Consider the following 123,871-nt stretch of genomic DNA (forward strand, 5'->3'; position numbering starts at 1 on the left):
ATATACCTCCATATAGTGCACACTGTACTCCACCAGGGAGCAGCACAGAATATACCTCCATATAGTGCACACTGTACTCCACCAGAGAGGAGCACAGAATATACCTCCATATAGTGCAAACTGTACTCCACCAGGGAGCAGTACAGAATATACCTCCATATATTGCACACTGTACTCCACCAGGGAGCAGTACAGAATATACCTCCATATAGTGCAAACTGTACTCCACCAGGGAGCAGTACAGACTATACCTCCATATAGTGCAAACTGTACTCCACCAGGGAGCAGTACAGAATATACATCCATATAGTGCAAACTGTACTCCACCAGGGAGCAGCACAAGCACAGAATATACCTCCATATAGTGCACACTGTACTCCACCAGGGAGCAGTACAGAATATACCTCCATATAGTGCAAACTGTACTCCACCAGGGAGCAGTACAGACTATACCTCCATATAGTGCAAACTGTACTCCACCAGGGAGCAGTACAGAATATACCTCCATATAGTGCACACTGTACTCCACCAGGGAGCAGCACAGAATATACCTCCATATAGTGCACACTGTACTCCACCAGAGAGGAGCATAGAACATACCTCCATATAGTGCAAACTGTACTCCACCAGGGAGCAGTACAGAATATACCTCCATATATTGCACACTGTACTCCACCAGGGAGCAGTACAGACTATACCTCCATATAGTGCACACTGTACTCCTCCAGGGAGCAGTACAGAATATACCTCCATATAGTGCACACTGTACTCCACCAGGGAGCAGTACAGAATATACCTCCATATAGTGCACACTGTACTCCACCAGGGAGCAGCACAGAATATACCTCCATATAGTGCACACTGTACTCCACCAGGGAGCAGTACAGAATATACCTCCATATAGTGTACACTGTACTCCACCAGGGAGCAGCACAGAATATACCTCCATATAGTGCACACTGTACTCCACCAGGGAGCAGTACAGAATATACCTCCATATAGTGCACACTGTACTCCACCAGGGAGCAGCACAGAATATACCTCCATATAGTGCACACTGTACTCCACCAGGGAGCAGTACAGAATATACCTCCATATAGTGCACACTGTACTCCACCAGGGAGCAGCACAGAATATACCTCCATATAGTGCACACTGTACTCCACCAGGGAGCAGTACAGAATATACCTCCATATAGTGCACACTGTACTCCACCAGGGAGCAGCACAGAATATACCTCCATATAGTGCACACTGTACTCCACCAGGAGCAGCACAGACTATACCTCCATATAGTGCACACTGTACTCCACCAGGGAGCAGTACAGACTATACCTCCATATAGTGCACACTGTACTCCACCAGGGAGCAGCACAAACTATACCTCCATATAGTGCACACTGTACTCCACCAGGGAGCAGTACAGAATATACCTCCATATAGTGCACACTGTACTCCACCAGGAGCAGTACAGAATATACCTCCATATAGTGCACACTGTATTCCACCAGGGAGCAGTACAGAATATACCTCCATATAGTGCACACTGTACTCCACCAGGGAGCAGTACAGAATATACCTCCATATAGTGCACACTGTATTCCACCAGGGAGCAGTACAGAATATACCTCCATATAGTGCACACTGTACTCCACCAGGAGCAGTACAGAATATACCTCCATATAGTGCAAACTGTACTCCACCAGGGAGCAGTACAGAATATACCTCCATATAGTGCACACTGTAATCCACCAGGGAGCAGTACAGACTATACCTCCATATAGTGCACACTGTACTCCACCAGGTAGCAGTACAGAATATACCTCCATATAGTGCACACTGTACTCCACCAGGGAGCAGTACAGAATATACCTTCATATAGTGCACACTGTACTCCACCAGAGGGCAGTACAGAATATACCTCCATATAGTGCACACTGTACTCCACCAGGGAGAAGCACAGAATATACCTCCATATAGTGCACACTGTACTCCACCAGGGAGCAGTACAGAATATACCTCCATATAGTGCACACTGTAATCCACCAGGGAGCAGCACAGACTATAACTCCATATAGTGCACACTGTACTCCACCAGGTAGCAGTACAGAATATACCTCCATATAGTGCACACTGTACTCCACCAGGGAGCAGCACAGAATATACCTCCATATAGTGCACACTGTACTCCACCAGGGAGCAGTACAGAATATACCTCCATATAGTGCACACTGTACTCCACCAGGAGCAGTACAGAATGTACCTCCATATAGTGCTCACTGTACTCCACCAGGAGCAGTACAGAATATACCTCCATATAGTGCACACTGTACTCCACCAGGGAGCAGTACAGACTATACCTCCATATAGTGCACACTGTACTCCACCAGGAAGCAGTACAGAATATACCTACATATAGTGCACACTGTACTCCACCAGGGAGCAGTACAGACTATACCTCCATATAGTGCACACTGTACTCCACCAGGGAGCAGTACAGAATATACCTCCATATAGTGCACACTGTACTCCACCAGGGAGCAGTACAGAATATACCTCCATATAGTGCACACTGTACTCCACCAGGGAGCAGTACAGAATATACCTCCATATAGTGCACACTGTACTCCACCAGGGAGCAGCACAGAATATACCTCCATATAGTGCAAACTGTACTCCACCAGGGAGCAGTACAGAATATACCTCCATATAGTGCACACTGTACTCCACCAGGGAGCAGTACAGAATATACCTCCATATAGTGCACACTGTACTCCACCAGGGAGCAGTACAGAATATACCTCCATATAGTGCACACTGTACTCCACCAGGGAGCAGCACAGAATATACCTCCATATAGTGCACACTGTACTCCACCAGGGAGCAGTACAGAATATACCTCCATATAGTGCACACTGTACTCCACCAGGGAGCAGTACAGAATATACCTCCATATAGTGCACACTGTACTCCACCAGGGAGCAGTACAGAATATACCTTCATATAGTGCACACTGTACTCAACCAGGGAGCAGCACAGAATACACCTCCATATAGTGCACACTGTACTCCACCAGGGAGCAGTACAGAATATACCTCCATATAGTGCACACTGTACTCCACCAGGGAGCAGTACAGAATATACCTCCATATAGTGCACACTGTACTCCACCAGGGAGCAGTACAGAATATACCTCCATATAGTGCACACTGTACTCCACCAGGGAGCAGTACAGAATATACCTCCATATAGTGCACACTGTACTCCACCAGGGAGCAGCACAGAATATACCTCCATATAGTGCACACTGTACTCCACCAGGGAGCAGTACAGAATATACCTCCATATAGTGCACACTGTACTCCACCAGGGAGCAGTACAGAATATACCTCCACATAGTGCACACTGTACTCCACCAGGGAGCAGTACAGAATATACCTTCATATAGTGCACACTGTACTCAACCAGGGAGCAGCACAGAATACACCTCCATATAGTGCACACTGTACTCCACCAGGGAGCAGTACAGAATATACCTCCATATAGTGCACACTGTACTCCACCAGGGAGCAGTACAGAATATGCCTCCATATAGTGAACACTGTACTCCACCAGGGAGCAGTACAGAATATACCTCCATATAGTGCACACTGTACTCCACCAGGGAGCAGTACAGAATACACCTCCATATAGTGCACACTGTACTCCACCAGGGAGCAGCACAGAATATACCTCCATATAGTGCACACTGTACTCAACCAGGGAGCAGCACAGAATACACCTCCATATAGTGCACACTGTACTCCACCAGGGAGCAGTACAGAATATGCCTCCATATAGTGAACACTGTACTCCACCAGGGAGCAGTACAGAATATACCTCCATATAGTGCACACTGTACTCCACCAGGGAGCAGTACAGAATACACCTCCATATAGTGCACACTGTACTCCACCAGGGAGCAGTACAGAATATACCTCCATATAGTGCACACTGTACTCCACCAGGGAGCAGTACAGACTATACCTCCATATAGTGCACACTGTACTCCACCAGGGAGCAGCACAGACTATACCTCCATATAGTGCACACTGTACTCCACCAGGGAGCAGTACAGAATATACCTCCATATAGTGCACACTGTACTCCACCAGGGAGCAGCACAGAATATACCTCCATATAGTGCACACTGTACTCCACCAGGGAGCAGTACAGAATATACCTCCATATAGTGCACACTGTACTCCACCAGGGAGCAGCACAGAATATACCTCCATATAGTGCACACTGCACTCCACCAGGGAGCAGCACAGAATATACCTCCATATAGTGCAAACTGTACTCCACCAGGGAGCAGTACAGAATATACCTCCATATAGTGCACACTGTACTCCACCAGGGAGCAGCACAGAATATACCTCCATATAGTGCACACTGTACTCCACCAGGGAGCAGTACATAATATACCTCCATATAGTGCACACTGTACTCCACCAGGGAGCAGCACAGAATATACCTCCATATAGTGCACACTGTACTCCACCAGGGAGCAGCACAGAATATACCTCCATATAGTGCAAACTGTACTCCACCAGGGAGCAGTACAGAATATACCTCCATATAGTGCACACTGTACTCCACCAGGGAGCAGTACAGAATATACCTCCATATAGTGCACACTGTACTCCACCAGGGAGCAGTACAGAATATACCTCCATATAGTGCACACTGCACTCCACCAGGGAGCAGCACAGAATATACCTCCATATAGTGCAAACTGTACTCCACCAGGGAGCAGTACAGAATATACCTCCATATAGTGCACACTGTACTCCACCAGGGAGCAGTACAGAATATACCTCCATATAGTGCACACTGCACTCCACCAGGGAGCAGCACAGAATATACCTCCATATAGTGCACACTGCACTCCACCAGGGAGCAGTACAGAATATACCTCCATATAGTGCACACTGTACTCCACCAGGGAGCAGCACAGAATATACCTCCATACAGTGCACACTGTACTCCACCAGGAGCAGTACAGAATATACCTCCATACAGTGCACACTGTACTCCACCAGGGAGCAGTACAGACTATACCTCCATATAGTGCACACTGTACTCCACCAGGGAGCAGTACAGAATATACCTCCATATAGTGCACACTGTACTCCACCAGGGAGCAGTACAGAATATACCTCCATACAGTGCACACTGCACTCCACCAGGAGCAGTACAGAATATACCTCCATATAGTGCACACTGTACTCCACCAGGGAGCAGTACAGACTATACCTCCATATAGTGCACACTGTACTCCACCAGGGAGCAGTACAGAATATACCTCCATATAGTGCACACTGTACTCCACCAGGGAGCAGTACAGAATATACCTCCATATAGTGCACACTGTACTCCACCAGGGAGCAGTACAGAATACACCTCCATATAGTGCACACTGTACTCCACCAGGGAGCAGTACAGAATATACCTACATATAGTGCACACTGTACTCCACCAGGGAGCAGTACAGAATATACCTCCATATAGTGCACACTGTACTCCACCAGGGAGCAGTACAGAATATACCTACATATAGTGCACACTGTACTCCACCAGGGAGCAGTACAGAATATACCTACATATAGTGCACACTGTACTCCACCAGGGAGCAGTACAGAATATACCTCCATATAGTGCACACTGCACTCCACCAGGGAGCAGTACAGAATATACCTCCATATAGTGCACACTGCACTCCATCAGGGAGCAGCACAGACTATACCTCCATATAGTGCACACTGTACTCCACCAGGGAGCAGTACAGAATATACCTCCATATAGTGCACACTGTACTCCACCAGGGAGCAGTACAGAATATACCTCCATATAGTGCACACTGTATTCCACCAGGGAGCAGTACAGAATATACCTCCATATAGTGCACACTGTACTCCACCAGGAGCAGTACAGAATATACCTCCATATAGTGCAAACTGTACTCCACCAGGGAGCAGTACAGAATATACCTCCATATAGTGCACACTGTAATCCACCAGGGAGCAGTACAGACTATACCTCCATATAGTGCACACTGTACTCCACCAGGGAGCAGCACAGACTATAACTCCATATAGTGCACACTGTACTCCACCAGGTAGCAGTACAGAATATACCTCCATATAGTGCACACTGTACTCCACCAGGGAGCAGTACAGAATATACCTTCATATAGTGCACACTGTACTCCACCAGAGGGCAGTACAGAATATACCTCCATATAGTGCACACTGTACTCCACCAGGGAGCAGCACAGAATATACCTCCATATAGTGCACACTGTACTCCACCAGGGAGCAGTACAGAATATACCTCCATATAGTGCACACTGTACTCCACCAGGGAGCAGTACAGAATATACCTCCATATAGTGCACACTGTACTCCACCAGGGAGCAGCACAGAATATACCTTCATATAGTGCACACTGTACTCCACCAGGGAGCAGCACAGAATATACCTCCATATAGTGCAAACTGTACTCCACCAGGGAGCAGTACAGTCTATACCTACATATAGTGCAAACTGTACTCCACCAGGGAGCAGTACAGAATATTCCTCCATATAGTGCACACTGTACTCCACCAGGGAGCAGTACAGAATATACCTCCATATAGTGCACACTGTACTCCACCAGGGAACAGCACAGAATATACCTTCATATAGTGCACACTGTACTCCACCAGGGAGCAGCACAGAATATACCTCCATATAGTGCAAACTGTACTCCACCAGGGAGCAGTACAGACTATACCTACATATAGTGCACACTGTACTCCACCAGGGAGCAGTACAGAATATACCTCCATATAGTGCAAACTGTACTCCACCAGGGAGCAGTACAGAATATACCTCCATATAGTGCAAACTGTACTCCACCAGGGAGCAGTACAGACTATACCTACATATAGTGCAAACTGTACTCCACCAGGGAGCAGTACAGAATATACCTACATATAGTGCAAACTGTACTCCACCAGGGAGCAGTACAGACTATACCTACATATAGTGCAAACTGTACTCCACCAGGGAGCAGCACAGAATATACCTTCATATAGTGCACACTGTACTCCACCAGGGAGCAGCACAGAATATACCTCCATATAGTGCAAACTGTACTCCACCAGGGAGCAGTACAGACTATACCTACATATAGTGCAAACTGTACTCCACCAGGGAGCAGTACAGAATATACCTACATATAGTGCACACTGTACTCCACCAGGGAGCAGTACAGAATATACCTCCATATAGTGCAAACTGTACTCCACCAGGGAGCAGTACAGACTATACCTACATATAGTGCAAACTGTACTCCACCAGGGAGCAGTACAGAATATACCTACATATAGTGCAAACTGTACTCCACCAGGGAGCAGTACAGAATATACCTTCATATAGTGCACACTGTACTCCACTAGGGAGCAGTACAGAATATACCTCCATATAGTGCACACTGTACTCCACCAGGGAGCAGCACAGAATATACCTCCATATAGTGCACACTGTACTCCACCAGGGACCAGTACAGAATATACCTCCATACTGTGCACACTGTACTCCACCAGGGAGCAGTACAGAATATACCTCCATATAGTGCACACTGTACTCCACCAGGGAGCAGTACAGAATATACCTTCATATAGTGCACACTGTACTCCACCAGGGAGCAGTACAGAATATACCTCCATATAGTGCACACTGTAGTCCACCAGGGAGCAGTACAGAATATACCTCCATATAGTGCACACTGAACTCCACCAGGGAGCAGTACAGAATATACCTACATATAGTGCAAACTGTACTCCACCAGGGAGCAGCACAGAATATACCTCCATATAGTGCAAACTGTACTCCACCAGGGAGCAGTACAGAATATACCTACATATAGTGCAAACTGTACTCCACCAGGGAGCAGTACAGACTATACCTACATATAGTGCAAACTGTACTCCACCAGGGAGCAGCACAGAATATACCTTCATATAGTGCACACTGTACTCCACCAGGGAGCAGCACAGAATATACCTCCATATAGTGCAAACTGTACTCCACCAGGGAGCAGTACAGACTATACCTACATATAGTGCAAACTGTACTCCACCAGGGAGCAGTACAGAATATACCTACATATAGTGCACACTGTACTCCACCAGGGAGCAGTACAGAATATACCTCCATATAGTGCAAACTGTACTCCACCAGGGAGCAGTACAGACTATACCTACATATAGTGCAAACTGTACTCCACCAGGGAGCAGTACAGAATATACCTACATATAGTGCAAACTGTACTCCACCAGGGAGCAGTACAGAATATACCTTCATATAGTGCACACTGTACTCCACTAGGGAGCAGTACAGAATATACCTCCATATAGTGCACACTGTACTCCACCAGGGAGCAGCACAGAATATACCTCCATATAGTGCACACTGTACTCCACCAGGGACCAGTACAGAATATACCTCCATACTGTGCACACTGTACTCCACCAGGGAGCAGTACAGAATATACCTCCATATAGTGCACACTGTACTCCACCAGGGAGCAGTACAGAATATACCTTCATATAGTGCACACTGTACTCCACCAGGGAGCAGTACAGAATATACCTCCATATAGTGCACACTGTACTCCACCAGGGAGCAGTACAGAATATACCTCCATATAGTGCACACTGAACTCCACCAGGGAGCAGTACAGAATATACCTACATATAGTGCACACTGTACTCCACCAGAGAGCAGCACAGAATATACCTCCATATAGTGCACACTGTACTCCACCAGGGAGCAGCACAGACTATACCTCCATATAGTGCACACTGTACTCCACCAGGGAGCAGCACAGACTATACCTCCATATAGTGCACACTGTACTCCACCAGGGAGCAGTACAGAATATACCTCCATATAGTCCACACTGTACTCCACCAGGGAGCAGTACAGAATATACCTTCATATAGTGCACACTGTACTCCACCAGGGAGCAGTACAGAATATACCTCCATATAGTGCACACTGTACTCCACCAGGGAGCAGTACAGAATATACCTCCATATAGTGCACACTGTACTCCACCAGAGAGCAGCACAGAATATACCTCCATATAGTGCACACTGTACTCCACCAGGGAGCAGTACAGAATATACCTCCATATAGTGCACACTGTACTCCACCAGGGAGCAGTACAGAATATACCTCCATATAGTGCACACTGTACTCCACCAGGGAGCAGTACAGAATATACCTCCATAAAGTGCACACTGTACTCCACCAGGGAGCAGTACAGAATATACCTCCATATAGTGCAAACTGTACTCCACCAGGGAGCAGCACAGAATATACCTCCATATAGTGCACACTGTACTCCACCAGGGAGCAGCACAGAATATACCTCCATATAGTGCACACTGTACTCCACCAGGGAGCAGTACAGACTATACCTACATATAGTGCAAACTGTACTCCACCAGGGAGCAGTACAGAATATACCTACATATAGTGCACACTGTACTCCACCAGGGAGCAGTACAAAATATACCTCCATATAGTGCACACTGTACTCCATCAGGGGCAGTACAGACTATACCTTCATATAGTGCACACTGTACTCCACCAGGGAGCAGTACAGAATATACCTCCATATAGTGCAAACTGTACTCCACCAGGGGGCAGTACAGAATATACCTTCATATAGTGCACACTGTACTCCACCAGGGAGCAGTATAGACTATACCTCCATATAGTGCACACTGTACTCCACCAGGGAGCAGTACAGAATATACCTTCATATAGTGCACACCGTACTCCACCAGGGAGCAGTACAGACTATACCTACATATAGTGCAAACTGTACTCCACCAGGGAGCAGTACAGAATATACCTACATATAGTGCACACTGTACTCCACCAGGGAGCAGTACAGAATATACCTCCATATAGTGCACACTGTACTCCACCAGGGAGCAGCACAGAATATACCTCCATATAGTGCACACTGTACTCCACCAGGGAGCAGCACAGAATATTCCTCATTATAGTGCACACTGTACTCCACCAGGGAGCAGTACAAAATATACCTCCATATAGTGCACACTGTACTCCACCAGGGAGCAGCACAGAATATTCCTCATTATAGTGCACACTGTACTCCACCAGGGAGCAGTACAAAATATACCTCCATATAGTGCACACTGTACTCCACCAGGGAGCAGCATAGTATATACCTCCATATAGTGCACACTGTACTCCACCAGGGAGCAGCACAGAATATACCTCCATACAGTGCACACTGTACTCCACCAGGAGCAGTACAGAATATACCTCCATACAGTGCACACTGTACTCCACCAGGGAGCAGTACAGACTATACCTCCATATAGTGCACACTGTACTCCACCAGGGAGCAGCACAGAATATACCTCCATACAGTGCACACTGTACTCCACCAGGAGCAGTACAGAATATACCTCCATACAGTGCACACTGTACTCCACCAGGGAGCAGTACAGACTATACCTCCATATAGTGTACACTGAACTCCACCAGGGAGCAGCACAGAATATACCTCCATATAGTGCACACTGTACTCCACCAGGAGCAGTACAGAATATACCTCCATACAGTGCACACTGTACTCCACCAGGGAGCAGTACAGACTATACCTCCATATAGTGCACACTGTACTCCACCAGGGAGCAGCACAGAATATACCTCCATATAGTGCACACTGTACTCCACCAGGGAGCAGCACAGAATATACCTCCATATAGTGCAAACTGTACTCCACCAGGGAGCAGTACAGAATATACCTCCATATAGTGCACACTGTACTCCACCAGGGAGCAGCACAGAATATACCTCCATATAGTGCAAACTGTACTCCACCAGGGAGCAGTACAGAATATACCTCCATATAGTGCACACTGAACTCCACCAGGGAGCAGTACAGACTATACCTCCATATAGTGCACACTGTACTCCACCAGGGAGCAGCACAGAATATACCTCCATATAGTGTACACTGAACTCCACCAGGGAGCAGCACAGAATATACCTCCATACAGTGCACACTGTACTCCACCAGGAGCAGTACAGAATATACCTCCATATAGTGCACAGTGTACTCCACCAGGGAGCAGCACAGAATATACCTCCATATAGTGTACACTGAACTCCACCAGGGAGCAGCACAGAATATACCTCCATACAGTGCACACTGTACTCCACCAGGAGCAGTACAGAATATACCTCCATATAGTGCACACTGTACTCCACCAGGGAGCAGCACAGAATATACCTCCATATAGTGCACACTGTACTCCACCAGGGAGCAGCACAGAATATACTTCCATATAGTGCACACTGTACTCCACCAGGGAGCAGTACAGACTATACCTCCATATAGTGCACACTGTACTCCACCAGGGAGCAGCACAGAATATACCTCCATATAGTGCACACTGTACTCCACCAGGGAGCAGCACAGAATATACCTCCATATAGTGCAAACTGTACTCCACCAGGGAGCAGTACAGAATATACCTCCATATAGTGCACACTGTACTCCACCAGGGAGCAGCACAGAATATACCTCCATATAGTGCAAACTGTACTCCACCAGGGAGCAGTACAGAATATACCTCCATATAGTGCACACTGAACTCCACCAGGGAGCAGTACAGACTATACCTCCATATAGTGCACACTGTACTCCACCAGGGAGCAGTACAGACTATACCTCCATATAGTGCACACTGTACTCCACCAGGGAGCAGCACAGAATATACCTCCATACAGTGCACACTGTACTCCACCAGGAGCAGTACAGAATATACCTCCATACAGTGCACACTGTACTCCACCAGGGAGCAGTACAGACTATACCTCCATATAGTGCACACTGTACTCCACCAGGGAGCAGCACAGAATATACCTCCATATAGTGTACACTGAACTCCACCAGGGAGCAGTACAGACTATACCTCCATATAGTGCACACTGTACTCCACCAGGGAGCAGTACAGAATATACCTCCATATAGTGCACACTGTACTCCACCAGGGAGCAGTACAGAATATACCTCCATATAGTGCACACTGTACTCCACCAGGGAGCAGTACAGAATATACCTCCATACAGTGCACACTGCACTCCACCAGGAGCAGTACAGAATATACCTCCATATAGTGCACACTGTACTCCACCAGGGAGCAGTACAGACTATACCTTCATATAGTGCACACTGTACTCCACCAGGGAGCAGTACAGAATATACCTCCATATAGTGCACACTGTACTCCACCAGGGAGCAGTACAGAATATACCTCCATATAGTGCACACTGTACTCCACCAGGGAGCAGTACAGAATATACCTACATATAGTGCACACTGTACTCCACCAGGGAGCAGCACAGAATATACCTCCATATAGTGCACACTGTACTCCACCAAGGAGCAGTACAGAATATACCTCCATATAGTGCACACTGTACTCCACCAGGGAGCAGTACAGAATATACCTCCATATAGTGCACACTGTACTCCACCAGGGAGCAGCACAGAATATACCTTCATATAGTGCACACTGTACTCCACCAGGGAGCAGCACAGAATATACCTTCATATAGTGCACACTGTACTCCACCAGGGAGCAGCACAGAATATACCTCCATATAGTGCACACTGTACTGCACCAGGGAGCAGCACAGAATATACCTCCATATAGTGCACACTGTACTCCACCAGGGAGCAGTACAGAATATACCTCCATATAGTGCACACTGTACTCCACCAGGGAGCAGTACAGAATATACCTACATATAGTGCACACTGTACTCCACCAGGGAGCAGCACAGAATATACCTCCATATAGTGCACACTGTACTCCACCAGGGAGCAGTACAGAATATACCTCCATATAGTGCACACTGTACTCCACCAGGGAGCAGTACAGAATATACCTCCATATAGTGCACACTGTACTCCACCAGGGAGCAGCACAGAATATACCTTCATATAGTGCACACTGTACTCCACCAGGGAGCAGCACAGAATATACCTTCATATAGTGCACACTGTACTCCACCAGGGAGCAGCACAGAATATACCTCCATATAGTGCACACTGTACTGCACCAGGGAGCAGCACAGAATATACCTTCATATAGTGCACACTGTACTGCACCAGGGAGCAGCACAGAATATACCTTCATATAGTGCATGATATAGAAGAGTTAATGGTTTGCTTTTATATCCCTTTAAAACTGGTTAGTGCTGGTTAGTAACTATGATTAATTGTCTCTGTATTGTATTAGTCTCATTTAGAACTTCAAGAATCTGGAAAATCTGATCGTCCAGGTAGTCGGTACCTTCCACTAATTTATCCCATAGGTGGGTTATAAAGGGGTATATTAGCATACTACTGAATATTTTATTTGTTATCCCCATTTCTACTAGATGCGGCCTACCATTTGGCTTATTGTCTGCAGCCCTTCTATACGAGGTGTGAATTGGAACTGCTGCCGTTTCTATTTTACTATGAGGAACTATGAAAGTGGCTGGTGTCAGTTTAGCAAGAGTGCTAACCCCTCTTATGTCTGGGCTCACCCACCTGTAGGCACGATGTCCGCAAACCAAGAATACTCCTTCAGGGAGAACACAAACGTGACCCGGGGTCTGTATACATTGGTATAAACTCAAAAGTCCTGACCTACTGTAGGCTTATGGGCGCACCAGTATTATTCATTTGTTTTCCACTTATACCAGATGTACATTTACCCCTTTCTTTCCTTATTATTTTACCGGTAGATGCTCTACAGCCTTCAACACCATCCTGGTACACCGTCTTATTAACCTGTGTTTGATCGCGAGTGTATATGCGGAAGCAATTATTGTCCTCACCACAGGTGTCTGCTCCAGTGTGTTGAAGACTGAACCACCGTCCATCATTGGGAATAGGGTCTGAGTGAGGGATCTCAGTCCTCCTCCTGGCGACCATATTTCCGACATCTGAATCATATTCCCGCCACATTTGTACCTTTAGGCCGCGTTATATTAAACTGAAACCAGGGATTAAATGGATGGGTGAAGCAGGTAGGAAGCCCCCTTATGGGTACTAGACCCATGAGAGAGTAGCTCCTTTGTGGACATCACCTGACCCTGTGGCAAAGGTTATACCATTTACAAAAGGGGGAAATTGATATAGAAGAGTTAATGGTTTGCTTTTATATCCCTTTAAATGCCTTTAAGACTTCAATTGCCTTTTGCCTTATTATTGCTAGAATTATTCTTATGTAGACTAGTAGTCTCTGTCTTCATGGAAACTATACTTGTTATCATATTTATTCTCAACAACGTGTTCTGGGTATATTGTAAACAAGGTACGACCCTGAGGTGATGGTGGGGGCCAAATGAGCTCCAGAGTCACATATTGTTGTAAATGGTATAAAAACATGTCTTATATTTCATTACGTCAGATAAAGTGATTTGACCACGACCCGTGTGTGTTGAGTCCTTTGTCTCCAAGCGCTTGTCATCAGAAGGGCGACAAAACCTCTCAATCCGGCCTCACTGGTGATCTGGAAAGATCTGACGCTTGGTCAGAACAAAAACAGCTACGACAGTTTTGCGCCCGACGGGGACCGTGGAAACCAGTCTATTCGGAATCCGTATGTGGGAGCTTCCTGGGAGGTTGAAGATGCAGAATCCAGGCTGCAGCAGGTGAGAACATTTATTCTTACATTGATTCTGCATCTGCAACCTTTCTAAGGATGTCCACATACCTCTGGGTAAGACTGTAACAGCACGGTTCAAAAGAACCCACATCACCAGTGAGGGGTGAGTATGTCTGTATGAGAGTTGAATAATAGAGTAATAAGATAATAATTGTCATCTGTATTATCTGTTAAACTGTTCTGGCAATATACTAATATACTAACTGGTTGTGTACTGGTGTACTGTGTAGCACAAAGTCTGGGATAGACTCTGTGCAGTGGTTGTTGTTTTGGATTGGCAGTAAATCATATGAGGCTGTATTTTGTATAGGGCTGTGGTTTTTTGGTTGCTCTGGTTTTCAATGTTTCTTGTTGTTTAAGAAGTTGGCTTTGGTGTTCTCGGAGTGTCAGTGGACACTGCTGTAGGTTAAAGTGTCAATCAAATCCAAAGTGCAAGATAGGCAGGCTGTGTGAATCCTTGTATATATGTCTATGAGAACCTCTGAATAAGATGAGAGATGAGTAATTGAGAAAAAAAGAAAAAAAAAAAAAAAAAAATCCGTGAATGAGCACGTATAAATGAATCATCACACATCATTTTTGTGTCAAGAGATTTGTGACCTTTCTAGTTGTGGTGGAATCCCGGACAGATGCGTTATAGATATTTCAAATCTACATCTGAGACTGAATGAATTGAGTAATGATATAGTTCGTGTTATATGTGGCATTACATTGTAAAGTTTCCTGAATGCATTTGGCCAGGAAAAAAAGGGCAAGGCATGGTTAATCTCATTATACAGTTATCTGCTCTTACAGTGAAATCCCGTGATTTTGAGTTTCTTTGTAGAAATTGATTTTGATAAGTCTAAAGAACTACAGAATTCTGTGAAGGACGACGCTGCATTCTGATGGGAGGGGGGGAGGATGGCGCTGCGCAGTTTCTTCTCCCTTCGCTCTTATCTCTGCTGAGTGTGAGCTGTGCTCAAAATTCTCTGTAATTCTATCCATAAGGTACACGCTGAAAGATTTGTGCATTTTAAAGCAACAGTACTTAATTGAAGTTGGAAGTTAAAAGTAAAATATGGTGCCTAATTTAGAAGGAAATTGCAAGTGATTGATGGTCATTTTAAGTGATTGTTTGGTCATTAATGTGTTTGAACCTGCTTCTAGTTGTGTGATTGATTTGTATAGCAAATTGTGTATCAACAGAGGAGGTAGCCGACTGTACGGCTGATAAAGTGGGTTAGAGGCCTATCACACCTGGGACTTCTTACTTTAGTCAGCAGGTTTTATTGTTGTGGGTGAGAGGCGAGGGTGAGGAGCCCTCTGGATATACCTTGGCAGGCTCACTCTGACTTGCTAAGTGTGGCCTGTAAGACAGAGGTCCAGGCACACTGGGAGGGCATTTCAGAAGAAAGGTGAGCTGTCTAAGGTTGAAATAGCCTTCCCACAACAATCCATGGAGCTGGGCTGGAAGGATGCAGGCCTGATCCTATTCTAGCCAGCTGATCTAGCGGGTGAGAGGCAGAGAGCCTTCCCGCTACATCCTGTAGGTCTACCGGGTGAGAGGCAAGGAGCCTTCCCGCTACACCTTGGCAGGCTCTCTCTGACTTGCTAAGTGTGGCCTGTAAGACAGAAGTCCAGGCACACTGGGAGGGCATTTCAGAAGAAAGGTGAGCTGTCGGCAGAAAAAGGTTGAAGCCATGGCAACTTTTTCTGTGTACCGTTGGTGCCCCCAATGAGATCCAAGAGAGCTATGCAAATTGAAAAAGACAGAGAAGAAAGGAAGCAGTAATACAGGTTGGACCAATTTTAAAAAAAAAAAAAAGGCAAAAATACCACAGTGTGAATGTTTGGATGTACAAAAAGGCACAGACAAGGGAAGAAAATAGCAAGTGAATAAATGATGCTTGAGAATGAATGTGCAGCAGTGTGGAAGGTGTATTATGAATGTTTTGATTGACAAAGAGTAACCAGAGACTCAGACAAAACAGATGGACTTGTAAACACTGTGATCAGACTCAGACAAACCCAGACTGAATAGCTACTTGTGTGACCTGTGCTACTGACCTAAGCGAGTTGCGCTAAATCCTGTCCAGACAAGATCATATGTAGTGACATAAGAAGCTGACATAATAGAGTGGGTAGTGGGGACATTGACCTTTGAGGAGTAAGCTGACAGTAGACATCAGACGACCAACCCCATCAGTGCGACTAGAATAAGAAAGATGCAGGTGTATTATTCCTGGAGCCCCTCTGACCAGCTAGCTTTGTTGAAACAGTTGCCTGACCCTGAAGACCAACCATTCCCATTTTACAGACACATAAAGGAAGTACAGCAGACATATAAGTGTACCTGGGCAGACCTAGAGAGGTTGGTGAGTTTAAAGGCAGGTGACGCACTAGGACATATAATTAAGACACACACAGATGTGACAAAGAATCAGGCTTGGGGCATGGATGATAAATCTGCACGGTCTGGGGAGACGTTCTGTGAGTCACTAACAATGGGCTACAGTGGAACAATCAGAGGAGTCTGTACTCCTGATTAACGTGACACCGCAAAGAGGAGAGAGTGTAGAGATGTACTTTGGACGGTTACAGCTGAAATGGGCAGACATGGGGTACATTTGCATAAACCCACTTGATGTTAGAATACTGGTGAATGCATTCATTGACGGTATGAACAAAGACTTGCGAGACGCAGTACAGCCAGCCAGACCTGAATGGAGACATGTAGATCCGAAAGACCTCCTTAAGGTAGCTAAAGAAATTGAGCAAACAAGGACAATAAGACGACCTGTCATGTATGCTGGAGCACAAGGAAAACAGTGGAGACGTAGTAAGGTACCAAGGGACCTAGAAACAGTGAGGTGCTGGAATTGTGGTACTTACAAAACTTATTGTTAGTGACAATACCCCTATGAATTTACTGGGAGCAGATGTGCTGAGTGCGATCCAGGCCACCATACAGTACTCTCCTGAGGGTATTACAGTCACAGTCCCCTCTCAGATAAACATTTGTGTAAGATTGCGGCAATGGTGTATATGACAAAAGCGGTGAAACTAACACCTGACACCAAAATGCCTGAGGATGAGGAAATGGGACAGGTGCCAGACACTGTTTGGGCAAGGGGAAAAACGGATGGTCAGTTGCCCATTCCCCCTGTCATGATTAAAATGAAAGAAGGAACCACTCCCCCTTGTTTAAAGCAATACCCCTTGAGCCTAGCAATATCAATAGCCAAATCAATTGCCCCGAGCAGAGATATTAGAGAGTATGTTAAGGCAGGGGGTTCTGGTGCAAAGAAACCCCCCCTTTGGACTGCAAAGATCTTCCCCCTGTGACACCACTTTGTATCCCATTAGGAAAAAAGGAAAAAAAAAAAAAAAAAGGAACTCAAGGGTTTGCTGACACTTACAGAAAGGTTCATGACTTAAGGGCTATTAATGATGATACAGTGAGTGTGACCTCAATCGTCCCTAACACACACACACAATATTGTCACAGATCCCAGTAATGTCAAAATGTTTCACAGTCATTGATTTAGCAGGTGCATTCTTCTCTGTACCCCTGCACACAGACTGTCAGTATCTTTCTCCTTTACTCATAGAGGTGAACAATATTGTTGGACAGTCCACCCACAAAAGGGGGAAAGAAACCCCCTGCCATCTATTCAGCAGCGATGGCAGGGATCCTTGAGTAGTGGCAATCACCTCATCCGCTGATTGTACTATTACAGTACGTGGATGACCCTAAGGGTTGCAAGGTCTCACGTGACAAATTACAGTATTACAAACAGAAGGTGACATTTGTTGGGACATTGTATTGCCGAAGGTACCAGACACCTGACAGGAAACAGGCAATTCAAGATCTCCCTCTACCCAGGTCACATCAGCATCTATGCATCTTCCTAGGTTTAGTGACCCGGGACCTCACACAAAATTGATTGTGTCTGTGCGGTAGGAGCAGCCGCACTACTAGGAAAGGCATGTGAGATGACACTGACGTTTCTTTTGACAATCTATTCCCCACATGACATCCATGCCATACTCCTACAAGTTCAACCAAAACATCTGTCTATGGCCAGACAGCTCCGACTTGAGTGTGCTCTACTAATTCCTGAGTATGTCACTCCTCAAAAGATGTAACGTTCTGAATCCAGCCACCCTCCTGCCTGTGGATTCAGAAAAGGGGGAATTGGTGACCGTATTAGCGAGTGAGGAAGGATACTTTGACATGACACATGAACATGTCTGCATAGAACTGATGAGTCAGGAGACAGTTGGGTTTGCACACGTTTATGAAAAAAACCTGTTCTTAATGCAGATTTTGAGTTTTTGTAGATGGCTCCAGATACCACCAGGATGGACGATTCTACACTGGATATGCAGTAGTATCCTCACATGAGGTAATCCAAGCTGAACCACTCTCTCCTCACATGTCGGCGCAGGAGGCAAAGTTGAAGGCACTCACTGAGGCGTGTAGAGCCGCTGCAGGTAAAGTCGCTAATATTTACACTGATTCGAATTATGCATGGGGAATAGCCCATGATTATGGCCCTATCTGGAGAAGCAGAGCGTTCCTTACATCAGCCGGTAAGCCCATTAAAAATGCAGAGCTGGTGAAACAATTGATGGAGGCATTGATGTTACCAGTCCAGGTTGGCATTGTCAAGGTAAAAGCACACGCAAAAGGTGACTCCATGGAGGTAGAAGGCAACAGAAGGGCGGACGAGGCTGCTAAAATAGCAGTCAGGCGGCCTAGGAAGCAGTGGACGGTGGCGGGGAGTCAGCATATTCCAGCCACGCTGAGTTTAGATGTCCTGAAATCTCTCCAGCAACAGGCTGCCCAAACAGAGAAGGAACACTGGGGGAGACTGGGAGCTGAGCTGAACTCAAATGGAGTATGGGAGAATAAGGATAAGTTGTGCCTACCGAAGTCCCTGTTTCCGATTATGGCGCAAGCAACACATGGCCCCACGCACGCCTCCAAAAGTCACGTGTGCCATGGTGGATGCCTTCTGGATCGCTCCTGGTTTCAGTTACGCAGCCGCGAAACTTGTACAATCATGCCTCATCTGTGCACAGCACAACCCAGGTAAAACAGTAAAAGTCCCTAAGAAAGCGACACCTAGGCCTCTCTACCCGTTTCAGAGACTGCCGATTGATTACATACAGCTACCAAAGGTAGGAGTGTAAGAATATGTCCTAGTATGTGTAGATCTCTTCTCTGCGGTAGAATCTGCAACTACTAAAACAACTGCAGACAAACTGATGACAGAACTGATCTGCAGGTATGGTGTCCCAGAAACCATAGAAAGTGATAGGGGTACACACTTCACGGGAGAAATAATGAGGGAAGTCATGCAGGCCCTGGGTGTACAGCAAGCATTTCATACACCATATAGGCCACAAAGTAGTGGGAAGGTAGAAAGACTAAATGGGACACTTAAACTGAAAATTCAAAAGGCCATGGCAGTGACAGGGTTACTGCACTCTACAGAGACACAGGATAAACTCTTAAATGCTGACTGGGACAACAAACTCATTCGGCATCATGCTCTTCTTATAAAGGACATGGAAGGACAGAAACCGAAGGACTGTTGGATCTGCACACACAGCCCTGTATCTGCGAGGACTATGCCATACTTAGCCTTACCTCTGGAGCCATGGGAGGTATTAACCCCACACTGCATACACCATGAGACTTGGACTCAATCTAGGTTTTGGGGAAAAGATGTGCCCCGTGATATATCTGCCTCATTGGCTATAGTCGAATGGGCCGCTAATCCCTGGTTTCAGTTTAATATAACGCGGCCTAAGGTACAAATGTGGTGGCGGGAATATGACTCAGATGTCGGAAATATGGTCGCCAGGAGGAGGACTGAAATCCCTCACTCAGACCCTATTCCCAATGATGTACGGTGGTTCAGTCTTCAATACACTGGAGCAGACACCTGTGGTGAGGACAATAATTGCTTCCGCATATACACTCGCGATCAAACACAGGTTAATGAGACGGTGTACCAGGATGGTGTTGAAGGCTGTAAAGCATCTACGGGTAAAATAATAAGGAAAGAAAGGGGTAAATGTACATCTGGTATAAGGGGAAAACCAATGAATAATACTCGGTGCGCCCATAAGCCTATGTCAGGACTTTTGAGTTTATACCAATGTATACAGACCCCTGGTCATGTTTGTGTTCTCCCTGAAGGAGTATTCTTGGTTTGCGGACATCGCACCTACAGGTGGGTGAGCCCGGACATAAGAGGGGTTAGCACTCTTGCCAAACTAACACCAGCCACTTTCATAGTTCCTCATAGTAAAATAGACACGGCAGCAGTCCCAATTCATACTTGGTATAGAAGGGCTGCAGACAATAAGCCCCGGCCAAATGGTAGGCTGCATCTAGTAGAAATGGGGATAACAAATAAAATATTCAGTAGTATGCTAATATACCCCTTCATAACACAAATGTGGGATAAATTAGTAGCAGCTACCGACTACCTGGACGATCAGATTTTCGAGATTCTTGAAGTTCTTAATGAAACTAATACAATACAGAGACAATTAATGACAGTTACTAACCAGCATTCTATAGTACTAGATTACCTGACAGCAAAAGGAGGAGGAATGGTCAAATAATTGGTCCCACCTGTTGTGACTATATTGACCCTGCTGGCAATCTCCAGATCGGGGCCAGTATAGACAGAATAGGTGAACTTAGAGACCAATGGTTAAAACAACACAGCGCAAAGAGAGACTCCTGGTGGGGTAACACATTCTCTTTCCTAAATCCAGCAAATTGGTTTAATGGCTTAGCAGGATGGATTTTTGGCATTATATAGACTTGTATGCAAATTTTGTTGGTTTGCTTATTGCTTTATGTAGCCGTAAAAGCGCTAATATATGTATTACTTAAGCTACTGAATAATGTATGCATAAAAAAAGAATCTAAGGCTGAACCTTCTGTAGTGTACCATAGACCCCAGGTGGCCATTGCTGATGGGGAAAGTGAGTGTCCACACTGAGGGTGGATGGGCGAAGCAGGTAGGAAGCCCCCTTATGGGTACTAGACCCATGAGACAGTAGCTCCTATGTGGACATCAGCTGACCCTGTGGCAAAGGTTATACCATTTACAAAAGGGGGAAATTGATATAGAAGAGTTAATGGTTTGCTTTTATATCCCTTTAAATGCCTTTAAGACTTCAATTGCCTTTTGCCTTATTATTGCTAGAATTATTCTTATGTAGACTAGTAGTCTCTGTCTTCAAGGAAACTATACTTGTTATCATATTTATTCTCAACAACATGTTCTGGCTATATTGTAAACAAGATACGACCCTGAGGTGATGGTGGGGGCCAAATGAGCTCCACATATTGAGTCACATATTGCTGTAAATGGTATAAAAACATGTCTTATATTTCATTACGTCAGATAAAGTGATTTGACCACGACCCGTGTGTGTTGAGTCCTTTGTCTCCAAGCGCTTGTCATCAGAAGGGCGACAAAACCTCTCAATACGGCCTCACTGGTGATCTGGAAAGATCTGACGCTTGGTCAGAACAAAAACAGCTACGACAGAGACATTGGTTGGAGGGAGCTAAGCATCAAGTCGTGGTCCTCACTGACCACAAGAATTTGATTTACCTAGAGTCGGCTAAGCGCTTGAACCCTAGACAGGCTAGGTGGGCCTTGCTTTTTACACGTTTTGATTTTGTGGTTTCTTTTCTTCCTGGAACTAAGAATGTCAGGGCAGACGCCCTCTCTAGGAGCTTCTTTGCTGATTCTCCTGTGGTGACCAAACCTGCTACCATCTTAGGCGAAGGGGTAGTTCTTTCTGCCATCTCGCCCGATTTGAGTCGTGCTCTGGAAGAGTTCCAGGAGGACAAACCTGAGCATTGTCCCAGTGGAAAGTTGTATGTTCCTGACCAGTGGAAGAAGAGAGTGATGTCTGAAGTTCATTGCTCTGCTTTGGCTGGTCATCCTGGTATTTTTGGTACTAGAGATTTGGTGAGTCGGTCTTTTTGGTGGCCCTCCTTGTCTCGTGATTAGAGTTGAGCGACTTTTGGTTTTTTAGGGTCGCGTTTCGTTTCGTGAAACCCGACTTTTCCAAAAGTCGGGTCGAGCAAGATCGTCCGATTATAGGGAAAAGTCGGGGTCGTCCCGAAACACGAAACCCAATGTAAGTCAATGGGGAATAAAAGTCGGCAGTGAGAGGAGGACAGGAAACACACCTACAGTGCCCATTTGAATGCCAAAAGCATCAATTCTTCTTTCTTAAGCTTGTCAACCTTAATTAACTTCATATTACAAGTTACGCACTGAAAAATGGGGGTTATTTGGCTACAAACTGTGGGGGGGGAGGGCTGGCTCCAGGTTTTCATGTGCCCTGGGCGAAAGAGCGCCCCTTTAACACATACCACAGCTCATCATGCTCCGATACGGCAGAGAAATAGCGGTATAGTACAATGAAAAATACCTCACTTTTTACATCTCATGACGAGGCCCATCTATTTCTCCATACAGAATCATTGGTCCCATATAATGTTTGAAACAGTATATGATGAGCTCCACATAATGCTACAGTATATGTTGGTCCCCATGGATGAAGCTCCACTGTCTTATGGGCCCAAATAATGCTCCAAACATAATGGGCCCCATTTCTAATGCTCTAGTGTATAATGGGCCCTGTAAATGCTGCTCCAGTGTCTGATGTCCACCTTTGGAATGTTCCAGTGTATGGTGGGCCCCATCTATCATTCTCCAGAGTATAGTGCTCCCCAAAAATTGCTGTCCCAACATTGAAAACAATCAAATAAGTCTCCTCGCTAGGGAATCCCTGTACTTGTCTGGACAGGTGCTGTAGCTTGCTTAACAGCTCGCCAGCCGTTCTCACGCCCAGTATGGATTGCACGTGATTGCACAAAGGTTAGAAAGGGTACCGTATCCCTGGATAACATGTATGGATAGCGTACACATTCAAAATATATGTCTATACAGCATGAGGCAGGCTCAGACGGTGTTAGGCCCAGTATGGATTGCACGTCATTGCACAAAGGTTAGAAAGGGTACCGTATCCCTGGATAACATGTATGGATAGCGTACACATTCAAAATATATGTCTATACAGCATGAGGCAGGCTCAGACGGTGTTAGGCCCAGTATGGTTTGCACGTCATTGCACAAAGGTTAGAAAGGGTACCGTATCCCCGGATAACATGTATGGATAGCGTACACATTCAAAATATATGTCTATACAGCATGAGGCAGGCTCAGACGGTGTTAGGCCCAGTATGGATTGCACGTCATTGCACAAAGGTTAGAAAGGGTACCGTATCCCCGGATAACATGTATGGATAGCGTACACATTCAAAATATATGTCTATACAGCATGAGGCAGGCTCAGACGGTGTTAGGCCCAGTATGGATTGCACGTCATTGCACAAAGGTTAGAAAGGGTACCGTATCCCCGGATAACATGTATGGATAGCGTACACATTCAAAATATATGTCTATACAGCATGAGGCAGGCTCAGACGGTGTTAGGCCCAGTATGGATTGCACATCATTGCACAAAGGTTAGAAAGGGTACCGTATCCCCGGATAACATGTATGGATAGCGTACACATTCAAAATATATGTCTATACAGCATGAGGCAGGCTCAGATGGTGTTAGGCCCAGTATGGATTGCACGTCATTGCACAAAGGTTAGAAAGGGTACCGTATCCCCGGATAACATGTATGGATAGCGTACACATTCAAAATATATGTCTATACAGCATGAGGCAGGCTCAGACGGTGTTAGGCCCAGTATGGATTGCACGTCATTGCACAAAGGTTAGAAAGGGTACCGTATCCCTGGATAACATGTATGGATAGCGTACACATTCAAAATATATGTCTATACAGCATGAGGCAGGCTCAGATGGTGTTAGGCCCAGTATGGATTGCACGTCATTGCACAAAGGTTAGAAAGGGTACCGTATCCCCGGATAACATGTATGGATAGCGTACACATTCAAAATATATGTCTCAGGAGGCAGGCTCAGACGGTGTCAGGCACAGTATGGATTTGACGGCCAAGATTACACAGAGGAGGAGCAGGGAGAGGTAAAGATTGCAAATGCTGGGGCCCTGCCCAAGCAAGGGGGGCCCACTCGTGGGCGTCGGTACTGGCACTGGGCCCCTCATAGTACAGCGGTGTGTCTGACGGCGGGTGTGCACCACCGCCGTCAGAGACACTTGATTGCACTATGAGGGACCCTGTGCCAGTGCCCGCGCCCAAGAGTCGGCCTACCCACCTGTCCAGGGCAACGGCACTCGCACGGTGTCGTGCGGTAGGTGGTGACCCCGGCCATGGGGGGGAGGCAGCACAGTTAGGGAGTTTTAGAAAGTGGCATATGTTGATGTTGGACATTCAGCTGATGCAAAAGGCGAAATAGGTGAAGTACCAGGAAGAGGTGGACCAAAGCAAGCCATTTTTCTGTCACCCTATGTGTCATCAGGGGAAGGTGGGACAAAATCCTTGGAAACCCATGCGTGGTTCATTTTAATGAAGGTTAGATCATCCACATTTTGGGTTGACAGACGGGTCCTTTTTTCTGTAAGGATTGATCCAGCTGCACTGAAGACTCTTTCCGATAGCACACTTGCAGCTGGGCAAGCGAGCTCCTGTAAGGCATATTGGGCCAATTCAGGCCAGGTGTCCAGTTTAGCGGCCCAATAGTCAAAGGGGAATGACCTGTGTGGGAGAACATCGATATGGGAGGAAAAGTAGTTTGTAACCATAGTTGACAACTGCTGTCTCCTGTCACTTTCCATCGATGCAGTATTACCAGTTGTGTGAGCGGTATTTGAAAAATCAGTCCACAGCATTGTCATGAAACCCCTGTCTCCAACGCCACTTCTGCTGTGTGCACCACGAACACCTCTGCCAAGCTGCCCCCGGCCCGTACGGCTCGTGTGAGAACCATCACCGCTGCTGTGTGCTGGGAATGCCTCAAGCAACCGATTTACCAGAGTTGCTTGTTTATTAGCCAATATTAGGTCAAGGTTCTCCTGTGGCATGATGTTTTGTAATTTGCCTTTATAGCGTGGATCCAGGATGCTGGCCAACCAGTAGTCGTCATCGTTCATCATTTTGGCAATGCGGGGGTCCCTTTTTAGGATCCGCAAGGCATAATCTGACATGTGGGCCAATGTTCCCGGTGTCAATGATGCACTGCGAGTGCTGGGTGGAGGAGCACTTTCTGGCAAATCCACATCCCTCCAGTCACGCACAAACCCTGTACCAGACCTTGCCACGCCAACATTTTCACTTGCCCCACGAGATGCATCCTCCTCCCCTAAGTAATCATCCCCATCATCCTCCTCCTCCTCCTCCTCTTCTTCCTCCACTTCGTCCAGGAGAGGTCCCTGAGCAGACAATGGCTGAATGTCATCAAGGATTCCCTCCTCCTCTTCCTCCTCATCAACATTGGCTGCAGACGCCTGCTCCTTAAGGTGCGTCAAAGTTTGCATGAGCAGACGCATAAGTGGGATGCTCATGCTTAGGATGGCGTCGTCTGCGCTTACCAGCCGTGTGCATTCCTCAAAACACTGAAGGACTTTACAAAGGTCTTTCAGCTTCGACCACTGCACGCCTGTCAACTCCATGTCTGCTCTCAAAGTGCCTGGCCGTGTATCCTCCCACAAATGCATTATGGCCTGCCTCTGCTCGCACAGCCGCTCCACCATGTGCAGGGTGGAGTTCCACCTTGTTGCAATGTCGATAATGAGGCGGTGGTTGGGAAGGTGGAGCAATCGCTGCAGCTTCTGCATACGAACGGAGTGTACAGGCGACCGGCGGATGTGCGCGCACAGTCTTCGCACCTTCTGGAGCAGGGCTGTTAACTCCGGATAATTTTTGAGGAAGCACTGCACCACCAGGTTCAATGTGTGAGCCAAGCAAGGTATGTGGCTGAGTTTTGAAAGGGCTATGGCTGCCACAAAATTACGGCCGTTATCACTAACTACCTTGCCTGCCTCAAGATGTACACTGCCCAGCCATGACTCAGTTTGTCGCTTCAAGTACTCGGCCAGCACCTCGGCGGTGTGTCTGTCGCCCAAACACATCATCTGCAACACAGCCTGCTGACGCTTTCCACTAGCTGCTCGATAGGGGGACACATCGTGTGCAACAGTGGCAGCTGCAGATGGAGTGCTCGTACGACTGCGCTCTGTGGACGAGCTTTCGCTTCTGGAGGAGGAGGAGGAGGAGGAGGAGGAGGAGGGTCGAACGCCTACAGCCAACTGTTTCCTATACCGTGGGCTAGGCAGCACTGTCCCACCACCGCTGTCCCCTGTGGACCCTGCATCCACCACATTAACCCAGTGCGCAGTGATGGACACGTAACGGCCCTGGCCATGCCGACTGGACAATGCATCAGTTGTGAGGTGCACCTTTCCGCTCACTGACTGCTTGAGTGCATGGACAATGCGGTCTTTCACATGATGGTGGAGGGCTGGGATGGCTTTGCGAGAGAAGAAGTGGCGACTGGGTAGGTCATAGCGTGGTACTGCATAGGCCATGAGTTCGCGGAAAGCTGTGCTTTCCACCAACCGAAAGGGCATCATCTCAAACGAGATTAGTTTGGCAATGTGGGCGTTCAAACCCAGTGTACGCGGATGAGAGACTGAGTACTTTCTTGACCTACTCATAGTGTCTGGGAGGGTGAGCTGGACTTGAGAGCTGCATATGGTGGAAGTAGCGGTGGACAGGGCGGACTGAGAGAGGGTTGATGATGGTGATGGAGTTGGTGTTCTTTCTGATGGCCTAGAATCAGTCTTTCGTTGATATAACAGTGGGATTCCCTGACTGCTGTGGCCTTGCAACGACACCTCAACATTTGCTGCTGTGCTAACCGGTGGGCTTACAGTGGGGGAAACAATGTAGCGTTGCTGACTACCTTCGTTGTGATCAGTTGCACATGTGGCACTTGAGGTTTGGTGTTGTGTCCACGCTTGCAAGTGCATGCTGGTTAAATGTCTAAGCATGCAACTGGTATTCAAATTTTTCAGATTTTTCCCTCGGCTAAAGGTCTTTGCGCACTTCTTACAGATAACCTTGGCCTGATCATGAGGATTTTGTTCAAAAAAGTGCCACACTGCACTCTTCCTACTTTGGCAGACATTTTGCGGCCTAGCACGCTGTGATCTTTTGACCCTCTGGACAAGCTGTCCAGCAACTCTTTTGATGTTTGGAACCTGTCTTTGGAGTGCTCCGGGCCTGCCAGATAACAGCTGTTGCGATGTCGATGTCTGCTGTGGATGCTCCTCATCTGAGCTATTGGAAGCAGCACCCTCTTCCCCCAATGGATGCCAATCTGGGTCAACAACTGGGTCATCCATCACCTCCTCTTCTATGTCATGTGCACCTTTCTCTGTGTCACCGTGTATGGTGGTATAGTGTGCGGGAAGGGGCAACTGAGTCTCATCAGGGTCAAAATCTGGCTCTGTACACTGCGAGGACAATGTAGTGCTCTGAGTGAATGTACCAGCAGAATCATCCATCAGCGGCTGTGCATCAGTGCACTCCATGTCAGATTCATCTTGGCCTGGGTAATTCACCATTTGACTTGATAATCCAGGCATGGTATGTGAAAACAGCTCCATGGAGTAATCAGTAGTATGGCCTGCGTCATCCTTCAATCTTGGTTGGGGTGAAGGACACAAGGAAAGGTGTGGTTCATGAACATGAGCCTCCAATGACGACTCAGTGCTTTTACTTTTTACAACTGAAGAAGAGGAGGCGATAGAGCTGGAGGCTGAGTCAGCAATGTAAGACAAAACTTTTTCCTGATGCTCTGCCTTTAAAAGCGGTTTGCCAACTCCTAGAAAACTAAGCGTTCGAGGCCTTATGTAGCCAAACGATGACGCAGGGTCAGCACCTCCTGCATTCGGTCCTATTTTGCTCTTGCCACTACCATCAGATCCACCACCAACACCATCATTACCAGCTGCCAACCCCCGCCCAATTCCACGGCCTCTTCCACCAGCCTTCCTCATTTTTGGTAGAAATGTAGACAAAATCCAACAAACTATATAGTAATGTAAAACAAGGTAAAAGGTGTCTATAGGACAGGGGAGATTTAGAATTTCTGCACACACTTGTGGACAGTGGACACTTTTGGATTGTGTGAGGCCCACTGATATCTGAGCGCTATGTGACACGCTCGATGGCACAGCTGCCTGTGACCAAAGTGACGAGAGGATAATGGAGATTTTGAATCTCTGTGTACACTTTTGGACACTGGACACTTGTGGATTGTGTGAGGCCCACTGATATCTGAGCGCTATGTGACACGCTCGATGGCACAGCTGCCTGTGACCAAAGTGACGAGAGGATAATGGAGATTTTGAATCTCTGCGTACACTTTTGGACACTGGACACTTGTGGATTGTGTGAGGCCCACTGATATCTGAGCGCTATGTGACACGCTCGATGGCACAGCTGCCTGTGACCAAAGTGACGAGAGGATAATGGAGATTTTGAATCTCTGCGTACACTTTTGGACACTGGACACTTGTAGATTGTGTGAGGCCCACTGATATCTGAGCGCTATGTGACACGCTCGATGGCACAGCTGCCTGTGACCAAAGTGACGAGAGGATAATGGAGATTTTGAATCTCTGCGTACACTTTTGGACACTGGACACTTGTGGATTGTGTGAGGCCCAGTGATATCTGAGCGCTATGTGACACGCTCGATGGCACAGCTGCCTGTGACCAAAGTGACGAGAGGATAATGGAGATTTTGAATCTCTGCGTACACTTTTGGACACTGGACACTTGTGGATTGTGTGAGGCCCACTGATATCTGAGCGCTATGTGACACGCTCGATGGCACAGCTGCCTGTGACCAAAGTGACGAGAGGATAATGGAGATTTTGAATCTCTGCGTACACTTTTGGACACTGGACACTTGTGGATTGTGTGAGGCCCACTGATATCTGAGCGCTATGTGACACGCTCGATGGCACAGCTGCCTGTGACCAAAGTGACGAGAGGATAATGGAGATTTTGAATCTCTGCGTACACTTTTGGACACTGGACACTTGTGGATTGTGTGAGGCCCACTGATATCTGAGCGCTATGTGACACGCTCGATGGCACAGCTGCCTGTGACCAAAGTGACGAGAGGATAATGGAGATTTTGAATCTCTGCGTACACTTTTGGACACTGGACACTTGTGGATTGTGTGAGGCCCACTGATATCTGAGTGCTATGTGACACGCTCGATGGCACAGCTGCCTGTGACCAAAGTGACGAGAGGATAATGGAGATTTTCAATCTCTGCGTACACTTTTGGACACTGGACACTTGTAGATTGTGTGAGGCCCACTGATATCTGAGCGCTATGTGACACGCTCGATGGCACAGCTGCCTGTGACCAAAGTGACGAGAGGATAATGGAGATTTTGAATCTCTGCATACACTTTTGGATACTGGACACTTGTAGATTGTGTGAGGCCCACTGATATCTGAGTGCTATGTGACACGCTCGATGGCACAGCTGCCTGTGACCAAAGTGACGAGAGGATAATGGAGATTTTGAATCTCTGCGTACACTTTTGGACACTGGACACTTGTGGATTGTGTGAGGCCCAGTGATATCTGAGCGCTATGTGACACGCTCGATGGCACAGCTGCCTGTGACCAAAGTGACGAGAGGATAATGGAGATTTTGAATCTCTGCGTACACTTTTGGACACTGGACACTTGTAGATTGTGTGAGGCCCACTGATATCTGAGCGCTATGTGACACGCTCGATGGCACAGCTGCCTGTGACCAAAGTGACGAGAGGATAATGGAGATTTTGAATCTCTGCGTACACTTTTGGACACTGGACACTTGTAGATTGTGTGAGGCCCACTGATATCTGAGCGCTATGTGACACGCTCGATGGCACAGCTGCCTGTGACCAAAGTGACGAGAGGATAATGGAGATTTTGAATCTCTGCGTACACTTTTGGACACTGGACACTTGTGGATTGTGTGAGGCCCACTGATATCTGAGCGCTATGTGACACGCTCGATGGCACAGCTGCCTGTGACCAAAGTGACGAGAGGATAATGGAGATTTTGAATCTCTGCGTACACTTTTGGACACTGGACACTTGTGGATTGTGTGAGGCCCACTGATATCTGAGCGCTATGTGACACGCTCGATGGCACAGCTGTGACAAAAGTGACTAGAGGATAAGGGAGATTGGATTGCTTTTAAAAAAGCAGTTTGCGGAGCAGTGGGTAAACAGCAATGCCAGCGTGTCAGGAAGCCTTAGAAGGCAGCCCAACAACCAACACCACTGATACACCACAATATAGCCTCCCCTTGCACTGCACACACAGTGACTTGTGTGTTGTGCAGGCCAAATCGCTAGCAGCAGAAGCAGTTCTTTTGTCTTCTTCCCTGCCTAACGCTCTCCCTACAGAATCAGCAGCAACCTCTCCCTATACTAAGATCGGCAGAAGTAAGATGGCGGTCGGCGTGCACGCCCTTTTATACCCCCTGTGACGCCCACCAAAGCAAGCCAATCACTTGCATGCCCTTCTGAAAGATGGTGGTGACCCGTGCCTAGGTCATCACGTTGCCCACAGTGTCCGTGGATCCTGATTGGCTGAAAAAGAGCGCAAAACAAACTTTTGAAACGCGAGTTTGGCGCGTAAGTCGCCGACCTCGTGGCCGACCTCATCCTAGGGTCGGGTTTCGTTTAATGAAACCCGACTTTGCCAAAAGTCGGCGACTTATGAATTTTTTCGACCCGTTTCGCTCAACTCTACTCGTGATGTCAGGAATTTTGTGCAGTCCTGTGGGACTTGCTCCCGGTCTAAATCGTGTTCTCACTCTAGTGGGTTGTTGATACCTTTGCCTGTCCCCAAGAGGCCATGGACCCATATTTCAATGGATTTCATCTCTGATATGCCTGTCTCTCAAAGGATGACTGTTATTTGGGTGATTTGTGATAGGTTCTCTAAGATGGTTCATCTTGTACCACTCCCTAAGTTGCCGTCTTCCTCTGAGTTGGTGCCCCTGTTTTTGCAACAGGTGGTTCGCTTGCACGGGATTCCTGAGAACATTGTATCTGACAGAGGAGTTCAGTTTGTGTCTAGATTTTGGAGAACTTTCTGTTCCAAGCTGGGAATTCAGTTGTCCTTCTCCTCTGCTTTTCACCCTCAGACCAATGGGCAGACAGAGAGAACAAACCAGACCTTGGAGTCGTATTTGAGATGTTTTATTTCCGCTGATCAGGATGATTGGGTTTCATTTTTGCCCTTGGCCGAATTTGCTTTAAATAATAGAGCTAGTTCTGCCACTTTGATGTCACCTTTTTTTTGTAACTTTGTGTTTCATCCTCGATTTTCCTCAGGGCAGGTGGAGCCCTCTGCCTGCCCAGGTGTTGACACTGTGGTGGAGAGAATGCACCAGATCTGGGACCAAGTGGTGGATAAGTTATCTCTCTCCCAGGAAAAGGCCCAGCGGTTTTCCAACCGACATAGGACCATCGGTCCCCAGTTTAAGGTTGGTGATATGGTGTGGTTATCATCAAAAAATATTGCTATGAAGGTGGCTTCTCCTAAGTTTAAGCCTAGATTTATTGGACCTTACAAGATTTTGGAGATTATTAATCCGGTCTCTTTTCGGTTGGCTCTTCCTGTCACATTTAAAATCCATAATGTGTTCCATAAGTCTTTGTTGAAGAGGTTTGTTGAACCTGTTGTTCCGGGGTTGGCACCTCCAGACCCTGTATTGGTGGAAGGTAACATGGAATATGAGGTAGAGAAAATACTGGATTCCCGTCTGGCTAGACGGAGACTCCAGTATTTGGTTAAGTGGAAGGGTTATGGTCAGGAGGATAATTCCTGGGTCTCTGCCTCTGATATTCATGCCAAAAGATTGGTGCGTGCCTTTCATCGGGCTCACCCTGATCGCCCTGGTGGCTTGGTTGAGGGTTCGGTGACCCTTCTTCAAGGGGGAGGTACTGTTGTGAGTTCATTTTCCCCTTCACCACTCAGGCCCGATGAACTCCCTCTGCTGGTTAAGAAAGGTAGTGAGCCTGATTATCAAACATCTGAGACTAATGATGATGACTGGCTGAGTGGAGTTACTGACTGGATATAAGGCCGCCGACGCCCTTCTGCCCTGCGGGTGATTTCTCTGTGGGATCCTTGGAGACCAGTCTGAATTCCTGCTCTGCTAAAGCTAAGTTTTCTGCTCTGCCTTTTGCATTTGTGCTTTGTCTTTGTTTTGCTGGATTTCTGCCATTCCCTGCTGGGGTGAGCTGAATTCCTTTAGCTCTGTCTTCAGAAAATACCTGAGTGCTGATTTAGTTTTTGAAGCCTAGCTGCTACAGGGCCTTTTTCCATATCAGCCTGTTGGCTTATGTTTTTCATAGGGTTTTTGCAGATTGCAGACAGCAACCGTCCTTTCCTGTCCTGTATAGCTAGCTTGGGCCCCATTGTTTGCTCAGCCTATCTTTCTATCTGTGTGAGTGTTTTTTCATCTTGCTTCACCGTCATTATATGTTGGGGGCTGCCTTTTACTTAGGGGTCTGCCTCCTACGGTGACTCGTTCATAACACGTCCGTGTGCTGTACATGTGCCGTCCGTGTGCCGTACATGTGCCATCCGTGTGCTGTGCATGTGCTGTCCGTGTGCTGTACATGTGCCGTCCGTGTGCTGTACATGTGCCGTCCGTGTGCTGTATGTGTGCAGTCCGTGTGCTGTACATGTGCCGTCCGTGTGCTGTACATGAGCCGTCCGTGTGCTGTACATGAGCCGTCCATGTGCTGTACATGTGCCATCCGTGTGCTGTACATGTGCCGTCCGTGTGCTGTACATGAGCCGTCCGTGTGCTGTACATGTGCCATCTGTGTGCTGTACATGAGCCGTCCGTGTGCTGTACATGTGCCATCCGTGTGCTGTACATGTGCCGTCCGTGTGCTGTACATGTGCCATCCGTGTGTAACATGGAAAGTCTATGAGAAGCTTTGTAATTCCATTTCCATTATCCACGCGGATGACCAAGATCAGAGTCTCATTATCCCGAGTAGAGAAGTTCCAGAGACAAAGACCCCGTCTGGTCCTAACACGCTGGGGGCCTGGAGTATCCAGCCACGGGGCCCGGATTCTCTCATTGGGGCCCCAGCGTTTCTTGTAGAATAAATCCCTTTCTCACACAGTCCTGTAGTAATGACTTTGTTCTCACGTTTTGTAGGAGGGTTCATCTGACTCCATCTTATGTTATCAGTATAAGTGCGAGAGACGAGAGACCGACGACTGCAGTTTTACCGTGTGTGTCCGGCGTCGGTTCTACAGCGTGAGAGATGTGGGGTCTGTGACTGAAGCTGGGGGTATATGGGTGTATACAGTGTATATTGAGGGGTCTGTGACTGAAGCTGGGGGTATACGGGTGTATACAGCGCACACTGAGGGGTCTGCGCCTGAAGCTGGGGGTATATGGGTGTATACAGTGTACACTGAGGGGTCTGTGACCGAAGCTGGGGGTATATGGGTGTATACAGTATACACTGAGGGGTCTGTGACCGAAGATGGGGGTATACGGGTGTATATAGAGTACACACACGGCTCCGCTCCGTACACCTCGTACACACACGGCTCTGCTCCGTACACCTCGTACACACACGGCTCCGCTCCGTACACCTCGTACACACACAGCTCCGCTCCGTACACCTCGTACACACGTGGCTCCGCTCCGTACACCTCGTACACACGCGGCTCCGCTCCGTACACCTCGTACACACGCGGCTCCGCTCCGTACACCTCGTACACACACGGATCCGCTCCGTACACCTCGTACACACACGGCTCCGCTCCGTACACCTCGTACACACACGGCTCCGCTCCGTACACCTCGTACACACACGGCTCTGCTCCGTACACCTCGTACACACGCGGCTCCGCTCCGTACACCTCGTACACACACGGATCCGCTCCGTACACCTCGTACACACACGGCTCCGCTCCGTACACCTCGTACACACACGGCTCCGCTCCGTACACCTTGTACACACACGGCTCCGCTCCGTACACCTCGTACACACACGGCTCTGCTCCGTACACCTTGTACACACGGCTCTGCTCCGTACACCTTGTACACACGGCTCTGTTACATCCACCCTGTAAACCCCTCCTGACCCCACACAGAAACTTCCCCTCATCCAGCACCATGACAACCAGCACAGCAGAGTCCTGCCCACACTGAGGCCCCAGATCATGTGACCCCTGACTCCGCCCCTCCTGTGACCTCATCACAGGTCCTGTGCACACAGAGCAGCTGTAGAAATCTCCGGGCTCGGGGGTCTCACCAGATTTCGCTCTTTTCTTGCAGGGGCCGCAGTGGATTTCATCCTGGATCCATAGAGCTGAATAGAGGAGCGATGTTCCTTCACTCTGATGGTAATTGATGGTGACGTTTGTCCAACGTCCACGTTACCGAGTAAATCCCCCCAGGACTGCAGCCGGTAAAGACCCCGATATCCACAGATGTCCCCTCTAATTGGGGGAAAGGGACAGAAAAGCCTCTTATCCAGAGGGGAAACCCTGAACATGGAGACATCGGCCTCAGATCTCTCGTGTCCTGTTCTTCCAGAAAAGCCTCAAACTTCTGTGTGTGACTCAGAGCTGAGATCTAACGGGAGAGAAGATTCCAGTGCGGGAAGACGGGAAACCTTCATATAGACGGCCGGTGGGGATGGAGGCAGTGACCGACTCTGGCCACATCTGTCTCTGAGAGATGTGGGGTCTGTGACTGAAGCTGGGGGTATATGGGTGTATACAGCTTACACTGAGGGGTCTGTGACTGAAGCTGGGGGTATATGGGTGTATACAGCATACACTGAGGGGTCTGTGACCGAAGCTGGGGGTATACGGGTGTATATAGAGTACACACGCGGCTCCGCTCCGTACACCTCGTACACATGCGGCTCCGCTCCGTACACCTCGTACACACGCGGCTCCGCTCCGTACACCTCGTACACACGCGGCTCCGCTCCGTACACCTCGTACACACGCGGCTCCGCTCCGTACACCTCGTACACACGCGGCTCCGCTCCGTACACCTCGTACACACGCGGCTCCGCTCCGTACACCTCGTACACACGCGGCTCCGCTCCGTACACCTCGTACACACGCGTCTCCGCTCCGCACACCTCGTACACACGCGTCTCCGCTCCGCACACCTCGTACACACCCGGCTCCGCTCCGCACACCTCGTACACACGCGGCTCCGCTCCGCACACCTCGGACACACGCGGCTCCGCTCCGTACACCTCGTACACACGCGGCTCCGCTCCATACACCTCGTACACACGCGGCTCCGCACACCTCGTACACACGCGGCTCCGCTCCGCACACCTCGTACACACGCGGCTCCGCTCCGCACACCTCGTACACACGCGGCTCCGCTCCGCACACCTCGTACACACGCGGCTCCGCTCCGTACACCTCGCACACACACGTGTACGACCGACTCTGGCCAAATCTGTCTCTAGAGCCGCAGTAGGAGATGAAGATGTCGTCCTCATCATGAAGGAGTTATTTCTCATGTCGTGTGTAATGAATATCTCCTGCAGTATTGCTAATGCCGATTCCAGTGTCGGTAATGAGACGAGAATTAGCGTTATGGAAGATGAGTCTATGAGGAACGTGTTCAGCTGCCGACTCCGAGGAGGAAACTGCTTGTTGTCTGTGGCCTAAATATATAGGTTTTATTAGTAGATGTCAGGGAAGAAAACTAAACCCTGTAAGATAATAAATCTCCTCCTATGTTTCCCTTATTATCTCCAGTAATTGTATTATTACACAGGATTCTTATGATGTTACATCGGATCATCTTCTTCTCATTCAGGTCTCTACAATATCGGATCCTCTCAGTGAAGATCTTCTACAGAAGAGAATTTTCCTGATTTACCCATCAAGGATGGATATGGACAGAGACAAGATGGCGGAGAGGATGTTACACCTCACCCTAGAGATCCTCTTCCGTCTCACTGGAGAGGTGAGAGATTCTGATGACGTCACATTCCATCATTCTTATCTATGGGAATAACAGATGGACAGAACTGGAGAGGTGAGGACTCTGGAAATGTCTGTAGTGAGATTTATTAATGTGTCTCTCCATAACCAGGATTACACAGTGGTGAAGAAGACCTCTAGTGATCGCTGTCAGGACCCTGTGTCTGAGGGATGGGGAAGACCCCTGAGCCCAATCACAGGGCCTCCACCTCACCCTCTGATCCATGAGGACATCAATGACCAGAAGATCCTAGAACTCACCTACAAGATGATTGAGCTGCTGACTGGAGAGGTGACACTGCTGGGAATGCTGGGACATTATACAGTAACACTATGAAGAAGGGATCGGGGGGGATGACGGTATCATTCTATGTGTCAGGTTCCTATAAGGTGTCAGGATGTCACTGTCTATTTCTCCATGGAGGAGTGGGAGTATTTAGAAGGACACAGAGATCTGTACAAGGACGTCATAATGGAGGTTCCCCAGCCCCTCACATCTCCAGGTAATAGACAGGACTAAATACACACGGCCTATAATTATCTGTATGTAGAGAATGAATTCAGTCCCTGTATGTGTTTCCTCCAGACCTATCTAGTAAGAGGACAACACCAGAGAGATGTCCCCGTCCTCTTTTTCCACAGGACTGTAACCAAGAAGATCCCAGTGCTCCTCAGGATCATCAGGTAGATGGAGAGAAGGTGTCAGGAGATCTCCCCTATGATGTGTAGACGGCTGTGAAGGTCTTGTGTTCCGTCTTGTTTTATCCACCAGTATTATATGTTTTATACTTGTGTGATGAGAATGGTGGAGATGCAGGATTAGAGCTGATCATAGATGGGACTTCTCCATCTGTCTGTGACTTTTACAATATTTGTTTCAGGGTGAAGATCTGACCCATATTAATACTACAGAGACATATGTGAGGGGTGATGAGTGGTGTAAAGAGGAGATTCCCACATATGACTACCCAGGTGAGTAGTAACCACTGAATGCAGAGAAGTCACAGATTCCTCTCAGTCACCGGCTGTGGCTGCTTTATCGGTGGTGTAGTCCGGCCGTGTTACTGGGACGCCCTCCCAGGGCTGTGGGGTACCGGGCCCGATAAGCTTCAATGGCAGATGTCACAGCAGCTGGGACCTGGCCCGTGGCCCTGGGTGACCATTGTAAAGGGAAATGTTCAGTGTGTTTATGATGAGTGATTCGTGACGCCACCTGTGGTGTTTGGCAATAGAGATGTAAACCGACGCTGCAGACAGATCCTCTGGGACAGATGGTGTGGTGCAGCAATGATGTTATAGCCCTCCACAGGCAGGGCTGTAGTCCCCGGGCAGTGTAGGTGAAGTGACACTTAGATGGTGTAGTGTCAGGCGCAAGAGATGTAGCAGTGCTGGGCAGGTTGGCGCAGGAATAAGGACACCAGGGCATGTAGTTCCAAAGCTTTACTCACAGTCTGTTGCAGGTACAGGTGCCCGCATCTGTGCCGTGTCCTCCGGGCCAGGAGCTCAGCCAACTTCCAGGCAAGATGAAGTACTCCTTTCCAACACTCCGCCAACATATGTGCCTTTCCTGAACGTCTCCTCTTATAGCACCTTTGAGTGAAGTACTCTCAGTACTGAATTACACTGGAGTTCCTCCTATCAGATGTTCCTATGAACTCTTCTTGTACGGCAGCTTCTGAGCTGGGAAAGCCATCCAGTCTGGCCTAAGCTGTTACTAGTGGTTCAGCTGCTCGATCCTTGTTAACATTCACGTCACTTGGCAAGTGAAAAGGTTTTAAATACTAGAGTAGGGACTGTCCCACAAGGGTTGCCGTGACGTGGCGGGATGGCTTGTACATTATTTTGATCAAAATTATGTTTACTAAATACCCTTATTATTATTACTACCTTTATGCATTATTGGCAGTATATTTTTTACTTTTTAGTTCAGGATATTTGTGTTTTTTGCTTTTCGTTTTCTCTGGTTAATGGTCATGTGTTAATATGCACTTACATTGTGCATACACATTAACTTACTTTCTCAGTTCAGATTTGTTTTTATTTTTATTTTTTTACGGCAGACAGCTGTAGCCTGCTTCGGGGACTCCTTGCTACTAAGTCCCGGCTCACTAATATGTTGCTGTTGTGCCCCCAAGTCTTGAGTGGGAATAAAGTGGTCACTACTTCTATTCCTCCGGTGTCTGCTGCAGGACCATTAGTATCCGTACAACCTCGGGGACCGGACCCCGGCCTTGCGCTTAGAACTTGAAAAGGGTTCTCCTCTAACCCTGGTCTTATTCTCCTCACGTTCCATGCTAATCCTTCTTCCCAATGGAGAATCAAGCTTCCTTTCTCTGTCTCTTTCCTGTGCCAGCAGACCCAGATCACTGTGGCCTGCTGCAGCACTTCCTTCTTCCATCCCTCTCCCAGGGATCTTCTGTGTCTCATACTCTGTCCTTCTACATCCTCACTCACTGACTGAATGAAAGACTGACTGAACGACTGACTCAACTCTTTCCGCTCTTTTATGTGAACTAACTCCACCCACCTCCCAGCACGTTTCATGTTCCAAGCAGGGAGCCATCAAGGGGTGCTATGCTACACTCCAAGCAGGGAGCCACCGAAGTTGCTTTGCTACACTACTTTGTGGCGTGGGGTTGTAGGTGTTGGAGTGTGGTCAGGTGTCTTCACCTTACCTGGATGGTGGGGTACCACACCTCAGGAGGAGGTGCAGTACCTCTGTGGCGACTGAACCCTCAGGGGTGCCACATTACCATGATCCCCATTTTGCCTCTAGACCACAACATTCTCCTCCACCCAAAACTGTTCAAATGACTTTGGGCATTGAAAGCCCTTTTCTATAGAACTTACAACCAATTACATTTTTTTTTGATCCTAAGGAATTCAGATTACTGCACAATCTCTCCTGAAATGGGGAGCAATATTATTTTCTCTAATCTTCTGCTCAGGATCCATAGTAGCTCCAATGGTCCACCATAAATGAGGGCAACTCTGGTTTACTGTTGTTTAATCTGTATTTGTAGCTTTCAGGTAATGAGATTCTCGTGCTCTGGGGCGGGGCTGTGGGTGGGGCTGTGGGTGGGGCTTTATGTGGTGCTCTGATTACATATTCATCTGTATTGGCTAATGACAGGTCGCTGACCCCTCACTGACCTGCCCCCCATTATTACATAATGCATATAATAGCATTGAAATTATTGGTGATAATGCCTATAATATTGTGGCTATTGGGAGGCTTAGAAAAAAAATTACATCCAGCAAAATGTCAGCGGCGATGGCGGCGCCTGCACAGTAGCATCTATATCAACTTTTTATTGTTAGGAAGTTATAAGGATTAAAAGTTAAACAGCGATTTCTCATTTTTGCAAAAAAATTTACAAAACCATTTTTTTTAGGAACCACCTCACATTTGAAGTGAGTTTAGGGGGTCAAAATTACAGAAAATACCCAAAAATGACACCATTCTAAAAACTGCACCTCTCAAGGTGCTCAAAACCACATTCAAGAAGTTTATTAACCCTTCAGATGCTTCACAGGAATGAATGGAATGTGGAATGAAAATATAAACATTTACTTTTCTTTCACAAAAATGTTCCCCCTCAAATCCCCCCTGAAGTGACCCCATTTTGGAAATGACACCCCTCTGGGAATTCATCTATGGATATAGTGACCATTTTCACTACATGGATGATTTCCAGAAACACGTAGTAGAAGTTTCAGAGCAAAAATTGCAAAATGTCATTGTAGTGCCCAATATATTGTGCCCAGCTTGTGTCTCTGGAGACCTCCCCCCACCTACCCCCGGAAATTGTTAAGTCAGCTCTACTCAAATGTGGTTGTCACTAAATAAACCAAATGCTTGAATGTCAAAACAGTTCAAAAACGTGGTTCTGTGTGGAAGATTGTAAAGCAGTCATGGAGGCTTAAGGCTGGCAGTGATGGGCATTGTGGGTAATAATAGCGGGGATCATGCCTCATTCCTCTCTAGGAGCATACACGACATCTTCTCTGGGGGTTCTTTCTTGTTTCAGTTACTGGGATGAGTGCAATAAAATGTCACTTGGTGAGTCTTCTGACATCTTCACATTCTAAAGGATTGGCGGGGACAAAATTTTCAAAAACAAGATTTTCTCCTTCGCCTCATTGGGGGACACAGGTACTGTGGGTGTGTGCTACTGCCGCCTGGAGGCTGACACTAAGAGTGAAAAAAAGAGGTTAGCTCCTCCTCCGCCGTAAACACCCTCACCCTGATTGCGGGCAGAAACCAGTTCATGTTTTGTGTCCGTTGGAGGCACATGCCTGTTTTTTCTCCAGACTTATTTTTTTTTCTTTTTCCCTTTTTCTATGAAGATGAGACCGGGGCGACGGACCCTATTGAAAGGGTCCGATCTCCCCAAACCAACAACGGGCGAGCACGTGCGAGTGTCGCCTCCACGTATCCTCTCCCGCAACGTGGGACACATCTGGTCCTTTTTTCCCAGACTTTTTTATTTTTTCCATGAAGATGAGATAGGGGCAATGGATCCTATTGAAAGGGTCCGATTTCCCCAAACCATCAACGGGCGAGCACGTGCGAGTGTCGCCTCCATGTATCCTGTCCCGCAACGTGGGACATGATGCCGGACTTAGCCCTGACCTCCCTAAGGTATTGAAACCCTAGGCTGTACAGAGGCACAAGCATAGTCCGTGCGGCTCCCACTGCTCCACCAATGCTAGACTGCGGTGCTGCAAGGCGGCGGACGGTCCCTCTCCTCATCCCTGGAGGGAAAGATGGAGCTAGGGTGCCTGCACTGTCCTATATGTGGCCCCCCTCCCCTCTACCTGAGCTGGGAAGCTGAAGCATCGTCACGGAGGGGGATGGCCGGGGAGGGCTCCTGCAGCAGCGTCCACAGGGATGGAGCCCTTAGCCTTTTCCTCAGGGGTCAGAGCGGCAGCATCCGAAGATAGCACCCCCATCGCGCACGGTGGCGGGTCCTGACGTCCAGCCATGTATCCTCGGCCTGGGACTCCGTGGGAGACGGGTCCGCCCACCCCCCGTCACGGGCAGGCGATGTAAATCTAGCCCGCGGTTTCGGTTGGCGTTAGGCCGCAGGCAGAAGTCCCTCCTTCGCGTCACTTCCGGCGGCCTGCCTCCTGTGGCCTGGGCGGGCGCCGAAGAAATTGAGGCCCCGGTTTCGGACCAGCGCTAGGCCGCAAAACTAGAAAGATTGTCCCAAGGATGCCTCTTCTTCTGACGGCCCTCCCGCAGCTGTGGCGCGCGCTTCTTTGAGCTGGAGCAATGCCCGGCACTTCCAGGACACGTGGGGGCACAGGACTGGGGTAAGTGCTGCCCCCCAACCCGAGAGGCCATGCTGCGGGAAAATGAGGAGTGCCCCCCCCAGCGGTCTGCAGTGCTGATGCCGGGCAGATACAGCATGTCTGAAAAAGCGAAGACGCACATGTTTCTATACGCTGCATGCATCTCTTGTCGGGCCGCATTTCCGCGGGCACAGAGCAAGCAATTATGCGAAGCCTGTGATTCCAAACGCGCCCAGGAGCCTTACCCTGCGACTGAGCCCAGTGCAAGTCCCCCGAGTGGGCCCTATCACTGTCGCAGTCCATGGCGTCGCTTACGAGAGCAATCGAGTCCCTTCGTGCCCCAGATGGGGCAGGGACAGTGGCTCGCCTGTGTTAGAGGGGTCCTTTACCTCACAAGAGCATCCGGCCTGCAGGGGCCGCCCTCACTCCAGGCAGACGCGGGGGAAACGAACCCACACGGCGTCTCCCGGTTCATCCGGTGCCTCGGCATCCGTGAGTTCTGCTTCTCGCTCTCCTTCACCAGTAGTCGATAGCGAGCAATGCTCAGACGAGCCCCTTGACCTAGATACTCCGGGGTGTTGAGAAACAGTGGACAGCCTCATTGAAGCCGTCAACCAGACTTTGGGGATTGAGGATGATTCCACCTTGGCTTCTGGCCATAAGGTGTCATTTAAGCGAGTTAAGCAGCCGCATAGAGTATTTTGCACTCACCCAGAATTCGAGGACATAGTGCAATGACACAGGGAACAGCCGGACAGACGCTTCTCGGGCCAGAAGGCGCTCGAAGCGAGGTATCCGTTTGCCCCGGACCTCTGTAAAAGATGGACGGAATCCACAACGGTGGACTCACCCATGTCACGCTTGGCCTCTAAAACCCTGTTATCCGTACCTAGTGGTTCTTCTATGAAGGATCCCACAGATCGTCTCATAGAGAGCTTGGCTCACTCAGTATTTGAGGCATCAGGGTCAGCACTCACTCTCTCCCTCGTTCGCGGCAACGTGGGTGGCCAAGGCCATGATTTCTTAGTCAGAATCATTAAACAAAGCCTTGCAGGATAGGGCCCTACCTGCAGAACTATCAGAGATCGCGAGTCAGATCGCTATGGCTGGGGACTACTTAATCAATGCATCTTTGGATGCGGCCAATTGCGCGGCACTTGCTGACGCAAGCACAATTTCCATTAGGAGAGCTCTATGATTAAGGACATGGCGGGCCGATTCAGCCTCCAAGAAGTCCTTGACTTCTCTACCTTATCAGTGCAGCCTTTTCGGAGAGAAGTTAGATCAGCTCATCTCTGATCCCACCTGAGGGAAGAGCGGTTTTCTCCCTCAACAATAGGTCAAACCGCCAGTTTGTCACCAGTTTCAGGCACGTTTTCGGGCTTCTCGCAACCCCGGGTGGACTACAGCGGCCAATTCCGCCGCTTCAGGTTGCCCCAACCAGGATAGAGATCGACAGGTCTCATATAGAGCCAACCCCTTGGGGAGAATGCGTACTCACCAGCCCAGGTCGAGGGGATCCAGGTCCCAAAGATCTTCTCTTTATTTTTTTTATATAGCGCTAACATATTCCGCAGCGCTTTACAGTTTGCACACATTATCATCACTGTCGCCGATGAAGCCCACAATTCTAGATTCCCTATCAGTATGTCTTTGGAATGTGGGAGGAAACCGGAGTATCTGGAGGAAACCCACACAAACATGAGGAGAACATACAAACTCCTTGCAGATGTTGTCCTTGGTGGGATTCGAACCCAGGAATCCAGCGCTGCAAGGCTGCAGTGCTATCCACTGAGCTACCTACTCTGGTTTCGCCATGTCTGGCTCACCATCGCACACGACACATGGGTAAGAGAGCTGGTGTCCTCAGGGTACAAGATAGAGTTTGTCAGGTACCCCCCCAAGATGGTTTTTTCTTTCCTATCTTCCCAAGGTGGATACCCAGGCAAGGGCTTTGCTAGGAGCCATCGAATCGCTCCACCGCAATGGAGTCATTATTCCCGTGCCAGAACACGAAAAGGCTCATGACTTCTATTCCAACCTATTCACGGTCCCAGAGAGGGACGGGACTGTCTGTTTTGGACCTGAAGCTTCTGATCAAATTCATCAGGGTCAGACATTTCCAAATGGAGGCTCTCCGTTCAGTCATATCGGCCATGGGGCAGGGAGAATACTTGGCCTCTATCGATATCCAAGATGCTTACCTACATATCCCCATTTTTCCTCCGCATCAAAGATTTCTACGCTTCGCCATCAACGGTCTACATTTTCAGTTCGCAGCACTTCCCTTCGGGCTAGCCACCGCCCCCAGAGTGTTCACAAAGGTCATGGCAGTCGTCATGACCATCCTGCACTCCCAGGGCATAGTCGTCTTGCCTTACTTAGATGACCTCTTGGTCAAGGGCCCTTCTATTTGGGCATGCAAGGAAAGTGTCAACATCACGCTAGTTACTCTTTCCCGCTTAGGGTGGTTGGTCAACGTGAAGAAATCATCTCTTGTTCCAGCTCAGAGGATTTCCTTTTAGGATGATCTTCGACACCTTTCGAGGGTTGGTAATTCTCAATCAGGACAAGGCCCTAGCTCTCCGGCAGGGAGTCCGGACATTTCATCAACCAGTCCCTCATACCATCTGTTTCGGGATGAGGATTCTAGGAAAAATGATGGAAGCAATATCGTTCACCCAGTTCCATCTTCGCCCCCTGCAGCACGCCCTCTTGTCATCCTGGGACAAGAACCCATTCTCGCTCGATCATCGGTGCCGGTTGTCCTCTCAGGTCAGACAGTCACTCGAGTGTTGGATAACCAGTTCCTCCCTGCTTCAGGGGAAACCCTTTCCCCCAGACTATTGGTTGGTGGTCACAACCGACGCCAGCCTCCCCGGCTGGGGAGCGTTTTTTCGCTACCACACCACCCAAGGACGGTGGTCGCCGCAGGAGGCACACCTCCCGATCAACTTGTTGCAGATACGAGCGATCTGGCTGGCTCTGCAACATTTTCGTCACCTTCTAGCAGGCCGCCAAGTCCGGATTCAATCGGACAACGCCACGGCGGTGGCTTACATAAATCATCAAGGGGGCACCCGCAGCAGAGCAACCATGCGCAAGGTAGGGTGTTATGAAAGAGTCACCGTAGGAGGAAGACACAAAAATAGAAGCTACGTCCAGGAAACCTGAGAAGTTGGCAACTATCAGATTGCAGACCCCTGAACCTATCAACACAACTAGCAGTAGCTGTGGGGGGTTCCTACGGTGCCCTAGACCCCTCGATCACAGCCGGAGAACTAAATAGCCTAAAGACAGAAAAGGAAATCTAAACTGCCCCAGAGCAGACCCCAAAGTAAAAGGCAGCCCCCAACATATAATGACGGTGAAGCAAGATGAAAAAACACTCACACAGACAGAAAGATAGGCTGAGCAAACGATGGGGCCCAAACTAACTAAACAGGACAGGAAAGGAAGGTTGCTGTCTGCAATCTGCCAAAACCCTATCAAAGACATAAGCCAACAGGCTGATATGGAAAAAGACCCTGAAGCAGCTAGGCTTCAAAAGCTATATCAGCACTCAGGTACTTTCTGAAGACAGAGCTAAAGGAATTCAGCTCACCCCAGCAGGGAATGGCAGAAATCCAGAAAAACAAAGCAAAACAAAGTCAAAGCACAAATGCAAACGGCAGAGCCGAAAACTCAGCTTTAGAAGAGCAGGAATTCAGACTGGTCTCCAAGGATCCCACAGAGAAATCACCCGCAGGGCAGAAGGGCGTCGGCGGCCTTATATCCAGTCAGTCACTCCACTCAGCCAGTCATCATCATTAGGCTCAGGTGCTTGACAATCAGGCTCACTACCTTTCTTTACCAGAAGAGGGAGTTCATCGGGCCTCAGTAGTGAAGGGGAAAATGAACTCACAACAGTAGGCCACGTTTTGCATTGGGCCGAGAGGAACCAGTCGGTGATTTCGGCAGTCCACATCCCGGGCGTGGAGAACTGGGCAGTAGACTTCCTCAGCCAGCAGTGTCTTGCGTCTGGGGAGTGATCACTACACCCTGAGATCTTCCAGCAGATTTTCCAATGGTGGGGGACACCGGATAGGGACCTGATGGCCTCAGGGGCGAATGCCAAGGTGCCCCTGTTTGTCGCTCGGTCCAGGGACCCGCAGGCAGTCGCTTTGGATGTGTTGGTTCTGCCGTGGAACCCGTTTTGCCTCTCATATCTATTTCCCCCGCTGCCACTACTTCCGAGAGTCATCAAAAAGATCAAAACAGAAGGGGTTCCAGTGATTCTCCTGGCCCCAAACTGGCCCCATCAAGCTTGGTACGCGGATCTAGTGCAGCTGCTCGCCGACATTCCTTGGCGACTGCCAGAGCGCCCAGATCTACTGTCCCAGGGCCCGATCTTCCACTCGAGCTCAGGGGCCCTGTGTTTGATGGCATGGCCGTTGAATCTTGGATTCTGACCCAGGTGGGGTTTGGGCGCGAGGTGGTTGCTACAATGGTTTGTGCCCGGAAGCCTACCTCGGCGCGAATTTGCCATCAAACCTGGAAGGTTTTCTTTTCTTGGTGTCGAGGCCGCAGTTATTCTCCACTGAGATTCTCTATTCCCAACATCTTGGCCTTTCTCCAGTCTGGCCTAGACTCAGGGTTGGTCCCGAGCTCCCTCAGGAGACAGATATCAGCTTTATCCGTCCTGTTCCAGCGCAGAATTGCTGTAAATTTGCAGGTAAAGACTTTCATCCAGGGGGTCTCCCACTTGGTACCTTCCTATAGTGCGCCTCTGGACGCCTGGGACCTTAACCTGGTCCTAAGCATTCTGGAGGAACCTCCATTTGAAACGCTACAGGATGTTTCTTTGTCATACCTCTCCTGGAAGGTGGTATTCCTTGTAGCGTTAACGTCTATCAGGCGAGTCTCAGAGCAGACGGCCCTATCCTGTCGAGCCCCGTTTCTCACTTTCCACAGGGATAAGGTGGTTCTCAGACCAGCTCCCCCCTTTCTACCGAAGGTCGTTTCCTCGTTTCACATTAATGAGGATATTGTCTTGCCTTCATTTTGTCCAGCACCGGCACACCGAGTGGAAAAGCCCCTTCACACGTTGGACCTGGTAAGAGTCCTCAGGAGGTACGTGTCACGGACGGCACCCTTTAGGCAGACAGACACGCAGTTCTTGCTCCCCGAGGGGCGCAGGAAGGAACTCGTGGCCTCAAAATCGGCCATAGCGAGGTGGATTCATTTGACTATTCAGGAGTCCTACCACATCAGGGGTGCGCCGGTTCCAGCAGGGATCAGAGCACACTCTACTCGGGCAGTGGGCGCCTCTTTGGCACTTCAGCACCAGGCTTCGATGGAAAAGATTTGCAAGGCAGCAACCTGGTCCAGCCTGCACACGTTTGCCAAACATTACAATACCCATACTCAGGCTTCAGTGGATGCGAGCCTAGGTAGAAGGATTCTCCAAGCAGCAGTGGCGCACCTTTTAGACAGGAGGTGCATGTAGCTTGGATCGGTGAGTCAACTTCCCACCCAGGAACTGCTTTAGGACGTCCCACAGTACCTGTGTCCCCCAATGAGGCGAGGGAGAAACAGGGATTTTTGTGATAAACTCACCGTAAAATCCTTTTCTCCGAGACGCTCATTGGGGGACACAGCACCCACCCTGATAGCCAGTTAGCTCTTGTTTATTTAATTAATATGCATTTTCGATGATATTAGGGTGGTTCTTTTCTAAACATATTGTTACCTGCATTAAGGCTGATTTTTGTTGTTGTCCTACTGCTTTTGCACTAAACTGGTTTCCGCCCGCAATCCAGGCGAGGGTGTATACGGCAGAGAAGGAGCTAACCTCTTTTTTTCACTTAGTGTCAGCCTCCAGGCGGCAGTAGCATACACCCACATTACCCGTGTCCCCCAATGAGCGTCTCGGAGAAAAGGATTTTACGGTGAGTTTATCACAAAAATCCCTGTTTCAGTGACCTTTTTTGTATAACACAAAAGAATTATATGTGGCCACCTGAAACAAATAAATGACTAACTTTATATACCAGATATATGATTTTCTTGATACCTGGTATGGCTGTAGAACCTGATCTGCAAGGTCCACACCCCCATATATTTGTGGTAGTCAATGACAGACACAGGTTTTGGAGTAGTGGATCCCTGTTGGTCTGCAGTGGCTCTTGTGGCATCTGTGTGGATCGAGCTCAGGATAAAAATATCTTTTTTATCCTTATACTTAAGGGCAAGCAGCTCTCTATTGCGTAAAACCCCTGACTGCCCCTTTCGGAAATTTTTTTGACCACTGATTGTGGAAACCCCTGACGGTTTTTGCGAATGGTCCCACAAGCCCCTATGTTATGTACAACCAGACTTTTAAATAGGGGTATGCTGGTGTAGTAGTTGTCAACATACAGATTGTAGCCTTTTTGTAAAAATGGAGTTATCAGTTCCCAAACGATTTTTCCAGATGTCCCCAGATAAGTAGGGCATCCTGGTGGGTTTAGTTGGCTGTCTTTCCCCTCATAAATATGAAAAGCTGATGTGTATCCGGTTGAACTCTCACACATTTTATAGAGCTTTATTCTGAACCTTGCCCTCTTTGAAATAATTGGTCCAAAATTTTCCACCACCTCCACATTTAGACCAGGAATGGCATTAAAATGAGCGATGAATGGTTTAGCCGAATCCGAAGCCTCCCATCTGGGAAATGCTACATCAAGAGGCAAAGCCCCTTGGACATTGGTGTGCGGCAATTCCCGAGCACTAGGGACAGCGCTAGTACTGGGCATTGTTCCCTGAGTTGGAGACATTTCTCCAGAAGCGCTATTTGTCCTTCTTGTTGTACTGGACCTTGTGTGTGAGGATGGACCGGAATCACTGCTCATTTCTGAGCTATCACTGTCGCTGCTACTAAAGCCCTCGAAATCCACATTGCCATCTGACACTGCACTTTCTTCACTGTCAGAACATGAAAGTGGATAAGCCTCCTCTGCACTATAACACTGACGGGCCATTTTTACTTTTTTTTATATTTTTTTCCGGAAATACAAAACTCTGATGTGACCAAATTATTTGGGAGACAATAGAGAAAAGTCTAATTCTTTTGCCTAACCCTAACTTTAGAATAAACCCTAACTTTAGAATAAACCCTTACTTTAGCCCCAACACTAACCCTAACTATGGCACTAACTGTAACCTGCCTTATCTGTTTTTCCACTGACAGATGATGGACCTGAGTGGGGACTTGTTTTTGTGAGATGAGAATTGGTATTATTTTCGCCTACATAACATTGATTGGTTCCTTTTTATTCGATATTTGGGAGGCAGAATGAACAAACAGGTGAACACCACACACTACTGGTTCATCCAACAAGGTTTTTTATTAGACTGTGAACTGTCATTGTCTTGGTAAATAATTAACCCCTTAAGCCCCAAGGGTGGTTTGCACGTTATTGCCCGGGCCAATTTTTACAATTCTGACCACTGTCCTTTTATGAGGTAATAACTCTGAAACTCTTCCATGGATCTCGGTGATTCTGACATTGTTTTCTCGTGACATATTGTACTTCATGTTAGTGGTAAAATCTCATTCAAATAACTTGCGTTTATTTGTGAAAAAAATGAAAATTTGGTGAAAATTTTGCAATTTTCCAACTTTGAATTTTTATGCCCTTAAATCACAGAGATACGCCACACAAAAAACTTAAGTAACATTTACCACATGTTTACTTTAAATCAGCACAATTTTGGAACCAAAATTTTTTTTTGTTAGGAAGTCACTTTCATTTGAAGTCACTTTAAGGGCTCTCTCTCTCTCATATATATATATATATATATATATATATATATATATATATATATATATATATATATATACAGTATTAGTATAGAAAATACCCAAAAGTGACACCATTCTAAAAACTGCACCCCTCAAGGTGCTCAAAACCGTATTCAAGAAATTTATTAACCCTTCAGGTGCTTCACAGGAATTTTTTGAATGTTTAAAAAAACTGAACATTTAACTTTTTTTCACAAAAAAAATACTTCAGGTCCAATTTTTTTATTTTACCAAGGGTACCAGGAGAAATTGGACTGCAAAAGATATTGTTCAATTTGTCCTGAGTAGGCTGATACCTGATATGTGGGGGGAAACCACTGTTTCGACGCATGGCAGAGCTCAGAAGGGAAGGAGCGTCATTTGACTTTTTCAATGCAAAATTGGCTAGAATTCAGATCGGACGCCTTGTCACGTTTGGAGAGCCCCTGATGTACCTAAACAGTGGAAACCCCACAAGTGACCCGATTTTGGAAACTAGACCCCCCAAGGAACTTATCTAGATATGTGGTGAGAACTTTGAACCCACAAGGGCTTCACAGAAGTTTATAACGTACAGCCGTACAATTAAAAAATCATACTTTTTCCATAAAAATGATCTTTTCACCCCCAATTTTTTTTCCCAAGGGTAACAGGACCCTAAAAGTTATTGTGCAATTTGTCCTGAGTACGCTGATACCTCACATGTGGGGGTAAACCACTATTTGGGCGCATGGCAGAGCTCGGAAGGGAAAGGCCGCCATTTGACTTTTTTGGCTGGAATTGGGATTGGACGCCATGCCGCGTTTGGAAAGCCACTGATGTGCCTAAACAGTGGAAACCCCCCACAAATGACACCATTTTGAAAACTAGACCCCCCACGGAACTTACCTTGATGTGTCGTGAGCACTTTGAACCCCCCAGTGCTTCACAGAAGTTTATAACGCCCGGGCGTGAAAATAAAAAAATCATATTTTTTCCACAAACATGATCTTTTAGTCCCCAATTTTTTTATTTTCCCAAAGGTAACAGGAGAAATTGGACCCCAAAAGTTGTTTTGCAATTTGTCCTGAGTAGGCTGCTACCCCATATGTGGGGGTAAAACACTGTTTGGGCGCATGGCAGAGCTTGGAAGGGAGGGAGCACTGTTTGACTTTTTCAACGCAGAATTGGCTGGAATTGAGATAAGACGTCATGTTGCGTTTGGAGAGCACCTGTAGTGCCCAAACAGTGGAAACCCCCAATTCTAACTCCAACCTTAACCCCAACACACCCCTAACCCAAACCCTAGCCCTAATGGGAAAATGGAAATAAATACATTTTTTTTATTTTATTATTCTTCCCTAACTAAGGGGGTGATAACGGGGGGTTTGATTTACTATTTATGGCGGTTTTTATGTTTGGAAGCTGTCACACGCTAAAAGACGCTTTTTATTGTAAAAATAGTTTTTGCATTACCAGATTTTGAGAGCTATAATTTTCCATATTTTGACCCACCGAGTCATGTGAGGTCTTATTTTTTGTGGGACGAGTTGACATTTTTATTGGAACCATTTACAGGCACGTGACATTTTTGATTGCTTTTTATTCCGATTTTTGGGACGCAGAATGAACAAAAACCAGCATTTCAAGAATTTCTTTTGGGGGTGCGTTTACACCATTCTGCATGCGGTAAAATTGAAAGGCGGCTTTATTCTTCGGGTCAGTACGGTTACAGCGATACCTCATTTATTTCTTTATTATATAAAAAATAATTATTTTTGCATCACTTTATTCTGTGAGCTATAACTTTTTCATTTTTTCGCTGATGACGCTGTGTTGTGGCTTGTTTTTTGCAGGACAAGATGACGTTTTCAGCGGTACCATGTTTATATATATCCATCTTTTTGATCGCGCGTTATTGCACTTTTTGTTTGGCAGTATGATAATAAAGCATAATTTTTTTATTTTTCTTCTTTAAGGGGTTTGCTAAAGGGGTTAACTAATGGGACAGTTTTATAGGGTGGGTCGTTACGGACACGGCGATACTAAATATGTGTACTTTTATTGTTTTGTTTTTTTTCATTTCCAAAAAATGAATTTATTAGGGAATATTTTTTTTTTTTTAAATTTAGCGATTTTTTTTTATAAATTATTTTTACTCTTATTTTTCTTTATTTAACTTTATTATACTGTCCCAGGGGGGAAATCATTGTCATGTGTGAGATCGCTGATCTGACACATCACAGATCGCTGTGACAGATCAGCGATCTCACATAGGCACTGCCCAAGGCTTCATCATGCCTGCGCTTTGCAGGCACTGACGAAGCCGCCTCCCTGCAGGCCCCTGAAGGTCCCCGCAGCCATATTGGATCCAGGGACCTGCAGGTAAGGAGGCCCCCAGCGCAGCACATCGCGCTGCGCTGGGGGTCTCAGGGAAGCACGGAGGGAGCCCCCTCCCTGTCGATGCTTCCCTAAACCCCCGGTACACTGCGATCGTGTTTGATCGCAGTGTGCCAGGGGCTAACGTGTCAGCTGTGATAATCAGCTGACACCCGGCCGTGATCAGCGGCGCTCACCCTGTGAGCGCCGCTGATCTCTATGACGTGCTATCCTGTCCTTGGGAATTAAGTCCCAGGGCACATGGACGGGGTAGTACGTCATATGGCAGAAAGGGGTTAAAGTTTTTTTACATAGCTTGCCATTTTTATGGACAGTTTAAGTAGAAATGTTCAAAAATATAAAACTCAAGGATATTTTATTAAAAAACTTTGTTTTATTATCTTAGCAGATGACTGTACCAGGAGAACAGAGGGACAGCTGACATCTTCAATTTTTAAATCTGATGATCTTGAGATCCTACAAGATACAACTGAAGTGAATGCCATTACTCCAGATATATCATCATCCATTCAAAGCAAAGATCTGTCATCTGATCCTATGAAACAGGTCCCATCTTCTGATTCATTACCGACTACTAAGGAAAATCAAAGTCACAAAAGAGGCATTAAAAAACAAACTGCTCCTAAAGCAAAGAAGTCATTTTCATGTTCAGAATGTGGGAAATGTTTTAACAAGAAATCACATTTTGTAACACACCAGAGAACTCACACAGGAGAGAAGCCTTTTTCATGTTCAGAATGTGGGAAATGTTTTAGCTGGAAAGCACGTCTTGATCGCCATTGGAGCAGTCACACAGGGGAGAAGCCTTTTTCATGTTCAGAATGTGGGAAATGTTTTATCCAGAAATCACATTTTGTTACTCACTATAGAAATCACACAGGGGAGAAGCCGTTTTCCTGTTCAGAATGTGGGAACTGTTTTAAATGGAAAATAAGTCTTGATCGCCATCAAAGAACCCACACAGGGGAGAAGCCTTTTTCCTGTTCAGAATGTGGGAAATGTTTTAACGAGAAATCAGATTTTGTTAAGCACCAGATAATCCATACAGGGGAGAAGCCTTTTTCCTGTTCAGAATGTGGGAAATGTTTTAACCAGAAATGGAATCTTGTTACTCACCAGAGAACCCACACAGGGGAGAAGCCTTTTTGCTGTTCAGAATGTGGGAAATGTTTTACCTGGAAAGCGCTTCTTGTTAGACATCAGAGCAGTCACACAGGGGAGAAGCCTTTTTCCTGTTCAGAATGTAGGAAATGTTTTAACCGGAAAGAGCTTCTTGTTAGACATCAGAGCAGTCACACAGTGGAGAAGCCTTTTTCATTTTCTTAATCTGGGAAATGATTTTACTTGGAAATCAACTGTTAATAAACATCAGAGATGTCACATAGGGGAGAAGCCTTTTTTGTGTTCATAGTGTTGGAATAGTTTTAACCAAAATTGAATCTTCTTAAATGGGTTGTCTCTTGTCATTCCTCATGTTTTCTGCCAAAAGGATAAAACTAAACTTTATTAATTCCAAATGTAAAACTATACCCATAATTCACCTCCTGAAGGTTAGTCAGTAGGTGACTAATAGAAAAAACATGTACCCCACAGTTCAGTATATAGGGTGAGTTGACGTATACACACTCACTCTCCAAGCCTCTCATTTCTACGGGTTTCATCGTCCTGACCAAAGGCGACTCATCAGGAGACTATTTAATATTGACCTATATTCAAGTGAGACTGGACAAAAGAAAAAAATAAAATCATGTATCATGTTATTCGAAACAGTCAGAAAACTAGCCCCATATTGGCAGATCCCAGACCTCAGACTATATACTGTGTAAGTTTATAACCCACTCCAGTGTCAGGAATAGATAGTATGTGAAAATACAGTATAATTCTTGTGTTTTTCTCCTATAGGGTCTGCCCTAGTTTGGTATTGTAACTGCTGTTAGTAGTGCAGACAAATTGTCCTAGACTAAACTCAGTTTTCAGACGGCCCAATGTTGTGAGTTCATTTTCCCCTTCACTACTGAGGCCCGATGAACTCCCTCTTCTGGTAAAGAAAGGTAGTGAGCCTGATTATCAAGCACCTGAGCCTAGTGATGATGACTGGCTGAGTGGAGTGACTGACTGGATATAAGGCCGCTGACGCCCTTCTGCCCTGCGGGTGATTTCTCTGTGGGATCCTTGGAGACCAGTCTGAATTCCTGCTCCTCTAAAGCTAAGTTTTCTGCTCTGCCTTTTGCATTTTGGCTTTGACTTTGTTTTGCTTTGTTTTTCTGTATTTCTGCCATTCCCTGCTGGGGTGAGCTGAATTCCTTTAGCTCTGTCTTCAGAAAGTACCTGAGTGCTGATATAGCTTTTGAAGCCTAGCTGCTTCAAGGTCTTTTTCCATATCAGCCTGTTGGTTTATGTCTTTGATAGGGTTTTGGCAGATTGCAGACAGCAACCTTCCTTTCCTGTCCTGTTTAGTTAGTTTGGGCCCCATCGTTTGCTCAGCCTATCTTTCTATCTGTGTGAGTGTTTTTTCATCTTGCTTCACCGTCATTATATGTTGGGGGCTACCTTTTACTTTGGGGTCTGCTCTGGGGCAGTTTAGATTTCCTTTTCTGTCTTTAGGCTATTTAGCTCTCCGGCTGTGATCGAGGGGTCTAGGGCACCGTAGGAACCCCCCACGGCTACTGCTAGTTGTGTTGATAGGTTCAGGGGTCTGCAATCTGATAGTTGCCAACTTCTCTGGTTTTCTGGACGTAGCTTCTATTTTTGTGTCTGCCTCCTACGGTGACTCTTTCATAACAGCCCAATATGTACCCAGCAAAGAGCAAACAGGTGAACGGCATACTAGGGTGCAAAATCACCACATTACCAGACGGAGCTATTTATCTGAAGTATTGCGGTATATAATTCAGTCAAAAAACGGAGGTGCTTGCATGAAAAAACATGAATATTTCAATGTGAAGCGAAAAAAGAAGAAATATGCAGCACTCACCGATGTAGCTGAAAAACTGTGCGTCTTTATTTCACATAAATTCCATCAATATGATGTGTGGACTTGCAGGACGTTAGAGGAATGCTAGGGGAGGGAGGTGCCGGACAACGGCCGTTTCGCGATTACTCGCTTCTACGGGTCCAGGTGAGGGGATTAACTAAAGGTCATTCCCTTTATAGGATCACAGACCTTACTAATTAACATACAAAACAAGTTGTGAAACAAACATTTACAAAAAAATATATAGTTATACAATATACAGAGTGCAAGATACTAGTAAGGAATAGATCTTTCCATATCGATTTACAAGATAATCTATATTTTTACAATATCATAGGAAGATTATAATCGAAATAACTTTACATACAATTTTTTATATAACATTTTTTATAAAAATACTGATAGATCGATCCGTCATTTAGTCCCAAAGGACCTTGTGCGTTCGCTTTCAGGATCCATTTTGCTTCTTGTTGCAATAAAGCTTTGTCATGGTTACCTCCTTGAGGTGGAAAATTGACCTTTTCAATCCCTGCAAAACTCAAAATTTCTGGGTTAGCTTTCTGCACATCTTGAATATGCTTGATTAATCGCAGTGATCCCTTTCCTGATGTAATAGATCTATAGTGTTCACCAAAACGTATCGTAAGTGGTCTTATAGTTTTTCCAATATAAAAATAACCACATGGACAAAAAATAATATAAACCACGAATTTAGTTTGGCAAGAAATGTAGTTTTGTACCTTATGTTCCATAGAGCCAAAATGTATAGAATTCCCTGTCAGATGAAGATGACAGTATCTGCAGTGACCACATTTATAATTTCCTTTTATTGATAAATCTCGTAGCCAATTTTTTTGAGGGGGACGAAGTCTATGATGTACTAATAAATCCCCTATATTATGTGCCCTTTTGTATGCAAATTGAGGAACTAATTTACCATCTGTGTGTAAGGTTTTTTCTGCATCAATGAGATGCCAGTGTTTTCTCACTGCTGCATGGATTGCTCTATCCATTGCACTATGTTTGAAACAAAAATTAAATTTTTTTGTAGGTTTGACTACACTATTTAATTTTTTAGTCCTTTCCTTTAATAAATCCATCTGAGAAAATTGTTTTACCCTTTCATATGCTTCATTTAATAAAGTCATAGGGTATCCCCTTTGCAAAAAACGTTGTTTCAGCTCAGAAATTTGTTCATTAAAAATGGTTTCATCATTATTCAGTTTTCTTACTCTTAGCATTTGACTATATGGAAGTCCCTTTTTAGTGTGTAATGGGCGAGCGCTCTTATAATGTAAGTAATTATTTGTTGCGGTTTCTTTTCTAAACACTTCTGTTTTTCAAGAGCCATTTTTTATTTTAAATTTGACATCAAGAAAATCTATTGTGTTTCCCCCAAATGAAAATGTGAAGCGCATGTTGTCACTGTTCACATTGTTCAGGTATTTTACAAAATCTGCAAATTCTTCCAGAGAACCCCCCCAGATAATAAAAATATCATCCACAAAGCGAAAATATGCTTGTAAATGTCTTAAGTGTGGATTTAGGGCTGTTTTTATATAAAACTGTTCAAACCGTGCTAGGAATAAATTTGCATAAACACAAGAGACTGGCATGCCCATTGCTGTGCCCACCCTTTGTATGACACAAGAGACTGGCATGTCCATTGCTGTGCCCACTCTTTGTATGACACAAGAGACTGGCGTGCTCATTGCTGTGCCCACTCTTTGTATGACACAAGAGACTGGCGTGTCCATTGCTGTGCCCACTCTTTGTATGACACAAGAGACTGGCGTGTCCATTGCTGTGCCCACTCTTTGTATGACACAAGAGACTGGCGTGCCCATTGCTGTGCCCACTCTTTGTATGACACAAGAGACTGGCGTGCCCATTGCTGTGCCCACTCTTTGTATGACACAAGAGACTGGCGTGCCCATTGCTGTGCCCACTCTTTGTATGACACAAGAGACTGGCATGCCCATTGCTGTGCCCACTCTTTGTATGACACAAGAGACTGGCGTGCCCATTGCTGTGCCCACCTTTGTATATACCACTTATCCAGAAATTTGAAGGCATTATGTGTCAAAACATAATTGACACACAATGCCAATCACAATGACAATCGAGTGACTCGATAATAAAGGAAATAAAATCCTGTGATTTGTTTGTGTAAAATCTCCTTTATTGCTGCTATGCCTTTATCATGGGGGATGCGGGTATATAGACTCTCAGCATCAATAGATGCAAGGGAGAAATGTGGTTGCCAATGGAAATCTTTCAATTTTTTCAATAAATCTCCTGAATCTTTTACAAAGGATGGCACAGCTTTTAGTAAAGGTTTTAGTAGCCAGTCTAAGTATTGTGAAAGTGGTTCAGTCAAAGAGTTTTCCCTGAAATTATAGGGCGACCCGGAGGCTCTTTTAAAGACTTGTGCACTTTTGGCACACTATACCAATAGGGAATTTCTGGGTATTCTGGAAAGAGTTTTTCTGCTCTCTTTTTTGATAATATCCCCAATTGAACATACTTTCTTAAAAGAGATCTTAATCTGTCCTTATATTTATGCAAAGGGTTGTCATTTAGCATACAGTAGGTATTACTATCATTCAAGTGATTTACGGCATCTTGTATATAGTATGTCTTATCCAAAAGACCCAAATTCCCTCCTTTATCAGATCTCCTGAACACAGTATCACTCCATCCCTTCATTTCTTGCAAAGCTTTCATCTCAGATGCTCTCAAATTTTTTTCTGACATGGGATAGAGTAAAGCTTCTACATCCTTGATGACCATATCATGGAAAAGATCGATACTGTTCCCAGGAGATATAGGAGGCATGAAATTTGATTTTATTCCTCCTTTAAAAGGTATTGGTATTTCTTTGTTGGAATTAACTGATTCCAGGGAGAAATCCGGTTCAGTTATACTCATTAACATTTCAACATCACTTAAAAATTGTCTGGGACAGATATCTGAATTTAGCATAAAGCCTAAAGGACCAATAGTTGGAGGTTTCTCACCTTCATGTATAGGAACAGAAACTGCAGCTGAAACACTGGAAAAAGATTTTTTAAGATGTAGCTTTCTTATACTTTTAAACAATTCAATCCTAAAATCGACATAATCAAATTTTTCTGGAATACAAAAATTTAAGCCTTTAGATAGAACTTCAGTATGTTCACTGGATAATTGGCGCTTTGAAAGGTTTATTATACGTAGATTGTCCATTGGAGGTGTTATTTCCTCCATGATACTTGCTTGCGTTTTTTCCTTGATTTTGTAATTATCCGGCCTCGTCTTGTTTTTTCCTAAAGGGGGCGAATTATTAGAGGTAGAAGGAAAAGTAAGCATGCTTGAGTCCTCTCGATCGTCTGCAACACTTGAGTCCAAAAAATGGAGGTGCTTGCATGAAAAAACATGAATATTTCAATGTAAAGTGAAAAAAGAAGAAATATGCAGCACTCACCAATGTAGCTGAGTTTTGCAGGGATTGAAAAGGTCAATTTTCCACCTCAAGGAGGTAACTATGACAAAGCTTTATTGCAACAAGTAGCAAAATGGATCCTGAAAGCGAAAGCACAAGGTCCTTTGGGACTAAATGACCGGATCGATCTATCAGTATTTTTATAAAAAATGTTATATAAAAAATTGTATGTAAAGTTATTTAGATTATAATCTTCCTATGATATTGTAAAAATATAGATTATCTTGTAAATCGATATGGAAAGATTTATTCCTTACTAGTATCTTGCACTCTGTATATTGTATAACTATATATTTTTTTGTAAATGTTTGTTTCACAACTTGTTATGTATGTTAATTAGTAAGGTCTGTGATCCTATAAAGGGAATGACCTTTAGCTAATCCCCTCACCTGGACCCGTAGAAGCGAGTAATGGTGAAACGGCCGATGTCCGGCACCTCCCTCCCCTAGCATTCCTCCACGTCCTGCATGTCCACACATTTGATGGAAATTATGTGAAATAAAGACTCACAGTTTTTCAGCTATATCGGTGAGTGCTGCATATTTCTTTTTTTGCTTCACATTGAAATATTCATGTTTTTTCATGCAAGCACCTCCATTTTTTGACTGAATCATATGCCGCAATACTTCAGATAAATAGCTCCGTCTGGTAATGTGGTGATTTGTGCCCCCTAGTATGCCGTTCATCTGTTTGCTCTTTGCTGGGATCAGACTACAGGGGAATGCAGATGCCCTGTCCAGAGTTCACTGTATGTCATGTGTCCACCCCTTAGGGTTGAACATAGGAGGGAGGTACTGTATGTGGTACAGTAAAGGGTGTTTTACTGGATGGGAGATACATTTCTCCCAGCAGGTTAATGTTTGGCTGGGTTTTTCCATAAAGGCAGGACCTGCGATGATGTCATGGTCACGTGATCATCAGCTTATGTGATGTTTACCTCACTTGTAGGAGGGGATATGGGCTATGTAATGGAGGTTGGTGTTTGGCACATGGTGAGTGTGTGTCTGGAAGTTACAGGACCTTGGCTGGACTTAGCCTGAACACGTACACAGGATCCCCGTGCTGCAGGACTATAGCAGCAAGACTCTCAACAACCCTGGGAATGGCACCTGGCAGATGCCGCGGACCTGTCAGCCGCTTAGTTAAGCCCGTCTCGTGCAAGTGGTGAGTATGGGACCAGTGGTTCTCCAAGCTGGAGTATATTTCTGTTTTTCCTTACTTTCTGTTAATCTGCTGTTTACAACGTGACATTAAACCACTGAAATTGGACTTTAAGCCTGTGTGTTGCCTCGTTATTGCAGCCCTGCCATTACCTACCAGAGTGAATCCCTACACCTCCTTAAAACTATTGCACAGAGTCTATTTGGTGGTCTTGTACAATGGTTTCTGGGTTTTGGGATAAGGTGAAGCATCTGATAGCATGATGTATGATGGACCGGTTGTTCTGGAACCTTCTACCCTTTTACTGGGAACCAGGCCTTCCCGGCTTCAAAAAAGCTTTCAGAAGCTAGTAAACTACTTATGTATGGCCACTAAAATCCACATTGCGGCAAAGTGGAAGTCGCCCTCACTGTCAATACAGTTATGGCCAAAAGTATTGACACCTCTGCAATTCTGTCAGATAATACTCAGTTTCTTCCTGAAAATGATTGCAAACACAAATTCTTTGGTATTATTATCTTCATTTAATTTGTCTTAAATGAAAAAACACAAAAAGATTTGTCCTAAAGCCAAATTGGATATAATTCCACACCAAACATAAAAAAGAGGGCGGACAAAAGTATTGGCACTGTTCGAAAAATCAAGTGATGCTTCTCTAATTTGTGTAATTAATAGCACCTGTAACTTACCTGTGGCACCTAACAGGTGTTGGCAATAACTAAATCACACTTGCAGCCTGTTGACATGGGTTAAAGTTGACTCCACCTCTGTCCTGTGTCCTTGTGTGTACCACATTGAGCATGGAGAAAAGAAAGAAGACCAAAGAACTGTCTGAGGACTTGAGAAACCAAATTGTGAGGAAGCATGAGCAATCTCAAGGCTACAAGTCCATCTCCAAAGACCTGAATGTTCCTGTGTCTACCGTGCGCAGTGTCATCAAGAAGTTTAAAGCCCATGGCACTGTGGCTAACCTCCCTAGATGTGGACGGAAAAGAAAAATTGACAAGAGATTTCAACGCAAGATTGTGCAGATGTTGGATAACTCGACTAACATCCAAACAAGTTCAAGCTGCCTTGCAGTCCGAGGGTACAACAGTGTCAACCCGTACTATCCGTCGGCGTCTGAATGAAAAGGGACAGTATGGTAGGAGACCCAGGAAGACCCCACTTCTTGCCCCGAGACATAAAAAAGCCAGGCTGGAGTTTGCCAAAACTTACCTGAAAAAGCCTAAAACGTTTTGGAAGAATGTTCTCTGGTCAGATGAGACAAAAGTAGAGCTTTTTGGGCAGAGGCATCAACATAGAGTTTACAGGAGAAAAAAAGAGGCATTCAAAGAAAAGAACACGGTCCCTACAGTCAAACAGGCGGAGGTTCCCTGATGTTTTGGGGTTGCTTTGCTGCCTCTGGCACTGGACTGCTTGACCGTGTGCATGGCATTATGAAGTCTGAAGACTACCAACAAATTTTGCAGCATAATGTAGGGCCCAGTGTGAGAAAGTTGGGTCTCCCTCAGAGGTCATGGGTCTTCCAGCAGGACAATGACCCAAAACACACTTCAAAAAGCACTAGAAAATGGTTTGAGAGGAAGCACTGGAGACTTTTAAGGTGGCCAGCAATGAGTCCAGACCTGAATCCCATAGAACACCTGTGGAGAGATGTAAAAATGGCAGTTTGGAGAAGGCACCCTTCTAATATCAGGGACCTGGAGCAGTTTGCCAAAGAAGAATGGTCTAAAATTCCAGTAGAGCATTGTAAGAAACTCATTCATGGTTGGTAGCAGTTATTTTGGCTAAAGGTTGTGCAACCAAGTATTAGGCTGAGGGTGCCAATACTTTTGTCTGGCCCATTTTTGGAGTTTTGTGTGAAATGATCAATGTTTTGCTTTTTGCTTCATTCTCTTTTGTGTTTTTTTTTCATTTAAGACAAATTAAATGAAGATAATAATACCAAAGAATTTGTGTTTGCAATCATTTTCAGGAAGAAACTGAGTATTATCTGACAGAATTGCAGGGGTGTCAATACTTTTGGCCACAACTGTATCTATGAAAGACATTATGTTATTCTCATTTGTGGCCCCAGCGTTTCTTATAGAATAAATCCCTTTCTCAGACAGTCCTGTAGTAATTACTTTGTTCTCACGGTTTGTAGGAGGGTTCGTTATCAGTATAAGTGCGAGAGATGAGAGACCGACGACTGCAGTTTTACCCTGTGTGTCTGGCGTCAGTTTTACAGTGTGAGAGATGCGGGGTCTGTGACCGAAGCTGGGGGTATACGGGTGTATACAGCATACACAGAGGGGTCTGTGACCGAAGCTGGGGGTATACGGGTGTATACAGCATACACAGAGGGGTCTATGACCGAAGCTGGGGGAATATAGGTGTATACATCGTACACTGAGGGGTCTGTGACTGAAGCTGGGGGTATACGGGTGTATACAGCGTACACAAGGGTCTGTGACTGAAGATGGGGGTGTAGAGTACACAGAGGGGTCCACACAAACGCGGTTTCGCTCCGTACACCTCGTACACACACAACTCCGCTACGTACACTCGTACACACGCGGCTCCGCTCCGTACACCTCATACACACGGCTCCGCTCCATACACACCTTGTATACATGTGGCTCCGCTCCTTACACCTCGTACACGCACGGCTCCGCTCCGTACACCTCGTACACGCGCGGCTCCGCTCCGTACACCTCGTACACGCGCGGCTCCACTCCGTACACCTCGTACACACGCGGCTCCGTACACCTCGTACACGCGCGGCTCCGCTCCGTACACCTCGTACACGCGCGGCTCCGCTCCGTACACACCTTGTACACATGTGGCTCCGCTCCGTACACCTCGTACACGCGCGGCTCCGCTCCGTACACCTCGTACACGTACGGCTCCGCTCCGTACACCTCGTACACGCGCGGCTCCGCTCCGTACACCTCGTACACACGCGGCTCAGCTCCGTACACCTCATACACACGCGGCTTCGCTCCGTACACCTTGTACACACGCGGCTCTGCTACATCCACCCTGTAAACCCCTCCTGACCCCACACACATAAACTTCCCCTCATCCAGCACCATGACAACCAGCACAGCAGAGTCCTGCACACACTGAGGCCCCTGATCATGTGACTCCTGACTCCGCCCCTCCTGTGACCTCTTCACAGGTCCTGTGCACACAGAGCAGCTGTAGAAATCTCCGGCCTCGGGGGTCTCACCAGACTTTGCTCTATTCTTGCAGGGGCCGCAGTGGATTTCATCCTGGATCCATAGAGCTGAATAGAGGAGCGATGTTCCTTCACTCTGATGGTAATTGATGGTGACGTTTGTCCAACGTCCATGTTACCGAGTAAATCCCCCCAGGACTGCAGCCGGTAAAGACCCCGATATCCACAGGTGTCCCCTCTAATGGGGGGAAAGGGATAGAAAAGCCTCTTATCCAGAGGGGAAACCCTGTACATGGAGACCTCGGCCTCAGATCTCTCCTGTCCTGTTCTTCCAGAAAAGCCTCAAACTTCTGTGTGTGACTCAGAGCTGAGATCTAACGTGAGAGAAGATTCCAGTGCGGGGAAGACGGGAAACCTTCATATAGACGGCCGGTGGGGATGGAGGCAGTGACCGACTCTGGCCAAATCTGTCTCTAGAGCCGCAGTAGAAGATGAAGATGTCGTCCTCATCATGAAGGAGTTATTTCTCATGTCGCGTGTAATGAATATCTCCTGCAGTATTGCTAATGCCGATTCCAGTGTCGGTAATGAGACGAGAATTAGCGTTATGGAAGATGAGTCTATGAGGAACGTGTTCAGCTGCCGACTCCGAGGAGGAAACTGCTTGTTGTCTGTGGCCTAAATATATAGGTTTTATTAGTAGATGTCAGGGAAGAAAACTAAACCCTGTAAGATAATAAATCTCCTCATATGTTTCCCTTATTATCTCCAGTAATTGTATTATTACACAGGATTCTTATGATGTTACATCGGATCATCTTCTTCTCATTCAGGTCTCTACAATATCGGATCCTCTCAGTGAAGATCTTCTACAGAAGAGAATTTTCCTGATTTACCCATCAAGGATGGATATGGACAGAGACAAGATGGCGGAGAGGATGTTACACCTCACCCTAGAGATCCTCTTCCGTCTCACTGGAGAGGTGAGAGATTCTGATGACGTCACATTACATCATCCTTATCTATGGGAATAACAGATGGACAGAACTGGAGAGGTGAGGACTCTGGGAATGTCTGTAGTGAGATTTATTACTGTGTCTCTCCATAACCAGGATTACACAGTGGTGAAGAAGACCTCTAGTGATCGCTGTCAGGACCCTGTGTGTGAGGGATGGGGAAGACCCCTGAGCCCAATCACGGTGCTTCCACCTCACGCCCTGATCCATGAGGACATCAATGACCAGAAGATCCTAGAACTCATCTACAAGATGATTGAGCTGCTGACTGGGGAGGTGACACTGCTGGGAATGCTGGGACATTATACAGTAACACTATGAAGGGATCGGGGGATGACGGTATCATTGTGTGTGTCAGGTTCCTATAAGGTGTCAGGATGTCGCCGTCTATTTCTCCATGGAGGAGTGGGAGTATTTAGAAGGACACAGAGATCTGTACAAGGATGTCATAATGGAGGTTCCCCAGCCCCTCACATCTCCAGGTAATAGACAGGACTAAATACACACGGCCTATAATTATCTGTATGTAGAGAATGAATTCAGTCCCTGTACTGTATGTGTTTCCTCCAGATCTATCCAGTAAGAGGACAGCACCAGAGAGATGTCCCCGTCCTCTTCTTCCACAGGACTGTAACCAAGAAGATCCCAGTGCTCCTCAGGATCATCAGGTAGATGGAGAGAAGGTGTCAGGAGATCTCCCCTATGATGTGTAGACGGCTGTGAAGGTCTTGTGCTCAGTCTTGTTTTATCCACCAGTATTATATGTTTTATACTTGTGTAATGAGAACGGTGGAGATGGCAGGATTAGAGCTGATCATAGATGGGATTTCTCCATCTGTCTGTGACTTTTACAATATTTGTTTCAGGGTGAAGATCTGACCCATATTAACACTACAGAGACATATGTGAGAGATGATGAGCGGTGTAAAGAGGAGATTCCCACATATGACTACCCAGGTGAGTAGTAACCACTGAATGTAGAGAAGTCACAGATTCCTCTCAGTCACCGGCTGTGGCTGCTTTATCGGTGGTGTAGTCCGGCCGTATTACCATGATCACTATTTTGCCTCTAGACCACAACATCTCCTCCACTAAAACTGTGCAAATGACTTTGGGCATTGAAAGCCCTTTTCTATAGAACTTACAACCTGGAGGATCCACCTACCCCCTGGTATTAGTGTGAGGGTGATCCCTTAAAGAGAGATCTATATGATTGCTTGTACCTGACCCAATATAGGCCGAGTGCGCTCTTAAAGAGTCACACTGAACACAGAGTTAGATGTCTACTCCTTTCTCAGCAAAGTCACCGGCTGTGGCTGCTTTATCGGTGGTGTAGTCCTGCCGCATCACAATCATGTGATCACCCTTTTGCCTCCCTACCACTATATTCTCCTCCACTAAAAACTGTTAAAGTGACTTTGGGCATTGAAAGCCCTTCTATAAAAATTACAGCCTTGAAGATGCACCTTCCTAAATTAGAAGACGCTGACCGTTACCTGCCCAGATCTGTAAACTATAAAGCCAAATGAAGCGTACGTAGAATGTGCTGACAAGATAGAAAATCACTTGAAGAAAAATCTTATGCTGGGCCTGTAAGAGAAAGCGGAGGGTAATGATGCTGTTGGCTTCCTAGATCCCTGAGATCTTATCGGATGAATCTTCTCTCCCTTCTGTGCTGCTGAATGTCTCATGGTCCCTACAAGACCAGGTCCAGTCTTTCTGGTCAAACTAACTTCAAGGAGGATTGTGATAATCTCCAGGACAAACATTCCACCAGTGCCATGATAGATCTCTAAGCTGTGCGTGGCTGATGGCTGTAATATACACTGTTCAAAAAATAAAGGGAACACTTAAACAACAGAATATAACTCCAAGTAAATCAAACTTCTGTGAAATCAAACTGTCCACTTAGGAAGCAACACTGACTGACAATCAATTTCACATGCTGTTGTGCAAATGGAATAGACAACAGATGGAAATTATTGGCAATTATCAAGACACCCTCAATAAAGGAGTGGTTCTGCAGGTGGGGACCACAGACCACATCTCAGTGCCAATGCTTTCTGGCATGTGGCACAGGTAGTGCAGCTCATCCAGGATGGCACATCATGGCTCCAGCCCTGGTTTCATAGATTTACTAAAAGTCATGAATTCCATTATGTTTTCCATCCTAAGGAATTCAGATTACTGCACAATCTCTCCTGAAATGGGGGCGCTAATACTTTCTCTACTCTTCCGGTCAGGACTCATAGTGGCTCCAATGTTCCACCATAAATGAGGGCAGCTCCAGTTTAGTGTTCTCCCCTCGTTTGTTGTTGTCGGGGGTGTATGATCTTTTTTTACCGGTATGATAGTGTAATTATGGTGGGATCGCCCTGCCTCAGTTATCTGAGTCTGTATCTCCGTGTTAGTCCTTAATGAAAGGTCTCCATTACCTCTTCCAAATGCCTAAGATCTAAATTCGTCACCCGTCAGCTCTGCTCTCTTATAAATAGTTCTATGTAAAAGTATATTTCTTGTTGAAACTTATGTGATAGAAAATATTGGCCTTTACGATAGTTTATATTGTCAAGAGCCACTGAGACCCATACTCTAATTACCCCAAAGAGGTTTTACCATTAGTTACTCATTTTTTTTACTTAACCCATTAACGTTCATGGACGTGCACAGTCCATCATGGCCGGGTGTAACTTCCCGCACCATGACGGACTGTGCACGTCATGCATTTGAACTGTCACTGAGTGTAAAACACGCAGTGACAGTTCAGTGCCGACAGCTGTCTGACAGCTGACAGGCATGGGATGAGGTGTGGGGACCCTTGCAGTTGGTCCCTGTACCCAGAGCGCTGTGATTGGTCAGTCAGTCTGACTGACCAAACACAGCAGCAATCAGGCAGGAGATGCCGAAATTTCAGCCTCTCCTGCCCAATCAGTGCAGGAGCTCAGCGCTGCGGTGGCTGAGCATCCTGCAATGACAGCCAGGAGCGGCGTCCGCACCACCCCTGGCTGTTAAGTCCCTGACTGCTGCGATTGAGCGCAATCGCAGCGTTCGGGGGGGAGGCAGAGGGTCGGGGGCTCCCTCTGCCTCAGATTGGTGTCCCTGCGATGTAATCGGGGGGCCCGATCTGTGCCATGATGCCCCTGGGGGTTGTCATGACATTCACCAGGTCATCCAGCTACAGAAAGCCGCTGAGACCATGCTCACAGCTCACAGCACGGTCTCAGCCGCTTTCAGCGTAGGCCTAATACACTGCAATGCTGGAGCAATGTATTATACCATCAATTGAAAGTGAGAGTCCCATAAAGGGACGAGGGAAAAATTATATTAAATAATAAAAAAATCTCCCAATAAATTCACATTTTTATGTGAATAAAGTAAAAAAAAACAAATGTTTGGTATCGCCGCGTCCGTAAAAATCCCGCCTATAAAAGTGTCACCCTAGTTAACCCATTCTTTGAACGCCGTAAAAAAAAACATAAAAAAGCAAATTATACTTTCTCCAAGTGGTATCATCATATCGCTTGGAAAAAGTGGAATAACAGATGATCAAAAAGACGGATATAAATAACCATGGTACCGCTGAAAATGTCAACTTGCCCCGCAAAAAACGAGCCGCAATACAGAGCCATCAGCGAAAAAATAAAAAAGTTATAGCTCTCAGAATAAAGTGATGCAAAAATAATTATTTTTTTCTATAAAAGTTTTTATTGTGAAAAAAAAAAACGCCAAAACAAAAAAAAGATATAAATCAGTTATCGCTGTAATCGTAGTGACCTGGAGAATAAAGCTGCCTTATCAATTTTACCACACGCGGAACGGAGAAAAAAATAATTCCTGAATTTGTTTTTTGTTCATTCTGCCTCCACAAAAATCGGAATAGAAAGCGATCAAAAACCGTTTTGTGTCTGATCATGGTACCAATAAAAACGTCAGCTCGTCCTGCAAAAATCAAGCCCGCACATGACTCTGTCGGCCAAAATATGGAAAAATCATAGCTCTCAAAATACGGCGATGCAAAAACTTCTTACAAAAAATTCTTCCAAAAAAAGCGTCTTTTAGTGTGACAGAAGCTAAACGTGAAAAAGGATATAAATCTGGTATCGCTGTAATCGCACCGAACCGAAGAATAAAGCCGCCATGTCACTAACACCGCACGAGGAGCGGCGTAAAAAATAACACCAATTCTTCACCTTTTATGGATTTGTTCATTCTGCCTCCCAAAGATCGCAGTTAGGCGATCATAGTGGTTCCCCCCACATATGGGGTATCAGCGTACTCAGGACAAATTGCACAATAACTTTTGGGGTCCAATTTCTCCTGTTACCCTTGGGAAAATAAAAAATTGGTGGCAAACAGATAATTTTTGTGAAAAAAAATGATTTTTTTTAATTTTCCTGTGTCCATATATACCCTTGTAGTTTAGTAGTGAAGCGCAGCCGTGCTGCTTACCAGGCTAGCGTAGGGAGCTAATGCTCCCTCTGAGGTGATTACGATGCATGCGCAGCTATTTTGTTTAACTGGCTACCATGGCAGTCTGTGTGATTTGTCTGTGTACTTTTGATTCCATCACGCTTGACGCATGCGCAGTAGGTGAAGAGCTCTGCTGCTCTGTGACTATAGCGCCGTTTTCTTTGTTTATTGGTTGCCACGGCAACCCACTCTTTAGGGATGACGTACATCCTGCTCTGCACCAGCCGGCACGTGTGCATGGGGTTAGGCGCAGTACTGAGTGGCTGTTCTATGCGCCAATATTTTTGGGTACACACCCACCATGACTTATGCACCGCTATCATTGGCCATACACTTTTCAGGGCCATGGCTGTTACATCGCTCCCCACGCTAGCCTGGTAAGTAGCGCAGCTGCGCTTCATTACTAATCTTCAAGGGTATATATGGACACAGGTGACTTGGAACAGGTACCCCTGTCGAAGCCACTGAGGGTGGCGACACGCGTCGGGTCTCTGCTCTGCCTAATCTTACTCCACATGGGTCCCTTTACCAGATGAACACCACTCTGTGCTATTATACACAGATGGTGTCTTTCAGCTTTTACCAGTAACCTTTTGTGCACCGATATATCGCATCATTGGTGCCTAGCCACATGGGCCCATATGCTTTGCAACGTTCAAGCACTATTTATCGGTAGGCTGCCCATGCTATCGTGCTTATACCTTTTTGTATTCTGTGCGGTGTGGTTACAGGTGGCTGCCAGCATTGTGGCCCAGGTGGGAACTCATCAACTACACCGCAAGAAACGACCTGGAAACCATCTGCAGAGACTTTGAAGACTTAGGCAAGAAAGTGAAAGAACTGGGAGCGCAGGTGGTCTTCTCTTCCATCCTCCCAGTGGATGGCCATGGAACAAGGAGGTGGAATAAGATTCTGCAGGTGAACAACTGGCTACGTCGATGGTGCCGTCAGCAACGATTTGGATTTCTGGATCACGGAGTGAGGTACCTTTACGATGGACTACTTGCTAGAGATGGGGTGCACCTTACGAAGACTGGAAAACATGTATTTGGAAGTCGTCTTGCTACACTTGTAAGGAGAGCTTTAAACTAGAACAACATGGGAAGGGAAGCAAAAGACTAGAAAAAGCCATACACCTGACAAATGCTATTGAGAACTCTGCTATTAGAAGTGGAAAGGAAGAACAGGAAGAACAAAGACAAAAGAATCTAATTAATAAAAATATTGGAGAAAGAGAAACCAATCACAAACTAAAATGTTTCTATACTAATGCACAAAGCATGGGCAACAAACAAGGAGAATTGGAACTACTAACGCAGGAAAAGAAATATGATGTCATTGGAATCACTGAAACTTGGTGGGACAATACACATGATTGGAATACAAGACTAGAAGGATACAACTTATTTGCAAGAAACAGACTTGATAAACGAGGAGGGGGTGTTGCATTGTATGTTAGAAATGCGTATATCTGCACAGAGATTGAAGCTTCAGAGACTAGGAGTTCTGTGGAAACTGTTTGGGTAAGAATACAAGGACAGAACAATGGAAAGGACACCATTGTAGGCATTTACTACAGGCCACCTGTGCAAGCTGAAGATATGGATGAACTCTTTATGCATCAAATGGCCAAGTTCTCCCAAAAATATGACATAGTTGTCATGGGAGATTTCAACTATCCAGACATTTGTTGGGAATCTCTCTCAGGCAAAACTAACAGGTCAAGGAAATTCTTATCCTCTCTTGCTGACAACTTTATCTTCCAAAAGGTAGGGGAGAAAACAAGGGGAACTGCTACCTTGGATCTAATCCTTCTAAACAGGGAGGAAATGGTTGAGGAGGTAAAAGTGGCTGGGACCCTAGGAGGTAGCGACCATGCTATTTTAGAATTTTGGATAACTAGAGGAGGAAGACCTGTGAAGACTCAGACGTCAAGGTTAGATTTCAGAAAGGCAGATTTTAAGGGATTCAGAAAGAGAATTGGAGGGATCCAATGGCTGGATATCCTTAAAGACAAAAATGTCCAGGAAGGATGGGAAATCTTGAAAAATGAAATTCTCAAAGCACAATTGTTAACAATTCCAAAAAGAGGGAAGAATAGGAAGCATTTAAGGAAGCCAGGATGGATGAACACAGAACTTAAGCACATGCTAAAAAGGAAGAAAAAAATGTTTATAAAATGGAAAGAGGGAGGCATATCTAAAGAAGAATATAATGCTGTCTGCAGAACCTGCAGGGCACAAATCAGATTAGCTAAAGCTGACAATGAATTGAGGCTTGCAAGAGATGTCAAAAGCAATAATAAAGGATTTTGGGGATATGTCAAAAGTAAAAGAAAAGTCAAAGATGCTATAGGATTTTTACAGGATGAAAATGATGAAATGGTAAGACAGGATGTTGAGAAGGCCGAACTTTTAAATTCCTATTTTGCATCTGTTTTCTCTCAGAAAGGAAATGTGACATCAACTGTTCTTCACTGTCCTATTAAGGGAATAGAAGAATCCAGGATATCTATAAACAGAAAGATAGTGAGGAAACACTTAGCTAACCTAAATGAATTCAAGTCTCCAGGTCCAGATGAATTACACCCCAGAGTACTGAAGGAGATAGCAGAAGAAATTTTTGAACCCCTCTCCATAATATTTGAAAATTCTTGGAGAACAGGAGAAGTCCCAGAAGACTGGAGAAGAGCAAATGTTGTTCCTATCTTCAAAAAGGGGAAGAAGGTGGACCCAGGCAACTATAGGCCGGTGAGTCTAACTTCTATACCAGGAAAGATCTTTGAACAAATTATTAAACAACATGTATGTCAGTACCTTGATAAGAATGAAGTGATTAAACAGAGTCAGCATGGGTTTGTAACTAATAAGTCATGTCAGACTAACTTAATTTCCTTCTATGACGGAATCACTGATTGGGTGGATCAAGGAAATGCTGTAGATATAGTATATCTTGACTTCAGCAAAGCATTTGACAAAGTATCTCATATAATCCTTATTGAAAAAATGACTAAGTATGGAATGGACAAGGCAACTGTTAGGTGGATTCATAACTGGCTTAGTGATCGGACCCAAAGAGTGGTCGTAAATGGCTGCACATCCAGTTGGAAGAATGTCTCAAGTGGGGTACCACAGGGCTCTGTCCTGGGCCCTTTATTGTTCAACATCTTTATCAACGATTTAGATGAAGGAATTGAGGGTAAACTGATTAAATTTGCTGATGACACAAAGCTAGGAGGGATAGCTAATACTAGAGAAGAGAGAGAGAGGATTCAAAAAGATATAAATAAACTGGAGAAGTGGGCAGCAACTAACAGAATGGTTTTTAACAGGGAAAAATGCAAAGTACTACATCTGGGCAATAAAAATGAAAAAAGCATATACAGAATGGGAGGAATAGGCCTAAGCAACAGCACATGTGAAAAAGACTTGGGTATACTAATAGATCACAAACTGAATATGAGTCAACAGTGTGATGCAGCAGCAAAAAAAGCAAATGCAATTCTAGGATGTATTAACAGAAGCATACAGTCTAGATCACGTGAAGTCATTATTTCCCTCTACTCCTCTTTGGTCAGACCTCAAAAAGACATCAACAAGCTGGAGCAAGTTCAGAAAAGAGCAACCAGAATGGTGACCGGTCTGCAAACCCTGTCTTATGAGGAAAGGTTGCAGGATTTGGGATTGTTTAGTTTGCAAAAGAGAAGACTGAGAGGAGACTTAATAGCTGTCTACAAATATCTCAAGGGCTGTCACATTGTAGAAGGATCATCTTTATTCTCATTTGCACAAGGAAAGACTAGAAGCAATGGGATGAAACTGAATGGGAGGAGACACAGATTAGATATTAGAAAAAACTTTTTGACAGAGTGATCAATGAGTGGAACAAGCTGCCACGAGAAGTGGTGAGTTCTCCTTCAATGGATGTCTTCAAACAGAGGCTGGACAGACATCTGACTGGGATGATTTAACGAATCCTGCTTTGAGCAGGGGGTTGGACCAGATGGCCCAGGAGGTCCCTTCCAACTCTACGATTCTATGATTCTATAACTATAATCTATGATGTTTCTATTTTGATTATAGGATGTATATATGAATAAGTCTTGTGTAGAGGTATTTTGTAGCTGGTATGCTGCTTATATGGCCATTAGGTCTGTATTCATATTCTATTGTTGTGGAGTTTGTTTTAGCTGGTTGGCCCTATTATGAGCCCCGTAATTATCGAGTTGTGTCACATGTGTGACCAGTTTTAATGTTTTTTGCATGTTTTTTTGTGTCCAAAAAACTTGAATATTTTGTACACTATTTGTCCTGTCTCTGGTGATCCCCTTGTATGGCCTGTTCCTTTCTTCTTTGTTTTTGAAGACCACACTTTAGGCGCATGGCAGAGCTCAGTAGGGAAGGAGCATCATTTGAGGTTTTGAATGTCAAATTGGCTGGAATCAAGATCGGACACCATGTCACGTTTGGAGAGCCCCTGATGTTCCTAAACAGTGGAAACCCCCCACAAGTGACATCATTTTGGAAACTAGACCCCTTAAGGAACTTATCTAAATGTGTGGGGAGCACTTTGAACCCCCAAGGGCTTCACAGAGGTATATAACAGAGCTCACAGGTGACTTGGAACAGGTACCCCTGTTGAAGCCACTGAGGGTGGCGACACGCGTCGGGTCTCTGCTCTGCCTAATCCTTCTCCACATGGGTCCCTTTACCAGATGAACACCACTCTGTGCTATTATACACAGATGGTGTCTTTCAGCTTTTACCATTAACCTTTTGTGCACCGCTATATCGCATCATTGGTGCCTAGCCACATGGGCCCATATGCTTTGCAACGTTCAAGCACTATTTATCGGTAGGCTGCCCATGCTATCGTGCTTATACCTTTTTGTATTCTGTGTGGTGTGGTTACAGGTGACTGCCAGCATTGTGGCCCAGGTGGGCACTCATCAACTATAATCTATGATGTTTCCATTTTGATTATACATCGTATATATGAATAAGTCTTGTGTAGAGGTATTTTCTAGATGGTATGCTGCTTATATGGCCATTAGGTCTGTATTCATATTCTATTGTTGTGGAGTTTGTTTTAGCTGGTTGGCCCTATTATGAGCCCCGTAATTATCGAGTTGTGTCACATGTGTGACCAGTTTTAATGTTTTTTGCAACTTTTTTTTTTGTCCAAAAAACTTGAATATTTTGTACACTATTTGTCCTGTCTCTGGTGATCCCCTTGTATGGCCTGTTCCTTTCTTCTTTGTTTTTGAAGACCACACTTTAGGCGCATGGCAGAGCTCAGTAGGGAAGGAGCATCATTTGAGGTTTTGAATGTCAAATTGGCTGGAATCAAGATCGGACACCATGTCACGTTTGGAGAGCCCCTGATGTTCCTAAACAGTGGAAACCCCCCACAAGTGACATCATTTTGGAAACTAGACCCCTTAAGGAACTTATCTAAATGTGTGGGGAGCACTTTGAACCCCCAAGGGCTTCACAGAGGTATATAACAGAGCTCACAGGTGACTTGGAACAGGTACCCCTGTTGAAGCCACTGAGGGTGGCGACACGCGTCGGGTCTCTGCTCTGCCTAATCCTTCTCCACATGGGTCCCTTTACCAGATGAACACCACTCTGTGCTATTATACACAGATGGTGTCTTTCAGCTTTTACCATTAACCTTTTGTGCACCGCTATATCGCATCATTGGTGCCTAGCCACATGGGCCCATATGCTTTGCAACGTTCAAGCACTATTTATCGGTAGGCTGCCCATGCTATCGTGCTTATACCTTTTTGTATTCTGTGTAGTGTGGTTACAGGTGACTGCCAGCATTGTGGCCCAGGTGGGCACTCATCAACTATAATCTATGATGTTTCCATTTTGATTATACATCGTATATATGAATAAGTCTTGTGTAGAGGTATTTTCTAGATGGTATGCTGCTTATATGGCCATTAGGTCTGTATTCATATTCTATTGTTGTGGAGTTTGTTTTAGCTGGTTGGCCCTGTTATGAGCCCCGTAATTATCGACAGTTTTAATGTTTTTTGCATTTTTTTTGTGTCCAATAAACCTCAATATTTTGTACACTATTTTTCCTGTCTCTGGTGATCCCCTTGTATGGCCTGTTCCTTTCTTCTTTGTTTTTCATGACTTAACCAGTACAGGCTTAGGTTGGCTCCCATTAGAATACTCTGTGGTGCCCCCGTAACAGTATTTGTGTAAAGATTGGGGTATTGGTGTACTCAGGAGAAATTGCACAACAAATTTTGTAGTTCATTTTCTCCTGAAACCCTTGACAAAATAAAAACATTGTCCAAAGAAAAATTTTGGTGAAAAAAAGTGAAATATTTATTTTTTTCCTTCCACATTGCTTCAATTCTTGTGAAGCACCTAAAGGGTTAATAAACTTCTTGAATGTGGTTTTGAGCACCTTGAGGGGTGCAGTTTTTAGAATGGTGTCACTTTTGGGTTTTTTTGCCTTATAGGCCCCTCAAAGTGACTTCAAATGTGAGATGGTCCCTAAAGAAATGGTTTTGTAAATTTTGTTGGAAGAATAAGAAATCGCTGGTTAAATTTTAACCCTTATAACTTCCTAACAAAAAAAATTTTGCTTCCAAAATTGTGCTGATGTAAAGTAAGCATGTGGGAAATGTTATTTATTAACTATTTTGTGTGACATCACTCTTTGATTTAAGGGTATAAAAATAACAAACTTGAAAATTGAAAAATTTTCACCATATTTCCGTTTTTTTCATAAATAAACACAAGTCATATTGAAGAAATGTTACCACTACCACGAAGTATAATATGTCACGAAAAAAACATTCTCAAAATCAGCGGGATCCGTTGAAGCGTTCCAGAGTTCTAAGCACATGAAGGGACAGTGGTCTGATTTCAAAATTAAGGCCTGGTCATTAACCTACAAAATGGCTTGGTCCTTAAGGGGTTAAACAGACTGTTCAGCTTGATTATTTCAGAAGAAGTGTTATTGTCTTGCCCATCATCCATGAACTTCTTTAACCCCTCTCCATCTGGACTTACACACAGACCCCTAGGCTTGGGCCACGTTGATACTTGCTTTCCTGTAGTATGAGATAAGAGGAATAGTCGGGTAGTCTGGCCACAACCGGGAGGGCAGAGAAAATACAAAATGAGAAGATGCAAGAGTCGTCAGTAAACAGGCCAGGATCACAACAGGAAACCAATACACAAGGCGGGTGCTGAGTACCCAGGACTGAACCAGAGGAGAACAAGCCTGTATCTCGCAGCTTCCAACAATATGCTCCGAACTTTAGGAGGGTGAAGTAGGGAGCAGATTACTCCAGCTGGACAGCGTACACACCCTAACTGCCAGAATGGATGGTACCACAAGTCGTAGGCGCCTTAATCTTAGTGGCTGGACAGAGCCTGCACCACCCAGAGCTTCAGGTTCTGATGTCTCCTCCACTACCAGCGCCACCTGCAGACTGAATAAGCAGATATCATAGGAGCAGCTCCCAGAGAAGATGGGACACAGAATTTGTAGAAGCCCTAATATGTCAAAATGTCAGAAGAACCGAGCATTAGAAATCCCCATAAAGTGACTCCTTTTTGGACAGTATAACCCTCAGTGAATTAATCTATACAAGTAGTCACAATTTTGACTCCACAGCCAATTTCCAGTAATTAGCGCACAGTGGATGTTGGAGAGTAAAAATTCAAAATATACCATTTATCACCCAACACAGTGCCCAGATTGTGCTCCAGGAGACACACATCGTAAATTAAGAGTGTTCTTCTTTCTATACTATTGCCAAATACATGGATGCTAAATGTGGTTTGGGCGCACTGCAAGACTCAGCAGCGAGGGGGAAATTTGACTTTGGGAGAGCGGATATTGCTGAATTGGTTTATGGAAGCCATGTTCCTTTTCAAGAACCTTTGAGCCACTAATAGTGTGGGAACCTCCTATTTTTCCATTGACTGATGATGGATCTGAGTGGGGACTTGTTTTTTGTGAGATGAGTAGAACTTTTTATTGATATTTTTGTCTAAATAACATTGGTGACTCTTTATTCGATATTTGGGAGGCAGAATGAACAAACAGTTGAACACCACACACTACTGGTTCATATTATGAGGCTTTCTATTAGACTGTGATACTGTCATTCTGGTGAATAATTCAAATTTTTTACATAAACTGTCATTAAAAATTGGCAAGTTAAGTAGAAATGTTCAAAAATATTAAGTTTGAGGATATTTAATTGAAAAATAATAATTGGTTTTATTCTTAGCAGATGACTGTACCAGAAGATCAGAGGGAACGCTGACATCTTCAATTTTTAAATCAGATGATCTTGACATCACACAGGATACAATTGAAGTGATTGCTATTACTCCAGATATATCATCATCCATTCACAGCAAAGATCTGTCATCTGATCCTTTGAAACAGGTCCCATCTTCTGATTCATTACTGACTACTAAGGAAAATCAAAATCACAAAATAAGCATTAAAAAACAAACTGCTCCTAAATCAAAGAAGCGGTTTTCACGTTCGGAATATGGAAATAGCTTTCCCCTTGAAAAGTCTTTTCTTAAACATCAAACAATTCACACAGCAGAGAGCAGATTTTCTTGTTCTAAGTGTGGGAAATGTTTTAACCAGAAATCAGATTTTGTTATACACCAGAGAACCCACACAGGGGAGAAGCCTTTTTCCTGTTCAGAATGTGGGAAATGTTTTAACCAGAAATCAGATTTGGTTAATCACCAGAGAACCCACACAGGGGAGAAGCCTTTTTCCTGTTCAGAATGTGGGAAATGTTTTAACTGGAAAAGGAATCTTGTTATACACCACAGAACCCACACAGGGGAGAAGCCTTTTTCTTGCTCCAAATGTGGGAAATGTTTTACCTTGAAAGCGCATCTTGATCACCACCAGAGAACCCACACAGGGGAGAAGCCTTTTTCCTGTTCAAAATGTGGGAAATGTTTTAACTGGAAACAGCGTCTTGATAGACACCAGAGAACCCACACAGGGGAGAAGCCTTTTTCATGTTCAGAATGTGGGAAATGTTTTAGACACAAAAGGAATCTTGTTATACACCAGAGAACCCACACAGGGGCACAGGGGAGACCCCTTTTTCATGTTCAGAATGTGGAAAATGTTTTAACTGGAAGCAGGATCTTGATAGACACCATAGAACCCATACAGGGGAGAAGCCTTTTTCATGTTCAGAATGTGGGAAATGTTTTACCCGGAAAGCGCATTTTGAGCACCACCATAGAACTCACACAGGGGAGAAGCCTTTTTCCTGTTCAGAATGTGGAAAATGTTTTAACTGGAAAAGTAATCTTGTTATGCACCACAGAACTCACACAGGGGAGAAGCCTTTTTCATGTTCAGAATGTAGGAAATGTTTTACCCGGAAAGCGCATCTTGATCGCCACCAGAGAACCCACACAGGAGAGAAGCCTTTTTCATGTTCTTAATGTGGAAAATATTTTAAATGGAAATGGTATTTTCTTAACTCCTTTCTGACATTTGACGTACTATCCCGTCAACGTGAGCCGGGCCCATATGACCGTGGATGGGATAGAACATTATCGCGATCACCTGCGCTCACGGGGGGGAGTGCAGCTGATCGTGACTGGGTGTCAGCTGATTATCACATCTGACACCCGGCACTATGTGCCAGGAGTGGTCATGGACCACCCCGGCACATTAACCCCTGGCACACTGCGATCAAACATGATCGCAGTGTACCGGGGGCATAGGGAAGAATCCCTGCGTGCTTCCCTGAGCCCTTTGGAACAACGAGATGTGCTCGTTCCTGCAGGCCCCCAGATCCAAAATGGCCGCGGGGGCCTTCGGGGTCCTGCAGGGAGGTGGCTTTCTAAGTGCCTGCTGAGAGCAGGCGCTGAGAAAGCCTCCTGCAGTGCCTGTCAGATCGCTGATCTGACAAAGTGCACTGCAAAGTGTCAGATCAGCGATCTGACACTATACAGTGATGTCCCACACTGGGAAAATATAATAATGTAAAAAAAAAAAAATTAAAAATAATTTTTTAAAAATTCCTAAAGAAAAGAAAAGAAAAAATATTCCCTAATTCTTTTTTTGGTAAATAAAAAAAACAATAAAAGTACACATATTTAGTATCGCCTTGTCCGTAACGACCCGCCCTATATAAAACTGTCCCACTAGTTAACCCCTTTAGTGAACCCCTTCCAAAAAAAAAAAAACAAGGCAAAAAAGATACTTAATCATCATACGGCCGATCAAAAAGTGCAATAACACGCGATCAAAAAGATGGATATAATTAAGCATGGTACCACTGAAAGCGTCATCTTGTCCCGCAAAAAACGAGCTGCCATACAGGGTCATCAGCGAAAAAATAAAAAAGTTGTAGCTCGCAGAATAAAGCGATGCAAATTTTTTTTTAAATAAAATGGTTTTTATTGTACAAAAGCGCCAAAACATAAAAAATAAAGGAGGTATCGCTGTAATCGTACTGACCCGAAGAATAAAACTACCACACAGAACGGTATAAACGCACCGCCCCCCCAAAAGAAATTCATGAAATGCTGGTTTTTGTTCACTCTGTGTCCCAAAAATCGGAATAAAGAGCAATAAAAAAATGTCACGTGCCCAAAAATGGTACCAATAAAAAAGTCAACTCATCCTGTTATGGAAATTTGGTTAGGATAAATCTATCCCTGTGTGTGCTGCGGCCATTCCCAATTAGGCTAATTTCACACTAGCGTTTATTCCACGCAGCGCACGGCGCCGCTAAGCCCCGCCCCCTGCCGGCTCCCTGCCCGCCCCATCCGGTCATCGCCGCCTACTAGCGCACATGGACGCTTGCGATCTGCGCACCCTATCTTTAGCTAGTAGGATTTTGGCGTGCGCTGCGCACTTTTGAAGGTGCGCCCGTGCGCGCTGAATGCAGCATGTTGCATTTCGGTGCGCACGGCGCACCTTCAAAAGTGCGCAGCGCACGACAAAATCCTAGCGCATGGCCAGCGCACGATCTGCGCACCATATGCTAAAGATAGGGTGCACAGATCTCAAGCGTCCATGTGCGATAGTAGTCGGCGATGACCGGATGGGGCGGGCAGGGGGCGGGGCTTAGCGGCGCCGTGCGCTGCGTCAAATAAACGCTAGTGTGAAACTAGCCTTAGACTAGAGAATTTTTGAGCGCTCAAGAATCAAGAATGAGACTGTAAACCAAAGTGACAGAATAACATTCCATCAATACTCATGGTTTATTGTACATACATGGTTTTATAATTGCATATAGAAGGGGGTGGTTAGTTGATTCCCATATTGTCAAGCTTCAATGTTATTGGCTGTTTGAGTATATGGAGGATTCTGGTCAAGGCATAACAAAATGGCTGATTTAGCAATTTATGAGTAGCTGTCGCCTTTTCCTGCTAATCAGCAAAAATCGAGACATCAGCTTGGGCCATCTGGTGTTGGTTCCTGTTTTTTAGAGTCTGGAATGTACCAAGGAGCTGTCTGGTTTGCACTTGTCTGGTTTATGGGGTTATTAGGTCATTCTAATCAATTGATTATAGTATATATCAGATATGAGTATATAGGAGTATACATGCAAGTGAGATCTACATGAAATACATATATATACATATTTTTTGAGGGACTGTGATGGAAATATATAAGACCTCACATTACTCTGTGGGTCGAAATATGGAAAAATTATAGCTCTCAAAATATGGTGATGCAAAAACTATTTTACAATAAAAAGTGTCTTTTAGCATGTGACAGCTGCCAAACATGAAAACCAGCTATAAATAGTAAATCAAATCCCCCTTTATCACCCACTTACTTAGGGGAAAAATAATAACATTAAAAAAGTATTTATTTCTATTTTTCCATTAGGGTTAGGGGTGTGTTGGGGTTAGGGTTCGAGTTAGAATTGGGGGGGTTTCCACTGTTTGGGCACATCAGGGGCTCTCTAAACACAACATGGCATCTGATCTCCATTCCAGCCAATTCTGTGCTGAAAAAGTCAAACGGTGCTCTTTCCGAGCTCTTCCATGCACTCAAACAGTGCTTTTACCCCACATATGGGGTATCAGCCTACTCAGGACAAATTGCACACCTTTTGGGTCCAATTTCTCCTGTTACCCTTGGGAAAATAAAAAATTGGGGGCAAAAATATCATTTTTGTGAAAAATATTTTTTAATTTTTTTTATAAACTTCTGTGAAGCACTTGGGGGTTCAAAGTGCTCACCACACATCTAGATAAGTTCCTTGGGGAGTTTAGTTTCCAAAATGGGGTCACTTGTGGGGAGTTTCCACTGTTTAGGTACATCAGGGGCTCTCCAAATGTGACATGGCGTCTGATCTCAATTCTAGACAATTTTGTGTTGAAAAAGTCAAACGGCGCTCCTTCCCTTCTGAGCTCTGCCATGCAGTGGTTTACCCTCACATATGGGGTATAGCGTACTGAGGACAAAATGCACAATACTGTACCTTTTGCAGTCCAATTTCTCCTGTTACCCTTGGTAAAATAAAAATTGGATCGTAAATATTTTTTTTCTCTAAAAAAGTTAAATGTTCATTTTTTTTTTAAACATTCAAAAAATTCCTGTGAAGCACCTGAAGAGTTAACAAACTTCTTGAATGTGGTTTTGAGTACTGTCAGGGGTGCAGTTTTTAGAATGATGTCACTTTTGGGTGTTTTCAGTCATACTGACCGCTCAAAGTGGCTTCAAATGTGATGTGGTCCCTAAAAAAATGATGTCATGAGAAATCGCTGGTCAACTTTTAACCCTTATAACTTCCTAGCAAAAAAAATTTTTGGTTCCAAAATTATGCTGATGTAAAGTAAACATGTGGGAAATGTTACTTATTAAGTTTTTTGTGTGCCGTATCTCTGTGATTTAAGGGCATAAAAATTCAAAGTTGGAAAATTGCCAAATTTTCACCAAATTAACTCTCCAGAGAAATCTGTATTCATATTATTATTTTTTTATGATGTGTATTACATTAGAATATCTGCCATTCAGTTATCATAATTAGTTTGCATGTGTACTGGCCCTACTTGTATCATTTAACCTAGACTGATGATACTACAAGTGTTCCTGAAGCCTGAAATTGCCATCTGTTATCTCTCTGGATTTCTCCGGATGGTAGGCCTGGGCATTCAATCAGGATCCCCAGATGTTATCAAATTTCCAACCAAATATTGTTTTGCTTATTTATTATCTGTCGGTGGTTGAGCGTCTAGCCAATGTTCTGCAATAAGTTTGCTAGCTTGATACAATGCTCGTGAAATAGAGATATCAATTGGGGATTCAAAACTTCCGTAATCAGCCTCACATCTGTTTCCTATTTTAATGTAGCAGTCGGGATGGTCTCCCATGTGAGAGTGTAAGGCCGGGGTCACACTAGAGAGGAATACGGCCGAGTGAGAGGCATTAAAAGCACGCATTAGACACGGACCAATGATTCTCTATGGGTTTGCTCCCAACAGCCGTATATTTCTCGTCCGTATTCTACGGTCCGTGCCAATCGCAGCATGCTGCGTTTGTCAGCGTACTACACCCGTAGTACACCAATGCAAGTCTATGGGTGCGCAAAAAATACGGATTACACACGGACCACACATGTGACTTGCGAGAAATACGCAGGTATTTTGGCTGGTGACAGGAAATGGGCCAATCCATCATCAAGAAGCCTAGACATGCAAATGAGCTCAAAAAGCGGTCCAGACATCCAGGAAGTACATCTCCACGGAGTACAGCAGCGTCATGGCGCCATATTTCCTAAATGTGGAGATGCTTATTGTATTAGTGCAGGAGCGGCCAGAACTCTGGGACCAACGTGATGCCCATTATGCCAACCGGGCAAGAAAGGAGGCGCATATGTCGCCAGATGTTCCATGATTTTGGTGATCAGCCACATGAGGAGCAGCAGAAACTGAGTAAGTACAACCCAAAAACTCATTAAAATTACCTCACATCAAAAAATGCATATAGCATCAGCCCCCCCTTCCTGTGCATGTACTTTTTGCCTCATGAGGCGGGTAGATTTGGATGTGACACGTGGTTTCACACTGCCATAATTTGGCCCAAACCACAAGCTCCTCATCCTCCTAGCCAACCAAGTTATTAAGTGTAGTTACTTGATACCTGAACTATTGTGACCCTGTGTATCTGGCCTGGATGCCCCATTTATATATGCCACCCTGGGTAGAAAACACACCCTAGAAGGCCACTTGCCTAGGCTACTGGTAGCAAATGTGACCTAGCAAATATGATAAATTGAGAATTTTTGCTGTCACATTGCAGTGGAAGATGTGATGAGACGCTGGCGCAGCATCCGCGATTAGTACTGGCGGGAAAGTCAGCAGCGGTCCAGGAGTGGTGATGCGGGCCACATAAAGCGCAAATATATTTATTATGACCGGCTCTCCTTCCTCGCCCCTATTCTGGATCTGAGACCGTAAGTAGATACCTCACACCACATTACGCAGATAATTTACAGGGCCAAAAATATTGATTTATTTTTGGCTCGTTCTATTTCATAACAGAACTCACTCCAACCTTACGGAGAGAGGAACTGGCTCAGATACAGAGCCCATCATTGATCCAGGGTCTGCAGGGGATGAGGTGGCTGGCCCATCTTCTCCCCCTACAAGAAGCATGGGTGAAGAATCCAGTCAGAAAAACCCAGTGGCTGCACCACAAACCCCACCATCAGGACCGTCTGCTGCTGCACCATCAGCCATACTGGAGGAGCAGGGCAACATGAGCAGCAGCCCAACTGGCCAGATCCGGAGCTCCCGACAGCCTGCTGGACCATCCCGGCGAGGAAGAAGAAGGCGGCATATCCCTGCCCAAGATACCCGTACAAATGTGGATACTGGGGTCCTCAACTATTTGGCTAGAGCCAATAATGATGATGGCAAGGAGGCATACTCGCGCAGCCTGGCCCTTTATCTTCGTGCCCTTTCCCTTGAGGTGAGGCTCAGTATTCGAGGATGTTTTCAGATCCTGCTTGATGCTTGCACACACCCCAATACCCCATATGAATTATTTGAATATCTGGAGAGGTGACAGCTTTCACCCAGAAATCTAATGCGCCTTAGACACCCCACACACATGCTTGCTCAAGCAGGATCTGAGGATCCTCAAATACGTGGGCCTACACCTCACCCCCTTCCTCCCCCAACCTTACCAACAGCAGCCACATATTATGTCTAGCTATAGCCAACCCCACCAATATGGCCACTTGTTCCCACCCAGTGTTGGAGGCTGGTCCCAACCTGGTTGGGGACGACATGGCTATATTGGTGGGTATGAGACACGGGCCTACCCGACCCAACAAGATGCCCCTGGTCAGTCTCACTCTGGCCAGTACCAAGCCCAATCCCAGGAGGCAGTACAATACCCACATCATGGGCAACAGTATGCCCCCACACAGGGCGATGTTGGGCAAAGTAGCCAGCAGCAACCACAGGCTGGTCTTCCGCCTTCTCCTTCCCCAAATTACCAAAATTTATAATTTAGCCATTTTGGTATGGCATTATGTTGTTTTTTTGTTTTTCTATGTATGAAAAAATGTTTGTGTAAAAATGTTTACATCTGCAAAAAGGCCAATTTGCCACATTGCCACAGTTCACATATGGCAATAATATGTTTTGCTTTAAAAAAGGAACAAAAAAAAGGGTCAAGTAAACATTTGTCTGCTACATTTTACGTCTCTGTCTCAATTCTAAAAAACAGTGTCAGCAAACTAACATACGCTTACCAATGCAATTAAACAGTCATAGAATCAGAAGGGGTAGAAATATATATATTTAGACATACATAAACCACAAAATTATAACATAGATACAGCATGCTCTTGCCAAGACGTTTCCCCCTCAGGTGACATAAAGTAATTTGTGAAAATATCACGAACTTTGAGGCCAGAGAGCGGTCTACGTTGAGGTTGATAGGTGGTCTCGCCCTACGCACATTGTCCAACCCACGCACAACACCAGCAGAGGAGGAACAATCATGTATCCTGGTGAAGTTATGAAGAACCACACAGGCTTTAACTACTTCATTAACATTTTGTTCACTCAGCTGAATGGCAGACTGGAGTACCCACCATTTTGCACAAAGAATGCCAAAGGAACACTCCACCAGTCGCCGAGCACGTGATAGGCGCAAGTTAAAAATTCTGCGCCTGTGGTCAAGGTTGCGCCGGGGATATGGCCTCATGACATTGCGCGTTAACTGAAACGCCTCATCTGCCACAAGGACATAAGGGACACATTCTTGAGTGGAGCCAGGTAGCTGGCGTGGTGGTGGTAGATCCAACTGGTTGGTGCATAGCCGCCGAGCCATAATGGAAGTATTGAAGACTTTAGAGTCTCCCGCCCTTCCATAGGTCACAATGTCAACAATTATAAACTCGTATTGAGGGTCGGCCAGAGCCAACAATACAACAGAAAAGTATTGTTTATAATTGAAGAATTGGGAGCCAGAGTTCGGCGGCTTACGCACCCGGATATGTTTGCCATCAAGGGCCCCAATACAATTAGGAAACTGGCATTCCTCCTCAAAGTCCCTTGATATCCTCAACCAGTCTTCCATCCTGGGCTCGGGCATGATGAGTTGATGTAGTCTTGACCATATTTCACTACATATCGACCTGACTATGCCTGAAATGGTAGATCTTCCAATCAGAAACTCATGGTGGAGGGCGGCATAAGACAGGCCAGTGGACAGGAAGCTGAAGAACAACAGAAAAGGAACATTTTAGAATGCACAAATTAACCAAAAAACAGGTACATACCTACAAAACTTGTTATGATTTCACATCTACTAACACACATATTTTGTCGCACAATGACTAAGTGAGATTCAGTACATATTACACATAACATTCTGGTCTGTAAGTTTCAACATATCTGGAATAAGATGAGGGCATTAAAATTAGTCCATGAAGCAATAAATACATACTTTGGGCAACACATCATCAACATAGAGAATGTGGTTGTGTAGTACATACCGTAATGTGAGTAGAAGTTGCTCCTCTGCAGATATAGCTTTGCGCATCCTTGTGTCCTGAAAGGTTATACCAGGGCGCACTGTCTCCAAGAGTCGATCAAATGTTGCAAGGTTCATGCGGCAGTATTGTTAGAATTTAGCCGGATGCTCCCGCAGAGAAGAATAGAGGCGGTGAAAATGACCTCTTGTGAGTCGTTGCCTCAAAAGTGGATGTACCCACATGCGTCTCCTCCTCCGCGGATCCACTATCACTGGGTATGGTTGACCAAAGCGGCGTGACAAAAGCCAGTTGAAGAGAACCTGCTCAGTTGTGTTGAAAGTCAGACTGTTTGCTATGTTGCACAAAGAACACCAACACACTTCGTGAAAGCAAGCTCACAAATGGACAGAATGGAGGCAGCCACCTGTTCCTGAGGCAAAAAATAGGGTGCAGGCTAATGATTTAAATAGTTAGCAGGCCTCAAAACCGTTAAATGTCCATTTTGCAAGCCTGCGAGAAAATCTCGCTATACGGATGCCATACGGATTGCATACGGATGCTGACATGCGCAAAATACGCGACCACACCTTGCTTACGGATAACATACGGAGCACTATTTAGGGGTCATTCATCCGTATTACGCCTGTAAACTACGGACCGTATTTTGTGTCGGTTAGTGTGACCCCGGCCTAAGAGTTGCTGAAAAATGTTTATAATTAAGCCGGCCATGTATTTTGCTGCCACTATTGAGTCCAGTAAATATTTTTTCCGTATATCCGGTGCCGCAGTGCTAAGCTGAGTTAGATATGCATGCCTAAGTAGTAGGTATCGAAAGAAGAGGCCGTGAGGCAATCCAAACTCTTGTAATAGTTTGTTAAAGCTTTTAAGCATTCCATTTTCTACTAACCGATCTAAAGTCTGAAATCCCCTTGATTCCCAACCTCCGAAACCAGTCAACTTGTCAACTCCACCAGTCACTGATTTTGCCTTAATGGGGTAACATGAGAGTATTCCCTTATCCCCAACAGTCTCTTCCCCTGTCTCACACCTTGTACATCATTGCTAAGGTCGGTCTTTATATCTGTGTACTTAGTGCCCACCTACAGCACATATATGAGTGACATCCATTTTTGTTCTTGAAGGACATGACTACCATTCTTGCCCATACGCTCTCTTTTTCCCCACCCATGAAAATGTTGAATCTGTAAAGCTATAAAATCGATCCATGGATTTAGAATCTCCAAACCTCCCCCAGTTTTGTCCCTTTGAAGTGATGCCAGTTTTATGCTTGCATTTTGCTTGCACCTTATCGGTTCCCTGAACAATGACTAAACATTTTGGAGTATGGGAGGAGAGATTCAACATGGAGAATTGGGAAGCAAATATAAGAATTGTGGCCTGAAAATCACTTTAATGAGATTCCCCCCCCCCCCCCCCGACCTATTACAGACAGGCAATTTACACCTCACATTTATTTTGGATCTAAGTCTCTCAAGTAAGAGGTTAATGTTTAATGCTGTATAGTCTGTAATGTTAGACCCGACCACCACACTGGGACATTTAATCTGTTCCACCACTTGTGTCCGAGCTGGTGCAATTGTTACCATATGTGGGAGAGGGTCAGTGTTAATATAGATGACTTATCCCAATTGATGTTTATTCCTGAAATCGGACCAAACTCCTTTGTATCTGTCATTATTGGGCCAGCAGATGACTTTATATCGCCCACATACAGCAGCGGCATCGGCACACAGACTCTCCTTGTCTATGATGTTATTATACATAAAACCAATGAAGTACTTGGAATCTCTCAGATTACATGTCAGAGGCTCATTGCTAATGCAAATAGGGGAGATGAGAGCAGGCGCCCCTGTCGTGTACCCCTGCCCAACTCACATGGCCCCGACAATCAGCCATTTACTCTCAATCTAGCGGACGCTGACCCATAGAGAACATTGATCCAATTTATAAACTTATGGCCAAATCCCATTTTGCCCATTACTTTCCATAAATAATTCCACTCGATGCGCTCGGAAGCTTTCATAGCGTCATGGACGTTATTGGTCTATTTCCAGCCTCGTTATTACTCATCTGTATAGTAAGATATCACCGTGTAATGCTGATGCCGTAAATCTGTTTGGCATAAATCCTGTTTGTCATCATGGATCTATTCCACTATCATTTTATTTACCTATTGGCGAGTAGTTTGGCTAATATTGTATTATCTGCAGGGAGTCTGGAGATTCAGGGTTTTCTCACGGACAATAATTGCTTCATTCTTAGATGTGGGCAATATTCCTACTGATGCGGCTCCTCAAAACCCCCAATAATTCTGATACCAAGATCCCCCCCATATTCTCTATAGGATTCTCCTGGGAAACCATCGGCCCCATGGCTTCATATTGGAGTTTACTCACTGCCTCCTCCAACTCCTTCACTGTTCATGGCCCGTACAAGAGCAAACTAGGATCTACGGACAGTTCAAGGAGCGAAGAGCAAGGTAGAATCTACGGACAGTTCAGGGAGAGAAGACCAAACTAAGATCTACAGACAGTTCAGGGAGAGAAGACCAAACTAGGATCTACGGACAGATCAGCGAGTGTTATACTGTGTAAGTACATGGATATATCATCCTTCTGCGCTGTGGAGTTAGACACCCGTCTATTCCTGTATAGTATGTACTTACTGTGGACAAGATATCTGAGGGGTCCTTACACGCAAGGCTCAGCTCTATACACATGTAGTATTTAGTGTGTTATAGAGGCCTGATCCATAGGCCACAAAAAGTCTTCTGTTATTAACGTCATACAGTAAGGAACCTGACTTTAGTTTCAATAAATTTTTATTTAGAAACTTATTAAACCAAGTCCAAGTTATCAACTCCCATGCAAAGGAGGGTAAACTAACATTTTAACATACATTCCAAAAACTTCAAATAAGATAAGGGGAGACTGGACATAGACAGGGGTAGGGAAAGGCACAAAGAATTAAATTATACGATATTCAATAATCTACAATGGTGTCATCAATAACCAATCCAGGGCGTTTAAAGCGGTTATGCAACTCACTATTGTAGGATCATATATGAATCCCGTCCCAGGCCGTGACCAGTTCTCAGTTGGCTATGGAGAGAGCCTTAGTGCCTGATCCAGTCGAGTATCTGAGTGAAGCTCCATCCAGGGATGCCAAACCCTGAAGAAAAAATCCCACGTGTCAGTTCTAGTTGCTTCTATTCTTTCATATAACATAATGTCATTCATCTTCTCTTTCCCCAGAGATATTGACAGTGAGGGCGACTTCCACTTTACCGCAATGTGGATTTTAGTGGCCATACATAAGTAGTTTACTAGCTTCTGAAATCTTTTTGGAAGCCGGGAAGGCCTGGTTCCCAGTAAAAGTGTAGAAGGTTCCAGATCAGCCGGTCCACCATACATCTGTGCTATCAGACGCTTCACCTTCTCCCAAAGCCCAGAAACCACCATACAAGACCACCAAATATGTTTCATGTCACCAGATATTCCACAGCCCCTAAAGCAGTCTTCCGAGACATTAGGAAAAATGCTGTGAATTTTTTCCAGTACATAATAGACTCTGTGCAATAGTTTTAAGGAGGTCTCCACAAGAGAAGTCTGGTGACTACCTTTCGATAGGGTGTCACAGCTACGATACCATTCATCAATTGACTGTTCAAACCCCGAATCCTCCTCCCACTGTAACATATACTTCAATTTTTTATCATCTTGTGGAGAATTTATAGCATAGTAGATCAATGAGATCGTTCCCCTGCCCAAAGGGTCATTTACACATTAATTTTCAAAACTCCTTGCCCTGAGAGTAGTACCGCTCGGGAGGATCTGCTTTGCAAAGTGGAAGATCTGGTTTAATCACATTCCCTCCCTAACTGGAGGTACAAATTTTTGAACAAATTCCTGTCTGTCAAGTAAGGTATTAAATGGGGAACACAAATGTTTAAGTATATGAATACCTTTCAGCTTCCACCACGAAAAAATTTGTGGCTCAAGGTCTGGCGGGAACATAGGGTTTTGTAATATAGCTGTCAGGGGAGAAGGGCTTGATTGTAAGTTATATTTAAACCGGACTTTCCTCCAAAGAAGCAACGAGTGGACTGTAAAAGGAGCCACATTCATTAACCCCCGTGGAAGTCGGTCTGTGGTCCACATTAGGCCTGATAAAGAGAATGGTTTGGAGAGAAATGATTCCAGAATAACCCATCTCAGACTATTGGGATATGAACACGTACTTATTAATGGAGAAATCTGTGCCGACTTGTAATAAAGTGTTAAATTAGGGAGCGATAAACCCCCTTCTTTTCTGTGATGGAACATAAGTTTTTGCACAATTTTGGGTTGTTTTCCGAGCCAAAGAAACTTAGACATCATAGAGTGTAACTGAGTGAACGTTCTGGCTGGTACCATAATTGGGAGGGACCTAAATAGATATAAGAAGCGAGGCAGTGACACCATTTTTAATGCATGTGTTCTGCCGAGCCAGGATAACTTTGAGGAAGCCCATCTATCCAGGTCCCTCTGGAAGTTTCGGATCAGTGGAGAGTAATTCCTCCTAAACAGAGGTGACCTGTTGGCTGTTAAGTTGATACCCAGATATGTTAGATAATGTTCTTTGTCTATAAACCCAAAATGGGAGGCTATATTAGTTTGCTCTGTCTTAGGAAAATTTACAAATAATGCTTCGGATTTATCAATGTTAATCTTTAACCCTGAGAACTTCTCAATTTTGTGAAGAGGGAAAACAAGTGAGGGAGTGTAGTGTGGGGACTTATTAATGTTAGCAGGAGATCATCCGCAAAGAGGCTGACTTTATATTGGTCTCCCATATTCTCATGGCCCAGGATATTCTGATCTCTCCTTATTGCTTCCACAATGGGTTCCATTGCAAGTGCAAAAAGATCCGGAGATAGAGGACCGCCCTGCCTGGTACCCTCTGAATATTAATTGGAGGGGGATGTGGTGACGGGAGTTTTACATAAGCGATAGGGCTATCATATAACAATTGGAGGCACTTTATAAGTTTAGGGGAGAATCCGACTTCCGATAGAACCGTAAAGAGATACGACCAGGACACCGAATCGAAAGCCCTCTCAATATCTAATGCAAGCAGGAGAAGTCGCTTTCGCTGTAGGTTAGTTGTATGAATAATATTTAACGCTCTCCTAATATTATCTGGGGCCTGTCGCGCTGGTATAAAACCAACCTGATCCCGATGGATGAGGTGAGGGAGGATTTTATTGGTCCTGTTAGTCACAATGGATGTAAAGATTTTGAAGTCAATGTATAAGAGGGATATAGGTCTATAATTTGTGGTGAGATGATCTTTCCTAGGATTAGGGATTACGGTTACATGCGCCACGTAGAACTCAGGGGGCAGCTGTGAGCCATTTAGTAGTGAATTACAGAGGTTTTTATATGTGGTGTCAGCACATCGCTGCATTTTTTATAATATATTGCTGTAAGACCATCCGGCCCCGGGGCCTTTCCTCTTTTTAGTTTTTTGGTTGTTGAAACTATTTCCTCCTCAGAGATGTGTAAATGGAGTTGTTGTGCCGCGGACTCAGTCAGGTTAGGTAGATGTAGTGTGTGAAGGAATGACTCCAGTAGTGGGGGGGGGTGATTGTGGGGGCGAATACAAACTCTGGGGGTATTCATTATAAGTGCTATACATGACATCGGGGTGGGCTGAGGTCTGACCCTTAGGGTCTTTTATAGAGGAGATTATATGCAGTGACTCTCTCATTCTGAGCTTACGAGCGGCATCTTATTAGGCTTATTGGCATGGTGATAAAACGCGGCTTTACTCCAAGTTAGCGCCTCTCCGTTCTGGTGGTGAGAATGGCGTCTAATTGTCATTTCATATCTTGTATTTGTGTAGATAAGTATAGGGGTGAAGAGCGCTGATTGGCCAATTCTCACTCCTGCAGTTTCTCCTCCAGTCTGGGCTGTAATTCAGACCTTTCTTCTTCCTGTCGGCCGATAACTTATCACAGAACCGGGAATAGATTTTCTGTGCGCGAGTCACATTGCTCCAAGTGAGGCCTCCTCCGCTGTGTGAGTTTAGGGGAAATTTGTTATATCTTCTCTTATAGCGGTTACATTAGAGATTTGGGCATTTTAGCTCCTGGTGTGGAGTCGATAGCACAATCATATGCCGCCATATAGTAGACGGCCGGTAACTGGGGAGAATTCCCTCCTGTGTGGGGTCTATTTCCCTCCAGAGAAATCACACGTTACATTCCACACATAACACTGTGTAGAGAAGGCGGCGCGGGGTAATTGTGCCAGTAGTGAGGGGCGAATAATGGCGGGAATGTCACTGACTGAGGAGAAGGCTCCATGGAGGTCTGCACTCCGGAGATCATGTGACCCCTGACTCCTCCCCTCCTGTGACCTCATCACAGGTCCTGTGCACAGAGCAGCCATATATGTGGAGCGCGGCTCTGCAGGTTAGTGATGGGCAGTCCGGCTCTTATGGCTCCTTTCCCCACTTGTCTCCCTCCTGTCCCTTCACTATAAAGCCTGGGCCTCATTATACAGCTGTACAGGGGTCTAGTGAAGGCTTTTTAGCCCTTTCCTCAGACTGTAGCTCCTGGGAACAGGCCCTCACTCCTGTCCCTTCACTATAAAGCCTGGGCCTCATTATACAGCTGTACAGGGGTCTAGTGAAGGCTTTTTAGCCCTTTCCTCAGACTGTAGCTCCTGGGCACAGGCCCTCCTGTCCCTTCACTATAAAGCCTGGGCCTCATTATACAGCTGTACAGGGGTCTAGTGAAGGCTTTTTAGCTCTTTCCTCAGACTGTAGCTCCTGGGCACAGGCCCTCACTCCTGTCATAGAATCATAGAATCGTAGAGTTGGAAGGGACCTCCTGGGCCATCTGGTCCAACCCCCTGCTCAAAGCAGGATTCGCTAAATCATCCCAGTCAGATGTCTGTCCAGCCTCTGTTTGAAGACTTCCATTGAAGGAGAACTCACCACTTCTCGTGGCAGCCTGTTCCACTCATTGATCACTCTAACTGTCAAAAAGTTTTTTCTAATATCTAATCTGTGTCTCCTCCCATTCAGTTTCATCCCATTGCTTCTAGTCTTTCCTTGTGCAAATGAGAATAAAGTTGATCCTTCTACAATGTGACAGCCCTTTAGATATTTGTAGACAGCTATTAAGTCTCCTCTCAGTCTTCTCTTTTGCAAACTAAACATTCCCAAATCCTGCAACCTTTCCTCATAAGACAGGGTTTGCAGACCGGTCACCATTCTGGTCGCTCTTTTCTGAACTTGCTCCAGTTTGTTGATGTCTTTTTTAAAATGTGGTGCCCAAAACTGGACACAATATTCCAGATGAGGTCTGACCAAAGAGGAGTAGAGGGAAATAATGACTTCACGTGATCTAGACTGTATGCTTCTGTTAATACATCCTAGAATTGCATTTGCCTTTTTTGCTGCTGCATCACACTGTTGACTCATATTCAGTCTGTGATCTATTAGTATACCCAAGTCTTTTTCACATGTGCTGTCACTTAGCCCTATTCCTCCCATTCTATATATGCTTTTTCCATTTTTATTGCCCAGATGTAGTACTTTGCATTTCTCCCTGTTAAAAACCATTCTGTTTGTTGCTGCCCACTTCTCCAGTTTATTTAAATCTTTTTGAATCCTCTCTCTCTCTTCTCTAGTATTAGCTATCCCTCCTAGCTTTGTGTCATCAGCAAATTTAATCAGTTTACCCTCAATTCCTTCATCTAAATCGTTGATAAAGATGTTGAACAATACAGGGCCCAGGACAGAGCCCTGTGGTACCCCACTTGAGACATTCTTCCAACTGGATGTGCAGCCATTTACGACCACTCTTTGGGTCCGATCACTAAGCCAGTTATGAATCCACCTAACAGTTGCCTTGTCCATTCCATACTTAATCATTTTTTCAATAAGGATTGTATGAGAGACTTTGTCAAATGCTTTGCTGAAGTCAAGATATACTATATCTACAGCATTTCCTTGATCCACCCAATCAGTGATACCGTCATAGAAGGAAATTAAGTTAGTCTGACATGACTTATTAGTTACAAACCCATGCTGACTCTGTTTAATCACTTCATTCTTATCCAGGTATTGACATACATGTTGTTTAATAATTTGTTCAAAGATCTTTCCTGGTATAGAAGTCAGACTCACCGGCCTATAGTTACCTGGGTCCACCTTCTTCCCCTTTTTGAAGATAGGAACAACATTTGCTCTTCTCCAGTCTTCTGGCACTTCTCCTGTTCTCCAAGAATTTTCAAAGATTATAGAGAGGGGTTCAAAAATTTCTTCTGCTATCTCCTTCAGTACTCTGGGGTGTAATTCATCTGGACCTGGAGACTTGAATTCATTTAGGCTAGCTAAGTGTTTCCTCACTATCTTTCTGTTTATAGATATCCTGGATTCTTCTATTCCCTTAATAGGACAGTGAATAACAGTTGATGTTACATTTCCTTTCTGAGAGAAAACAGATGCAAAATAGGAATTTAAAAGTTCAGCCTTCTCAACATCCTGTCTTACCATTTCATCATTTTCATCCTGTAAAAATCCTATAGCATCTTTGACTTTTCTTTTACTTTTGACATATCCCCAAAATCCTTTATTATTGCTTTTGACATCTCTTGCAAGCCTCAATTCATTTTCAGCTTTAGCTAATCTGATTTGTGCCCTGCAAGTTCTGCAGACAGCATTATATTCTTCTTTAGATATGCCTCCCTCTTTCCATTTTATAAACATTTTTTTCTTCCTTTTTAGCATGTGCTTAAGTTCTGTGTTCATCCATCCTGGTTTCCTTAACTGCTTCCTATTCTTCCCTCTTTTCGGAATTGTTAACAACTGTGCTTTGAGAATTTCATTTTTCAAGATTTCCCATCCTTCCTGGACATTTTTGTCTTTAAGGATATCCAGCCATTGGATTCCTCCAATTCTCTTTCTGAATCCCTTAAAATCTGCCTTTCTGAAATCTAACCTTGACGTCTGAGTCTTCACAGGTCTTCCGCCTCTAGTTATCCAAAATTCTAAAATAGCATGGTCGCTACCTCCTAGGGTCCCAGCCACTTTTACCTCCTCAACCATTTCCTCCCTGTTTATAAGGATTAGATCCAAGGTAGCAGTTCCCCTTGTTTTCTCCCTTACCTTTTGGAAGATAAAGTTGTCAGCAAGAGAGGATAAGAATTTCCTTGACCTGTTAGTTTTGCCTGAGAGAGATTCCCAACAAATGTCTGGATAGTTGAAATCTCCCATGACAACTATGTCATATTTTTTGGAGAACTTGGCCATTTGATGCATAAAGAGTTCATCCATAGCTTCAGCTTGCACAGGCGGCCTGTAGTAAATGCCTACAATGGTGTCCTTTCCATTGTTCTGTCCTTGTATTCTTACCCAAACAGTTTCCACAGAACTCCCAGTCTCTGAAGCTTCAATCTCTGTGCAGATATACGCGTTTCTAACATACAATGCGACACCCCCTCCTCGTTTATCAAGTCTGTTTCTTGCAAATAAGTTGTATCCTTCTAGTCTTGTATTCCAATCATGTGTATTGTCCCACCAAGTTTCAGTGATTCCAATGACATCATATTTCTTTTCCTGTGTTAGTAGTTCCAATTCTCCTTGTTTGTTGCCCATGCTTTGTGCATTAGTATAGAAACATTTTAGTTTGTGATTGGTTTCTATTTCTCCAATATTTTTATTAATTAGATTCTTTCGTCTTTGTTCTTCCTTTCCACTTCTAATAGCAGAGTTCTCAATAGCATTTGTCAGGTGTATGGCTTTTTCTGGTCTTTTGCTTCCCTTCCCATGTTGTTCTAGTTTAAAGCTCTCCTTACAAGTGTAGCAAGGCGACTTCCAAATACATGCTTACCAGTCTTCGTAAGGTGCACCCCATCTCTAGCAAGTAGTCCATCGTATAAGTAGTTCACTCCGTGATCCAGAAATCCAAATCGTTGCTGACGGCACCATCGACGTAGCCAGTTGTTCACCTGCAGAATCTTATTCCACCTCCTTGTTCCATGGCCATCCACTGGGAGGATGGAAGAGAAGACCACCTGTGCTCCCAGTTCTTTCACTTTCTTGCCTAAGTCTTCAAAGTCTCTGCAGATGGTTTCCAGGTCATTTCTTGCGGTGTCATTTGTCCCCACATGTAGTAGCAGGAATGGGTAGTCATCTGTAGGTCTGAAGAGTCCTGATATCCTGTCAGACACATCTTTAATTTTTGCACCTGGAAGACAACACATTTCTCTTGAAGTAATATCCGGTCTGCAGATAGCGGCCTCAGTTCCTCTCAACAGGGAATCCCCCATGACCACCACTCTCCGTTTCTTCTTCACAACATTTTTCTTTCTCCATCCAGGAGGACTCTGAAGGCGTACAAGGTTGCTGCTTGTTGGTAAAGTCTTATCCTGATGTATTTCTTCATTGTTTTCCTGCGTGAGAGCCTGGTACTGGTTTCTGAGCAGTATGGGTGCTGACTGCCTCCTGATCCTCCTGCTTCTCTGGGTCACATGTCTCCATTCCTCTGTTTCTTCAGGTGCACTTCGAATTTCTTCTCTTTCTGTAACATGAAGAGATAATTCTGCTCTGTCCAAGAACTCTTCACCTTCCTTAATGATCTTCAACGTAGCTAACCTCTCTTCGAGATTTTGCAACTTTTCCTCCAACAGGGACACAAGCTTGCATTTGTGGCATGTGAAGTTTGGCTTTTCCACTGGTAAGTCTGTGAACATGTAGCAAGAAATGCAGCTCACCAAATGGCTCCTGGCCTCTTCCATCTTGAGATTTCTTAAAAACGATGAAAGATGAGCCCAAATTTTTCCGATTTCCTCTTTTCAGCTGCAACGGCCAAAACCCAGTGATCGTTGAGGTCGCGGAGACTCTTCACTTATCCCAGAAGGCACTGGGAATATGCAAATGATCTCCTCAAGACTCTTCCCCTGGTTATCCTATTTCCTCTTTTCAGCTGCAACGGCCAAAACCCAGTGATCGTTGAGCTCGCGGAGACTCTTCACTTATCCCAGAAGGCACTGGGAATATGCAAATGATCTCCTCAAGACTCTTCCCCTGGTTTTCCGATTTCCTCTTTTCAGCTGCAACGGCCAAAACCCAGTGATCGTTGAGCTCGCGGAGACTCTTCACTTATCCCAGAAGGCACTGGGAATATGCAAATGATCTCCTCAAGACTCTTCCCCTGGTTTTCCGATTTCCTCTTTTCAGCTGCAACGGCCAAAACCCAGTGATTGTTGAGCTCGCGGAGACTCTTCACTTATCCCAGAAGGCACTGGGAATATGCAAATGATCTCCTCAAGACTCTTCCCCTGGTTTAGCGATTTCCTCTTTTCAGCTGCAACGGCCAAAACCAAGTGATCGTTGAGCTCGCGGAGACTCTTCACTTATCCCAGAAGGCACTGGGAATATGCAAATGATCTCCTCAAGACTCTTCCCCTGGTTTTCCGATTTCCTCTTTTCAGCTGCAGCGGCCAAAACCCAGTGATCGTTGAGCTCGCGGAGACTCTTCACTTATCCCAGAAGGCACTGGGAATATGCAAATGATCTCCTCAAGACTCTTCCCCTGGTTTTCCGATTTCCTCTTTTCAGCTGCAACGGCCAAAACCCAGTGATCGTTGAGCTCGCGGAGACTCTTCACTTATCCCAGAAGGCACTGGGAATATGCAAATGATCTCCTCAAGACTCTTCCCCTGGTTATCCTATTTCCTCTTTTCAGCTGCAACGGCCAAAACCCAGTGATCGTTGAGCTCGCGGAGACTCTTCACTTATCCCAGAAGGCACTGGGAATATGCAAATGATCTCCTCAAGACTCTTCCCCTGGTTTTCCGATTTCCTCTTTTCAGCTGCAACGGCCAAAACCCAGTGATCGTTGAGCTCGCGGAGACTCTTCACTTATCCCAGAAGGCACTGGGAATATGCAAATGATCTCCTCAAGACTCTTCCCCTGGTTTTCCGATTTCCTCTTTTCAGCTGCAACGGCCAAAACCCAGTGATCGTTGAGCTCGCGGAGACTCTTCACTTATCCCAGAAGGCACTGGGAATATGCAAATGATCTCCTCAAGACTCTTCCCCTGGTTCTGTCCCTTCACTATAAAGCCTGTGCCTCATTATACAGCTGTACAGGGGTCTAGTGAAGGCTTTTTAGCCCTTTCCTCAGACTGTAGCTCCTGGGAACAGGCCCTCACTCCTGTCCCTTCACTATAAAGCCTGGGCCTCATTATACAGCTGTACAGGGGTCTAGTGAAGGCTTTTTAGCCCTTTCCTCAGACTGTAGCTCCTGGGCACAGGCCCTCACTCCTGTCCCTTCACTATAAAGCCTGGGCCTCATTATACAGCTGTACAGGGGTCTAGTGAAGGCTTTTTAGCCCTTTCCTCAGACTGTAGCTCCTGGGATCAGGCCCTCACTCCTGTCCCTTCACTATAAAGCCTGGGCTTCATTATACAGCTCTACAGGGGTCTAGTGAAGGCTTTTTAGCTCTTTCCTCAGACTGTAGCTCCTGGGAACAGGCCCTCACTCCTGTCCCTTCACTATAAAGCCTGGGCCTCATTATACAGCTGTACAGGGGTCTAGTGAAGGCTTTTTAGCCCTTTCCTCAGACTGTAGCTCCTGGGCACAGGCCCTCACTCCTGTCCCTGCACTATAAAGCCTGGGCCTCATTATACAGCTGTACAGGGGTCTAGTGAAGGCTTTTTAGCCCTTTCCTCAGACTGTAGCTCCTGGGATCAGGCCCTCACTCCTGTCCCTTCACTATAAAGCCTGGGCTTCATTATACAGCTCTACAGGGGACTAGTGAAGGCTTTTTAGCTCTTTCCTCAGACTGTAGCTCCTGGGAACAGGCCCTCACTCCTGTCCCTTCACTATAAAGCCTGGGCCTCATTATACAGCTGTACAGGGGTCTAGTGAAGGCTTTTTAGCCCTTTCCTCAGACTGTAGCTCCTGGGATCAGGCCCTCACTCCTGTCCCTTCACTATAAAGCCTGGACCTCTATACAGCTGTACAGGGGTCTAGTGAAGGCTTTTTAGCCCTTTCCTCAGACTGTAGCTGCTGGGAACAGGCCCTCACTCTTGTCCCTTCACTATAAAGCCTGGGCCTCATTATACAGCTGTACAGGGGTCTAGTGAAGGCTTTTTAGCCCTTTCCTCAGACTGTAGCTCCTGGGCACAGGCCCTCACTCCTGTCCCTTCACTATAAAGCCTGTGCCTCATTATACAGCTGTACAGGGGTCTAGTGAAGGCTTTTTAGCCCTTTCCTCAGACTGTAGCTTCTGGGCACAGGCCCTCACTCCTGTCCCTGCACTATAAAGCCTGGGCCTCATTATACAGCTGTACAGGGGTCTAGTGAAGGCCTTTTTAGCCCTTTCCTCAGACTGTAGCTCCTGGGATCAGGCCCTCACTCCTGTCCCTTCACTATAAAGCCTGGGCTTCATTATACAGCTGTACAGGGGTCTAGTGAAGGCTTTTTAGCCCTTTCCTCAGACTGTAGCTCCTGGGCACAGGCCCTCACTCCTGTCCCTTCACTATAAAGCCTGGGCCTCATTATACAGCTGTACAGGGGTCTAGTGAAGGCTTTTTAGCTCTTTCCTCAGACTGTAGCTCCTGGGCACAGGCCCTCACTCCTGTCCCTTCACTATAAAGCCTGGGCCTCATTATACAGCTGTATAGGGGTCTAGTGAAGGCTTTTTAGCCTTTTCCTCAGACTGTAGCTCCTGGGCACAGGCCCTCACTCCTGTCCCTTCACTATAAAGCCTGGGCCTCATTATACAGCTGTACAGGGGTCTAGTGAGGGCTTTTTAGCCCTTTCCTCAGACTGTAGCTCCTGGTTACAGGCCCTCACTCCTGTCCCTTCACTATAAAGCCTGGGCCTCATTATACAGCTGTACAGGTGTCTAGTGAAGGCTTTTTAGCCCTTTCCTCAGACTGTAGCTCCTGGGCACAGGCCCTCACTCCTGTCCCTTCAATATAAAGCCTGGGTCTCATTATACAGCTGTACAGGGGTCTAGTGAAGGCTTTTTAGCCCTTTCCTCAGACTGTAGCTCCTGGTCACCATGTGATGAATTAGTCGGGCGGCAGAGTTAAGGATGGACTGGAGATGTGCGAGGGTGTTAGCAGGGAAGCCACAGAAAAGAATGTTGCAGTAGTCGAGGCGGCTTGCTCCTTTCCCCACTTTTCTCCCTCCTGTCCCTTCACTATAAAGCCTGGGCCTCATTATACAGCTGTACAGGGGTCTAGTGAAGGCTTTTTAGCCCTTTCCTCAGACTGTAGCTCCTGGGTACAGGCCCTCACTCCTGTCCCTTCACTACAAAGCCTGGGCCTCATTATACAGCTGTACAGGGGTCTAGTGAAGGCTTTTTAGCCCTTTCCTCAGACTGTAGCTCCTGGTCACCATGTGATCTCACCATAACCCTAACAAGCTAATTAAGGTGTGAAATCTTGGTCAAAATTATCTCAGTACACAAATCTCCAAGGGTGCCCAAAATTTGGCATCACCCCTCTTTCCTTTTTGCAATTATGAAATTGTAAAAAAGTCTATATACAGTATATATATATATATATATATATATTTATTTATTATTATTTTTGCCTAAAATACAAAGGACATGTGTCATCTTTGAGGTTCGTCCCGCTGGTGCCCAATATTTAATAGGGTCTTAAACTTAATGAAAAGTTCGGTGAATTTCTTTGAGCTGTTATAACTAGAGATGAGCGAATATCGTCAGAGAAGTTGTTATTGGCTAATATCGGGACCCCGGATCCCTGGAGCGCTCCCGATAATCAGCTGCATGTGTCGCTCTCCATGCAGGTGCTGTGACTATCACACAGCGCTACACACTTAGCTGATTATCGGGAGCGCTCCAGCACACTGAGTCCTGAACACTCTGAGGCCCCTGATCATGTGACCTCTGACTCCTCCCCTCCTGTAACCTCATCACAGGTCCTGTGTGCACAGAGCAGTCATAGGCAACGGCGGCGCAGTCATGACAGTACCCCCCCTTTACGTCTCCTCCTTCTGAGATTGGCCAAGAATCTGTCCATGATGCGAGGAGCATCAACATTCTCTCGCGATTCCCAAGAGGCCCGAACCCTCTCCAATCGATGAGAAAAAAGGTCTTTCCCCTAACCTTTTTCATGGCCAAAATATCCCTCACTTCGAAGACGTCATCGTCCCCTACTGGCTGAGGAACAACGGGAGGCGCAGGACAGAACTGATTGAGGATGACCGATTTCAGGAGCAAGATATGGAAGACGTTATGGACCTGGAGTGAAGCAGGCAGCCTCAATCTGTAGGCCGTGTTGTTGATGCGTCCAAGAACCTCGAAGGGACTGATGTACCGGAGGCCCAATTTATACGAAGGGATTTTCAAGCGGATGTGCTTGGTCGACAGCCAGACCTTGTCTCCTGGATGGTATGGTGGGAGATCCCTCCGCCTCTTGTCGGCATGTTTTTTCATCCCGGCCACGGCTTGTATAAGAGCCTCTTTGGTCTTCCTCCAGACCTGGGAAAACTCTTGGGAGAGGGCATCGGCACCGGGTATGCCGGAGGATGAAGATAATGGAAGATGCACGCCTGGATTCTGACCGGAGACCACAAAAACGGATACCTGGTGGTGGATTCATTGGAGTGATTGTTATGGGCAAACTCTGCCCATGGAAGAAGATCGACCCAATTGTCATGATGAGCGTTAGAGAAGTTCCGCAGGTAGGAGGTCCAGACTTGGTTGACCCGTTCGACTTGCCCGTTGGTCTGTGGATGATAAGCGGAAGTGAAATCCAGAGATATGCCCAAGAGTTTACAGAGTGCTCTCCAGAAGCGGGAGGTAAACTGTACCCCGCGGTCAGACACGATTCGCTGAGGAAGTCCGTGTTATCTGAAAATCTGATGAATGAAGATTTTAGCCAATTCAGAAGCTGTGGGCAAGCCGGGTAACGGGACAAAATGGGCCATCTTGGAAAACCGATCGACTACCACCAGAACAGTCGTGCATCCAGAAGAGCGGGGTAAGTCGGTAACAAAATCCATGGTGATGTGTTGCCAAGGAGCTTCGGGAACAGGCAACGGCAGAAGAAGGCTGGAGGACAAGCTTCTAGGTACCTTGTTCCTGGCGCAAATTGAGCAGGAGGCCACGAAGTCTGACACATCTTGGCGTAGAGAAGGCCACCAGTAATAACGGGAAACCAGCACAAGGGTCCTCTTGATGCCGACATGTCCAGCGATCTTGGAGGAGTGGCCCCAGCGTAGTACTTCTACCCTTTTGTCTTACGGGATGAGGGTCTTGCCAGGCGGCACGGAATCAAGATTCACAGGAGCTACCGTGATAACTCGGGCAGGATTGATAACATGCAACGGAGCCTCCTCCACTTCAGGTGACTGCAGGGACCGGGAGAGAGCATCTGCTTTGGTATTTTTGTCACCGGGTAGGAAGTGGAGCTCAAAGTCGAAGTGAGAGAAAAACAATGACCACCTGGCTTGTCTGGAGTTAAGTCTTTGAGCCGACTGGAGGTAGGCCAAGTTTTTGTGGTCAGTGAATATGGTGAAGGGATGGACCGCCCCCTTCAGGAGACAACGCCACTCCTCCAGCGCCATCTTTATGGCCAGCAACTCCCGATCCCCAATCATGTAGTTACACTCTGCGGGTGAAAATGACTTGGAGAAGAACCTGCACGTAGCCAAGCGCCCTTTTGGGAAAGAATCGCCCCAGCCCCAGTAGAAGATGCGTCTACCTCGAAGACGAAGGGCTTGCCGACCTCTGGCCGATGCAAAACCGGAGCCGTAGCAAAGGCCCGCTTCAGGGCGAAAAATGCATCTTCAGCTTCCGAGGGCCAGATGTTCGGTCTTGCAACCTTCCGGGTAAGGGCAACAATAGGCTTGGTTAAAGCAGAGAAGTGCGGGATGAATTGCCTGCAGTAATTTGCATTGAATGGCCTTCACTCCGGCAGGTGGTGGCCATTTGAGCACCGCGGACAATTTCTCTGGGTTCATTCACAACCCCAAGTCCGTGATGATATACCCCAAGAAGGGTAGGGAGGTCTGCTCGAACAGGCATTTCTCCAACTTGGCATAAAGTTGATTCTCCTGCAAGCGTTGCAAGACCAGGCGAACACTCCTCCTGTGAGAGGGCAGGTCTGATGAAAAGATGAGGATGTCATCTAAATACACCACGAGGCACGAGTAGTATAGAAGATCCCAGAAAACGTCATTAACAAATTCTTGGAAGACCGCTGGGGCGTTACAAAGTCCAGGGGTGAGCTGGCCAGGTGGTGCCGACCCCTATACAGGGACTGTCAGGAGCAGGCCCGAAGGAGCCGAATACCGTGACAGCTGATACCAAGAGGGGCGGCTCAGGTGCGGGTGAGACAGACAAGGCAGAGCGACTGGAGTCAGGAGTGACCGGAGTCAGGAGTGACCGGAGCCAGGAGCAACAGGGGTCAGGAGCAACAGGAATCAGGAGTAACCAGAGTCAGGAGTGACAGGAGTCAGGAGTGACAGGAGCTGGAGCGACTGGAGTAAGGAGCGACAGGAGTCAGGAGCGACAGGAGTCAGGAGTAACCGGAGTCAGGAGTAACCGGAGTCAGGAGCGACAGGAGTCAGGAGCGACTGGAGACAGGAGTGACCAGACAGGGCCAGAATACCGTACGGAAGGCACACGATAATCAGGCGCCTCCATGAGGGAGGAGCCGCCTGACATACCCTTTGCTGGAGCTTGATTGGTGATCGCTCCACATGGGGTGGTGCAGAAGGGGTTAAGTGAGGAGAAGGGAGCGCGCCCGGGCCTAAGGTGCATACCTGGAGCAGAACAGGAAGAGGAACCCTCTTGCTGAATCCCCCGGGCTGCAGGATGGGAGGCTGAGGGTGTCGTGCGGCGGCCAGAGCGGTAAGCGGGGATCCGAGGGGGAACCCTGGGAGCAGCAGCAGCAGCAGGAAGAGCAGGACCCGGTGAGATAGGTGACGCCGGCCCCGACCTGACAGGAGGCGCCGTACTGGTGGCGCAGGCATGACAAGATCGCTCTCCACAGCGTCTCCAGACTCTGTCATGTCTGTCACATGTGCTCAGTGTGAACCTGCTTTCATCTGTGAAGAGCACAGGGCGCCAGTGTTGAATTTGCCAATCCTGGTGTTCTGTGGCAAATGCCAAGCGTCCTGTACGGTGTTGGGCTGTGAGCACAACCCCCATCTGTGGATGTCTGGCTCTCAGACCATCCTCATGGAGTCAGTTTCTAACCATTTGTGCAGACACATGAACATTTGTGGCCTGCTGAAGATCATTTTGCAGGGCTCTGGCAGTGCTCCTCCTGTTCCTCCTTGCACAAAGGTGGAGGTAGTGGTCATGCTGCTGGGTTGTTGCCTGCATACAGCCCCCTCCACGTCTCCTGGTGTACTGGCCTGTCTCCTGGTAGTGCCTCCAGCCTCTGGACACTATGCTGACAGACACAGCAAACGTTCTTGCCACAGCTCACATTGATGTGCCATCCTGGATGAGCTGCACTACCTGAGCCACTTGTGTTGGTTGTAGAGTCCGTCTCATGCTACCACGAGTGTGAAAGCACAACCGACATTCAAAAGTGACCAAAACATCAGCCAGAAAGCATTGATACTGAGATGTGGTCTGTGGTCCCCACCTGCAGAACTACTCCTTTATTGAGGGTGTCTTGATAATTGCCAATAATTTCCATCTGTTGTCTATTCCATTTGCACAACAGCATGTGAAACTGATTGTCAGTCAGTGTTGCTTCCTAAGTGGACAGTTTGATTTCACAGAAGTTTGATTTACTTGGAGTTATATTCTGTTGTTTAAGTGTTCCCTTTATTTTTTTGAACAGTGTATATAGATAGAGATATTTTTTTTTCTTTAGGTTGGAGGATCCAATTCCAGCTATTGCTGTGGGATCTGTGATTTCTATCTACTCCACTGTGTACAGGATAATAGAGTGTAATAAAGTAGTTATGGACGTGACGTAACTAACACTGTGCAGTGACTCTGCTTTCCATATAGTGACGGATATTTCTTGTTGCTGAAACTGTGATATTTTTTCCACTTTAAACCTTTTTTAAACCCCTCTGATCAGTGCGATCACACAACATACAAGCCTCTGATGGCTCCGGTGATGCCCTGTACTACTGTAGTGCCGTGTATCATCACTGCCTGTCAGTGTAATACTAACAGCCCCATACACATGAGATAAGAGTTGGCTGAACGGTCATTTGGCAGACGGCGATCTCTCCCGACTCCCCCATACACACAAATATTCCAGCTTTCCTGTGGTCTGTATGAGAGAGTCGCCTCCAGACTCCTCTAGAGGAGGATTATCTACAGGAAGAACAAACGGATTATCCTCTGAAATTCAGGATGTCAGATCCTTCTCTGCCCTGGCATCATCTGTCGGGAGGCCCCGAAATACATTACAAGGTCGGCCAAACCGCCCAAAATCAGTGCTTTCGTAGAATTTTAGTCTAATGTGTATGGGGGCGTTATATGGTAACTTATTGGACGCTGCCTCTGGCCCGGCCTAATAGACCTTCATACATTGCAGCCCAGACACCATTATTAGGCATGTAAGTATCGGAGTAACTAGGCCGCCCCATACTATCGAGTACTTGGAGGCGGGGGGCATTCAGCCAAACTCTGTCACACCTTCTTAGATGCCATGTTTGCTTTTCAGGGTTTTTGTTAAAGCCTCCTCTGTGCCATCCCTGTGGTGTACATCTATGTCCTGGGGCACAAAAAGATTCATTTCTTTTTAATAAATGTTTAACATGTGATAAATTATAAAATGTGTCTTCTGATTTTTTCTTCTTACAAGAATTGTTGGAGCCAATTTTCTTTAGAAACATTTTAATATCACCTTTTTCTGGAGTTTTTCTTGTAATATAGGAAAGCCTAAGGCCAGAAAGAAACCCCATAAATCACTGTACATGGAGACTTTGGGATCAGATCATTTCTGTCCACGTTGATTGTGGAAGCAAAAGATCTTTTTTAAAGCCTCAAACTTCTGTGTGTGACTCAGAGCTGAGATCTAACGGGATAGAAGATTCCAGTGCGGGGAAGACGGGAAACCTTCATATAGACGGCCGGTGGGGATGGAGTCAGTGACCGACTCTGGCCAAATCTGTTTCTAGAGCCGTAATAGAAGATGAAGATGTTGTCCTCACCAAGAAGGAGTTATTTCTCATGTCGCCTGTAATGAATATCTGTTGTGAGTTCATTTTCCCCTTCAGCATTGATGTCTGATGAACTCCCTCTGCTGGTGAAGGGAGGTAGTGAAATTGATTTAGATGGGAAGAACCTGTCATCAGAGCAGGCGGAGGGTGATTGGACATCTGGAATCTCTGAGTGGATATAAGGCAGCCGACGCCCTGCAAGGTTGATGGTGATCCTCTCTGCTCTGAGCTCTGGCCTCCAGTCTAGTTCCTGTTTTCTAAAGCTAAGTTTTTGCCCTGCTATTATTCCATGAGATTTTGTCTGGTTTACTTAGTGTTTGTGTTCAGCCAGCTCTTGCTGGGACTGGCTGAATTCCATTTTTGTCTCTGATCAGTTGATCTCTTTGCTCTTTTTTCAGAATATACCTGAGTGCTGATATAGTGATTTTGAAGTCTAGCGACTTCAGGGCCTTTTTTCCTATCAGACGGTTGGGACATTTTGGGCAGGGTTTTTGCGGATTGCAGCCAGCATCTTTTCTGTCCTGTCCTATCTAGTTAGTTGGGCCCCATTGTTTGCTCAGCCTGTCTTTCTGTCTGTGTTTGTGCTTTCATCTGTTTTTCACCGTCAATACATGTTGGGGGCTGTCTATTGCTTTGGGGTCTGCTCTGGGGCAGTTTAGATTTCCCCTTTCTTTCTTTAGGCTTATTTAGCTCTCCGGCTGTGACGAGGGGTCTAGGAACACCGTAGGAACCCCCCACGGCTACTGTTAGTTGTGGTGAATAGGATCAGTGGTCTGCAATCCGATAGCTACCAACCTCTCCGGTTTTTCTGGACTTAGCTTGTATTTTTGTTTTCTCCTCCTCCGGTGACTCATTCATAACAAATATCTCCTGCAGTATTGCTAATGCCGATTCCAGTGTCGGTAATGAGATGAGAATTAGCGTTATGGAAGATGAGTCTATGAGGAACGTGTTCTGCTGCCAACTCCGAGGAGGAAACTGCTTGTTGTCTGTGGCCTAAATATATAGGTTTTATTAGTAGATGTCAGGGGAGAAAACTAAACCCTGTAAGATAATAAATCTCCTCATATGTTTCCCTTATTATCCCCAGTAATTGTATTATTACACAGGATTCTTATGATGTTACATCGGCTCATCATCTTCTCATTCAGGTCTCTACAATATCGGATCCTCTCAGTGAAGATCTTCTACAAAAGAGAAATTTCCTGTTTTACCCATCAAGGATGGATATGGACAGAGACAAGATGGCGGAGAGGATATTACACCTCACCCTAGAGATCCTCTTGCGTCTCACTGGAAAGGTGAGAGATTCTGATGATGTCACATTACATCATTCTTATCTATGGGAATAACAGATGGACAGAACTGGAGAGGTGAGGACTCTGGAAATGTCTGTAGTGAGATTTATTAATGTGTCTCTCCATAACCAGGATTACACAGTGGTGAAGAAGACCTCTAGTGATCGCTGTCAGGACCCTGTGTCTGAGGGATGGGGAAGACCCCTGAGCCCAATCACGGGGCCTCCACCTCACCCCCTGAGCCATGAGGACATCAATGAGCAGAAGATCCTAGAACTCATCTACAAGATGATTGAGCTGCTGACTGGAGAGGTGACACTGCTGGGAATGCTAGGACATTATACAGTAACACTATGAAGGGATCTGGGGATGACGGTATGATTGTATGTGTCAGGTTCCTATAAGGTGTCAGGATGTCGCTGTCTATTTCTCCATGGAGGAGTGGGAGTATTTAGAAGGACACAGAGATCTGTACAAGAACGTCATAATGGAGGTTCCCCAGCCCCTCACATCACCAGGTAATAGACAGGACTAAATACACACGGCCTATAATTATCTGTATGTAGAGAATGAATTCAGTCCCTGTATGTGTTTCCTCCAGATCTATCCAGTAAGAGGACAACACCAGAGAGATGTCCCCGTCCTCTTCTTCCACAGGACTGTAACCAAGAAGATCCCAGTGCTCCTCAGGATCATCAGGTAGATGGAGAGAAGGTGTCAGGAGATCTCCCCTTTGATGTGTAGACGGCTGTGAAGGTCTTGTGCTCAGTCTTGTTTTAACCACCAGTATTATATGTTTTATACTTGTGTAATGAGAGCGGTGGAGATGGCAGGATTAGAGCTGATCATAGATGGGACTTCTCCATCTGTCGGTGACTTTTACAATATTTGTTTCAGGGTGAAGATCTGACCCATATTAATACTACAGAGACATATGTGAGGGATGATGAGTGGTGTAAAGAGGAGATTCCTACATATGACTACCCAGGTGAGTAGTAACCACTGAATGCAGAGAAGTCACAGATTCCTCTCAGTCACCGGCTGTGGCTGCTTTATCGGTGGTGTAGGCCGGCCGTATTACCATGATCACCATTTTGCCTCTAGACCACAACATTCTCCTCCACCCAAAACTGTTCAAATGACTTTGGGCATTGAAAGCCCTTTTCTATAGAACTTACAACCTGGTAGATCCACCTACTCCCTGGGATTAGGAGACGCTGACCGTTACCTGCCCAGATCTGTAAACTATAAAGCCAAATGACAGCGTACGTAGAATGTGCTGGCTAGTTAGAAAATCACTTGATGAAAAATATTATACTGGGCCTGTAAGAGAAAGCGGAGTGTAATGATGCTGTTGGCTTCCTAGAATCCTGAGATCTAATTTCAGGGCTGAAATCTCATATCCTGAGATCTTGATACCGAGATCTCCATCTGCGTATGCGCCGCCCCGAGCACCCATGTTCACTGAGTCCACCGCACAGGAGGAAACCACGGACATGCGAGGGGCTCTGGCCTATCACGAAAAGTTGGCAGAGTCCCCCCCGCAGCAGCGGACACTTCAGGCAGCAGCAGCGGTGGACACCCCGAGCTGCGGCAGCAGCAGCGGAGGCGGCCACCTTGGGCAGCAGCGGACACCCCGGGCAGCAGTGCCAGGCACCCTAGCAGATCCAAACACTCGCAGCGGTGCACTGCACATCGGACACCCCCTCATCCCACCCTGCGGTCTGCAGCATCACCCCACTCCTGCCTCCTCCAGCAGCGACCCTGGGACCCCGCTTCACCACAGCAATAAGACGCATGGATTATAAGAAGCACCACCGTGTTGTTAAAAAAAAATTCCTATTTTTCTCCTCAAAATTTGGGGTGCGTCTTATAATCCTGAGCGTCTTATTATCCAAAAAATACGGTAACATGTTTTTTTATTCTAGTTCTTTTTGTACAGGTTCATTTTGTATGGTAGTCTGATGATGGTGGGATCGGCCTGCCTCACTTATGTGAGTCTGCAACTACCTGGTAGCCTTTAAAATAAGGTCTCCATTACCTCTGCCAAATGCCTGAGATCTAAATTTAAGACACATCAGCTCTGCACTATTATAAAAAGTTCTCTATGAATATCTAATATTTCTTCTTGAAACTCATTTGACAGAAAATATTGGCCCTTACGATAGTTTAGATTGCCAAGAGCCACCGAGCCCCATACTCTTAATTACCCAGAGAGTTTTCACCAGAATCATAGGAAACAAATGGACCTTACAAATTATTTCCCAATGTCTCTTGAGTCCAACAATCCCCTATATATGGTTGTACACTACTGTCTGGGCACATGGTAGGGGTAAGAAAGGAAGGAGCGCCATTTAGCTATTCATACACAGATCTTGATGGAATAGTTTGCAGACACGATGTACTGGGAGCACTGTTAGTGATCACCTGGCAGATGAAAAGATGGCCACCATGAGAAGGCTTGGCTCTATCTACTCTATTTTCCAGATCCCAGTGATTGCCTTGCTCATCATCCTTTAACCCCTCTACATGGATCTGGACTTACACAGAGACCCCTAGGCTTGGGCCATGGTGTTACCCGCTATTCTGTGGAGTGAGATGGCAAGAAGAATAGTCAGGTAGTTGGTCATAACCAGGAGGGCAGAGAAAGTACAAAATCAGAAGACACAAGTGTAGTCAGTAAGCGGGCTGGGATTACACCAGGACAAATACACCAGCTGAGCACAGAGGACTGAACCAGAGGAGAACAAGGCTGTATATAGCAGATTCCGGGAATAGGCTTCAAGCTTTAGGAGGGTTTGGTGCTTTCTAATTGGCTTAAGCAGGTAGCAGATTGCTACCAGATTGCTGGACAGCACATAAACCCATACTGCCAGGCTGGATCAAACTACTGGTCTCAGGCACCCTAATCTTAGTGGTTGGACAGAGCCAGCGCCACCCAGAGCTTCTGGTTTCGACGTCTCTTCTATTACCAGCAACGCCTGCACAATAAATAAGGCGCTGCTTGGTGATGGATTCAAACATCACAGGAGCAGATTCCAGTGGAGAGGGGACACACCATCTGCAGATGCCCTAATATAACACAATTACAGGAAACTAAAGCAGTAGAAATCCCCATAAAGTGGCTCCATTATGGAAATTATAACCCTCAGTGAATTATTCTATGGGAGTAGTGACACTTTACGGAAATTAGCTCTCACTGGATGTTGCAACATGAAAATTGCACATTTGCCATTTTATTACCCAGCACATAATGCCCAGATTGTGCTCCAGGAAACACACACCGTAAATTAAGTGGGTTCTTCTCACTATAGTAATGCCCAATATATGGATGCTAAATATGGTTTGGGCGCACTACAAGGCTCAGAAGAGAGTGGATATTTGACTTTGGGAGAGCGGATATTGCTGGATTGGTTTATGGAAGCCATGTTGCTTTTCAAGAGCTTTTGAGCCACAAATATTGTGGAAACCTTCTGGTTTTCTTCTGACAGATGATGGACCTTAGTGGTGTCTTGTGTTTCCGTGAGATGAGTAGAAGTTTTATTGGTATAATTTTCACCTATATAACATTGTTTGTTGGCTTTTTATTCCATGTTTGGGAGGCAGAATGAACAAACCATTGAACACCATGATGCACTGGTTCATGCTATGAGGCTTTCGATTAGACTGTGAACTCTCATTGTCTTGGTGAATAATTCAATGGTTTTAAAAAGCTTGTATCTTTTATGGACAGCTTAAGTAGAAATGTTCAAAAGTATAAAATTTGAAGATATTTTATTCAAAATTATTAACTGGTTTTATTTTTAGGAACGCTGACATCTTCAATTTTTAAATCTGATGATCTTGAGATCTCACAGGATACAACTGAAGTGAATGCCATTACTCCAGATATATCATCATCCATTCACAGCAAAGATCTGTCATCTGATCCTATGAAACAGGTGCCATCTTTTGGCTCATTACCAACTACTAAGGAAAATCAAAGTCACAATATAAGCATTAAAAAATTAATTGATTCTAAAGGAAAGGAGCCATTTTCAGATTCAGAATATGGAAATAGTTTTCTTGAAAAGACTTTTCCTAAACATGAAAAAATTCACATAACAGAGAATAGATTTTCCTGTTCACAATGTGGGAAATGTTGTACAAAGAAATCAGATTTGGTTAAGCACCAAAGGAATCATACAGTGGAGAAGCCTTTTTGCTGTTCAGAATGTGGGAAATGTTTTAATAAGAAATTAGATTTGGTTAGTCACCATAGAACTCACACAGGGGAGAAACCTTTTTCCTGTTCAGAATGTTGGAAATGTTTTAGCCAGAAATCAGATTTGTTTAATCACCATAGAAACCACACAGGGGAGAAGCCTTTTTCCTGTTCAGAATGTGGGAAATGTTTTGCACATAAATCACATTTTGTTACTCACCATAAAACTCACACAGGCGAGAAACCTTTTTCCTGTTCAGAATGTGGGAAATGTTTTAACCAGAAATCAGATTTGGTTAGTCACCATAGAACTCACACAGGGGACAAGACTTTTTGCTGTTCAGAATGTGGGAAATGTTTTACAAAGAAATCAGATTTGGTTAAGCACCAAAGAACTCACACAGGGGAGAAGCCTTTTTGCTGTTTAGAATGTGGGAAATGTTTTACAAAGAAATCAGATTGTGTTAAGCACCAGAGAACCCACACAGGGGAGAAGCCTTTTTCATGTTCAGAATGTGGGAAATGTTTTATCCAGAAATCACATTTGGTTAATCACCATAGAACTCACACAGGTGAGAAGCCTTTTTCCTGTTCAGAATGTGGGAAATGTTTTACAAGGAAATCAGAATTGATTATGCACCGTATAACTCACACAGGGGAGAAACCTTTTTCCTGTTCAGAATGTGGGAAATGTTTTTCAAAGAAATCACATTTTGTTAGTCACCAAAGAATTCACACAGGGGAGAAGCCTTTTTCCTGTTCAGAATGTGGGAAATGTTTTGCACATAAATCACATTTTGTTACTCACCATAAAACTCACACAGGCGAGAAACCTTTTTCCTGTTCAGAATGTGGGAAATGATTTAACCAGAAATCAGATTTGGTTAGTCACCATAGAACTCACACAGGGGACAAGACTTTTTGCTGTTCAGAATGTGGGAAATGTTTTACAAAGAAATCAGATTTGGTTAAGCACCAAAGAACTCACACAGGGGAGAAGCCTTTTTGCTGTTTAGAATGTGGGAAATGTTTTACAAAGAAATCAGATTGTGTTAAGCACCAGAGAACTCACACAGGGGAGAAGCCTTTTTCATGTTCAGAATGTGGGAAATGTTTTATCCAGAAATCACATTTGGTTAATCACCATAGAACTCACACAGGTGAGAAGCCTTTGTCCTGTTCAGAATGTGGGAAATGTTTTACAAGGAAATCAGAATTGATTATGCACCGTATAACTCACACAGGGGAGAAACCTTTTTCCTGTTCAGAATGTGGGAAATGTTTTAACTGGAAATCAGATTTGGTTAATCATCAAAGAACTCACACAGGGGAGAAGCCTTTTTGCTGTTCAGAATGTGGGAAATGTTTTAACTGGAAATCAGATTTGGTTAATCATCAAAGAACTCACACAGGGGAGAAGCCTTTTTGCTGTTCAGAATGTGGGAAATGTTTTAACTGGAAATCACACTTGGTTAAACACCATGGAACTCACACAGGGGAGAAGCCTTTTTCCTGCTCAGAATGTGGGAAATGTTTTAACTGTAAATCATATTTGTTTAAGCACCAAAGAACTCACATGGGGGAGAAGCCTTTTAACTGTTCAGAATGTGGGAAATGTTTTGTGAAGAAATCTTCTCTTCTTAGTCACCAAAAAACTCACACAGGGGAGAAACCTTTTTCATGTTCTTAATGTGGGAAATGTTTTCTACCAAAATCAACTCTTAATAAGCATCAGGGAAGTCATACGGGGAGTTTTTTTTCATGTTCAAAATGTTGGAAATATTTTAACTCAAAATTGTATCTTCTTAAAGGTGTTGACCACTACTAGGACAACCCCTTGTCATTCCTCATGTTTGGCCATCTAATATATAAAGCTCAAGTGTGTGTATGTATGTATGTGTGTATGTATGTATGTCCAGGATAGGCATCCGCACCGTCGCAGCTACAGCCACAAAATTTGGCACAGTCACACGTCTGGACCCTGAGAGCGTCCTAAGCTATGTTGTGAGGCGAAATTTTAACTCTACACATTCCAATTCACCAATTTTGCCCCTAGCTACATAATGGGGAAAAAGTGTGTGCATATCAAGCCCCGCCCCTCATTATGATGTCACAATGGTTGCCATGGCGACGCTGATGTCATAGGTTGCAAGCCCCGACGCTCATTATGATGTCATAATGGTTGACTATGGGATGGAGGATGTGTGATGGGTATATGGGCACTGGACTATGGGATGGAGGATATGTATGACGGGTATATGGGCACGGTACTATGGGATGGCGGATATGTATGGTGGGTATATGGGCATGGGACTATGGGATGGAGGATATGTATGATGGGTATATGGGCACGGGACTATGGGATGGAGGATATGTATGGGCATGGGATTATGAGATGAAGGATGTGTGATGGGTATATGGGCATGGGACTATGGGATGGAGGATGTATGATGGGTATATGGGCACTCGACTATAGGATGGAGGATATGTATGATGGATATATGGGCACGGGCCTATGGGATCGTGGATATGTATGATGGGTATATGGGCACGGGACTATGGGATGGAGGATAATTATAATTTGCTATAACTAACCACAGTTAGTTACTATGCCCGGGCAGCGCCGGGCTCTTCAGCTAGTGTTACAATAAAAACACTCATTGTACGAGAATGATCAGTACTAAATATATTGAACAGCCTTGTCAGACTGAGCTGCCATCATGGAAAATCTTTCGCTAACTAACTTTGCAGCTAATGAGATGACTTGACTTATGGATATGGGACGGACCCCCACTCCATCTTAAAACCACCATAACTACAGTAAACCTAGGCACTAGAATAAATACACAACACATTATATTGGTTGTCAAAATGGCCACAGCTTTATTTAAATCACAGGATTAAAACAATCACATTAGGAGTCAGGTGAAGTGCTAGTACATTGGGATTCACAAGTATTGTGATATCCCCAGCTGTCTGACATACAGAACCAGGACAGACAGCCATAAAGGGGCGGCACGCACTGGCTTGCCATTCAAGCAGAGCCAGTAAACTTATGTGAGTAATGACATTAGATAAAAGGGACATGGGGATTTATGGACTGTAATGGAGTTTGGTGAAATACTAAATATTGTCATTTTGTATTATCACTTTCTTTAGTATTCTAGAATACATGTCTTTCCCTGCAGTGTGAGGTTATCATGTATACACCTTTTATCACTATATGTAGTTTGTTTGTCTAACCATATATATAAAAAGCCCAAATGAGGTCCTCCATATATTCAGAAGTAGAAGTCAACAACATGGCCTACAAGCGTTACTCCCATAAACAACATTTCAGTGTGAAATATATCTGTATTTCAACAAAACACATAAAAAATATAAAAAGAAGAGATTATGCAGAGAAAAATTATCAGGTATGTATATAAAACAAATCTAAATCTGCCCCAAAGTATAGTTTAGAAAAATCCTTTACATATATATATATATAATTGTAAGTGGAAAGTCCATATGGAAGAAGTATAACAATTATATAGGATATCACCCTATATCATTACATATCTCAGGTGTAAGGTCTCCCCGAATGGTCAATAGCAATTCACAATAAACCCAGATACAAAGAATATATAGAACAGGTTTACAATCCACACAGGAATAAATATTACATTGTAGACTCATAAAGTGACAGTGCTCATGGAAACATTCATAAAATAGTACAAACAATGAATGTAATAAAGCCGATTCCATAGGGCATGTGTGGCATTATGGGCATGACACGGTCACGGCTTCACATGGAGTCTTCATTGCTGGTGCATAAATCCAGAAGCAGCAAAACGGGGCAAACTGCACATTACACGCGTTTCGCTTGTAGAAACCCCTTTCTGAGGAAGCATTACAAGCGAAACGTGCTTAAGGCTATGTGCACACGTAGCATTTTAAAACGCTCACTAAAAACCGGACTCCTGCCCAGAAATCGCGCGTTTTTTTTTCGCGCGATTTCACCGCGATTTTACCGCGATTATGACCGCGATTTTGCCGCGATTTTCGCGTGCGTTATTCAAGCACTTTCTAAGCGATTTGAAGCATCACTTGGAAAGTGATTGACAGGTTGGTCACACTCGTCAAACATAGTGTTTGACAAGTGTGACCAGGTTTTTACTATTGAGGCCGCCTATGCGGCCTCAATAGTAAAAGATAGAATGTTAAAATGCTAAAAAATAAAATAAAAATCGGGGTATATTTACCTTCCGGCGTCCCGCGCTGCCATCCCGAGCCTCAGCATTCCCAGTAATGCCTTGCGAGACCTGTGATGACGTTGGTCTCGTTGCTATAGCGATCTCGCGAGACTACGTCATCACAGGACCTTGCTGCAAGGCAATACTGGGAACGCTTAGGCCGGGAATGCAGCGCGGGACGTCGGAAGGTAAATATACCCCGATTTTTTATTTTTTATTCTTTTTTTTTACAGGGGTATGGTACCCAGGGCCTGGAGGACAGTCTCCTCTCCTCCACACCGTGGGTACCAACCGCACATGAGATGCTTAACTTCCTGCATGGTGGACATAGCCTCATGCGGGAAGTCAGCGATTCTCATGCATTCCTATGGGTGCGGAATCGCGGCAATTCTTTGCGATTCCGCACAAAAGAATGAGCATGCTGCGATTTTTTCCGCGATGCCGCCGCCGAAAAAAGCGCAGCATTAGCACAGCATGTGCGGAATGCCATAGGAATGCATGGGGGGCGTTCTGTACATGATTTTTAAGCGTTTTCGCACCGAAAATCGCAGCAAAAACGCTTAAAAATCGCTACGTGTGCACATAGCCTAAAAGAGCGCCTCTGGGTAATGTAATCATCCCTATAGATCTGTCTTGTCAGTGTGTGCCTCTTTGGTATGTGGACATTGTGGGGTTCGCCACGTTCTCCTGCTTCTTGATTTGTGCACTAGCAATGAAGACTCTATGTGAAGCAGTGACCGGGTCACAATACTATTTTGTCCTCACACTCACTCCCTGTGATTGTGGATGTGTCTGGCCTAAGAGAGACAATCAGCAAGTGGGTTATAAATTAGATATAAATATAATATATATGACCAAATATATTTTAGTTCCCCCTTCTATATCTACCATCCGACTATAGTGATAAGCTATCTGCAGATTAATGATATACTATATCGGTCTGTGTTCCTGGAGGATAGCTTCTGCTCCACTAGATACCATTGATAAGATACATGGTGCCTCACGTCCAGTATTTATGGTGAATAGCATATATTATTATGGGCAGTTGTTCTTTGAGATCAGTAGATTTAACATATGTCAAATTAAAAAGCGGGTCTGTAATATCCCGAAATTTCAAAGGTTCTGGTTACAATCGATAACTTCCTTGTCAATTCCAGAACCTGGTGGGAAAATTATATTTCCACCTTATTAAAACCAAGCCAGGTATATACTGAGCCTAATATGAAAAACTTACCCATCAGCATTTTCTCTTTTCTTCTTTTTTCCATAAATTCCTTGATATTCCTACTTTTTAGTTTTTTTAACAGGACATCGGGGGCCCATATGTCCTAGAACCCATGTTTCTCTCTGTGCCCTAGTACACTGTGCTTCTGGTCTCCGGTCCATACTGCTATTAGTGAGCAGAACGGATTCACAAAATATTGAACTCCGTTCACCTCACTTTCTGAAGTGATGCAGCATTCAGTTTGTGAAAATTGAGCTTATAATTATTTTAATTTTAACAATTAGAATAAAATCTACATAAAATTAACATTGTTATAAATATTTATACATTTAAATAGCCACAAAAATACACATCAGTAGATAAGAAATTATTCAAACATTTATTCTGGACCTCATAATTTTGACCCTGGCATCTTACCTCTCTGGTTTCCTGTCCATGACCCTGGTATATTACCTTTCTGGTTTCCTGTCCATGACCCTGGTATATTACCTCTCTGGTTTCCTGTCCATGATCCAGTTATCTTACCTTTCTGGTTTCCTGTCCATGACCCTGGTATATTACCTCTCTGGTTTCCTGTCCATGATCCTGGTATCTTACCTCTCTGGTTTCCTGTCCATGACCCTGGTAGCTTACCTTTCAGGTTTCCTGTCCATGACCCTGGTATATTACCTCCCTGGTTTCCTGTCCATGACCCTGTTATCTTACCTCTCTGATTTCTTGTCCATGACCATGGTATCTTACCTCTCTGGTTTCCTGTCTATGATCCTGGTATCTTACCTCTCTTGTTTCTTGTCCATGACCCTGTTATCTTACCTCTCTAGTTTCCTGTCCATTACCCTGGTATATTATCTCTCTGGTTTCCTGTCCATAACCCTGGCATATTACCTTTCTGGTTTCCTGTCCATGATCCTGGAATCTTACCTCTCTGGTTTCCTGTCCATGGCCCTGGTATATTTCCCTTCTGGTTTCCTGTCCATGACCCTGGTATCTTACCTCTCTGGTTTCATGTCCATGACCCTGGTATCTTACCTCTCTGGTTTCCTGTCCATGACCCTGGTATCTTACCTCTCTGGTTTCCTGTCCATGACCCTGGTATCTTACCTCTCTGGTTTCCTGTCCATGACCCTGATATATTACCTTTTTAGTTTCCTGTCCATGACCCTGGTACCTTTCTGGTTTCCTGTCCATGACCTTGGTACATTACCTTTCTAGTTTCCTGTCCATGACCCTGGTACCTTTCTGGTTTCCTGTCCATGACCCTGGTACATTACCTTTCTAGTTTCCTGTCCATGACCCTGGTACCTCTCTGGTTTCCTGTCCATGACCCTGGTACCTTTCTGGTTTCCTGTCCATGACCCTAGTAGTTTGGGGGACATGAAGGACTTGTTTTTATTATCTTTGTATTCTGCTGTTTGTGAGGTAGGATGTAGAAAAAGACGGCAATTCTGCTGTTTTCTATTATGTGACTGTACGGCCCCTTAACACGACCTGTCATGTTTTTCAACGATGCCATGTGTCCCCTATTTGACTTATGGTGCTGCTCTCATGTCCATGTTTTCCCAGCAACAGAGGTGACAAAGAGCCAGTACAAGTCTATGGGTCCATGTAAACATGCCGTCCGTGTGCCGTACATATGCCGCCCGTGTGCTGTACATGTGCCATCCATATGCTGTACGCGTGCCGTCCGTTTGCCGTCAATGTGCTGTACATGAGCCGTCGTGTGCGGTCCGTGTGCTGTACATGTGCCGTCTGTGTGCTGTACATGTGCCGTCCGTGTGCCATACATGAGCCGTCTGTGTTTAACCCCTTCATGACCAAGCCTATTTTGACCTTAATGACCAGGCCATTTTTTGCAATTCTGACCAGTGTCCCTTTATGAGGTAATAACTCAGGAACGCTTCAATGGATCCTAGCGATTCTGAGATTGTTTTTTCGTGACATATTGGGCTTCATGTTAGTGGTAAATTTAGGTTGATAATTTTTGCGTTTATTTGTCAAAAAATCAGAAATTTGGTGAAAATTTAGAAAATTTTGCAATTTTCAAATTTTGAATTTTTATTCTGTTAAACCAGAGAGTTATGTGACACAAAATAGTTAATAAATAACATTTCCCATATGTCTACTTTACATCAGCACAATTTTGGAAACAAAATATTTTTTTGTTAGGAAGTTATAAGGGTTAAAAGTTGACCAGCGATTTCTCATTTTTACAATAAAATTTACAAAACCATTTTTTTAGGGACCACCTCACATTTGAAGTCACTTTGAGGGGTCTATATGGCAGAAAATACCCAAAAGTTACACCATTCTAAAAACTGCACCCCTCAAGCTACTCAAAACTACATTCAAGAAGATTATTAACCCTTCAGGTGTTTCACAGGAACTAAAGCAATGTGGAAAGAAAAAATGGACATTTTAATTTTTCCAACAAAAATTTTCTTTTAGCATCAATTTTTTCATTTTCACATGGGAAACAGGATAAAATGGATGCTAAAATTTGTTGGGCAATTTCTCCGGAGTACAACGATACCTCATATGTAGTCATAAACCACTGTTTGGGTGCACGGCACGGCTCAGAAGGGAAGGAGCGCCATTTGACTTTTTGAATGGAAAATATGCTGGAATATTTAGCGGTTGCCATGTCGTGTTTGGAGAGCCCCTGTGTGCATAAACATTGGAGCTCCTCCACAAGTGACCCCATTTTGGAAACTAGACCCCCCAAGGAACTTATCTAGATGCATAGTGATCACTTTGAACCCCCAGGTACTTCACAAATTGATCTGTAAAAAAAAAAACAACACTTTTTTTTCACAAAAATGTTCTTTTAGCCTCAGTTTTTTCATTTTCACATGGGCAACAGGATAAAATGGATCCTAAAATTTGTTGAGCAATTTCTCCTGAGTACACCGATACCTCATATGTGGTCATAAACCACTGTTTTGGTGCACGGCATGGCCCGGAAGGCAAGGAGCACCATTTGACTTTTTGAATGGAAAATTAGCTCCAATCGTTATCGGACACCATGTCGCATTTGGAGAGCCCCTGTGCACCTAAACATTGGAGCTCCCCCACAAGTGACCCCATTTTGGAAACTAGACCCCCTAAGGAACTTATCTAGATGTGTAAGGAGCACTTTGAACCCCCAAGTGCTTCACAAAAGTTTATAACACAGAGCAGTGAAAATAAAAAATAAATTTTTTTCCTCAAAAATGATTTTTAGCACACTATTTTTAATTTTCACAAGGCTAACAGGAGAAATTGGACCACAAATCTTGTTGTCCAGTTTGTCCTGAGTACGCTGGTACCCCATATGTGGGGGGGAACCACTGTTTGGGCACACGGCAGGGCTCAGAAGGGAAGGAGCGCCATTTGACTTTTTAAAATGCAAATTACTTCCAATCGTTAGCGGACACCATGTTGTGTTTGGAGAGCCACTGTGTGCCTAAACATTGGAGCTCCCCCACAAATGACCCCATTTTGGAAACTAGACCCCCTAAGGAACTTATCTAGATGTGTAGTGAGCACCTTGAACCCTCAAGTGCTTCACAAAAGTTTATGACGCAGAGCCGTGAAAATAAAAAAAAATTTTTTTCCCTCAAAAAATTATTTTTTAGTGCGCAATTTTTTATTTTCACAAGGGTACCAGGATAAATTAGACCCCAAAATTTGTTGTCCAGTTTGTCCTGAGTACGCTGGTACCCCACATGTGGGGGGGAACCACTGTTTGGGCACACGTTGGGGCTCGGAAGGGAAGTAGTGACATTTTGAAATGCTGACTTTGATGGAATGGTCTGCGGGTGTCATGTTACATTTGCAGAGCCCCTGATGTACCTAAACTGTGGAACCCCCCCACAAGTGACCCAATTTTGGAGACTAGACCCCCCAAGGAACTTATCTAGATGTGTGGTGAGCACCTTGAACCCCCAAGCGCTTCACAGAAGTTTATAACGCAGAGCCGTGAAAATAAAAAATATTTTTTTTTCCACAAAAAAAAAATGATTTTTAGCCAGCAATTTTTTTTTCACAGGGGTAGCAGGATAAATTGGCCCCAAAAGTTGTTGTCCAGTTCTGAGTACGCTGATACCTCATATGTGGGTGGGGACCACTGTTTGGGTACACGTCGGGGCTCGGAAGGGAAGTAGTGACATTATGAAATGCTGACTTTGATGGAATGGTCTGCGGGCATCATGTTACATTTGCAGAACCCTGATGTACCTAAACTGTGGAACCCCCCACAAGTGACCCCATTTTGGAAACTAGACCCCCCCAAGGAACTTATCTAGATGTGTGGTGAGCACCTTGAACCCCCAAGTGCTTCACAGAAGTTTATAACGCAGAGCAGTGAAAATAAAAAATATTTTTTTTTCCTCAAAAAAAATGATTTTTAGCTAGCAATTTTTTTTTTCACAAGGGTAGCAGGATAAATTGGACCCCAAAAGTTGTTGTCCAGTTTGTCCTGAGTACGCTGATACCCCATATGTGGGGGATGACCACTGTTTGGGTACACGTCGGGGCTCGGAAGGGAAGTAGTGACATTATGAAATGCTGACTTTGATGGAATGGTCTGCGGGCATCATGTTACATTTGCAGAACCCCTGATGTACCTAAACTGTGGAACCCCCCCACAAGTGACCCCATTTTGGAAACTAGACCCCCTAAGGAACTTATCTAGATGTGTGATAAGCACCTTGAACCCCCAAGTGCTTCACAGAAGTTTAGAACGCAGAGACGTGAAAATAAAAAATATTTTTTTTTCCTCAAAAAAAATGATTTTTAGCCAGCAATTTTTTTTTTCACAAGGGTAGCAGGATAAATTGGACCCCAAAAGTTGTTGTACAGTTTGTCCTGAGTACGCTGGTGCCCCATATATGGGGGGGAACTATTGTTTGGGCACACGTAAGGGCTCGGAATGGAAGTAGTGGCGTTTTGAAATGCAGACTTTGATGGAATGGTCTGCGGTCGTCATTACGTTTGCAGAGCCCCTGATGTGCCTAAACAATAGAAACCCCCCACAAGTGACCCCATTTTGGAAACTAGACCTCCCAAGTAACTTATCTAGATGCCTGGTGAGCACTTTGGACCCCCAAGTGCTTCACAGAAGTTTATAACGCAGAGACGTGAAAATTATAAAAAAAAATTTTTCCACAAAAATATTTTTTTAGCCCCCAAATTTTTATTTTCCCAAGGGTACCAGGAGAATTTAGACCCCCAAAGTTGTTGTGCAATTTTTCCTGAGTACGCTGATACCCCATATGTTGGGGTAAACCACTGTTTGGGCACACGTCGGGGCTTGGAAGGGAGGAAGCACCGTTTAACTTTTTGAACGCAAAATTGGCTGGAATCAATGGTTGCACCATGTCGCGTTTGGTGACCCCCTGATGTGCCTAAACAGTGGAAACCCCTCAATTCTAACTCCAGCCCTAACCCCAACACACCCCTAACCACAGCCCTAACCCCAACACATCCCTAACCCTAATTCCAACCCTAACCATAACCCTAACCCCAACAGACCCCGAACCCTAATCCCAACCCTAGCCATAACCCTAACCACAAGCCTAACCCTAATTCCAACCCTAACCCTAATTCCAACCCTAACCCTCTTTCCAACCCTAACCCTCTTTCCAACCCTAACCCTCTTTTCAACCCTAACCCTTTCCAACCCTAACCCTTTCCAACCCTAACCCCCCTTCCAACCCTAACCCTTTCCAACCCTAACCCTCTTTCCAACCCTAACCCTCTTTCCAATCCTAACCCTAACCCTCTTTCCAACCCTAACCCTCTTTCCAACCCTAACCCTAACCCTCTTTTCAACCCTAACCCTCTTTTCAACCCTAACCCTAACCCTCTTTTCAACCCTAACCCTAACCCTAACCCTCTTTTCAACCCTAACCCTAACCCTAATGGAAAAAAAAAAAAATATATATTATCTTTATTTTATTAGTTCTGCCTACCTATGGGGGTGATAATCGGGGGGTTTATTTACTTTTTCTTTCATTTTGATCACTGTGAGAGTGATCAAAATGAAAGAATGGAATCTGCAGCCGGCAGATTCGGGCGGGCGCACTGCGCATGCGCCCGCCATTTTCAAAGATGGCGGCGCCCATCATCCGGACCCGAGGGACACCGGGAGGGACGGGGGGACACCGGAGGTACCGGGGGGGGTGAGGGGGGGATCGGAGGCTGGCGGGGAGCAGAGGGAATGGGAGGGGGGCAGATGATGACAGCGGCGGCAGATCGCCGCTGTCATTCAGTTGCGGGGGGGCGATCGCCGGTGGGGGGGGTGGAATCGGTGTCTCCAGCCATGTCCGATGCTACAGCAGCATCGGACATGGCTGGATTGTAATATTTCATCAATTTTCATTGATGAAATATTACTATCGCTCTGATTGGCTGTTTCACTTTTAACAGCCAATCAGAGCGATCGTAGCCACATGGGGGCGAAGGCACACCCCCTGTGGTGAATTACAAAGCCCCCTGTATCTGCGGGTCGGGTGACCTTTCAGTGACCCCGGTCACCCGACCCGCAGGGGGGCTTTGAAGTCATGACGCCACATAGGCGTCACTGGTCAGATTTGAACCAGGTTTCATGACGCCTATGTGGCGTCATTGGTCGTGAAGGGGTTAACATGGAAAGTATATGAGAAGCTTTGTAATTCCATTTCCATTATCCATACGGATGACCAAGATCAGAGTCTCATTATCCCGAGTAGAGAAGCTCCAGGGACAAAGACCCCATCTGGTCCTAACACGCTGGGGGCCCGGAGTATCCAGCCACGAGGCCCGGATTCTCTCATTTGTGGCCCCAGCGTTTCTTGTAGAATAAATCCCTTTCTCACACAGTCCTGTAGTAATGACTTTGTTCTCACGTTTTGTAGATGGGTTTGTCTGACTCCATCTTATGTTATCAGTATAAGTGCGAGAGACGAGAGACAGACGACCGCAGTTTTACCGTGTGTGTCCGGCGTCAGTTCTACAGAGTGAGAGATGCAGGGTCTGTGACCGAAGCTGGGGGTATACGGGTGTATACAGCTTACACAGAGGGATCTGTGATCGAAGCTGGTGGTATACGGGTGCATACAGCATATACACAGGGG

At 45.4% G+C, this 123,871-nt stretch overlaps 1 protein-coding gene, 1 long non-coding RNA gene and 1 pseudogene across 3 annotated transcripts; all 3 read left to right on the top strand.

Annotated features, from left to right (window-relative positions):
* Positions 1-35,118: 35,118 nt before the first annotated feature.
* Positions 35,119-78,207, top strand: LOC141072506 (uncharacterized). The gene is given in 10 exon segments (XM_073559782.1): positions 35,119-35,250; positions 36,701-36,850; positions 36,980-37,159; positions 37,247-37,370; positions 37,454-37,551; positions 37,749-37,839; positions 52,734-53,623; positions 76,368-76,379; positions 77,293-77,721; positions 77,724-78,207. Coding segments are annotated over 10 exon segments (2,349 nt in total). The 5' UTR covers positions 35,119-35,247; the 3' UTR covers positions 78,096-78,207.
* A 2,254-nt stretch (positions 78,208-80,461) lies between these two features.
* On the top strand, positions 80,462-84,324 carry LOC141072507 (uncharacterized). Of its 2 annotated transcripts, XR_012226692.1 has the most exons (3): positions 80,462-82,553; positions 82,921-83,074; positions 83,163-84,324. It is a non-coding gene; the product is annotated as an uncharacterized lncRNA (long non-coding RNA). The 2 variants fall into 2 exon arrangements; XR_012226691.1 differs by having other exon boundaries at positions 80,462-83,074.
* An 18,158-nt stretch (positions 84,325-102,482) lies between these two features.
* On the top strand, positions 102,483-113,567 carry LOC141072540 (uncharacterized; annotated as a pseudogene).
* The last annotated feature ends 10,304 nt before the right edge of the window (positions 113,568-123,871 follow it).

This window comes from Dendrobates tinctorius, unplaced genomic scaffold (genome assembly GCF_039654945.1).
Source record: "Dendrobates tinctorius isolate UK_male_01 unplaced genomic scaffold, ASM3965494v1 ptg000274l, whole genome shotgun sequence".
Lineage (NCBI taxonomy): Eukaryota > Metazoa > Chordata > Amphibia > Anura > Dendrobatidae > Dendrobates > Dendrobates tinctorius.